General features: G+C 47.4%; 8 protein-coding genes, 1 non-coding gene and 1 pseudogene across 17 annotated transcripts; 6 read left to right on the top strand and 4 right to left on the bottom strand.

Moving 5' to 3' along the window:
* The first annotated feature begins 26,003 nt into the window (after positions 1-26,003).
* Positions 26,004-34,458, top strand: LOC119801153 (annotated as a pseudogene).
* A 3,999-nt stretch (positions 34,459-38,457) lies between these two features.
* Positions 38,458-44,191, bottom strand: S100a16 (S100 calcium binding protein A16). 2 transcript variants are annotated; one of them, XM_038311444.1, is made up of 3 exons: positions 44,038-44,191; positions 39,411-39,579; positions 38,458-39,198 (listed from the first exon to the last, which is right to left on the bottom strand). In XM_038311444.1, exons 2-3 carry the CDS (start codon positions 39,561-39,563, stop codon positions 39,022-39,024), a joined length of 330 nt encoding a protein of 109 aa, XP_038167372.1. In that variant the 5' UTR covers positions 39,564-39,579; positions 44,038-44,191; the 3' UTR covers positions 38,458-39,021. The 2 variants fall into 2 exon arrangements, with proteins under 2 accessions (XP_038167372.1, XP_038167374.1); XM_038311446.1 differs by lacking the exon at positions 44,038-44,191 and adding an exon at positions 40,204-40,352.
* Positions 44,192-49,859: 5,668 nt separating this feature from the next.
* On the bottom strand, positions 49,860-50,895 carry S100a14 (S100 calcium binding protein A14). Of its 2 annotated transcripts, XM_038312120.1 has the most exons (3): positions 50,785-50,895; positions 50,206-50,352; positions 49,860-49,997 (listed from the first exon to the last, which is right to left on the bottom strand). In XM_038312120.1, exons 1-3 carry the CDS (start codon positions 50,812-50,814, stop codon positions 49,860-49,862), a joined length of 315 nt encoding a protein of 104 aa, XP_038168048.1. In that variant the 5' UTR covers positions 50,815-50,895. The 2 variants fall into 2 exon arrangements, with proteins under 2 accessions (XP_038168048.1, XP_038168050.1); XM_038312122.1 differs by lacking the exon at positions 50,206-50,352 and having other exon boundaries at positions 50,785-50,814.
* A 2,689-nt stretch (positions 50,896-53,584) lies between these two features.
* S100a13 (S100 calcium binding protein A13) lies at positions 53,585-61,849 on the bottom strand. Its single transcript, XM_038311405.2, has 3 exons — positions 61,516-61,849; positions 60,511-60,703; positions 53,585-53,841 (listed from the first exon to the last, which is right to left on the bottom strand). The coding sequence occupies exons 2-3, from the start codon at positions 60,661-60,663 to the stop codon at positions 53,698-53,700; spliced, it is 297 nt and encodes a 98-aa protein (XP_038167333.1). The 5' UTR covers positions 60,664-60,703; positions 61,516-61,849; the 3' UTR covers positions 53,585-53,697.
* Positions 61,850-62,181: 332 nt separating this feature from the next.
* Positions 62,182-66,136, top strand: S100a1 (S100 calcium binding protein A1). The gene is made up of 3 exons (XM_038311406.2): positions 62,182-62,331; positions 64,408-64,561; positions 65,811-66,136. The coding sequence occupies exons 2-3, from the start codon at positions 64,421-64,423 to the stop codon at positions 65,952-65,954; spliced, it is 285 nt and encodes a 94-aa protein (XP_038167334.1). The 5' UTR covers positions 62,182-62,331; positions 64,408-64,420; the 3' UTR covers positions 65,955-66,136.
* Positions 66,137-67,735: 1,599 nt separating this feature from the next.
* LOC119800998 (chromatin target of PRMT1) lies at positions 67,736-78,305 on the top strand. Of its 6 annotated transcripts, none has more exons than XM_038311409.1 (6): positions 67,736-68,041; positions 69,581-69,662; positions 70,925-71,078; positions 74,051-74,240; positions 75,074-75,211; positions 77,132-78,305. In XM_038311409.1, exons 2-6 carry the CDS (start codon positions 69,598-69,600, stop codon positions 77,335-77,337), a joined length of 753 nt encoding a protein of 250 aa, XP_038167337.1. In that variant the 5' UTR covers positions 67,736-68,041; positions 69,581-69,597; the 3' UTR covers positions 77,338-78,305. The 6 variants fall into 6 exon arrangements, with proteins under 6 accessions (XP_038167337.1, XP_038167340.1, XP_038167339.1 ...); XM_038311408.1 differs by lacking the exon at positions 67,736-68,041 and adding an exon at positions 68,215-68,417 and having other exon boundaries at positions 74,054-74,240; XM_038311407.1 differs by lacking the exon at positions 67,736-68,041 and adding an exon at positions 68,216-68,417.
* An 8,060-nt stretch (positions 78,306-86,365) lies between these two features.
* On the top strand, positions 86,366-88,876 carry Snapin (SNAP associated protein). The gene is made up of 4 exons (XM_038311621.2): positions 86,366-86,544; positions 86,762-86,808; positions 87,055-87,173; positions 87,918-88,876. The coding sequence occupies exons 1-4, from the start codon at positions 86,402-86,404 to the stop codon at positions 88,017-88,019; spliced, it is 411 nt and encodes a 136-aa protein (XP_038167549.1). The 5' UTR covers positions 86,366-86,401; the 3' UTR covers positions 88,020-88,876.
* Positions 88,877-89,604: 728 nt separating this feature from the next.
* Ilf2 (interleukin enhancer binding factor 2) lies at positions 89,605-100,521 on the bottom strand. The gene is made up of 13 exons (XM_038311620.2): positions 100,414-100,521; positions 99,667-99,726; positions 99,190-99,232; positions 96,682-96,786; positions 96,161-96,238; positions 95,751-95,853; positions 93,549-93,614; positions 92,314-92,430; positions 91,651-91,729; positions 91,147-91,234; positions 90,501-90,562; positions 90,221-90,426; positions 89,605-90,082 (listed from the first exon to the last, which is right to left on the bottom strand). Exons 1-13 carry the CDS (start codon positions 100,416-100,418, stop codon positions 89,922-89,924), a joined length of 1,173 nt encoding a protein of 390 aa, XP_038167548.1. The 5' UTR covers positions 100,419-100,521; the 3' UTR covers positions 89,605-89,921.
* Positions 100,522-100,727: 206 nt separating this feature from the next.
* Trnam-cau lies at positions 100,728-100,799 on the top strand. Its single transcript has one exon. It is a non-coding gene; the product is annotated as a tRNA-Met (tRNA).
* An 8,142-nt stretch (positions 100,800-108,941) lies between these two features.
* Npr1 (natriuretic peptide receptor 1) lies at positions 108,942-124,668 on the top strand. Of its 2 annotated transcripts, none has more exons than XM_038311890.2 (22): positions 108,942-110,027; positions 110,766-110,959; positions 111,534-111,647; positions 112,026-112,161; positions 112,460-112,551; positions 113,973-114,108; positions 114,287-114,371; positions 115,715-115,835; positions 116,512-116,586; positions 116,794-116,871; positions 117,142-117,246; positions 117,500-117,571; positions 117,672-117,828; positions 118,239-118,394; positions 118,593-118,761; positions 119,353-119,499; positions 119,593-119,716; positions 119,842-119,910; positions 120,339-120,513; positions 120,677-120,775; positions 123,935-124,026; positions 124,153-124,668. In XM_038311890.2, exons 1-22 carry the CDS (start codon positions 109,319-109,321, stop codon positions 124,213-124,215), a joined length of 3,168 nt encoding a protein of 1,055 aa, XP_038167818.1. In that variant the 5' UTR covers positions 108,942-109,318; the 3' UTR covers positions 124,216-124,668. The 2 variants fall into 2 exon arrangements, with proteins under 2 accessions (XP_038167818.1, XP_038167817.1); XM_038311889.2 differs by having other exon boundaries at positions 117,497-117,571.
* Positions 124,669-139,345: the final 14,677 nt, after the last annotated feature.

Raw genomic sequence — 139,345 nt, 5'->3', positions numbered from 1 at the left:
CATTCGGGAGGCAGAGGCAGGCGGATCTCTGAGTTCAAGGCCAGCCTGGTCTACAAGAGCTAGTTCCAGGACAGGCTCTAGAAATTACAGGGAAACCCTATCTCGAAAAAAACAAAAAAAAAAAAAGGTTTTTCAGTGCCCCTCCCTAAAGGGGACATTTACATCAAATCACAACCCTTCCCCTCCCTTCACCAAGGCTCTGAGAGCATAAAGGAAGGGGATGTGGGCTGCAAAGGCAGGAAGACAGGCAGAGATCCTGTGCAGTGACGCCATGCAGAGATGCTGTGCAGAGATGCGGTGCAATGATGATGCTGTGCAGAGAGGCTGTGCAGAGAGGCTGTGTAGAGATGCAGTGAGGCTATGCAGTGATGTTGTGCAGAGATGCTGTGCAGTGAGGCTGTGCAGTGAGGCTGTGCAGAGAGGATGTGCAATGAGGCTGTGCAGAGAGGCTGTGCAGAGAGGCTGTGTAGAGATGCAGTGAGGCTATGCAGTGATGTTGTGCAGAGATGCTGTGCAGTGAGGCTGTGCAGTGAGGCTGTGCAGAGAGGATGTGCAATGAGGCTGTGCAGAGAGGCTGTGTAGTGAGGCTGTACAGAGAGGCTGTGCAGAGAGGCTGTGCAGAGATGCTGTATCTTCTGCACATGACAAGTCTCTGCACTCCTGAACTCACGATGGTTGTGATTATCTGCAGGAGATCCAGCTAGTCAGCATTCCACACAGATGCAAGAGGAACTCACGAGGCTTCACCCAGCAGACAATTTTGGGCAATTGATGACGGCTGCAAGAGGGAGAACTTTTTCTCTTCAGGACAGGTAGCTTCTGGTAGACTGCCCATGCTACCATAGAGCACCCACCCCTCACCCATGATGAGCATACAAGCAGCACTCATTGGATTTAGTGGGATTTAGAAGAAAAAGAAGAAGAAGAAGAAGAAGAAGAAGAAGAAGAAGAAGAAGAAGAAGAAGAAGAAGAAGAAGAAGAAGAAGAGGAGGAGGAGGAGGAGGAGGAGGAGGAGGAGGAGGAGGAGGAGGAGGAGGAGGAGGAGGAGGAGGAGGAGGAGGAGGAGGAGGAGGAGGAGGAGGTTGTTGAGAAGGAGGAGGTTGAGAAGGAGGAGGAGAAGGAGGAGGAGAAGGAGGAGGAGGAGGAGGAGGAGGAAGAGGAGGAGGAGATGGGAGGGGAGGGGAAAATATGGGAGGGTCTGAAGGGAATGGTGTTAAGTTGGGAGCGTAGACCCCAGCCCCTCGCATTTATCCCAGCCCCCAGGCCTGAGAGTTGTATTGGTCTGGACTCCAAATCCCAGCATTCCAAGTCCTGACCTCTCCCTGGGGTGGGGGAGGGGGGGACAGGACCGCTCCCACAGGGTATTTAAGTGAACTCCGAAAAGAGGAACACGTGGTCTCTTTTCCTTCCTCCTGGTGGTCATGTTCACAGCCTCCCAGTTCCCCCTCAAAACTACCTGAGAGCACAGGAATCCCATTAAACCTGGATATTTCTTAATTTGGCTTGTTTTGATTTGGCTTGATTGGGATTTTGTGTTAGCAGAAAGATTGCGTTAGGAAAAATTCCTAAAAAATGGGATAGGTGATTTGAGTTGGATATGGTCAAAATATACTATATGAATATATATGATCAAATAAAATGAAGATTTAATAAAATAAATAAAATATTTAAAAATTAAATATTGCTATTTACATTGCTGACTTGCTCTTGAAAATATCAAATATTCAGCCAAGATTGCCTGGGCATAATGGTACATACCATTTATCCCAGCACTTGGAATGCAGAGACAAATGAATCTCTATTAGTTCGAGGCCAGTCTGATCTACAAGTAGTGTGTTCCATGCCAACCAGGAATATACAGTGAGACCCTGTCTCACAAAGAAAAAAATATCAGATAAGATTTAATTCTTTATGTAAGATTAAACAAGCATGTTGCCCTTGGTTACTCCCAAGAGGCAGAAGATAAATCCCTATTGCTGGAGACACCAAACATTTCAGAAACAGGTTCCAGAGACCCCTGAGCTGGAACTGACCTAAATGCCACCTCCAAGAAGACTAACTATGATGGCACAGAAGACACCATACAAGCTTCCAAAGGAAGGAGGCAGCCAGCAGTCCTACCCAGTTATGCCACCTATGATCCACATCAACAACCGGCATGCCATGATAACCCCACGGGCACAGTAGTGGCACACACACCTTCGTGGTAACCAACAGCTCTCTAATTGGACTTAAGACCTGCTCAGAGAGAGGATGACCATGGCTGGTCCTGGAAACCAAGCTAACTACTCATTGATAGTGAAGTCCTGGTTATTGGAAGAGAATTTACTAACCCAGCATCATCTCTAAGAACCATTCATAAGCATCTGTCCAGACAGCCACAGATCACTGTGGTCTTCACCCTTCATCAAGGAAACTTCTCTTTGCAACAGACAGAGACCACTATAGAAAACCACAACCAATCAAAATGAAGAGCTGTGAAATCCAATCCCAATGGATACATCTACAAAACATTTCTACATCTAAAGCTCAGAGAATAATGCAGAAGAGGGGACTGAGAGATTGTAAAAGCCAGAGGATCAGGGACTTTGCTGTGAGATTATGTCTCCTAGTAACATCAGAAGCTATACCTGTAAGTCTCACCAACATGACCGCCCAAACAAGAGCTGAACAAGTCTGACACCAATAGACATGCCAACTGGGTGGGGATAATCCCATGGGGCCTCAACCCTACACAAGAACAAAAGGCAACTGAGTAAATCTGGGAGCAGAGAGGTGGCCTCCCCAGGGAAGAACACACCAGTTGACTCTTCAGGGCCAAACGGTCAACCCTGAAAACATGCACACAAGCAGTATTATATGGCCTCAGCAAGTTATGCTTAGGAATATATGTATATATACAAATACATATGTGTGTGCAATAACAATTAGTAAAAAAAAGGCCAAGAATTTGAAGGAATGGGAGGAGTATAAGAGAGTTTTGAGGGAGAAAGACAAGAAAGAAACACTGCAATTAAATTACAGTGTCATAAATAAACAAAAAGCATACTGAATTAAAAAACTAAAGAAGCACATCCATCTCATTAAGTGGATTTTCTTTCATTTTTAACAAAAAAAGTTAAATTATTTTAAAATAAATATTTTTATTATAATTGAATGCTTACCTTATATACCTTTTATATCTACCTACACAGGGTCTTTCATAAATTTCTCAGGCAATAAGTGGCTGAGAGAGAAAAAAGTTTAAGAAGCCCTGGCCTAATTTACTCTTCTCACCCACTCTTACAGCATGGGCTGTGTCTGTGATGAGCAAATCCAGACACAGAGGCCGGAGGATTGAGAGTAGAGCTGGATTTGAACTCAGGTTGGCCAGACTGCGACGCTCCCCTCCTCAATCACGCTGACTCTGCAGCTTTGCCCAAAGTTCCCTCTTTAGTCACTCGGTGGTTCCTCTTTCTAGCCAAGCTGATAAAGCTAATGTCGGTCCCTCCACGTCTCTATCTTGCTTGCTTCTCGCTGATCTCTTTTTCTCTCCCTCCTTCTCATCTCCCTGAGGGCCAGATTCTCCGCTTCGCCAGTTTCCCACTCCCAGTCCCAGGTTCTCCTGGAGACTCCGCTGCTCCTGTTTCCATACTGCAAACCACAATGTGAGCATCATCTCTGCCTTGTTGTGTGTAACTCTTATCTATGCAAACACCATGACAACCACAATCCTCACTGAGCACTTTCCTTAGAGACTCCACCAGATGACCTCTGTGCCGTGGTGGTTGCCGCACACCAGCCTGTCCTGGGACAGAATATCCTAGCGGCTGGATCTTCTCTGGCATTCCAGTCTCCATTCTACAGCCATTACAGAGTGGTTCATTCTGCCATTCACTTGCTCTGAAGCCTGCTGGGTCTTTGTACCAACCTCTGTGTGATATAAGCCCTGAAATGTGACTCTCAGGGATATAATTCTCACTACAGCCCAGAGTAGTCTTGAACTTCTGGGCCCAATTCATCATCATCTCCCTGAACTTCTGGGCCCAATTCACCATCGTCTCCCAGGTAACTGGGACTATAAGCATGCATCATTATGCCTAGGCCTAATTCACTCTTTAAGTATGCACTCAACACGTGTTTGTAAGTACTGACACTATACATGCCTGTAATTCCTATACTCAAAAGACAAAGGCAGAAAAATGGAGAATTCTGGGCCAGCCTGGGCTACATAAAGTCTTGAGGCCAATCTGGAATACAGATAAGGAGTTATCACAAAGAAAGAATGGAAAGAAGGGAAACAAAGACGGAAGAAAGGGAGGGAGGGAGGGAGGGAGGGAGGGAGGGAGGGAGGGAGGGAGGGAGGGAGAGAGAGGGAAGGAAGAAATTAACAATCTCTAGCTCAGATGGTGGCTCACACCTATGATCCCGGCACTCAGGAGACTGAGGCAGAAGGAGTGATAGTTTCAGGTCAGTCTGGGCTACCCATCTCTCTAGACCCCATCTCAAAACAAACAATATATAATTGCTATTCCTGAGAACCGATCATAAAGGTAATAATCTAAAATAAATATTTCATTCTCCAGAGTTAATGAGTACACCACATTCCAGAAAAAGAAAACAATCCAGATTATTAAGACAAGAAAGAAAGTTAGGGGCTAGAGTGATAACTCCATAGTTAGAGCAGGACTCCTCTTGCAGAACCTGAGTTCAATTCCCAGCACCCACACCAGGCAGATCACAACCACCTGCAATTCCAGTTCCAGGGAGACCCAATGCCCTCTTCTGACCTCCAAGGGCTCCCGCACTCCATGAACATACCAACACACAGTCACACTTTCAAACACATGATAAAAAAAATAGGAAAAATAAAACTTACCCAGAAGGGGAGAAACTGTTATCAGGAAGGTGGCTTTCCTAGGATGAGGTTCATCCCGTGCTGACACCTACAATGTTGTGGAACATTAGTTTAAGATGGGTTACATTTGTGTATGCTGCAGAATGTTTGTTTAATGATGCAAAGATATGTTGTATTCTTTTCTGTTGCATTTGTTTAACTCTGTAAAGCTGTATTACTTTGCCTGTCTAAAACATCTGCTTGATCTAATAAAGAGCTGAACAACCAATAGCTAGGCAGGAAAAAAGGACAGGCGGGGCTGCCAGATAAGGAGAATAAATAGGAGAAGAAGAGGAAGAGGAAGGAAAAGAAGAGCAGAGAGGGAAGAATGAGAAAGGGAGGAGAGGGGGTGCCAGGGACCAGTCACCCAGCTACACAGTAAGAAGAAAAGAAAGAGAGAATAGGGAAAGGTAAAAGCCCAGAGGCAAAAGGTAGATAGGATAATTTAAGAAAAGCTGGCTAGAAATAGGCTAAGGCTGGGCATTCGTACGTAAGAATAGGTCTCTGTGCATTTATTTGGGAGCTAGGTGGTGGGCCCCCAAAGACCAAGGAGTGAAAAAAAACAATTATACTGCAGTTTTCCCAAATGTAGGGGGATTCAACCGTGCAATTGTGTAATGGGGACAACATTCACAACCTCCCCAGAAATAAAAGGGAAAAAATAGATTCCCATTACCGTCTGGCTAAAACATGACAATGATACCTTTTTTACAGTCTGTAGCTAAATTCGGATGAAAGTCAAGGAAATTATCCAATTATAAAGAACAACGTGAGTGTATGAACACTACAGCTGAGCTTGTGGAGGCGTGGTTCTAGCTTTGGGAGACAGAGGGCCTCATTACATCTGCAAGCAGCTGGGAAACAGAAAGCCCCCTGCCTGATACAAGAATCCGGGAAGGACTGTCCCCAGAAATCACCAGTCTGCATTCTAACCGGGAGAAAAACGGCTTTCCTGGGGACAGGTAACCTGGACCCACCTTCCGAGGTAGCTGAGGTTTTGCTTGCATGGCTGGTGTTGTTCAGACAAGCCAAGAAGAACCCAGTGTAGATGGGGCTGGTTATGTGACTCATTAATAGGGTACTTACCTCGCATGCTCTAGGATTAACTGGGAGAGACAGAAAGAGACAGAGAGAGGGATGGAGAGAAATGGAGAAACAGAGACAGACAGAAAGATTATGGGAATTTTGAATTTAGTATAGTTATGTGCACACATAATCCCTGAACCCAGTACTTGGGAGGTGAAGGCAGAAGGAACAAGAGGTCAAATCCAGCCTCAATTACATAGAAAGTTTGAGGCCAGTCCCAGCTGCCTGAGACCCGATCTTAAATATCTTAAATACTAAAGTCAGTTGTGTTGAGAGCTGCCAAACTGGTAGTGCCCTTGGCACTTTAAGCCAGACAAACCAGTTTTTCCCTAAAGCTGAGATTCAGGGCTTTTGTTTTGCTTTTACTTATCTAAAATCAGCATATCTACAGAGAAACACATCTCCCTGGCCAGCAATGAAGACTCACAACCACTAGAGAAATCAACCAGCCACATAAATCTACCCAATGAAGATAAAACGGGGGATGGGGTGGAGAGATTGACCAGTGGCTAAGAGCCCTTGCTGCTCCTGTAGAGAACCCTAGGTTCAGCTCCCAACACCCGTGTGGCAGCTGATGACTGGCTGTCACTCCAGTGCCAGGGGATGGATCTGATGCCCTTTTCCGTCCTCCGGAGGCACCAGACGTGCTCATGGCTCACAGACCTTCCCTCATACACATTAATAAGTAAAAGACAAACACTGAAAGTAACAAGGCATGGCGGCGCAGGGCTGTAATCGGAGCACTTGGGGGTGTCCTGGAGTTATCTATTCAACCTTCATTTCAGAAGCAGCATGGAAGAGGATGCACGCCTCAGAGTCACCCTCCCGCTCTGAAGATTCTCAGGAAGGATGCTTGGCTGCCAGACCAATCCGCTCCTCTGTCCTCAGCCTCTTATCCTGGGAAGACTTGTGTCCGGTCCTGTTTTTCTTATGGAGGTGAAAATATCTTTTAAGTTTTCCCAGTCACTAGAATGTCACCCAGCAAAGTGGCAGCAAACAGGCAGGACACTGGTTCTTGGTGCCTTTGGTCATCCTTATTACCATACGTAGTAGCTGATAATGCCAGGTCTTGACACATATGTTCGCCAGCCAAATAACAGAGCCTGAGATATGCGGTAATGGTACTGAAGTATGTTTAAAGGCTGTTATAATTTATGTGGAACATTATTATAGACACAGATGAACCAAGAAATTTATGCTCTAAAGATAAAGGAGAGATTGGTGACATCATTAAAGAGAGTGAAGTGAGGAGAGGGGACATGCCGCAGGCCTGAGGACCTGAGTTCCGTCCTGGGAAACTGCACACTGTCCTCCGCCCTCCACATGCAGTTGCAGCATGCTCATGTGTGCATGAACACGCATGAACATATGCACACTAGTGTTGTGGGTACTCCCCAGGGAAGACTGCTCGGAGAAAATAAAATAAAATTACAGTTGGCATAGAGAACACAACTGGGGCTAGGCAGTGGTGGTGCACGCCTTTAATCCCAACACTCGGGAGGCAGAGGCAGACGGACATCTGTGAGTTCAAGGTCAGCCTGGTCTACAAAATGTGCTCCAGGATAGCCAGGGGTACCTGGAGAAAGCCTCCCTCGAAAACAAACAAACAAAAAAGAACACAACTGGGAAGAACCTAAGGGGCTATACACAGAGAACACAGAAGGAAATTATAAAAAGGTTGATTATTTCTTTTCAACATGGGATTCTCAGGGTGCTCAGGCTGGCTTTGAACTTTCTGTGCAAAAAATGACTCTGAGCTCCGTTCTTCTGCCTCTGCCTCTCAATTGCTGAGAAGACTGGCATGGGATACGATGCCTGTCCAGACTGAATTCATTTGTCTTGTTTTGTTTTCCAAGACAGGGTTTCTCTGTGTAGCCCTGGCTCTCCTGGAACTTGCTCTGTAGATCTGGCTGGCCTTGAACTCACAGAGATCTACCTGCCTCTTCTCACCCCCGCCCCTGCCAGTGCTGGAATTAAAGGCGTGTGCCACCAACACCCAGTTAGACTCATTATATTCAAACATAAAGTCGATCAAACTCTAAACCAGCAAAGTTCCTACAAAGGAGCCCTGAAGCAGGCTCACTGCGCATCAGCTTGTCTGAGTGAGCTGGAGCACTCAAACACAGGCTACATAAGTATGCACGAGAGAGGACAAGGATGGCAAAGCCTGAGGTTCGTGATAAGCCCAGTCCCCAGCTCCAGAGGCTCTGGGGGACACATGGAAACTGCTGAGTTGAGTAACTCCAGCTGAGAAACCCCAGAAAGTATCCAGCCTTTGTCTTACGCAACACCTTGGCGCTTACAGAGTTTCCCTCTTGTAGGCACTGAGCCACACGGAATTACAAGGCATGTGGAAGCCAAAGTCACACTTCCTGTAACAGGGCTCCTTGCCACTGAAGTCTGGTGGTCCATGCCTATGTGAGAGCAAACAGATTTGGGAGTGTGACCAGAAATGGGGAAACATTACACCCTGAGAGGATCTAAGACAAGACAGACTTGCAAATGCATTTGTCTAATTGAGTTCAAGAGAAGTACATAGAAAATGGGCTCTCATGATTCAATGATATTAACAAAAATAATAGTGCTGCCGGGCAGTGGTAGTGCGTGCCTTTAATCCCAGCACTCAGGAGGCAGAGGCAGGTGGATCTCTATGGGTTCAAGGCCAGCCTGGTCTACAGAGTGAGTTCTAGGATAGGCTCCAAAGCTACAGTGAAACCTTGTCTCGAAAAAGCCAGAAAGATAGAAAGATAGATAGAAAGAAAGAAAGAAAGAAAGAAAGAAAGAAAGAAAGAAAGAAAGATAATAGTTCAAGTATCGACTCTAAAGCCCCCAGTGAGTTTGCTCCTGCCAACCGTTGTTTTCTTGCTTCCCAGGAGCCGTGGGACAGGGTAATCCTATCACACAGGAGTACAATGAGATGGTGTAAAATTTGAGACTGAAAGAACATGTGTTTTGTAGCACTCTCATCCCAGGCTATCCTTGAACTCACTGTGTAGCTAAGGATGGCCTTGAACTTCTGACCCCTGTCTCCACCTCTCAAGTGCTGGAGTTGTCAGCATGCACTACCACACTGGTTTAATGATAGACCATTCGTGGAAAGTACAAAGAAACGCAATGTGAAATAATATGTTGCTTAGGAATACTTTTGTGTGTGATCCAATCATCTTTTTAGACATAAAGCTGCCTTACATGTTCAAGGCCCTGAGTTCTAACCCCTGAATTACAATAATCTTTTTCAATAGTGGAAACAAGCATACATTCTAATTCAGGACAATGGTCACAGATGTGGGGAGCATGACTACAATATGTGGTTATACACACAAAAGCTTTTAGCTATTCAGTTATTTACTTTAAGAGATTTGAAGTAAATACAGAAAAGCATTCAAATTCAACAAAATTTATTTGAATATAATATTTTTTTAACTTTGCGATACAACTAAAATATTCACTCACTAAAATAGTAGAAAAAGGGGGGAGAATTTAAGAGAGAGAGGTTCAGTAGAAAGAAGACAGCTGCTTACAGGAAAGGAAATGGGGTTAGAGTGAGCCTTTCCCAGGAACTGCCCGAGGGCCGCAAACAGTGCAGCAGTGTGTCCCAGGCAGAGAGAAGAATGAGTGAGCAAGAGCTGTATTCCCTGCCAAGCAGCAATGGCCGCAAGCTGAAAGAACTCTGAACTGCATGAGCCAAGAGCCTTTGAAATCCAACCCACCAAATAATGGACCAAATAAAGGGTATGGGAATGAAGAGGCCAAGCTAAGAGGTCTGCTTGTGAACCCCGAATTCAGAGAACTGAGGCTCAGCATGCAAGCACATCACCATGGCAAACAGGATGCGACTGGTGTGTGCACCAGCGTTCTGATGTAAGGAGCACAGTCATCAGGATGTGGAGGAGTGAGAGTAAATTCACTATTTTCCCAGCTTCCTAAATGAGTCCATAGGTATCTGTCGCTGAAGAGTTGTTCTCTCTGCTGGGTTTTTGAGAAACTAATGTTTCTCGATCTCTGAAGTTCAGATATTTGTTCACTTTTCTCTCTGGTAAAGTACAGGTAATATTTAAATGTAACAGTTAATAATGAATAGTGTGTACCACAATCGCATGCTTGTGCCTTCTGTTGTATAGATGCATCTCAGAGCGTATTTAATTGGACTCTTGGCATTCTTTCGGTGCCCTCGGATTCTTAGGACTTGGCAAATACCAAAACCCACAGTCATCCTTTATATAAAATGAGGTAGTGTTTGCCTATATGAGTTCTTTATGTGAAATGAGGTAGTGTTTGCCTATAACCCACATGCATGTTTACATATGCTGTAGGTTAATACTAGAGTCTTTATAATACTTAGTACATATAAATTCTACATGAATAACCATTATACAGTATATTTGGGGAATAATAATAAGGAAAATTTGATATTCAATACAGAAAAATGCTTAACATTTCAACCAACAGTTGGTTGAATCTGACAATATGGAGCTGTCTATTGTGGAGAGCCAACTGTCTACTCAGAGAGAAAACTCAAATGATGTCCATCAAATGATGTTTGTTTCTGGGGGCTGGGACAGTGAGTTGGGTGTCTTAGTCAGTGTTCAATTGCTTTGAAGAGACACCATGACCACAGCAACTCTTATAAAGGAAGGCATTTAGTTGGAGCCAGCTTACAGTTCAGAGGTTTAGTGCATTGTCCTCAAGACAGGAAGCATCAGGTGGATATGGTCAGAGAGACATGGTGCTGGAGAAGGAGCCAAAAGTTCTACATCCTGATCAGCAGGCAGCAGGAAGAAAGAGAGAACCACTGGGCCTGGCCTGGGCTTCTGAATCCTCAAAGCCCACCCCCCAGTAACACCCACCCAATAAGGATCTCTCTCCTAATAGTGCCACTCCCTGGTGACCAAGAATTCCAATCTATGAGCCTATGGGGAATATTCTTATTTGAACCACCACATTCCACTTCCTGGCCCCCATAGGCTTGTAGCCACATCGGAATGCACCAGTGTTGTATGGGGTATGGGTTCACGTGGGCCTGTAGAAAGAAGACACAGAGGGTTTGCAAAAAGGTACTGGACCCAAAAGGCAGCAGACACAAAAGGTAGGTCAAAGCTAGGTGCTAACACTCGGGAATCAAACAAGCTGCAGCTCTGCAGGAGTATCCCTACCAAAAACACATTCACCCCAACTTCAAAGGTCCCCATGGTCTGTAAGTCTCAACACGGTTTCAAAGTCGTAAGTCTCTTCTGAGACGTACGCAATCTCTTAACTGGAACCCCTTGTAAAATCAAAATCAAAAAGCATCACACACTTCCTGTTATGATTTTCATCTCTTTAAGAGACAAGCCACACCCACTCCCTCCCCCATCCGCTGAGGAAGGCTGATCTTCAGCTTCCGGCCTGAGCTCGCTCTCTTTTCCGTCTACCTCTTCCTCTTGGAGAGGCAGCTTCACTTCTGCCTCTCTCCCCACTTCTCCGCTCCCCCCTTCTCTGTCTCTCTCCCCCCTCCGTCCTCTTCTCCTTCTACCCCCTCTAAGTAATAAATATCCAATTCTATTCTGTACGATGTGTCTGTCCACGTGTCTCCCACCCGCTTGCCTGCCAGCTGCTCGCCACCACATGTTGCCAGGACCAACCCGCCCCGCTGCCAGCTGCTTGGGACCCACCGACAACAAAAATCATAAAACTTCCAACATAAAATGGCACAAAATATATAGTACCATTCCAAAGGGGAAGAAAGGGAGCATAATACCGGACCAAAGCCAGACCAAAAACCACGTGGGTAAATGCCACACTCTGTATCTCCATATCTGATGTCAAAACGCTCTTCAGCTCTCCAGCTCCTTCCAGCTTTGGTGACTGCAACACACTTCTCTCTCTTGGACTGGTTGTACTCCCTGTTAGCAGCTTTCCTTGGCAGGTATCCCATGGCTCTGGATCTCCAAAATCTTGGGGTCTCCAAGGCAATCCAGATTTTACCTTCATGCAAAGGACTCTCTGGGCCTCTATTCAGGGACACCCCACCACACACCTGGCCTCAGCAGCTTTCCTTACCCCCACAGAGCGAGATTTCACAACCCCTTTCTTTTTTTTTTTTTTTTTTTGGTTTTTTGAGACAGGGTTTCTCTGTGGCTTTGGAGCCTGTCCTGGAACTAGCTCTTGTAGACCAGGCTGGTCTCAAACTCACAGAGATCCGCCTGCCTCTGCCTCCCGAGTGCTGGGATTAAAGGCGTGCGCCACCGCCGCCCGGCCACAACCCCTTTCTTGTACCCTTGACTCTAGAGCCAGAACGATGTGGCCGAAGTTGTCAAATTTTTCTGTTTGCTAGAGCTAGAACATGGCGCCCTCATTCAATTGTTTTCACCAGCTTTCTGTTTTCAACACTTCCTTCACTGCCTAAGTTTAGGTCTCTTGGAACTCACTCTATAAACCAGGCTGGCCATGAACTCCTGCCTCTGCCTCCCAAGTGTTATTCTTCTGGCCCTTTAAGGGGCAAGCCACGCCCACTACCAGCAACCCCCACCACCCCTGCCCGCCTTCCTGTCCCTTGGCATGTGCACGTGTCTCTCCGTCTCTCCTTTCTCTCTCTCTCTCTCTCTCTCTCTCTCTCTCTCTCTCTCTCTCTCTCTCTCTCTCTCTCTCTCTCTCTCTGTGTGTGTGTGTCTCTCTCTGTGTCTCTCTGTCTCTCTCTCTCTGCCCCCCCTTTTCCCTTTCCCCTCCATAACCCCCTGAATAAACATTCAATATGTCGTGTCTGTCCATGTCTCTGTCTTCCGCCCGCCTGCCCCCGCAGCTGCCACAAGCCTCACCGGAGGACTTGCCAGCATTTCCCGCTGCTAGCTGCTCGGGGACCCACCCGGGGATCTTGGGCGACCTGTTCGGGACCTGCGAGTCTCTGTCTTGGGACTGGCTGCTTCCAGAGTCTGCTGCCTGCCTACACCTGCCACCTGGGACTTTATGGAATTTTTAAAGAACAACACCAAGTACTGGGATTAAAGTTGTGTGCCACCAGAACTCACCCTGGTGGAGAAGACAGGAGAGAGCTGGCCAGCTAACCAGCCTTGCAACTACCCAGGCCCAGAACCAGGATTAAGTTGGCCCACCCCATCAGTGATCTGCTGGAGCATTGTGGGAGGGGAGTCCTGTGGACCCAGGATTACTAGATCTCCATTACCCAAGACAGCAACAGGATGTCCAGGAAGAGTCCCAGTGAGGGCCTAGTGTCAACAGTGCAGCGGAGAACAGGGATTTTGAACCAAACCAATGAATGATTCTTTTCAGTGAACGCCGGCATGTAAAGATGTATGGATAAAGGGATTTACTGTGTGACTCAACTGTGTCACACAGAGCTTCTATGACAAGGTTTTCCCTTCCTTCCTCTTTTTTTTTCCTTAAATATTATTTTGTTTTATATTGGGGGGAGGTTGCAGAAGCAAAGGGTGGATGCAAGGAGACAAGATGGGTAGGATCAGGACATATGATGTGAAATACTTATTAAATTATTATAAATAAAATAAAAATAAATAAAGGTGTGTGCAACCACACATAAGCTTTTGGTTTGGTTTGGTTTGGTTTTGGTTTTGGTTTTGGTTTTTCCATACAAGATTTCTCTGTGTAGCTCTGACTGTCCTGGAACTTGCTCCGTAGACCAGGCTAGCCTCGAACTCAGACATCTGCCTGCCACTGCCTCCTAAGTGCTGAGATTAAAGACGTGCGTCACCACCACCCGGCTCCCTGAGCTTTTCACAGGTTGGAAGTCCTGCTCTGAGCCCCCGGTCCTTTTTCCCTCTAGTGTCGGGCTTTTCTTTAAACGTTTTATCTCTGCGCACTGGACTCGGCTCCATTACACTTCTTGGTGTCTCGTTTCTCCTCTAACTGTATGTTTCCGTAATTTTTTTCTTGCTCCGCTTGCTCCTTTTCATTATAGATCTGCACAAAACTGGCCCCGTGACCCAGTCAATACTAGACTGCTTTGAAATCTCTGCCAGTACCATTAATCCAAAATCCTTCAATTCGGCCTCAGGCAGACTTTTCAGAGTAGGGCAAAAGCAGTCACAGTCTTCATCAAGATAACATGAAAATAATCTCTAGGCCACTTATCAACATTCTCCCCTCTGACCCTCTGGAGCGGGGCCACCGCAACCTACACTGCTCTCAGCACGACTGTCCCCCATGTTTCTACTGGGATGGCGCATTAACCCGACTTAAATTGTTCAGCTGCTTCCCTAATCCGAAGTGCCAATGTTCATATTCCAGCAACAAGAAACATAGCCAGGCCTGTCACAGCTACCAACTTCTGTCTTAGCCTTCTATTGCTGTGCAGAGACACCATGACCGTGGCAACTCTTATAAAGGAAAGCATTTAATTGGAGCTGGCTTATGGTATCTCAGAGATTTAGTCCACTATCCTCAAAGCAAGGAGCAGTGTGGCATAACCCCACCTCCTCCAAACTGACAAGCTTCCTCCAATAAGGCCATGCCTCCTAATAGGGTCCCTCCCAAATAATTCAAATCTATGAGCCTTAGCGTGGAGCATTTTCATTTAAAATTATTTTTGTTTTGTGTTGTTTTGTTTCTTTTGTTTTGTTTTGTTTTTGTTCCTGCCTTTGTTTCTTTTGTTGTTGCTATTACTTAAAGCCGTGGTCATAGTCCTGAGTGTTGCATAAAGGAAGCAGAAAAGGTGGCACATGCCTTTAATCCCAGCATACTAGAAAGGTAAAATCTGGCAGATAACTGTAAATTCAATTATCAGCCTATTCTACATTTGAGTTCCAGGACAGTGAGACCCTTGATTTCTCATCCTCCTGCCTCAGCCTCTCAAGTGCTGAGTTAAAAGCAAGCACCACACATTGAGCCTGTCAGCTACTTCTGCAAGAGTGAAGCAAGGCTGGAGAGATGTTTTGGTGGGTGTGAGCACTTGGCGTTCTTGCAGAGGACCAGGGCTCAGTTTGCAGCACCCACATGGTGGTGCACAACCATCTATGACTCCAGTACCAGAGCATTCGATTCTCTCCTGCTCTCCACAGGCACCAGGCATGCACACAGTGCACAGACATTTGTGCAAGCAAAACACTCGGACACATAAAATAAACCTAAAGAAAAACTTAAGAAATCAAAGTACACAATGTTGGCAGCAGAGGAGCCGTCTCCTGGGACTACGGTGTCCTGGAGATAGTGGTTTAAGATGGAGTTGGGGAGCAGTCGAGATGGGGAAATGCAGACATCTATAGCCCAGGCTAGCAGGCTAGCCTCCACTCACAGCAATCCTCTTGCCCCGCCTCCCAAGTCCTTGAACTGTAAGCACGTGTCACCACACCTGGTGGAGATTTACTTTTTGTTGGGTCCCGGGGATGAGCAAGTAAGGGGGACAGACCACCAAAGTCTATCAACCAGAAGCAAACTTTAGTCCAGACACCACGGGCAAGAAGACTTCCAGCTCGCTGGGTCACAGCACTTCGGGCTTCTGACCCTGTGGCAGTGGGAGGAGGCTTCGAGCTTCTTACAGCGAAAACCAAGCACAAGGGAGTGGGCCAAAAGACAGCTTACAATTGTGAGGTTAGGACTGGGGAAATGAGAGGAACTTTTAATCTTGAGTTTAAGCCTAGAGTCGCATTACATTTTAAGATTTACAGTTTATTATAGGATGTTAGTTCAAGATATTAAAGATATATATAATACATACTAATACTACATATATGCTTTATATATAAAGATATGTTCTTAATATGAAGCATATATAGTATATATCTTTACATATATAGTATATTAGATAGATAGATAGATAGATAGATAGATAGATAGATAGATAGATAGATAGATAGATAGATAGACTGACTCTGTGTCTGTGTGTGTGTATATGACTATCTTGATACAGCTGCATTCCCCTTAGCTGGGAAGAACACAAGGCAGGGAGTCACGCAGAGGCAGCAGCTGAAGGGATGTAAGGCGAGGGTCACTTCGCGGCAGCTGTCAAAGATTACCTTTGTCAGCAGTGACTGTCGGCTATAAGGCAGGGAACAATTGTTAAATGTTACCCTCTGTCCACAGTGGCTGCCAGCTCCAGTTTCCCCAGATTATGAGCATAGGTCTACAATGTTTATATTTCTGGGTTCTTCACTTTTGAGATAAAAGCAGAAGATCTTGTTGATCAGCTGGACATGAGAAGAAAGGGGTAAGGAAGAACCCAGGAAGACTCCTGGGACTTTGTGGGGGCTAGGTTTATGTTAACTTGACACAAACCAGAGTTATGTTGGAAGAGGGACCCCCAACTGAGAAAATATCCCCACAAGACTGGTTTGTGTGCATTTTCTTGATTGATAATTGAAGAGGCAAGGCCCAGCTTATTGTGGGCAGTGCCCCCCCTGGGATGATGGTTCTGGGTTCTATGAGAAAGCCGGCTAAGCAAGCCGTGGAGAGCAAGCAAGTAAACAGCATCCTCCATGGCCTCTGCATCAGCTCCTGCCTCCAGGCTCCTCCAGCAGTGGACTAGGAAGTGGAAGTATTAAAGAGATAAAGTTTTCCTCCCCATGTTGCTCTTGTTTGCGGTGTTTCATCACAGCAATAGAAACCGCGAGACAGGTACGGAAGGGAGCAATGGTTCAAAGTTAGCCCTTGTCCACAGTAAGTCATCCAAGAACATGGAAGACAAAGTATGGATTTGTGGTAAAATTCAGATACTTCCACGTGGGAATCCATTTATCCTCCAAATATTAAGCACTGACTATGCCTGGTACTGGGAACAACACAGTAAACAAGACAGGAGGAAATCTTCCCTGGTGGGAATTGTGCTGTAATACAGAAATCAATAAACAAGCAAAACACATAACGTTTTAGAGATTGATAAATGCCGTGTCAGAAAACAAAGCAGAATGGTTGCAAGCGCTATCCAGGTCCCAGCTATCAAGGAGGCTGAGGCTGGAGCATCACGAGTTCAAGGCCGACCAGGAGAGCCTCAAAAGAGCCTGCCTCAAATAAAACTTAAGATGAAGAGTAAGAATGCATCTCAGTGGGAAGATACCTGCCGAGCATTTGTAAGGCCCTGGGTTCAATAGCCAGGCACAGGGACACGTGCTCCAAGTGAGCAGAGCACGCCTGATAAGACAAGTAGGGGCTTCTCAGGGGTGAGTCACCATTGTGTGCAGGTGGTGTTTATGGGATCTTGGTGGCCCTCGAGTACATCTCTAAAGGTTGCTAAGAAACCACTTCCTTTCTCTCTGACTTTAACTAAGGAGTATAATTTGTATGGAGGTTAAAAGTTAAGAGGCTTCTCAGTAAACAGAGTGGTAAGGTGGACTGAAGGGCAGCAGCACATAGGTCTAAGAGGAAGAAATGCCAGGACAAGAAGGTCATACATCATTTAGTAAGCCTTGCCTAGTTACTGTCATTGCTATCTTTGATGGCGGAATCTTGACGAACACATCATCTGTCCCTATATGGAAGCAACTTATTTATTGCCTTTGAACAGATGTCTTTTGGAAAACACAGATTGTCTGCGGTCGTTAGGTCCTTCAGAGGAGTCTGAAGTCCCTGCCGTTCTCAGCCTTAAAACAGATGGGGAGCCTCCTTCCTCCCCCAGCCTGTTCTCCCATATGTCACCATCAATCCCTGCCTTTCTCTCCTGCCTCAGCTTCTCCCTGGGGAAACTAGGAGCACTAAGGTTTGAGTAGAGGAAGGACATGATCTATACTTGGGTCTGGGTGTGGGAGAGCACACCTGTGATCCCTGTGCTTGGGGTTGCTGCAGATCCAAAGGCCAGGCTGGTGAGACCTGGAAGGCAAAGTGTCTAAAAGTCAGGCTCACTCCTGCTGCTGTGTGGCCATAAAGGGAGTGCATAGCCTCTGGCCTCCCTGAGAAGTGACCGTGATTCTGACAGTGATAATGATAGAGATGGCGGAAATAAGGGGCTGACTCTGCAGCACGTGAAGACTCTCTGGCAAGACCTGAAAACAGACTCCCAGGGACACAAGATAGGAAAAGGAGCCAGAGGTGCTCAAGCAGTGGGGAGAAGGGAGTTGCTGCAGAGGTGGAGTGCCTTCCAGAGCGCAGATTTACACGTTCACTTTGAAATGCCTTTAGACAAGACCCTCTTTGCTGCTTGCTCTGTGTTCTAGTCCCTTGGCAAACCCATCCATGTTCAACACTTAGGTTACCATTTTCTTGATTGTTCCCTTGTTTGGATCTGGAGTCAACTAAGACACACACCTCTGAATGAGACTGAGGGTAATTCCCAGAATGATTGACTGCAAAGGGAAGGTTCTCGGCAGAGCAGGCAGCACCTTCCAGAAGTAACCCAGATAGAAAGAGGGCCAAAGGAGAAGCAGTGCTGCCTTTGCCTTCTGGCCTTTACTCCTTACTGGTGAGTGCATCTACTCTGTAGCTGCTATTGTTACTGCTACCCTTCCCTGACATCAGAGCCCAGCTTCTGGGTCAGGAAAAACAGCTCAGAGGCTAAGAGCATTGACTGCTCTTCCAAAGGACCTAGGTTTGATTGATTTCCAGAACGCACATGGTGGCTCATTACTATCTGTGACTCCACTTCAGAAGTAAGAGGGCTGTGGTGGTTTGAATGTAATTGGCCACAATAAACTCATAGGGAGTGGCTCTATTGGTAGGTGTGGCCTTGTTGAAATAGGCGTGGCCTTGTTGGAGGAAGTGTGTCACTGTGGAGGAAGGCTTTAAGGTCTCTTTTGCTCAAGTTTTGCTCCATGTCACAATCCACTTCCTGTTGCCTTCTGATCAAGATGTAGCCAGCACCGTGTCTGCCTGCATGCAGTCATACTCCCTGCCATGATGATAATGGACTGAACCTTTAAATGTTTTCCTTTATAGGAGTTGCCGTCACCATGGTGTCTCCTCACAGCAATAGAAACCGTAACTAAGACAAGGACTGACAAATGCTCTTCCCTCCCAGGACATCGCACTCGGTCGTGCACAGACACACGTGCAGGCAAAACACTCACACACATAAATGTTTAAAAAGCAAAACGGACTCAGCTTCCAGCTTCTTTGGGGAGAGAGGAGGGTTGACACAGGCCACGTCATAGTCCTGGATGTTCTAGAGCTTGCTATGTAAATGACACTGGCCTTGAACTCACTCTGCCTTACTCTGCCTCCCAAGTGGTAGAATTAAAGACATGGGTCACCATGCCCCACTGTTCCAGCTTATTTAAAAAAAAAAGGTAAGCATATGTATGGTGTCTGCATTTTGGTGGGTGCATGTACATGCCAGTGTCTGAGGAAACTAGATGCACTGAGACCCCTGGAGCTAGAATCACAAGCAACTGTAAGTCATCCAATATGGGTAATTGGGAACTGAAGTCAGGCCCTCTGGAAGAGCAAGCAGTTCCTGCTCTCAGCCACTGAGCCATCTCTCCAGCCTACAGTCCAGCTCCTGCAGGCTTCAGTGTGGACTCCAGCACTCTCCGGCCCTTCTCACCGGAACGGGACTGCAGAGACATCAGCCCTGTGACTGAGCAGCTAGTGGGTTCTAAGACTCTCCAGCACACAGACAACCATCGCCTGACTACCCAGCCCATAGTAGGGAAGACATCTAGTAAGTCCTCTTTGGGACAAATATCCATTCTGTCCCTTCCACTACTCTGCAGACTCTAATACACCATCTAAACATTTCTGACTCCCGAGCTACCAATCCAGCCCATCCCTCTGAACTCCAGGTGTATGAACATCACCATGTGTCCAAACTAGACTTCCAATATTCACATACCCTCCTCTCCACCAAAGGAAAACATCCAGGCCTCTTCCAAGTTGTCTGTCGGCACACAGCACCACCATTCTGGTTCCCAAACGTCTTTCCCTCCCTGTTCCGACAGACCCATCCCATCTTCGAGGCCACTTCAGGTGTGTCACTGGCAAATCTGTCCCTTCTTACATCATCCACCTGCCCCACTTCTGCAAGGACACTCTCCACAGCAAGGCTACTCCAGACTACTTTGTTAGGAACGCCCTCAGGATTTATCTCAGTGTGTAATTCCCTGGCGTGTGCATGATCATGTGTCTCCTTTCTGTCTTCTTCACTGGAGCTGTGAGTCCCATAAAAACAAACAATGCCTCCTTATGTTTTTTTTCTGGGGGACCCTCTGCAAGCCTGGCACAAAATAAGTACCATATTCTTTTTGCTTTTGGCTTGTACACATATGACTTGTATCTATATGTGTATGTACACCCTGATTGTGTGTGTGTGTGCGCGCGCGCGCGTGCACGTGTGCCAGAGATTGGTGCTGGGTGTCATCCACAATCCCACAATCACTCTTTACCTTTTTTTTTTTTTGAGGTCTCTTCTGAACCTGCAGCTCACCACATCAAATCTAGACAGCAAGCACTCGGCACCCCGCTGTCTGCTTCCCCAGCACTGGGATTACATATACACACCACCCTCCCTGTTTGAATTTGTTTGTTCTTACATCCATGGGTATTGGGGATGGAATTTCCATCCTCCTGCTACTGCAGCAGACACTGAGCTGTCTCTTCAGCTCAGGGTCACCCCTTCTCACCAGCCTGCAGAGAACCACCTGTAGAGAACACACTTGGTTCTCTACTGTACTGGCATCAAACCATAGTCAATTGTTCCTGGCCTCTGCTCAACCCACGGAGTTAGTAAAGGAAGGAACCTGAGCGGCAGATCTTTTGGCCATGAGCAGCACATCCTTGGGAAATCACATCGTGTCCTGAGCTCCGTGTCTCCTACTGTGAAATGTGGCACTGATAGCCTCACGGGGCTACCAGAAGGAGCAAACTTTTGATGCTAGGCAACAGGAAGGGTTGTAGTTTTTCAAAGGGGATTTTTCTAGGAATTGAAATACAAACAAAAGCTGATGTAAGAGACTAGGGAGACGGCTTGGCTATTAAGCACACTCACTTGCTGTCTTGCAGAGGATCCAGGTTAGGTTGCCAGCAGCAGGTGCTAGCTCACAGCCATCTGTAACTCTAGTTCCAGGGCATCCGACATCTGGCCTCCACGGCACTGGGCACACATATGGTGCACATACACAGAAGCGGACAAAGCACTTATACACATCCAGGTAAACAAATAAACTTGATTTTTAAGGCTGGCATAAGGTTTTTAGGTATTTTGCCTCATGCCACACAATATTCTAGGTTTTAAAGAATAACAAGTCAAGCCCCTGATGGCTTCAACAGACGTAATTCAGAATTCGCCAACTTCAGTGCTAGCTGTTATGGATGCTGAGGTGGGGGCAGCGTCAAACTCTGGACAGAGGGGCTGGGAAAGCCCGCTCTCCAAGGCTCGCACTGGTCCTCTGGCCTGCTCAGGTTACATTAGCAGCCTTTTCTCACCACACACGTTCCAAGGAGCCCTAAATCCTGCCAAGTGGCCTGACCTTGTCTTAGCTGTATTTGCCCCTCTGGGGCCTCTCTGGTTCAAGCCCTAAGGCAAAACCCAGACAGCCACTGAAGTTTCTGACCTCTACAAAAATTCAGCATCCTCCCGTAACTGTAGATTTGAATTTAGACCCTCTAACTATGGGCTTCGAAAGGCTTGGTAATTGTGAGCACGGTAACCCACACTTACAGCTCCAACCCTCAAGAGTCTGAGGATTTAAGGCCAGCCTGAGCTAGAAAGAGATCCTATGTCACAAAAGACATCAAGACAGGAGCAGAGGAGGGGCTTGATGCCACAAAAATTAAAGGGATTATAGGAGATGTCTTTGAATAATTATATGCCAAAAAAAGTGCTGGAGAAGCCAAAATCACTGAATTATATAGGAATCAGAGAAACTGAGGGAGGAGGAGCCCAGACCTGGGCTGGAGTTTAGGGTAGGCAGCCATGCGTGCCAGGCAGGATGACTGACTGGAGCACCTGGTGGACAGCATCGGCTTTGATATGTTAATAGGCACTTCAGTTAGCCCTTTGTCCCGGGTTTGAGACCTCACATTAAACTACTTAGTAAGTTTGAAGCCAAACTCACTTACGTGAAACTCTAATCAGAGAAAGGGAGGAAGGGAGCGAGGGAAGGAGAGGGGAGAGGAAAGGGGAGGGAAAGAGAGGGGAAGGAAAAAAGAGGAGAAGAGGGGAAGGAAAAAAGAGGGGAGGGGAAGGGAGGGGAGGGGAGGGGAGGAGAGGAGAGGAGAGGAGAGGAGAGGAGAGGAGAGGAGAGGGGGGGAGAGGAGAGGGGAGGGAGCGGAGAGGAGAGGGAGAGGAGAGGAGAAGGAGTGGTAGTACACACCTAGACAGACACCCAGCACTTTGGAGGTAGAGACAAGAAGATCAGGAGTTCAAGCCAGACTTGCAAAGAAAGATCCTACCTCAAGAACAAACAAAGCAACCAATATTTTTCCAAAGCTTTCTAAAAACTGAAGTAAAGGAAACATCTGGGTCATCGTATGAAGCCATCGCCGACTCTGATCCATAACCAGATAAAGACACTGCAAGGAAACAGACTGAAACCCCTAATGGACACTAATGCAAAAACAATCAACAAGCCCTAGCAAATTAAATTCAGCAGTACATCAAGACAGCTATAAACCATAACCAAGTAGATTCATCCCTGGAATGCAAGAATTCAATATATAAAAATTAATAAATGAAGTGGACCATATAGCCGGGCGGTGGTGGCGCACGCCTTTAATCCCAGCACTTGGGAGGCAGAGGCAGGCGGATCTCTGTGAGTTCGAGACCAGCCTGGTCTACAAGAGCTTGCTCCAGGACAGGCTCTAAAGCTGCAGAGAAACCCTGTCTCAGAAAACAAAAAACAAAAAACAAAAAAAAAAAAAAGAAGTGGACCATATAAGCAGATCAAAGGACAGAAACCACCACATATCATAGTTGATACAGAAAAAAAGCATTGATATGAATTCAATACCTTTTCATGATTAAAAAAACATATCACAACGCTCAAAACTAGGGATAGGAGAAAGGAGCTTCCACATAATATAAGCCCATATATGCAAAGCCCGCAGCTGCCATTCTACAGTGAAAGCCCGTACCTTCCTCTCAGACCGGGGACAAGACAGGAAAGCTTTCTCTCGTCATTCCTTTTTGTTGTTGTTGTTGTTTTAGTTTGGTTTTATTTTTAGTTTCCAAGACAGGATTTCCCTGTGTAGCCCTGGCTGTCCTGGAATTCACTGTCAAGTCAAGGCTGGACTTGAACTCACAGAGACCTGCCTACTTCTGCCTCCTGAATGCCAGGATTAAACGCGTGCGCCACCACCCAGCTACTCTTACCATTTCTGTTTAGCATAGTACTGGAATTCTTAGAGAAATGAGACTGGGTTAAAAAAAAATAGAGTACATTCAAACTGAAAAGGAAAAAGTAAAATTAGCAGGCGGTGGGGAGTGACACACTACTGTAATCCCAAGACTTGGGCAGCTGAGGTGAGAGCACCTGGATGTTGATCACGGGCTAGCAGAGTGATACCCTAGCGTCAGTGCCTGGGGAGAGTGAAGTATTCAAACAGACACACTGAATTACAGCTTCTTCTTGTCAATTCAGGAGGACTCTGGCGGCCACCTGGTCCTGGTGATTCAGAAGGGGAGCCCATTAGAGAAAGCCAGGCTCCTAGTTGGAGACAGGGTTCTCAGGATCAACCCATTTATTTAAAAAAAATCTTCTAAGGGTTCATTAATTTCTACTTTATGTGTATATATGAGTATTTTGCCTTCATATATCTAAGTGCACTGTGAACATTCTTGACACCTGTGGGGACCAGAAGAAAACATCAGATTCCCCAGACCTGGAGTTAGAGATGGTTACAAGTCACCATGTGGGTGCTGGGAAAAGAACCCAGGACCTCTGCAAGAGCAGCAAGTGCTCTTAATGGCTAAGCCATCTCGACCCCCAACAAACTGCTTTTTTTTTTCTAATGAGGAAAAGAATCTGAGTAGACATTTCTCTAAAGGGTACAGACAACTGGTCACCAGGCACACGGGAAGACACTCGGCACCATCGTTCATGGGGAAATGGAGTCAGATGTGTAAGGAAAGATGGGACAGGGACAGGCAGAAGATCTGCTTTGTGGCTTCAAAATACACTTAAACAGGAGGAAGTTGTAGTACTCGTATGCACTGCAAAATGTCTTAGGGCTGCGCTCGCTTCAGCAGCAGAATAGCAAAACTGCAATAATGCAGAGAAGGTCAGCGTGGCCCTACACGTGGACCACGTGTGAACTCATGAAATGGTCAATCAATACTTTTTTAATGTCTTACTGTAGCACCAATAATAAAAACCTAGAGACAGATATTGGGGTTCAACCTGAAGATCAGAAGTACCCAGCCACTGGCTCTTACCTCTACCTCAGACCGAAAATAGGCGAGGTCCTATCTCCACGAACCCCAAAGACTCCACATCCTACGCTCACACCCCACACTCACTCCGAGTTCCTGTCTCTTCCCCTTTCTGTTCCTCTTCCCACACAGCCATACCGTCCCTGTCTCCACCTCCCTAGGGCTGGGATTAACGGTGTGTGATACCAAATTCTGGGGTCAAATTGGTGTGAGCTGTTTCTCTTTTAGACAGATTCAATCATGTGTAGCCCCAGGGTGGCCTTGAATTCACAGAGATCCATCTGCCTCTGTCTCGAGTCCTGGGATTAGTGTGTGCCACCACTCCCTGGTCTGTATGGCTGACCAGTGTGGCTACTTTGCCCTCTGATCTTCAGGCAAGCTTTATTTATTAAAATACAAATAATGCACCACTGTATCTTACCATTGCTTTGATTCTGAGACAGTCTTGTATGTAACCTCACCTGACCTGCTCTTGATCTATAGTTCTGGGTGGTCTCTCAGACTCATAGCAGTCCCTCGGCCTCCAATTTTCCTGCCTTGGCCTGAGGAATTCTATGATTATGAATAAGCAATGAGCGTCACCACATGCAGCAGCTGCTGCTGCTTCCTCTTCCTCCTCCTCCTCCCCTTCCTCCTCCTCCTTTTTTTTCTTTATCTTCTTTTCATTTTTTGAAACAGGGTCTCATTATTACTCCAGGCTGACCTCAAACTCATAGTAATCCTCCTGCCTCGATCTCCCAAATGCTGGGATTATACAAGCCATTAAATTTAGCTTGAAAATATGTAGAGGAAAGATTTTTTAAAATATTTTCAACAAAGAAATGATAAAGGAATATTGGGTGTCTTTGAAAACAATGCAGCCTTTATCTGCTTGGAAAACGAGGGCTACCAAAGACACCCCTAACCATTGGGTTCTTCTCTTGCAAATTCACAGACCACAGGAGGTAAACTCTGTGTGTGTGTGTGTGTGTGTGTGTGTGTATAGTAAATCTGATTTATTTCACTTAACACGATGAGTTTCAGTTTCTGCAAATAACACAATGTCATTTTTCTTTTTTTCCTTTGTTTTTTTATTGTTTTTATTGAGCTATACATTTTTCTCCACTCCCTGGAGAGATGGCTCAGCCATGAAAGGCTAGGCTCACAACCAAAAATAAAGCAGAAGGTAAATATTTTTTAGAGAAATATTTACTGGTAGAAGCTCAAGAGGAAGAGAACAAGACAGATAGAGACAGATAGAGACCAATAGAGATGAAGTGCATATAGCAAGAGGGGTCTCAGGAAACAGGACACCATCAAGATGCTAGTCTGGGGCTTTATTTGTTTGTTTACACATATGTTCATATGTTCCAGGACAGGCTCCAAAGCTACAGAGAAACCCTGTCTCAAAAGACACACAAAAAAATGTGATAGGTTAGGTAAACAGAGGAAGGAGCTAAGGGAAGAAAGGGAGCCAGGTAGGTGGGATGTGACGTGGGGAGAGCAGAGAACCTGCCTCATAAGGTTTAAAAAAGACACAAACTGGACACTTGCTTGGCACAGTTGAGACTGTAGGTTCAAACCCCAGTACTACAGAAGGAGGAAGAGGAGGAGAAGTGTTGATAAAGATGCAGAGCTGAAGATGGTAGCGTACTCCTTTAATCCCAGCACTTGGGAGGCAAGAGGCAAGCAGATCTCTGAGTTTGAGACCAGCCTGGTCTACAAGAGCTAGTTCCAGGACAGCCAGGACACAGAGAAACCCTGTCTTAAACCACCGCCCCACTCCAAAAAAATAAAAATAAAACAAGTTGCTGATCAATGGATACAGGCTCACAGCCAGGCAAGATGAAACATTTCTGGAGACCTGTCACACCACAGTGCACATACATACATGGCAAGATGAAACATTTCTGGAGACCTGTCACACCACAGTGCACATACATACATGGCAAGATGGGACACACCTGTAGTCCCAGACACTTAGGACACTGAGGGAGGAGGATCACTTGAAGCCAGGAGTTCAAGACCAGCCTGGACAACAAATTGAGAGTGTTCTCTGTCTACCTACCTATCTCTCTCTCTCTCCTCTCAAGGACCTCTATAGTAACCTTGAGCTTGTGACAATCCTCCCGCATCAACCTTCCTACTACTAAGAGCACTATACTTATAAAACACTATCTCAAATCTTATGTGGGACCAGAAAGGAGGCTCAGTGGTTAAGAGTACTATCTGAGCCGGGCGGTGGTGGAGCACGCCTTTAATCCCAGCACTCGGGAGGCAGAGGCAGGCGGATCTCTGTGAGTTCAAGGCCAGCCTGGTCTACAAGAGCTAGTTCCAGGACAGGCTCTAAAAAAGCTACAGAGAAACCCTGTCTCGAAAAACCAAAAAAAAAAAAGAAAAGAGTACTATCTGCTCTTTATGTTTGTTTGTTTTGTTTCATTTTTGTTTGTTTTTCAAAACAAGATTTCTCTACAGCTTTCTCCCAGAGCCTGTCCTAGAACTAGCTCTATAGACCAGGCTGGCCTAGAACTCACAGAGATCCACCTGCCTCTGCCTCCCAAGTGCTGGGATTAAAAATGTGCACCACCATCATCACCATCGTTGGGCAGGCGCTGGCTGCTCTTGTAAAGGACCCAGTTTACTTCCCAGCACTCACAGCAGCTCAACCATCGTGAGTCCAGTTCCAATGCATCCAATGTCCTCTTCGGCCTCTAAGGGCACCAAGCATGCACATGGTACACAGACACACATGTAGGGAACAGACATATAGACATAAAAAGGGTTTGGCCAGTGAATCCCAATACCTGGGAGGCAGAAGCAAGTGGATCTCTGTGAGTTCAAAGCCAACCTGGTCTACAGAGTGAGTTCCTGGACAACCAGGGCTACACAGAGAAACCCTAGCTTGAAAAATCCAAAAAAAATGTACATAGCATTAATAATAATATATTGTGTCATGTATACTAAAAAGTAGAGGATGTTGATTTTAAAAATGGTAAACACACCTTCAGTACTATCAGTACTTCAGTACTTGAGAAGTAGAGGCAGCTGGATCGTTGTGAGTTCGAACTCAGCGTGGTCTACATAGTGAGTTCTGGACCAGTCAGAAATTCATAGAGAGGCCATATAGCAAAAACAAACAAACAAAACCCTTATGCTGTGTGTTGTCATGGTTGATAGTAGATGGTAGATGGATGGGCTGTGTAAGATTGACACCAAAAAATGTGCGAGCAAGTTCTTTGCCATTCAGTTAGGCAGAGTGTTGCTATCTGGAGGAGGCAAAGGTGCTGCCTCTGCCTTTGGTTTTGACTGGAAAAAGACTACTGTGGCTCTCTGTTCCCCGAACAGACCAGTCCCTCAGGCAACAGAACACCAGCTGCAGCCCCCATCCCCCACGCCCACGCCTCCTGTGGACACCACAAACCATCCCTTCATAATTTGCTCCCCCACTCAGTGCTGCATCCCAGCCTCCAACACTCACAGGCCTTCCCTGTGAACACACCAGCTGAGCAGGCCAGCAACACAGACAAAAGACAGCCACCACACTCTGAAAATCCAGAGAGGGAACAGAACACCCACCCAACAAAGACAAACACAGGAATCAGCACCTACACCTATAGTTATCCAAACCTAGATGCCCAGATGCCAGGGTAAGAACACAATCAATAACAGCCAGGACAGTATGACTCCACCAGAGCCCAGCTAGCCTACCACAGCAGGCCCTGAATATTCCAACGTAGCTGAAGTACAAGAAAAAGACCTCAAAGCCAACCTTATGAAGCGGATAGAAGTCCCTAAGGAGAAAATAATAAATCCCTCAAGGAAATCCGGGAAAACACAAGCACTTGGAAGAAATTAATACATCCCTTAAAGAAAGCCAAGAAAAGGCCAGGTGGAGGTAGCACACGCCTTTAATCCCAGTATTCGGTAGGCAGAGGCAGGTGGATCTCTGTGAGTTCGAGGTCAGCCTGGTCTACAAGAGCTAGTTCCAGGACAGGCTCCAAAGCTATAGAGAAACCCTGTCTCGAAAAAACAAAACAAAAAAAAAAAAATGAGAGAATCTCAGCCATTGAAGATAGGACAGAACAATGGATACATAGGTCAAGGAAAATGTTAAATCTAAAAAAATTCCTGACACAAAAAATCCAGAAAATCTGGGACACTATGAAAAAACCAAACCTAAGAATAATAGGGATAGAAGAAGAAAAAAATCTCAGATAAAAGGCACAGAAAATATTTTTAACAAAATCATAGAAAAAAATTTCCTAACCTAAAGAAGACACCTATTTTTAAAAAAAAAAAAAAAAAAAAAAGTACAAGAAGCATAGAGAACACCAAATAGATTGGACTAGAAAAGAAAGTTCCCCTTGTCACATAACAATCAAAACACTAAACATTCAGAACAAAGAAAAAGTATTAAAAGCTACAGTGGAAAAAGACCAAGTAACAAATAAAATATATAAACCTGTTAGAATTACACCTGACTTCTACACAGAGACTCTAAAAGCTAGAAGGGCCTGGACAGATGTGCTGCAGACTCTAAGAGACCACAGATGCCAGCCCAGACCGCTATACCCAGCAAAACTTTCAATCACCGTAGATGGAGAAAATAAGATATCCCATGATAAAGTCAAATTTAAACAACATCTTTCTACAAATCCAACCCTACAGAATGTGCTAGACGGAAAACTCCAACCAAAGGAGGTTACCCACACCCATGAAAATGCAGAAAATAAATCATCTCACACCAGCAAAACCAAATGAAAGGAAGAACACATACACAGTCATACATACTCACACACACACACCAACAACAGCAACAATAAAACAACAGGAATGAACAACCATTGGTCACTGATACCTCTCAATATCGATGGTCTCAAATCCACAATAAATGGATGTGAAAACAGGACCCATCCTTCTGCTACATACAAGAAATATAACTCAACATCAAAGATAGATATTATCTCAGAATAAAAGGTTATAAAAAGATATTCCAAACAAATGTACCTAAGGAGCAAGCTGGTGTAGCCATTTTAATATCTAACAAAAACAACAGAAAGCTTATAAATTCATGGAAACTGAACAACTCTCTACTGAATGAAAAATGGATCAAGACAAAAATAATTAAAGGCTCCCTAGAATTCAATGAAATTTAACACACAGCACACTCAGATTATGGGACACAATGAAAGCGGTGCTGAGAGGAAAGTTCAAGGCACTGTCCACATCAAAAAACTGGAGCATCTCAAACTAGGCACTTAACAGCACACCTGAAGTTTTTGAACAAAAAGAAGCAAGCACACAGAAGAGGAGTAGATGGCAAGAAATAATCAAACTGTGGGCCGAAATCAATCAATAAAATAGAAACAAAGAGAACAATATCAAAGAATCAATGAAACAGAGAATTGGTTCTTGGAGATAGATAGATAAAACTTTATCCAAACTAACTAAAAGATGGAGAAAGACTATCCAAATTAACAAATCAGAAGTTAAAAGGGCATATAATAACAGACATTGAAGAAATTCAGAGAATTATAAAGTGTCTTAGTTAGGGTTTCTATTGATTTTGCAAAGAGACATCATGACCATGGCAACTCTTATAAAGGAAAACATTTAACTGGGGTTGGCTTACAGTTCAGAGGTTCAATCCATTATCATCATGGTGGGACATGGCAGCGTGCAGGCAGACGTAGTGCTGGAGAGGTAGCTGGGAGTCCTACATCTTGCAGGCAACAGGAAGAGGTTTGAGACTCTGGGTGGTATCTTGAGCACATGTGAGGTCTAAAAGCCACCTCCACAGTGGCACGCGTCCTCCAGGGAGACCACACCTATCCCTACAAGGCCACACCTCCTAACAGTGCCACTCTTTTCCTCCAAACCACCACGTAAGGACATGCTTTAGAAACCTGTACTCCACCAACCTGGGAAATCTAAGAAATGGATAACTTTCTTGATAGGTAGCACTTACCAAAGTATAAATTTAAATAGACCTATAAGCCCTAGTGAAGTAGAAGCAGTTGTTAAAAGTTTCCCAATCCAAAAAAAGAAAAGAAAAAAAAAAACAGGTTTTTAGTGGAGAATTCTCCCACACTTTCAAAGAAGAGTAAAGCCAATACTGCTCAAATTATTCCACAAAATAGGGACAGAAAGAATATTGCCTAGTTCATTTTATGAGACCACAGAAACCCTGGTTTCCAAAACATATAAAGACTCAACAACAAAAATTACAAACCAATTTCCTTTATGAACATATATGTAAAAATGCTCAATTTTTTCTTATTAGTTTTTCAAGACAGGGTTTCTCTGTGTAGCCCCGGCTATCCTGGAACTCACTTTGTAGACCATACTGGCCTAAAACTCATGAAGAAACACTTGCCTCTGCCTCCTGAGAGCTGGGACTAAAGGTGTGAACCACCATAGCCTGACTTAGGCATGAGAAGCCAAACACCCAAACTGAAGCAGGGTGATTATATAGCTTGTATGCAAGGGATGAAGTATGATCAAAAGCTAAATGCTTTAGACAGGGACTTGGGGTGCTGGCAACTTCAGGGGAGGAGCTGCCAGTAGCCACCAAGAATTCAGAACTGGGTTTCTTGGTGCCTTTCCTTTGTTCAGACATTCTCTGAGAGGATGGGGTTTGGAAAGAGAGAAAGTAGGGGGGAGGAGGGTCAGCTTTCCAGATGACACAGGAGTGAGCCTAAGTTTCCAACCCAACAGTGACATACCTAAACATAATAGACAGTTCACAGCCAGCATCAAACTAAATGGAGAGAAACTCGGCCATTCCACTAACATCAAGAACAAGACAAGGCTGTCCTCTCCATGTCTTTTTGATATAGCACTTGAAGTTTTAGCTACAGTTGAAAGACAACTAAAGGAGATCAAGGGGATACAAACTGAATCAGAAGAAATCAAAGTATCATTATTCGCAGATGGTATGATAATATAAATGACCCTAAAAATTCCAAGACAGAACTCCTACAGCTTATAAACTCAGGGAAGTGGCCAGATAAAAGATTAAGTCAAAAAAAAAAAAAAATCAGGGTCGGGCGGTGGTGGCACACGCCTTTAATCCCAGCACTCGGGAGGCAGAGGCAGGCAGATCTCTGAGTTCGAGGCCAGCCTGGTCTACAAGAGCTAGTTCCAGGACAGGCTCTAGAAACTACAGAGAAACCCTGTCTCGAAAAAAAAAAAAAATCAGTAGCCCTCCTATATACAAATGACAAATGGGGTGTGTTCGAATGGGTAGTTTAACCAGAAGTGGGCGGCCTTCTACTCAGAAGATGTAGGACTCCATAGCGGCGGCAAAGCAGACTACAGTCTGTCCACCGACTGCCCGCAGGATAGTGGCAGATGTGCAGAGTGCTCTGGGCTTCCGCATCAAGCGGCAGCTGCAGGTCTGGGAACCATTCAGGACCCCAGGTCCAGAGCCAGAAACCAAGAGGCCCCAACGCCAGTATGCACACCAAGTGCTGAAGACTTCAAGGAGCTGGAGTTTCTGACCCAGGCACTGGAAAAGGCTGTGCGGGTGAGGAAAGGCCCGTCTAAGCCTGGATAAAGAGACAGTACCCCCAGCCTGACTTCTGCATCTAATGCAGTCACTTCTGGTGCCACTGCCCCTACCCATTCTCAGGCCTCCAGCCAGGCTGGCAGCCGTGCATCAGGTGCAAGATCCACCAAGGACGTACAACTGGCCGCACTCCCTGCCAAGGATTGCTCCAAGTGCAGATAGAACCCATATGAAAACAGGAGCCCAGCCAGGTGGTGGTGGCGCACGCCTTTAATCCTAGCACTCGGGAGGCAGAGGCAGGCAGAGGCAGGCAGAGGCAGGCAGATGTCTGTGAGTTCGAGGCCAGCCTGGTCTACAAGTGCTAGTTCCAGGACAGGCTCCAAAGCCACAGAGAAACCCTGTCTCGAAAAACCGAAGGAAGAGAGGGAGGGAGGGAGGGAGAGAGAGAGAGAGAGAGAGAGAGAGAGAGAGAGAGAGAGAGAGAGAGAGAGAGAGAGAGAGAGAGAGAGAGAACAGGAGCCCAAGCTGCCGGATCTGGTCCAGGCCTCAAGGACCAACAAATGGTCCCATCAGCTGTTCCTCATGCCCCAGAAGTCTTCACACTGAAAGAAAAGGGAACCCTCAGGAAGGCAGCTTCCCAGAATTCCCGCCTGTGAGCTCAGCTCAGCACTGTACAAGCCAGTGACTCCACAGATGACACCAGAGATGCCAAAATCAGTTCCTCGACAAACTCCAGATGGCTTCCGGCTGGGTCCAGATGCTGCAGAAGTGGAGGCTCATGCCCAGAGCCTGGAGAAGGCCCGTACACTGCTGAGATCGCGCGTGCTGGAAGGGCTGCAGACCACTGCTGGACAGTGTCTCCACAGGATGCAGGCGCGCCAGCAGCTGTGACAGAACTACCAGGATTACGCCCCCCGGAGAAGCCCACCTAGGCCTCGTCGCTCTTCATGGAGCCCTGGGCTCCTTTTCTGCTGTAGCACCAAGGAGCTGCAGACCTAGGCTACCTTGAGGCTTTGTGTGGCCATGCTAGCCCAGCAGATCCATCTAGAAAAGGTTCTGATGGCTGAACTCCTCCCTCTGATAAACACCCAGGAGCCAGGAGGGCCACCTTGGCTGGAGGTGAGCGCTTCCTCACAGTCCTTGGAGATGACTACCTAGGCTGGGCAGAAGCCTCCTGCCTGGGAGAGTCTCCCTCCTCTCAGCTGGAGTGAGTAGGGATTGAGGGGGATTTTCCTGTTTGGAGGAAGCTAAGAGCACAGAGCCAGCTGTGACTTCCATGAGAAAGCTGGTGGTCAGGAAGTGTGTGTGTTTATATTGTATCAAAGTCAGGCTTGGTAAGGAGCTTTTCATGGTCCTGCTTCTTTCTTGGTGGTTTTAAGGATTTTATTAATTAAGGAGCTTGGGCACACCTATAATCTCACCACTGGGGAAGCTGAGGCAAGGGGATTCTAAGTTTAAGGACAGCCTGAAACCCTGTCTAGAGTAAATAAATAAAGAAAAAATATATCAAGCAAAAACAAAAACAACAACAACAAAAAATGGCAAATGGAGTGGGAAAAAAAATTGGGGAAACAACACCCTTCACGGCAGCTTCAAATAATACAAAATGTCTTGGGGTAACTCTAACCCAGCAAGTGAAAGACAAAAACTTCAAGACTTTGAAAAAAGAAGTTGAGGAAGATATCAGAAGATGGAAAGATCTCCCATGTTCATGGATTGAGCAATCTACAGATTCAATGCAATCCCCATCAAAATTCCAACACAATTCTTTTTTATTATTATTTTATTTTTATTTTTTTATTCATTGGTGTTTTGTCTGCATGTAAGTCTGTGTGAGGTTGTCAGAAACCCTGGAACTGGAGTTAGAAACAGGTGTGAGCTTCCATGTGAGGGCTGGGAATTGAACCCAGATCCTTTGGAAGAGTAGCCAGTACCCTTAACCGCTGGGCTATCTCTCCAACACAATTCTTTATAGACCTGAAAGAACAATTCTCAACTTCAAACGGAAAAACAAAAACCTGGGATAGATAAAACAATCCTGAATAATAAAGGAACTGCTAGAGGTATCACCCTTCCTGATTTCAAGCTGTACCACAGAACTATAGTAATAAAAACTGTGTGGAAATGGCATAAAATCAGACATGTGAATCAATGGAATCAGACTGAAGACCCAGACATAAATCCACACACCTATGGACACCTGATTTTTAATAAAGAAGACAAAAACACACAATAGAAAAGAGACAACATCTTCTGTCAGAAATCACCTTCTTCCAGCCACTTCCTCCCTCCCCAAAAATGCTATCAGGACTGGCTTGATCAGCTAGATCCGCTGTTGTGAGCTTTTCATAAATGCGACTGTATGGTGTACACTGTGTCTTACTTGGCTTCTTTGCCCTAGAAGAGAATACAAGGGCTTTCTGGTGCTGATTACATACGTGTATTCATTTTATGAATATTTACCAAGCTGCATCATCGATCATGCTTTATGACTGTTCTATGTATGTAAATACAACTCAATAAAAATGTTAAAAAAAAAAAGAAAAAAGACAACATCTTCAACAAATGACGCTGGTCAAAATGGCTATCTGCATGTGGAAGAATGCAAATAAATTCATATTTATCACCTTACAGAAACTCAAGTCCGAGTGGATCAAAGACCTCAACATAAAACCAGATCCACTGAACCAGATAGAAGAGAAAGCAGGGATACTTTTGAACTCATTGACACGGGAGAGAACTTCCCAAGCAGAACACCAATAGCACAAGCACTAAGATCAACAACTAATAGATGGGACCTCATGCTGTGGGATGTCCTTCTGTACACTGTGAATATGTGTTGCTCTCACTGGTTGATAATATAAGCTGATTTGGCCTATAGCCAGGCAGACTAAAACTGGGCAGGAAAGCCAAACAGAAATACATGGAGAAGGAAGGGCATAGTCAGAGAGATATGTGAGCCAGTCTCCCAAGAAGCAAGATGCCAGAGGACTGGTAAAGCCACAGCCACATGACAGTACATAGACTAATAGAAATGGGTTAATGTCAATGTAAGAGCTAGTTAGTAATAAACCTGAGTTATCAGACAAACATTCTGTAGTTAAAAGTAAACCTCTGAGTGATTATTTAAAAGCAACTGTGGGTTGGGGTGGGACAGAAAAACCTGTTTACAGCCTCATGAAACTGAACAGTTTCTGTAAGGCAAAGGACACTGTCAATAGGACAAAGCAGTAGCCTACAGAATGGGAAAAGATTATTACCAACTCTACGTCTGTTAGAGGGCTAATGTCCGAATATATAAAGAACTCAATAAACTAGATATTAAATAAACCAAATGATGCAATTTAAAGATGGGGTACAGATCTAAACAGAGAATTCTCAATGGAGGAATTTCAAATGGCCAAGAGATAGTTTTAAAAAAATTTAACATCCTTAGCCATCAGGAAAATGCAAATTACATCAAAACTACTTTGAGAGTCTATTTTACACCTGTTGGAATGGCCAAGATCAGTTACACAAGTGACAGCTCATACTGGCAAGGCTGTGGAGCAAAGGGAACACTCCTCCATTGCTAGTGGAAGTGCAAACTTGTACACTATGGAAATCAATATGGCAGTTCCTTAAAAAAATTGGGAATCAATCTACCTCAAGACCCAGCTATATGGGGGTTGAAGAGATGGCTCAGTGGTTAAGAGCACTGACTGCTCTTTCAGAGGACCCAGGTTCAATTCCCAGCACTCACGTGGCAGCTTGCAACTGTCTGTAACTCCAAGATTCGACACCCTTACACAGACATATATACAGGCAAAACACCAGTGCACATAAAATAAAAATACTTTTTTAAAAAGACCCAGCTATACAACTCTTGGACATATACCCAAAGGACACTCCATCCTACTACAAGGATGCTTGCTCAACTACACTCATTGTGGCTTTATTCATAATAGCCAGAAACTGGAAGCAACCTAGATGCCCCTCAACCAAAGAATGGATAAAGAAAAAGTGGTACACTTACATAATGGAGTATTATCCATCTGTTTTAAAAAAATGACATCATGAAACTTTCAAGCAAATAGATGGAACTAGAAAAAAAAATCATCCTGAATTAGGTAATCCAGACCCAGAAAGACAAATATGTCATGTATTCACTTATAAGTGGATATTAGTCATTGTGGAAATGATAATCAAGCTACAATTCATAGACCTAGGGATGCTAGGTAAAGAGGAGGGATCTGGGGGGCATATGGATCTCTCTGGGAAGGGGAAATAGAATAGAATTTGGAGGTGAACTAGGGTGGGAGGGGATGGGATAGAGAAAGAGTGCAGGGAGAAACAGCTGGAGTTGGGCTGCATTTGCGGGATGGTGTGGAACCTGCATAGTGGAAGCTATGAAGACGGTCCTCAGGAGGACTCCTAGTAATGGGGAATACAGAGTCTGAACTGGCCATCTTCTAGAGCCAAGCAGGGCTCCCAATGGCGGGACTAGGCTGCATTTGGTTGACTTGTTGGTTAAGTCGGCCTGTGGAGATCCCCAAACAACCAAGGCTGATGCTAGGACAGAGTGATGCTAACTACAAACTGGCCGTGGGACCCCATTGCTGAGGACAACAGCCATACAGCTCACTGAATGTGGGGAGGTCAAATGGGTGCCTGCAGAGAGCCTTCATCCCTACGCTCTAGTCTCTTTGGTGTGGAAGATACTCGGCAGGCCCCAGAGTTCCTTCTCACCAAAAGAGAAACCTGGACACCCATCCAACCATGAAACCTTTGGCCTGCATCCTGCCTGCAAGATGTCCTGGAGCAACGGCGCTGCAGAACTTGTGGAAGTGGCCAACCATGTCTGATTTAACAGTGAGAGGGAATCCATGCCAGACATTGGTTGGTTGGCCGGGAACCAGAAACTGGGTAGTTCAGAGACCTAAGGTAGAACTAAACAGGACTGGTCTTTTTTAAAAAAAAAAATCAATTAAATAATTCCTAATGATGTTCTGTTATGCTCATAGATCAATGCCTTTGTCAAGTGGCCTTGTCCAGTGGTCAAAAGAGAGGCTTTCTCTGGCAGGAACAGATGCAGAGGCCCACAGCCAGACAGCATGTGGCAAGAGAGTTTATATTTGAAGTCTCCGTCTGACTCGTCCCATCAGAGCTCAGAGAATCATGAGGAAAGGGGGAAGAAAGATTATAGGACTCAGAGGGGATGGAGGACACCAGAAGAACACGGCCCTCTGAGTCAACTAAGCAGGGCTCACATGGGCTCACAGAGACCAAAGCAGCAAGCTTGGGCCTGCATGGGTCTGCACCAGGTCCTCTGTACACATGTTGTTACTGCTAGCTTGGTGTTTTTGAGGAACTCGTAACTCTGGGATCAGGTATGTCTCTAACTCTTGTCTGGTCTTGGTATTCTTCTCCTATCAGGTTGCCTTGTCCAGCCTCAGTGTAAGGGTTCTTGTCTTGTCTTTTTGTATTTTGTTTTGTTGTGTTTGGTTGTTGTCTCTTGTTGGCTTGCTCTTTTCTTAAGGGAAAGTGAAGCAGAGTGGATCCAGGGGAGAGGAGAGGTAGGGGGAGCTGGGAAGAATGGAGGGAGGAGAAACTGGAGTCAGGATGTATTGATGAGAGAAGTATCTACTTTCAATAAAAGAATAGACAGACAGACAGAGAAGGGAGACCAGCAATGCCTTGAATCAGCTGGTCTGAGGCACACCAGTTTCACAAAGTTGAAAATCCTTACATGGACTCTAATAAAAAGTCTCTGCACCTAGGCTTGGCGGTGGCCCATACCCTTAATCCCAGCAGTTCGGAGGCACAGACACTTGGATCTCTGTGAGTTCAAGGCCAGTCTTGTCTTCATAGTGAGACCCTGTCTAAAAAAAATAAACAAAAGCAATGGGGGGGGGGGGCGGGGGGTGGTGGCGCACGCCTTTAATCCCAGCACTCGGGAGGCAGAGGCAGGCGGATCTCTGAGTTCGAGGCCAACCTGGTCTACAAGAGCTAGTTCCAGGACAGGCTCTAGAAACTACAGGGAAACCCTGTCTCGAAAAACCAAAAAAAAAAAAAAAAAAAAAAAAAAAAAAAAAAAAAAAAAAAAAAAAAAAAAGCAATGGGGGGAAAGCAAAACACTCTCTGCCCCTGTGCTTCTCTGGGGCAATCTTAAACTGTGGGGACAGGCTGGGTTTCCTGCCATGTGCGTATTGAGGGCTCCTCAGTGCAGGAACAGAGGGAGATGGAAAAGCTGGCATTGCTCCCAGCAGCTGAAAACTGTGGTTCCTTTCTGTCTCTGGCTTCCTACACCTTTACACAGTTCCTCACCCCACAATGTCTCTGCACATTAGAATTATCCTCTGAGGAGGATCTCAGCCTTCCATGCAACTTATGGCTCAAGACTGAGGTTCCTAGCCCTCTCATTTAACTGCAGTGGGACTAAGTGACACCTACTATGCACCTAGAAGTTGAAAGTGAGTCTGAGAATAGGTTATGAGGGCCTTTGGGAATTGCAGGCAAACAACACCTGCTGAGCTGCATGTCCCAGACTGTCTTTGAACTCCAGACCCTTGTGTTTCAGCCTGGGTTCTAGGGTTACGTGTATGTGCCATTGAGGCCATTTTAACTTCTGGCTTTCTTTTTTTCCCTTGCTTTGTTTGCATATGAGGTTTGCTTGTGAGAGTCCCTGGAGCCTCAGAGTCCAGGAAAAAGACCACCGACATGGGATAAAAACCGAAGGGGTGTGGAAAAGTTAAAGAACATCACAAAGGAACCAGCCAAGAGTTACAAATTCCAATTCCAGCCTTTATTTCAATGGCAGAGCAGAGAGGAGGCTCAACCCAGGTTAGGTCATTCCTAGACAGAGACAGCTGGACAGGAGCCCCTGGGAATGCCTCTCCACCCAGCTAAGAGGTTGGGAGGAAGAGAAGAAGATAATACTGGTGCTGCCACTTCCACAGCTGCCACAGCCAGGAGCTGGGACACCTCAAGCAGCAAGCTGACCTCCAGAGGTCAGGGCAGACCCAGAATCAGGCAAGGATCAGACAGGAACAGCAGACATTGCAAGAGTGTACAGACTCAACAAATGAGGAAACTCTTGGGGGCCCCCAAATAGCATTGATATTTCACAAAGGGGACTCCCAAGGCCTGCAGACTCCAGGGACTGAATGCTCAGGGAAGCATGACCACACTGAGACACTCACAGTGAGACTTCGATAGCCATCCCCCAACCCCCGTGTGTTGTTCTGTAAGGGTAGGAACAGGTCTGGAGGGAGGAGGGAGAAAAGAGTCAATGAAAAGCATGGGAAGAACGCTGGCAGGACATGAAAAGGGACCCGAGAGGGGCCTCTAGCTGCTGCCCTGCCCCTGCTGCTCCTGCTGGCACTCCTGCTGACGGATGAGGTTGGCCATGGGGCTGGTGATACCACCTATCATGGTCCAGTATTCATCAAAACTGATGCGCCCATCATGGTTGGCATCCAGGTTCTGGATGAGCTTGTCAGCTGCCTTTCGGTTCCCCGTGTCCTGTAGAAGAACTGGAGTCAGTAAAACTTGGGATGACCCAGACAGGACCCTAGGCAGAGTCCCGGAAGCAGCCCTGACAGCTGCTGCCTTGGCCAGGCAGGCAGGGCACAGGGAGGGGTCACCGAGCAGGGCATGGGCGGGGGTGGTGGGGGGGAGTATTGCTGAGAGGCCTGTGAGGAGCAGAGGAGACAGGGAGAGCAGAAGCCAGGTACCGTCAGCATGTGGTTCAGCTCTCTCTGGAGCATCTTGCGGAAGCCACTCTTGCTGATCTTGTTCTTGACCAGGCTGTGCTTGGATACGTATTTATAGAAGTTCTCCACCAGGACGACAACTGCCTTCTCCAGCTCCGTGTAGCACTCAGCCATCTCACTGCCTCAGCTCCTAGGAACCAGATAGAGGGGAGGTGAGGAGAGACATCCCCACACACAGGTCCCAGCACCCCCCAAGACTGCTTGTCTCCTGAGCAGGGAGAGGAGCAGGCATGGAAGAGCAAAGGGAGTGCGGGGGCGGCCCTGGAAGGAGAGCTGAGCACTCCTCTAATCCAGGTGTTCCCCAGCCAGGCTGCCAACTGCCAAAACAGGTTCTCCAGGTCCTTCCCGTGCCCTAGGCAGCCATGCTGCCTGTCAGAGCCCTCTGAGAGTTGGAGGCTCCTGTGGGAAGTGGAGGCAGGTAACTGTTCCCCTATACACACCAGGGTCTCCTGTTCTAGGGAACCACAGCTGGGAAGAGTTGAGAAAGGGAAGGCCAAAGACTTTTATCTTCCATCCCAGGGACTAGCTGAGACCCCAGCCCTAGGCCACAAAGCAGGAATAGAAGCCCTTGGCCCATTCAACCCCTTGCATGGGCTCTAAGACCGTGAGTTCAGGGACTCAGGCCACCACTGTCCCTCTCCATCAGAATAGATTTTGTGTGGCTCCCCTCCTGGCCACACCCTGTCAGCCTCTCCTCCCTCATAACCATTCCTAAGTAGACATCATGACCCAACAACACCCTTCACCCCATTACCTAAGAAGATGCAGGCCCAGTTCTGCCCCAGCTGGAGACAGACTCTGGGCCTGTGGACGCAGCGGCTGCCTGGCAGAGGCCAGATGCATCACCCCCTCACCCCAGAACAAAAGGCACTCTCAGTCCAAGCGGATACAGCCTTACAAATAACAGGATATGAGGGGAGCAGGCGGATCCACTCTGCGAGTCGCCGCCCATGCCCAGAGCCCCTCCAAGTCAGCCTGGCAAATCAGACTCCCCTCCCACCCTCAAGCATAAGAATGAAGTCCTGCCACCCTCCCACAGCTGGCCCCAGGAAGGGAAAGTGAACACAAAAGGACACAGCCACTTGGGCAGGCCTGTGCACCCACAATCAGATACACAAAGATGGTCTCCCTCCCTTCACCAGGCCCCACCAGGCCCTCTGTCCTTACCACCTGCTTTCTATCCTTGACAGCAGCACGGTCCTCTCAGCTGCAGCCCTGACACTCTGGTCCTCCCCAAACTGTACTTGCAGAAAAACTCGCCTTGACCTCTGTTGTTGCTCCACTCTTCCCGGACTCCCACAGCCTTGTCTGCCTTCACCACATCAACACCAGCTGGGGCCATTAGCTAGTTTGGTTAGTCTCCGGCTATTATCTCTCCATCTATGGAGCTGGCATAGTCTTTCTTACATTCAGCTGCTGCTCTCCGATCCAAATAGGAGACTACGTAGATGTGAGGGCAAGGGTTTCTAATCCTGAATACACCACCGCCCTCTTCTTAATCTCTGACACTTGACTGGCCTACAATGCCTGGCCAAGTGTCCTGCTCAGAGGAGATGTTCCAATATTCTACCTCCTTCCAGCCTTAATGCCCAGCATCCAAGGTCCCTCCTACCCTTCTACACTTTTATGCATCTTTTTCTTAAGGAATCATCAGAACAGAAGGAAGGAGGCCAGGATGCAGGAAGGAAGGAGAGTTGAGAGGGTCAGGCTGGGGCATCTCTGATGGGAAATCCTCCCCTCCTGACCACTCTGGTCTGTGGCTGGAAGGATGGCGCACGGTGCCAGACCCACAGGAAACTATATTCTTCCCCATACTCTGTTTGTTAAGGGTGTAACAGTGTGGTTTAATGTTTGAAAGACACTCAAATTCTCTAACATACACAAATAAGGAAGAAAAAAGATTTTCAACCCATGATCTGTCTGCTCTAATGCCCTCGGGTGGGGTGAGGATGGCCTGTGGCCAGCGTTCCTGGAGGTTCTAGAACCTGAGCCGGGATCAGGGAGAGTGGCACTCAGCTTTCCCCCACCCAAGCCTTGAGAGCAAGAGAGGAAATGGGGAACCCCCACACACACCCCACAGGGAAGAGTTCTGTAGGAAACAAAGAAAAGACAGGGAACGAGTAGATAACTGGGTTGCTGTGCCTCTGTCACTGTCTGCAAAGACCAGTCCAGCTCTCCCTCTGTCTGCCTTAAGTCTTGTTCTTCCACCGAGGTAGCTTCCTCCTGCCCCCTTAGCTCTATGCCCAATCCCTACCTGGCCTCTTGCAGCAGTTAGGCAAACAAATAACAGAGGAACACCCAACAGATGATGCAGACACCTGTCCCGGGAGCACGGGGCCAACAGGAGATGCAGCCTTGGTGTGCTGACTCTTTCCCAGGCCGACCTCCCATAGATCTGCCTCCTCCCCAGGTTCTTATAAAATGGACAGCTCTGAGATAACCATCAGGACGAGCAATTTTCTGGAGCTTTGTCTGAAGACAGAGTCTCAGAGTGAGGCAGTCAGGTGTCATTACACCCTCCCCCTCCACCCTCCCCTGGGGGGCAGAAGACAGGCTCAGCGGCCCCACCCATTCACAGCCACCTGCTCCTCAGCCATCCCATCCTTCAGCCAGTCAGGCCTGAGGACCTCCAGGCATGGGGGGTGGTACTCTTCCCTTCCTGATCTATCAGTGGCAGATCTATCCAGGAGGCAATTTTGTCACAAGCAAGTCTTGGAAAGAGAGTTGGGGGTCATATGGGGGTATGCCAGTGTACACTAAAACTTTCCAAAAAAAAAAAAAAAAAAAAAAAAAACAGACATCAGGGAAACACCTGCCCTCCAAAGGGCCCTTCCCTAAAGGGGCCATTCATCTTGGGCCGCACCCTTCCCCCAATGTTCTCTTAGTCTCCTGGACTGATTCATCATTGAGCAACCAGAAGGCTCCCATCCCCCCCTCCCCCCATCCCCGCCCACCTGAACCCAGCTTGCTGACTTTTCCAAAAGCCCAAATTACCCTGACTCCATGCCCCTGGATCTCAGCCACTCTAGCACCACCCTCCCACCCCCAAGTCCTGGGCCCTACCCCTTTGGAAGAGCCTGCTCACCACCATCCCTTAGTCCACCTGGTCTGGACCTCCAGAAGCCTGCCACACCCACCAAGGTTCACCTCACATACACTTAATTCGCAACTTATTTCCAGATGTTGAATATGTCCCTACTCAGGATCCTCACCAAAGCCTACAAGATTTTCACTTTTAGGTCTGACGTGCTCCGTGTCCCTCTCCACTGCCTCGGATTGACCCCCTGCTTCACCATTTGTCTGGGTACTCATTCACCAATGGCCTCATTGGCTCACTTCCATTCATTCGCGTTTACATTCACTCAGGCTCCCATTCATTCAGCCATTCCCTCCCTGCTAAGCTCATTCCTCCCAACTGCTATCAATATGCAGGGATAGTAAAATAACTGGGCTAGGAATCTTTGTTCTCAAGGCTCTATGGTGACTCCCTCCAGCCTCCCAGACCCAGTCTCTGTCCCTCTGTGTTTCTCCAGTGTTGGAGGATAATGGTGCAGAGGTGTTCCTACCTTCACACCCTCACAAGACTCACGACATTACACCCACATATAAACATCCACGAACAGAGCAGAGAACTTTGCCAGTCCTGATCTGCTTGGGGACCCCATTTATCCCCAGCCAACTTCTGCTGAAGCAAGAACTCCTTTGAATTTTTCTACCTCGTGAAGTTGTAAGTGGGGGGTGTGCACGCACACACCTCTACCCCAGGCCTCCCCAACCTTCAGAGGGCTCCTCTCCTGGGCAAAGCTGAGCCCACCTTCCCATTACCCCTACCCTTGCCCCCACCTCAGCTGGGCTGGGCAGGCAAACACTCCTACAGTGCAGGTGGCTCTGCCAGGCAAACCCAGTCAAGCTGGGACCTGCCTAGGACCTAGAATGGAAAAGCTGCCAGTTTGAAACTCCACTCCTTTCTCTTTCCCTCTCCCCATCCAGGGGACTTCCCAGGCTTCCCCAGGCCCCTCCTAAGGAACACTACCCAGCAAATGAGGCCTGCATCCAGACCCTGCCTGTGCCTCAGGTAAAGGAGAAGCCACCTCAGCCCCTGCCTCTCTTTCCTGGCTTCTTAGGAGCTCTGGACCCTCTCTAGTTCCTTCTGGACCCCATTTTCTCTCCTAGGTCACAGTTACCACAGTTCAGTGAGGCCTGCGTCTACAGTCCAACCACCCCCAACACCCACCAAGAAACACTCACTCTGTTCCCGTTCAGAGAGGACACGGACGCAACAGCTGTGGGTAAGGCCTTGGAATGCTCTGCCCAGAGTCCCAGCCCCTGGAGACAAGCCAGGTCAGCTGCTTGGCCAGGGAGAGGGGCTTACTACCCTGCCTAGTCCTCTAAAGCCTTCACAGAGCCACTAGGGTTTCTCTTTCCCTAACTAGCCTTTGGGGAGAGTTCATTACCAAAATCTTCTGCCCTGCGTCTGCCAGGCACCTCTCTCCCCAGCCTTGTTTCCATGACCCTTCTTCTGACCCGCCAAGGCTTCAGGATCCCCCCAGCCACCCCAGACCTCCCCAGCTGGGGCTGGAGTGCTTACCTGCCTCCCCGTTGTCCACCTCCTCCAGCAGGGCTCTGAGGCCTGGGCTCTGGCACTGACAGCCAGGCAGCTCCTGCTCAGCCGAGCCAGGACTCCTCCCCACGGCACTCCAGAATCTGTCCCACTCCCTTCGCCTGGCTGAGCTGGCTGTGGGAAGGTAGTGACTGAACCCTTGACTTGGCCCTGGGGTTGGGCCCTTGTTAAAGGGGTACACACCTTTTTTTTAAACACCCCTCTACCCTCACCCTAGAGGGAGTGGTAGAAGCTGGCACTGCTCCAACCCCACCCTCCTAACCCCACAGGCTCTGAGCAGAGCCCAACAGGATAGAGGAGAGAAAGGGAAGGCTCATCACCTGCCCTTCTCACCTCGGTCACTGAAAGCCAGGTTTCAGGGCAGCCTCACCAAAGACGAGTTCAGTTAGATTCCCAGGCTGCCTACCTGGCCAAAGGACTCCTTTGCTGTTGGGATTTAAAGGATCTGTCACCCGATTTCTGTTGGCTAGAGTAAGAGGGCAGACAGCAGCTCTTCTGGTCTCGCCTCTCCAGCTCAGCCACCCTGAGTTCGAAGTACATTCCTAAGACCCTCCTGCACATCCTAACCCTGTCCACACCTTTCCTGCAGGTACCCAAAGAAACTGTCCAGCTCGACCTCCTTCTAGAGGATGGCAGCTAAAACAGAGGACCCTTTGGCCAACTACCATGATGACTTCTGTCAGGTCCCAAAGAGCATCCCAAAAAAATAAGTAAATAAATAAAAGAGTGACTAACTGAGCTGTCTATGGGCATATCAAAGCGCATGCCGGGTTCTCTCAGCGCGTGTTACAGAGTCCGGCTCCTCTCAGTACCTCTTACCCCACACCCTACCCTAAACCTCTCCAGCTTCCCTTCCCTTCCCTTCCCCAGCTTCTGGTTCCTGTATAACCTAGCCATTTTTGTCACCCGCTGTCTTGGGTCTCTTTGTCCTTTTGGCTTCTCTCTTGGTCCTCCATTCGTGGCTCCTGGTCCCCTCTCTCTTCTTTCCCTCTTGCTATCCCCCTCACCCCCAGCCTCCTCTCAAGTCTTTGTCTTTGTCCTCGTCTGCTCTGCTGCCATGCTCGGCCTGGACTCCTCCAGTTGCTTCTGGCTGTTTTCTCCCTCACATCTACAATAAAACCCTTCTCCTCAGCCATACCTAGGAACAGTCAGTGTCCTCATTTTCATTCACATGGTGCTCGAGACCCAGGAGGGGCACATATGAGCCTCCTTCCGAGGGGCTCAGCCTCTCTCTTAACAGAAGCAACCTGCTGATTTGACTCTACTAAAGTGTGTAAGAATCATTTGTTTCTGCTGGCTTCTGCCACCCACCAAATTTGACTCCCAATTCTACAGTCTGCCTCTCCAGGCGTTTCTTCCCTCCACCCGCTTTAAGCTTTCATCTCTCCTCATCTGCTCACTGACTCCTGGACCTGCTGTGCCCTCCAGGGCATCCCCACATGAGCACCCCTCTCTCCCTCCATTGTAGCTGTTCTCAACCCGTGGGTCACAACTCCTTTGGGGGTCGAACAACCCTTTCATGGGGATCATCTAAGACCATCAGAAAACACAGGCTTTTATATTATGATTCATAACTATAGCAAAATTACAGTTATGAAGTAGCAATGAAAATAATTTTGTGACTGAGGGGTCAGCATCACATGAGGAACTGTTAAAGGGTGGCAGAACTGGCAGGCTGGGAACCACTGCTCTATCGGAACCTTCCCCTCTCCCAGAAGCCTCTCCCAGTCCACCTCGGGCTGTTTTCTCCTCTCCCTGCTCTAACCATGCTCTCTCCTCCTCTACTGAGTAAGCGTCATCATCATTTGTCCGTTATTACTACAAAAGCCACATTGGTGTACCAGAAAACTCCATCATGCTCACGTGGGAAATGTGATTTGAGTCATTGCTCTCTGATAAGACTCTCAGTCCCTTGAAGATGCTCCAGGCTGAAATCCTGGTCACCTTGCATCTGCTCTGCACCTTTTGCTCTCAACTCCTTCCTGGAATTTCCTCACTTCTCCCTAGGAGCTGCCGTCCCAGGGTTTCCTTTCCCTCCTGGGCCTCTAGATATTGGAATCCTTCCTCGGGCAGAGTTCCTGTCTGTGACTCCTGTCCCTTCTGTCTCTCAGCACCCTCCTAGAAGGGCCACTGCTTCCTTAGGCCCTGGGCCTCTGGCTTCCTTACACCCACCTGGGCCTTAGAGGACCCTTTCTCTCTTCTTCCTCAGACTCAGATTTCTGTGTAGCACACTTTTAAGTCCAGCACTGGAGAGGCAGAACCAGGCAGATGGCAGATCTTTGTGAGTTCAAGGGCAGACTCGTCTACAGAGTGAGTTCCAATCAAAGCTACACAGAGAACTCCAGCCTCAAAAAACAAAAACAAACAAGAAATAAACAAAAAAGGATCAAGAAAATAAGAACCCCAGTCCCTCTGTCGATTGTATTTATGGTTTTGTAAAGTCCCCAGTCTCTCTGTGGACTTTATTTATGGTTTAAAGTTTATTTGATGCTAAAGGATCTTAAGCTCCAATTTTGAAGACTCAAACTACTAACTTGTAACCTGTTAGATAGTTAAGACATGTAAGTTAATGGTCAGCCACCTTATAAATGAGCAAATTCTTTTTTCTTTTTTTTTCCTGGTTTTTGGAGACAGGGTTTCTCTACAGCTAGTTCTCTGGAACTAGCTTTGTAGACCAGACTGGCCTCGAACTCACAGAGATCCAACTGCCTCTGCCTCCCGAGTGCTGGGATTAAAGGCATGCACCACCACCGCCTGGCTACAAATTCTTTAATGTGCTCAAAACTATTCTCATAAGCCATGCTAAGTACAAATGTAATTTGTTTACAGGGACAAGCTTTATTTAGCCTCCTGTATGTTTTTCAAGGTTAAGCTCAAAGCAAGTAACTAAAAACAAGTAAAGTTTTCTTAACTCGGGTATACTTAATAGATGACGGTCCTCAAACTCCTCAGGGATCTGCTGAATATGCCATTTAAAATGTTTAATGGAAAAAGCTTCCTGAGATAGAGAGAACCGCTACTCCTAGCTGTGGCCCTAAGGTCGAACTGACCCATGCCTCACCCACCACCTGGGCTCTGCCCAAACTGTGGGCACTGCTGAGTCAGCTGTGACCCCTCGAGGCACACGGTTTCCCGTTTCCACAGAAAAGCCCCTCAGATCTCTGGGCCTGGCAGCTGAAGGCCAATGCTGTTCTGTATGGGAGCTGAAGAGTTTTGGGTTGTTTTTTGAGACAAGGTTTCTCTGTGTGTCTTTGGCTGTCCTGGAACTCACTCTGTAGACCAGGCTAGCCTCAAACTCAAATCCTTCTGCCTCTGCCTCCAGAGTGCTGGGATTAAAGACATGCGCCACCACTGCCCGGCTGGCTGTTTCCTTAGTGTGGACTTAAAAGTGCTTCTCATTGTGCTAAAGACATCTGTCCAGTCTCTATACACCCAAGGAAAGTGTGTTCATGCTTTTAACTCAAAATCATTGTTTTGGGTCCCCAAGCTTTTACTATGGCTCGAAGGCGCGAGTCAACTGCTTTTTCTTCAATGTGGATTTCAGTACAGATTACGAAGAGTGATAATGCTAATATATATAAAACTTTTATCTATTTTTGTAAACTTAAAAAATTCTTGTAAGCTTCAGGATGTCGTGAGACTTGGATCCACTTCTCACAGGTCAAACAGACTTCAGACTTCAGATAAGTAGACCTGTTAATCAACAGCCTAAGTTTCCCCACCTGCCTATTCCTGAGGGTAGGGTTTCTTTCTCTCTCCTGGTCTTGGAACACCCCTCCCCTGCCTCTCCCCCTACTGCCACTGCAGCTACCAGGACCCTTGGCCAGGAAGTTTCAAATATATACCCAAGATAAAGAAAAAAATTCCGCTAAGCTCCTTAACTTTACCTTCGGTCCCTAGTCTACCCTTGCCCCAGCAGATTTCCAATCAGCTGAAGAGTCAGACGGCTCCAAAACGACCTGCAAAGCTCCAGCCCCAGATGTTCCCTCAAACCTGCATCCTAGACTACTCCAAAGCAGCCTGCACATCACCAGCCCAGATGGTCCCTCGGAACCTGGGCATTGAGCAAAACGGATGTCATCCAGCTTATGTCCTTCTCTCTTCCAGCCTTTGACCAACCTTCCAGCCTTCTTGGGTCCCCAGTGAGGTCCCAATTTCAACTAAGAAGCAGTTACAGCAGAGATTACATCACCCATGATCATCAACAAAAAAAGCTGGAATGTCAGATCCCAAAGAAAGCCCAGGCAAATGGCTAACTGTGGTTCCTTTTTAGCCTACCAACGCCAGATTCTCCATTACAAGAACCTGATATAGAGGCCTGGCTCTTCTCAACCCTTCTCACCACCACACCCTACCCCAAACCTCTCCAACCCCTGAGCGTTGTTTCCCTTCACCTAGCTTGATCCCTATATAACCAGCCATTTTTACCACATGATTTTTCTTTGTCCTCTTGGTTCTCGGTGCCTTTCCTAGTCCCATTTCTTGCCTCTCTCTCTTTTCCTCTCTCACTCTCCCTTCCTCTCTCCTCTCATGGCCCGGTCTAGTCTGCTGTTTGTGTTCGGTCTGGACTCTCGCTATTCTCTCCCTCATATCTACGATAAAAACCTTCTCCCCAGCCACACCAATGTCCTCATTTTCATTCAGCTTCCACTTCCTGGACACTCACTGTGTCAGGCTTTCTGGTAGGAACTTCCTGTGAGGGGCCACACCCTCCTCCTATGAGAGGACCATTCACACCCCCATGAGGAAACCCACTGTAGGAGAATGCCCAGAGTTCAAAGCCGTAAGTTGGGATCCAAACCCCAGTCACTCAACCTGTTTCTCAGTGCCTATTTCCCTTGACATTAGTCAGCTGTGCCCCAGGACACGTGGTTCCTCCCTTCCCCCAGGTATGAATACATGCTTTCATCTCCTAGCAGAAGACCAGCCCAAGCAAGGAGGAGCCTGTCTCTGAGACAATACTTCTCTAGTTTTTAGGCCTGGGACCACTCTCAACCCAAGTCCACGGAGAGAAGCGAACCCCTAATCTCTTCCACAGCCAACCACTCCATCCTCACATCTCCTACCCACCAATGACCCTGCCATTTGCCCCAATAACCCCCTTATCCCTGGACCCTGAATACTGGGCAGAGGAGAGGAACAAACAGTCAAGACAACATATTTTATTTTTTCCAATATTTTTATTAATCAAATATTATAAAATAACTGTCATCCATAAATGCCCAAGCACCTAGCTAGTCCTCTCACCCCGAAGTCCTGAAGCCATGCTCTCCTTCGCCCCTTTTGCCGCCGCTCTGCTCCTGTTTGCCCCTTATCCTTCAGGGAGGAGGATAGGGCAGAGCTGGAAGCAGCAAGGACGGCACAAGGCAGACAGCTACAGCTTCACTGGACAACACTGGAAGGGGTCGGCTCTCAGACACCCGCCCCGCCAGCTTCCCCATCCACTCTTCAGATCACTTCCCATCGTCCATTCTGCCCTTTCCCTACTACCAAGGGCTTGGCCCTCCCCCCACCAGGATCCCTGCCCATCTTTCCAGCCCCAGCCCACCCCCTGAGCTCCCCTGGGATGAGGACTTTGGACCCAGGAGCTCCTCAGAGCGCCCTAGAGGAGGGCACAGACCCCATAGGGAAGGTTGTCCTGAGCCTGAACCTCACAGCAATGAGGAGAGGTGCAGGCTGGGGAATGGGGTGGTAGGGGTAGAGAGAAGTTTTATTTCCATGCCCAGGACCTCTAAAATCCCCTGCCTCCAACACCCCCCAAACCCCCAACAAGTTCCAAGCAGAAGCTCTCAGCTCCGAGCAACAGGGCTCTCCATTTTCACACTCTTGGCTGCTTCTCCAATCAGCTCCCAAAAGCTTCCAAACTCCAGTTTCGAGTCATTACAGTTGCCCAGGTTGGCAATTTTCTCTTCTAGCCCACAGTTGCTCTGAGAACAGGAAAGACACCACAACTCAGCAAGACAGCAGCTCTAGATCCTCCTGCCCCACCCTAGCCTAGGGCAAATAGGAGGACTGGAGCCTACCGGGCGTTAGCAAAGGGAAAGTCAAGGGGCTACCAGGGCCAGGTGGGTGGGGTCTTGGAGCACCAGCTTGGGATCAGGGGTTTGGGTGGGGTGGGGTCCACTCCCTCAGTACCGGCATGAGGTGAGGCAGCTGCTGGGTAACCAGGTCTCGGAGTTCAGTAGGGGTCAGTGTCTCCTTTCCACCCTCTACCGAGTACTGATGGAAGTTCTTGATGAGAGTCTCGATGGCCCTCTCTACATCACTGAATTCTTGGGCATCCTGAAGATAGGAGACACAAGCCGTGTCAGGAGGACCCACCCATCCTGCAAAATCCTTCTCAGTAGTCTTGGAAAATCACCAGGATAGAAAGCAGCTAGAAGACGCTCTTGAGTCCAGAATCCTGCCTCCACTCCTTCTTTCCCTAGCCCAGCCTCCAGGCCACAGTGACCTCTGCCCTAAGCCACAGATTAGGTAAGCCTCACCACCCCAAATCCTAGGCAGGGCAGGCCCCAGCATGTGCCTAGACATCCTATTTCCAAAAGAACTCCATTTGCAACACCCTGTAGAACCCTAGGGAGGAGATTTGGGGCTTTCTGTCAGTATCACAGGGCAAGGCCTAGAAAAGAAGCAGAAGTCATGGGGAGCATGAACCCCCATAAGAAGAAGAGAAGAGTGGAGGAACAAAAAGACCGGCCAGATGAACGGGCCCACCTCAGCGTTGGCTGACCGACACTGTCCCATGGTGCCTGGTACACTGGTCCTCCGGTGAGTTGCTTTTGTCGTCTGTCCTATAGCCTGCCCCACAGGAGCTGATGGCTCATGATCTGCCTAGAGCAGGGAGGACTGAAGTGAGGGGAGAGCTCATCATTCTCTTTCTCATGCCCGTTTTCGGCTTCACCCAACATGTACATTCACCTAAGCCGTTGGAGTCTACTCCCCAAGATCCAGTCCCTGTCCAGACTCCAGCAGCTAAGGGCACAGCCCCCAGGCCAACCCACTCAGAGGGAACCCCCTGGGCCTCACCTCAGCCTCATTCTTCCCACCTCCTCCAGTCACCCCTGAGAAACTTGGGCAAGAGAGGCATGGAGTACTCCCTGAGGAGAGACAGCCCATCTAGCTTGAAGGAGCTGGGCTTTCTTACCTGCTGGCAGCGTCAGAGACAGGATGGGGGAGCCAGCTCACCTGAGCTCAGCTCTTATACCTGGGGGAAGGGAGTGGCAGGCAGGGGCAGGGCCGTGGCCTGGGCCTTCTCCCTCAGCCACCCCAACTATTGCAGCCTCCTGGGCTGGGAGCCAGCTTTGTGTGCCCCACCCTCCCTCTAGAGTTCTAGACTCAGTCACCACCCAGACAGTGAGAAGGAAGCCATGGAGGGCTGGGTATGGGATACTCCTGGCACAGGAGAGCCTTACAGAGTCACGGGGAGAGAAGAGAAGGAAGACAGGGGGGCGGGGGTGGCAGAAGGAATCACACCTGGGAGGGAGGGAACCTAGCAGCCAGGAGGCAGCTACACGAAAAGGAGAAGGAAGGGTTGCTCAGGGTGGATTTGCAGGATGAGGAGCCTGAAAGAGATCCCCTGGGGTCTCTGTGCTTTGACTCTTCTCTCCTCTCCCTCCCAACCAGAGCTAATTTGGCTAGGAACCCTGGGGCCTGCTGAAGCCCAGAGCCAAGCCAGTCCTGACAGCATACAGATGAGAGGGCTGGAAGGAAGGCCAGAGCAGTGCACTCTGGGACTGGGAACCAACTGCTCTGAGCCTTCACCTGATGTCCTGCCAGCGCCTTGAAGCAGCCCAGGGTACACATGTGCAAGGCTCAAAGGCGTTCCCTGGCAGGTAACAACCTCTCCAAACTGGTTGGGCTGCTACCTCCTCCCTCCCTCAAAAATCCTACCCCCCTTCCCTGAATAGCATGTCAATACCAGCCCTCCAATCTACTACCCAAGAACCCCTAGGGGAGTCTAAACTGTTCTTCCTGGGACTATGACCAACCCAGCCACCCTCCTCACCTGCCCAGGACCTAGGACCTATAGTCATGGGGAAGGACAGACCACGGTGAAAGGACTGGGGGTCAATAGAAGGACTGCATGGGCCTAGAGTCAAAATTACCTTCTAAGGCTGACATCAGAGCACATATCCAGCCTCTCTTCTGTGTCACCTGCTGGAGGTCCCCTGTATTTCTGGTCTCAATCGGGGACTCTTCCACAGCAGTGGCATTTGGAGAGCTCCTCTGAAGGGCTTCTCTGGAGACGCTACAAGGGTCTCGCCATCAGAGGGCTTCTCAGAGTCCCTCAGCCTGGATTCCCACTGAGGATTCTGGAAACCTCTAAATTCTCTACCAACGTCCCCTCGGAGAGCCCCGGGGATGCCTTCGGAGGTCCCTCTGGGGCCTCTTTCCTGGTACATGATGACTAATTTGTCTCTGCTGATCTTCCTCTGGCTGACTAGCTGCCTCAAGTGGACACCCACAGTTACAGCAGTGGCAACCCACGAGGCATACATTGTTGCCACACCCTACTCTCTCTAGCGGTGAGCTGTACAAACCACTCGCCCCTCAAGTCAGAGAGCAGAGTGGGACAACTCCGTCCCTCAGTGCTCTCTGTCCCCGTCACATTTGAGCAGCATTTCTCCAGGCCAGTTCTAGCTTTGTTACCTTAACCTCCCAAAAAACGTTTCCTCAAAGCCAGGAGAGGTAGCGCACCTGCTATCGACCCCAGCACCTGTGAAGCTGAGGAAGGAAGATTGCTGAAGACAGAGAGACTATCTCAAAACAACGGGGCTGGAGAGGTGGCTCAGCATCAGGAGCACCAACTGCTTGCTCTCCCAGAGCACCCACACGGCAGCTCACACCTGTCTGTGACTCCAAGATCTGACAGCCTCGCACAGACACACATGCGTGCAAATCACCAACGCACAGAAAATTAAAAATAAATAAATTATTAAAACAAAAACAACACAAGAAGAAAGAAAAAAGCTAAAAGAGGGCTGGGGGTATGACTCCTCCCAATTGCCTAACATGTGCAAGATCTTAAGTTAATCCTCAACACTCAAAAATCAATTGAATTAATTAACCTTAACTGTCATGAGAGTTAACTAGGGTAATATGGGTTAAAGGTTTAGCAGGTATTCGTATCCTATTATCAACCAAAGAACAAACTCCAGGAATTATATGGGGAAAACTGGGAGCTGAAGCCATGGAGCTGAACCCCAGGAGCTGCCTGCCTCAAATCTCTGTATTTTTCACCCAACAACTATGTATTTATTGAGCACCTACTTAATACAAGGCCTACACCACATGTGCTCAAGGACCCGAGTTCTGTCCTCAACACCAAAGGGATGAAATCCATCACACGGTCGGCAGGATGCTAGATGCTGTGGGATATGTGAAGATGAGTCACATTCCTTGCCTTCAAAGTGCCTTCGATTTTCATGTTCTCACCTCAGGTAAAGACAGAGCTTTCCCACTTCCTGGTGTCCAGAAAAGGAATCTGGGTAGAGTATAAGAACAAGCCTCTGTGTTTCAAGAAGGAAGCTTTATTAGGGGGAGTGAAGTTCTGCCTGGCCCTGTCCAGCAGGCCCTGCTGGGCCCCCATCCCAACAAGCAGGCTTTACTTCTTCTGACAAGCAGGCTTTATTTCTTCCGGATCTCCAGGGCTTTCTCCTTCCTGATTTCCTTTGCCAGTTCCCCAATCAGTCTCCAGTACTCATTGAACTTCAGCTCCGAGTCCTGGTTCACATCCAAGCTCTTCATCTTCTCATCCAGAGAGCCCACGTCCTAAGATGTAAAAGGGTTAGAAACTAGGTATCTTGAGGCAGGGAGAGAGAAAAGTACCGTCAGGCGATTCCTTCAAACAGCACCAACACACATGGAGGGTGGGGCTACGGACCCAGGACGGCACTGCCGGAGGTCCCTTAGCAAGGGACACAGGCAGAACTGCGGCTGATCATAAACTCCCCTCCTCCTCCACAATACACTCCTGCTCATCTGCATCATCCTAATATCTCCTCAATTTTGTTATCACCTGGTAGGTCAGAGGAATAGCAAAAATGCTGGGTTATCTGGTTTACTAGGGTGCTCTTGACAAAACATCTCACGGCTAAGACCAATGACTTCACGATAGAAGGATTCGCTGCCAGATAAACAATTACAACCATAAATGTCATTGCTGAATAACTCACGGATGTCTAATGGAAAGATGTCTCACATAGAGCTTGATTCTCAAGACTAAGGTTTTGGGGGGTTAGATTCATTCATTTTATTGTGTATGTGTGAGTATTTTGCCAACATGTGGTATGCATGTATACCACATATATGCCTGGTGCCCACAGAGGTCAGAAAAGAATTGTCTTAGTTAGGGTTTTTATTGCTGTGAAGAGACACCATGACCACGGTAACTCTTATAAAGGAAAACATTTAATGGAGGTGGTAGCTTACAGTTCAGAGGTTCAGTCTATTATTATGGCAGGGAGCATGGTGTCATGCAGGCAGACATGGTACTGGCTACATCTTGATCAGAAAGCAACAGGAAGCAGGCAGTCTCACTGGGCATAACTTGAGCATATATGAACCCTCAAAGCCTGCCTCCACAGCGACAAACTTCCTCCAACAAGACCATAGCTACTCCAACAAAGCCACACCTCCAAATAGTGCCACTCTCTTTGGGGACCATTTTCTTTCAAACTACCCAAGGATGCTATCTCAAGAGATGTTACAGATGGAGTTGAGCTACCATTTGGGTGCTGGGAACTGAATCTAGGTCCTTTGCAAGAGCAATGTGCCTAACCACTGAGCCATCTCTCCAGTACCCATGTTCAACATTTGGGTCAACATCTTGACAAAGATCTGCCAAACAAATCTCTATATGACACGTAGCAAATTCATAGAGGCCTTTGATTTTGTTTGGTTTTGAGGAGCGTTTTGATTTGTTTTGTTTTTTAGCAGAGTCGTAAGATCACTCATTCATTGCACAACGCCTCTACTAACAGTGGAATGGAAGGTGGCAGGGCCATCCCTTACGTCCTGGACTCCAAGCATTGTGATATTATACTATCTTTTATCTCCTTTGGTCCTCGTGATCCACTAGAATGACGGCTTCTGTGGCACAAGGACCTTGTCTGCCTTGTTCAACACACTATACCTTTAATGTCAGTACACAGCTGAAGCTTGTTCACCAAGACAGGAAAAGACACAGTAGATCTTCAATAAGTACAGGCTGAAGTACACCACCAATCCAATTCAATCTGCCTCGCAGATAAGAAACCTAAACCCCGCCGGGCAGTGGTGGTGCACGTCTTTAATCCCAGCACTCGGGAGGCAGAGGCAGGCAGATCTCTGTGAGTTCGAGGCCAGTCCAGTCTACAAGAGCTAGTTCCAGGTCAGGCTCCAAAGCTACTGAGAAACCCTGTCTCGAAAAACCAAAAAAATAAGAAAGAAACCTAAACCCCAGAGAGGCCAGGTATTGGCACCAAGCACAGCTCAACAGCTAGAACCTATATTTGAGTCCAGGTTGCTTTTTCTTTTATCTTAAATGTATGTGTGCTTTGTGCCATGTGTATGCCTGGAGCCTGCTGAGGTCAAAAGAGGGTGTGGACCCCCGGAACTGGAGAGTGGGCAGTGATGAGCCACCATGCTAGCAATGGAACAGAAACCGGGTCCTCTGGATGGGAAGTCAGTGCTCTTAACCATTAAGCCAACGATCCAGCGCAAACCCAGATTTTCTAAATCAGGGCTCTATTCTTAGCTACTGCTCTGTTTCTTTCTCCCCTGCCTTCACCTGCCCCCACCACAAAAAATAAGAAAAGAAAAAAGAAATAATTCAGGCTTGTTGCCTGTTGGTGCTAGACAGTAACCACAGCTACCAGGCTGGAGGATCCTGAGTTCAAGGGCTATTTAATGAGCGTGTATTTCCAAAACAAAAGGGGAGGTGGCTAAAGAGACATCTCAGTACCTAACATGCAAGAGGCCCTGGCTTTCAATCTCTAGTGCCATACACACAAAAACTATTACTAATAGGTAAACTTGGCATAGTGGCACATGCTTGTAACTTTAGCATTTGGAAGGTGGAAGAAGGAAGATCAGAAATTCAAGATTGTTCATAGCTACATAGCAAGTTTGAGGCGAGCCTGGGCTACATATTAAACCCATGTTTCAAAAATAATTTTAATAGCTTTTAGTTATAAGAATATTAACCAGAGGGCTGGAGAGATGGTTCAGTGGTTAAGAGCACTGGCTGCTCTTCCTAAGGGTCAGAGTTCAGTACCTAGCACACATATGATGCTAACAACAGTCTGTAACTCTAGTTCCAGGGGATCCGATGCCCTCTTCCAGCCCCCACCAACACTGTACACACGGGGCACAGACATGCATGCTGGCAAAGCACCCACACACATCAAACAAAGGCAGTAAGTGTTAAAAATAAAGAAGCAGAAGCTTTCTGTGCTGATGGCACTCCCAAGAACATCTTGAAGTTTCTGAGACCTGCCTGACTTTCACAAGAAGTATGGCAAGCATGAACCCAGCTGCAGTGGGATATCTTGATCGCCCTCTGACACCCCCCCAGACTGCTTAATAAAGTTATACCTTGAAATAGGGGGTGGAGCCAGTGACTAACAGACCAGAATTGGCCATAGGGAAGCCAGACAGAGAGAGTGCAAGATGGAAGAGAGGTAGTGTCAAAAGGTTCACTAAAATAAATGAGTTAATTTAAGTTATAAGAGCTAGTGGGGGAGCTGGAGAGATGGCTCAGAGGTTAAGAGCACTGAGTGCTTTTCCAGAGGTTCTGAGTTCAATTCCCAGCAACCACATGGTGGCTCATAACCATCTGTAATGAGATCGGGTGCCCTCTTCTGGCCTGTAAGTATACAGACAGACAGAACACCGTATATATAATAAATAAATAAATCTTTTACAAAAAAGAAGAAAAAGAAAGAGTTAGTGGGACTAGCCTAAGCTAATGGCCAAGTTTTTATAATTAATAAGACTCCATGTTATCATTTGGGAGCTGGCTGGCAGGACAGAAAAAGACTCGCTACACCCCACAAAGTGACACAGTACAGAAAAGCAAGGATTCTCCATGTGCCCAGGGAAAGTGGCTCTATGACGGGCTACAGTGGGCAGACTAAGCATACTTTCCTCAAAAATATTAAAACTACCAAGAAGATTTCACTGCCAGTGCTTGGTGTCAAGTCTGTTATGGATCTAAGAGGATGCTGGCTCTTAACATATAAAAGCATTTTGAGTTGGGAGGTAAAAAGAGGAGAAAGGGTCAAGTAATGGAGTTCTTAGCTGGTCCTGTCATGAATTCCAGCACACTGTACTAATACAAATGACCCAGAGGAAGGCAACTGACAGTGCAGGGAAGAAAGGAATCGCTGCAAGAATGAGAAAGCAGGTGAGAGGGGATGGGATCCAGGACACCAGCAGAGAGCTGACCTTACCCGCAAGGACAGCGCATTTGTGAGCACAGCACGGAAGGCACAGTATACGCTGACCCAGTAGAAGATCTGAGGATTGGGGAAGCACATAAAACCTTCTTGGTTGCTTATTTTCAAAACGAGTCGATTTCTTGGTGACAGGGAGAATGTGGAAAGAGGTACTGGAATCTGAGGAAGGAAAAGTTCTGGCCTGACCATTCACAGGGGAATGCAGAATTGCTCATCATGGCCAAGGGCGCTTTGGAGTTTGTAGTTACAACTTCGGTGAAACAAGCCAACCTGGCTGTGTGTGCTCCCCTATGTAGAGTCAGCTCTCCAAGTGCAGACACGGGGGAGGATTTAGGCAGAAATGGAGGCATGTGGGGGTCCTGACTGACAAAATAGAGAGACAGGATCAAGGGGCTCGCAAGCATGACTGTAACGATGTGTCTTAGAACATGAACCAATCGAGAAGAGCCATGAGGAGCTGAGTTGATGGGAGGAAATGAAAGTGGAGCAGTCAAGAGATTGCAGGTCCCGATGAAGCCAAGACACTCACGAATGGATCCTACCCTACACGGCCCAAGCCAAAACAGGAGAGCTTCAAGGACTTCAAGGCCACCTTGAACTACACAATTTTTTTTAACCCTGTCCCAAAAACACAAAAAGGAGAGCTGGAGAGATGGCTCACCAGTTAAGAGCACTTGCTGACCTTGTAAAGAACATGGGTTTTTGTTCCCAGCACCTGCATGACAGTTTACAACCATCTGTAGTTCCAGTTCCAGGGGATCCAAAGCCCTCCTCTGGTCTCCTTGGGCACCAGGCACACACATGTTGCACATACATATGTATAGGTGATCCTATACATTAAAATTAAAAAAATAATAAATCTTTAAAAACACACACACACAAATTAACCAAGAAGAAGAGGAGGAGGAGAAGGAAGAGACTGGGCAGTAGTGCATGACTTTGATCCCAGAACTTGGGAGGCAGAGACAGGCGGATCTCTGTGAGTGTGAGGCCAGCCTGGTCTACAGAGTGAACTCTCGGACAGCCAGGGCTACACAAAGAAACCCTGTCTCAAAAAACCAAAATAAATAAGTAAATAATAAAAAGGAAAAAACCCACAAATAATGTGGCTTCAAATGGTGATATATTCATTTAACCCTAGCATTCACTGTGACCCCAGTCCCCAGGGATCTGTTGCCCTTTTCTGACCCTGCAGGCACCAGGATATGTGCACTGCATGTGCACACAAAATCTGTTTAAAAAATGAACACAAAAATGAAGTGGAATAACAGAGGGTGATCAGACAAACGGAGGCTGGAGGAGGTTTTGGAAGCCTCCAGGAGCTGGAGGCTTGGCGTATTTTCTGGCTAATGAAGCACATACGTTTGAATCGAATACTGAAATGTCTGCTGAAGTATGGACTCTGAGTGGACCACTGAGGTGCAGATCTTTAGAAGAGAGAAATGTAGCGAACTGATTTTGGTTTGCTTTGGTTGCGGCTTCCCCATGTAGCCCTGGCTGTCCTGGAACTTGTGCTATAGGCCAGACTGGACCAGAACACAGAAGTCTGCCTGCTTCTGAGGGCTGGGATTAACAGTGTGTGCCCAGCAGGTCTCTGTTTCAGTTCCCAGCACCCACGTGGCAGTTCACAGCCACCTGTAACTCCAGTTTCAGATGACCTGATGATACCCTCTTCTGGTTTCTATAGGCTTCAAGCACACAAATGTTGCACACTGATATAACTGCAGGCAAAACACCCATACATGTAAAGTAAAAATGTAAAAGATGAGAATCCATATTCACGTTGGGACTGGTGGCACACACCTGTAATCTCAGCACTTGTGAAGTAGAGGCAGGAGAATCAAGGGTTTGAGGCCACCCATAGCTACTACATGAGACCATCTTTAAAAAAGAATTCAAAAGCTCGGCATGGCAATAAAATCACAATCCCAGACCTTGAGAAGCTGAGGCAAGTTAGGCCAGCCCAGACTACGTAGCAAGTTCCAGAGTTCCAGGTCAGCCAATACTACATAGTGAGACCCTGTCTCCAAAAAAAAAAAAAAAAAAAAAAAAAAAAAAAAAAAAACCAACAACAACAACATATTCACATACTCTTTTTTGTTGTTGTAGTCCTGGCTGTCCTGGAACTTGCTCTGTAGATCAGGCTGGCCTCATACTCAGAGATCCACCTGCCTTTATGTGCCTGTGGATTTTCATAAAGGATTAAAATAAACTGTTAACAGACTAGAGTAGCAAACAAACTTAGAGTCGATAAATTAGAAGCCCCAGACACTTCTGTAGAATGAGCAGCCTAACTGAGGAAACCCTTATAGGCAGTTGAAGTAATCAAAATGCTCCTCATAGACCTTGGTACACTGAGAGTATAGCTCCCTATAATGTTATGTCTTGTTTGTTGAGAACGGGTATCCCTAACCTGGTTTCAGACCCTTGAGTGCTGGGATTACAGACACACAGGCACCATGTCTGGGTGCAGTTTGATTTTTTTTTAAGCCTTCTTCTAGTTCTTACTGTCTGTAAGTCTCTGGGAATCCACCTCTGGGTTCAGCAATATGTTGGGAAAATGAGACTTGAGAGACACAGGCAGACTCAAGCACTCAACAGCATTGTTCAACAGGAGGACAGACCCCAACAAGAACACATTCCCATTTGCTCATCACAGCATCTTTGCTCATCGAGTTGACATACGCGCGTGCGCACACATGGACACACACATGCACAGGCACACGCACATTGTGCACACACATGCACACATGCTCACATGTGCACACACACGCACACACGTGCGCGCGCGCGCACACGCACAATGTGCACATGCATGCACACACGGGCACACGGGCACGCGCACACACGCACACATGTGCACACATGCACACACGCGCGCGGCAGGGAAGCACAGAACCACCTGCATACACAGCACTCACAATCTTTTCCGTCACCTTATCTATTCAGTGTCATCACCTGGCATACACAGAAAGTCTCAGTCCCAGAGACCTCTACCAACCTTTAGCAAATGAGGCAACTGCTGGGTGACCAGTTCCTTAAACTCATTGAGGCTCAGGCTGCCTTTCCGTCCTTCCCGCCCTGCAAAGGTGAAGAAAGTGGTGACCACAGTCTCAATGGCTGCCTCCAGTTCACTCAGTGGCTCTGCTGCCATTAGTACTGCAAAGTAGGAGCTGATGTCCTCACAAACCAACCTGATGGGAAGAAAGAGACCGAGAGAGTTAGGGATCCAAGAACGGGTGAGGTGACTGCCTGGACGGGTCAGTGTGGGAAAGATGAAGGGTACAGAACAGGCAGCAGTATTTAGTTTGCATTCACTTCCAGAGGTTATTTCTGACTCTCACGTCTGTGTGTCCTTCTTCAGTGTCTGTCTTAGGGACACCTCTGTAGTGGTCTCTCATCTTTGAGGGTTTTTCTTTGGAGTCTCCTGAGTGTGGTAACACCAGATATGGGGTCTCTGCTCTAATGGCCCTTTCTTGTCATTCCCTGTCTTAGGGTCAGGAAGTTGTTTGTCTCCAGTGCTTATTTTTGTTGAGTCTCCACCCTCCCAGACTAGCTACTGTTCCTAGCAGAGAAGCCCAGGGTTGGCAAAGGCCCAGCTGAGGTCAGGTCTGGTTCAATCGGGCCAGACCCACATACTCTGCTCCATACTCCACCTCGTCTAAGGGTGCTCAGCCCCAGACCCTACGACCTTCCCCACTCCTGCTCATGGTTGACAAGGTCCAGAAAGGGACTCTTCAAACTCCTCAAACCCATAGCCCACAAAGTATTTGGCATGGACACCCAGTGCCCTCGGGGCTCCAGAAAGGGAAGAAATTCGTCTGCTCATGCCCCTCATTTCTGTTCACCCACCCACATACTCCTGCAAGGACCTTTGCCTGCTTTCCCGAAAGTCACTTCCTGAATCTCTGCCCGAATGAATCCACTTGGAAGGAGGAACCTGAGAACTGATAAAGAAAAGAAGGTCTCCTCCAGGCTCTCTGCAGAGTCAGGCAGAGTAACTCACCCAGGGAAGGGAGGTGGGATGCGGCGGCGGCGAGCTGAGCTGGAGCCTCGAGGCTGAAGTTTTTAAGCACCAGTGAAGAAGAGAGCCACTCCCAAGTCCGAAGTGTCAAGTTTCCGCCTCCGCTGATTCGGAAAAGAGGGGACCGCCCCTGCTGTCACTAGCCATCCCAACACTGCGCCACGCGACCAGGACACAGCCTGATCAGGAGGGATCAGAGGGTCCCATTACACCCCATTACGGTGGCTAATCAGGAATCTTGTCAGAAGGGCTGCTACTGTTGTTGTTTAGAATAAATAAAATAAAAACAGTTGGGGAATTCAATACTGGAAAGCCCCGTCTCAGAAACCTTAGACCCTGCAAAAGACCCTACAGTCCAAGGACAGTGGGAAGGCCCCAGGCTGAGGCCCCCATAATGAAATCCCAACTGAAATTCTTCGCTGAGCTCCGAGATAGAAGTCCCTCACGGAGGCGCATAGGCTAAGCAACCCTGGGCAGAACTTTCCCTTCCCTGCTCAGTCCGCACCACAGCACACTTCCCAGGGCTTCTCTTCCACCTCCTTCCTGCTGGGCTCGGGGAGGGGGTGCAACCAAGAAAAACATAGGGCAGCCAGTTGCCGCCCGGGAGACAGAGGGCGCCTCTGTCCACTCCTGGCCCCTGGCCCTTGACGGTGTCGTTTGTGAAGGGGTGGAGCCGGCGGGGAGGAGGGTCGGCAGGGAAAGACAGCAAAAGACAGGTCTCCCCTCATCGCTCCAGGTGCCACATTTGCAGCCTGCCTATCTGTCGAGAACTTGCTGCCACCTCAGGCCCAGTCAACCGTGAGTACCCTACCCTGACTAGGATGTGTCCCTGGCTTAGCCAGTCTGGAGAAAAGGGGGCCTCAGAAAGACCCCCAAGAGTCCTGGAAAAGGATACAGCGGTGCCACGAGGGTCTGGCAAGGGTCTGGGAGAGTCAAGGGAAAGGGCGCTTTGGGATCTAGGAGAGGTGAGGTTTGGAAAGCTGGGAGAGGAGATGAGTGAAGGTCAGAGGGCTAAGAGCTTGGTGAATGAGGACGCCACCCGGCTCCCAGGCCACTAGACCTTCCTATACAGGACCCTGTGCTTCTTGCCAGACACCGCAGTCTCTAGGTGTGGAGAGGGAGGAGAGACAGCCCTGCTCCTTTAGGGTAAGAATAAGAAAAGCTGTTCCTGCCCCCTCGCCGTCCTCAGTCTCTGGCATCCCTGACCAGCCTTGTCAAGAATAGGATCCCAGGGAAGACTAGGAGCAGCAGAGCATAGGCCAAGTGACATCATGAAAAGGGGGTCTGTGGCACTGTGCCCTGTCCCATCTCTGCCTTCAGAAACCTCCTCCTTATCCCTATTTTTTCAGCCTTGAACCCCACTTCTCTCTCCCCAAATTTTTCCTCCTTATTTCCACCCCTAGGTCCTCCCTTCATAAAATTCCAATCTGCTGGAGGGCCCCAGGCAAACCTCCAGATGCCCCCCATAGATGAGGATGGTAACTGAGCCACCCAAATTCCTCCCTTGAGCACCCCCTTATCCCTTTCATCAGCCAGGCTTGGGTTCTATCTCCCCCGTCTCTGTGACAACTGCTTCTTGTGACTGGATTCAGGTGACAGTCACAAGGGCTCCATTGAAGAGCTGGGATGTCATCTAATCAGGACCTATTGTCCAGTCTACACAGTGGTGAGGAAGGATGAGGATACCTGATCTGAGACATCTGAGCTACCCCGAGGCTGTGGGAAGCATGACCCTCCCAGAGCCAAGGGACTGAGGCCCCCTAGCTTAGCAGTCCGTTCTGCTCTCGCCCAGCCCCTTGAGCTCAAATGACCTCCTGTGCTCAGTCCTTTATCTCCACACAAACCAGCCCTATCCTGCTCCCACCATAGCCACAGGAAGAGAGCCAGCCTGAGGCTGGCACAGACAGCACCAGAGACAACGCCTTCAGGTTAGCTCCCTCCTTAGAAGCTGTCTACAAGGAAAATCCTCAGGCATTTCCCTCTCCCTTCCTTCTGCCTACCCGATGGAAAGGGGTGGTTTTGCAGAGGAGATAAGCAGAACAGGAGGTATGGGAAGCATGCCCCAGAGGAGACAAAATGACATACTGAGGAGAGAAGGAAGCCAGGCATGGTAGCTCACACCAGTAATCCCAGCACATGGAGACAGGACTGCCCACAAGTTGAGGGCCACCCTGAGCTAGTTCCAGGATAGCCTAGGCTATAGAATATAACTCTGCTATAAATAAATAAATAAATAAATCCCAAGTACAAAAAGATGGAGACATAGCCAATTGACCTGGGTTTAATCCTCGGTGACTAAAGAGGAAGAGCCACACTGCTGACAGGAAGCTGGTAAACAGTGAAACTCCCCTCTCCCAACAACTCTTGAATCTCCCACCTTGACTGCCACACCCCCACACCCCTGAATCAGCTCACCAAAGATAGCAGACTTCTTCCTGGGGATGGGCAGCAACCTCAGCTCACTTACAATAACAGTAAAGCTTGCCTATGACAGGCCTAGAAGATAAAAATAGAACTAGAAGGCTGCCCGGTCCTGTGTCCACCCATACCTACCCCACCCTGTCTCTGCCCAGGCAGCCAGGAACCAGCTGCTGCAGATGTCTGTTGCATGCTTAAGACCACCAGTTTCTATTGCTGGGTCTCCATGCCCATCCCTGACTCCCTCTGGAGAGACCAGAATGCTAGACTGATTTACGTGTGCTAGGTCTCTCCCACATTGCCAAATCTCAATGAAAAATAAAGTACGGGGTTGGGGGAATCCTGTAGCTATTTGAGCTGTGAAACCAGGGTCAAGCCTGAGGATCCCCCTTACCCAGACCCCAGATATCCCGAACCTGGTTTACAATTCACTTCCGTCATTGTGGGGTTGGGTAGGTGTGCTGCTGAAATGGGCTCTGAGCTGGAGACTGCCATGGAGACCCTCATCAACGTGTTCCATGCCCATTCGGGCAAGGAGGGGGACAAATACAAGCTGAGCAAGAAGGAGTTGAAAGACCTGCTACAAACTGAACTTTCCGGCTTTCTGGATGTGAGCAGAGGGTTGAGGTACAGGGTGGAGGAAGGGATGGGTGCCCCTGCTATATCCCTGCCTCATGCCGAGCTCAGCCCAACCAGCTTCCTCTTCCATTCTTTACTAGGCTTTTCCAGGCTCCCTTCACTCCTCCCTGGTAAAGTCAAAACGTCCTAGTTTACTGACCACCTGTCAATATTAGGCACTGCAGATTTATCCAGAACACTACCCACAGCATAGAATGGAGTCATGGCCAGGCCCTGGTGGCGCACGCCTTTAATCCCAGCACTCAAGAGGCAGAGGCAGGTGGATCTCTGTGAGTCTGAAGCCAGCCTGGTCTACAAAGTTAATTCTAGGACAGCCAAGGCTACACAGAGGAACCCTGTCTCTGGGGGAAAAAAAAAACAGAAAAAGGAAAACCATGAACTGAAAGAAATATGGAACCTTAGAATTATGGAGATTAGTTCTCTGAAGTCACATGGCTTCTCTACTGAGGTGGCACTTGAGACACAAGTTTCCACAGGAAGACTGTAGGTAAATTAAGACTTCGTAGGAGGTGTCCGTGGGAAAAGAAGCATGGGAGGAAGGGTGAGAAGTAGGCTCAGTAGCTTCCTTTGGTTGGAGGATGCAGAGAAGTAGAGACAGACTGCTAGGCTTCATGAAGCTGTGGCCTTGCTATTTTGTTGCTGTATAACTTTTGTTATACAGCCCGACTGTCGATTTGTTTCTTCTCTATAATGGAAGCAGTGGAAATGTCTCCACATTATTTGCATTAGTGTTAAAGCCAGGCTTGGTGGTATATATCTGCAATACTGGCACTAACAAGGCAGACCCAGGAAGACCTCAGGTGCCAGGCCAGCTTGGGTCAAGTGGCAAAAACCAGGGTTTTTGGTTTTGTTTTGTTTTGAGACAGGGACTCACTGTGTAGCCCCAACTGGCCCTGAACTTCAATAGATCACCTGTTTCTTTCCCCACTGAGAGCTGGGATTAAAGTCATCTGCCACCGAGCCCTAAATTATTTTGTGTATCTTTTGTTAAAACAAAGTCTGTAAGGTTCCTAGGGTCGCACTTGTCATATTGTAGATGATTATGAACAGCAACTGGTGTTATATTACCTCTGCTAGGTTCTGCAGGCAACAGGAGCACACCAGTCTGCAGTGCTGCAGAAGTCTCCCATACATAGTAGTCTCACTTGCTCATTTCTGCCTCTCAACCACTGTGCAGGCTCTAACTTAGTGGTATAAATTTCCATCTTCTCCTTCCACAGGTCCAGAAGGATGCAGATGCTGTGGACAAGGTAATGAAGGAACTGGATGAAAACGGAGACGGGGAGGTGGACTTCCAGGAGTATGTTGTGCTGGTAGCTGCTCTCACGGTGGCTTGTAACAACTTCTTCTGGGAGAACAGTTGAGCACGTGGCCCCAGTGGGCAGTGCCCTTCCTCTCCACCTTGTCAGGCTTCCCCCTTTAGCCCATTTCTCCTCACCCCACATGTACCTCCCCATGTCTCTATCCTTACCCAGTCTCTCACCAAGGGCACAAGAGTAGTGGTCCAGGTCTGCCGCTCACTCTAATAAATAGGTTTCCCTCACCAGCTGTCAATGTCTGTCTCCTCTGGTCTGGGTATGTGTGAAATATGAGAGCTCACTCCCAACTCCTTATCTTGGGAGTTTATCTTATTTAAGGAACACTCAAGACCCAAAAATGTAGGGGTCCAAACTTTTAGCTGAAATTGAAATGCCAATGGCTTCTCAAGAAATTATATAAGCAACTGGCAATCCCAGCACTTGAAGGAAGATTCTGAGTTCCAAGCCAGCCCATACTACATAGCCAGAGCCTATCTCAAAAAACAAAAACACACAAGCCATCAAAAAACTGAAGAAAATTCAGGGCAGTGGTGGCACACTTTTAATCCTAGCACTCAGGAGGCAGAGGTAGGCGGATCTCTGTAAATTCTAGGCCAACCTGGTGAATGAGCTTCGGGACAGCCAGGGATACACAGAGAAACCCCGGGGCAGTGGTGGAGGGTAACAAAACAAAACAAATGAAAGAAAGGAAAAAGGAAAATACATCAGCCTTTACAGCCATCTACGGTTCTGAACACAGGGACTGGGTGGGGGGAGGGGAGGATTTAGCTCAATGGGTTCAAACCCAGCACAGTGTGTGGAGGGGGGTGTGGGTGGCTTGAACTAGGGCATGGTGAAGTACACCTTTAGTCCCAGCCCTCTGAGGCAGAGGCAAGAGGATCTCTGAGAGTTCAAGGCCAGCCAGGGCTCCACAGTAAGACACCCTGTATATGGGCTAGTCCTAGTTGTCAACCTGACTACTTCTGGAATCAACTAAAACAGGGCTAGGCACACCTGTGACAGATGATATGCTTGAGTGGATAATTAAAGATGAGAAGACCCACCCAAAAACTAGCCACATCTTCTAATGGCAGCCCATGAGACACAGAAGAGCTGGGTGTGGTAGTCCACGCCAATAATCCCAGCACTAGGAAGGCAGAGGCAGGAGGATCTGTGAGTTCAGTTAGAAGTCAGCCTGATCTACATAGCTAGTTCCAGGAGCGACAAGGCTACACACACTATCTCTAAAAACAAAAGAGCAACAATAACAACAAAACATATTGCCTAGCATGGTGCAACATCCTTTAATCCCAGCACTTGGGAGACCGAGGCAGGCGGATCTTTGTGAGTTCGAAGATAGCATGGTTAACACAGAGAAACCCTGTTTCGAAAAAACAAAACCAAACAAACAAAACCACACACCACAAATAGGGATGAGTAGAGGGCCAGAGCAAGTCATCCAAGCTCTGTTTTTTTTATTATTGTTATTATTTTTATTTTTAATTAATTTTTTTGGCTCTGAGGTTTTAATAAAGACTTTTTAGAGTTATCTTTAGTTTAGGGATTGGGGATAACAATACAAACATTGCTTCCAAACAAACCTAAGCTGCTCTTTGAAATCAGAAACCCCTTCAAAGTAGGGCGTAAACTCGTCCAGAAGGTAATTTGGAAGGCACCCTAGCGATTAAGGCCACCGACCACTGCCCAACGGGCGGAGCACCACACTTAACTGCAGGGACCTTCGCCGAAGTCCCTGGGGATTCGCCAGCGATTCCTGCGCCGGCCAAAGCACCTACCACGCCCCTGCTTGCGCGCGCAATGACGCAAGTGCGTCGACGCCATTTTAGCCAGTCACGCTGCACTAATGCCTGGCAGCCATTTTGTTTTGGGCACCAAGCGGGAGTTGGCGGCGCCGGCCGTGGTGGCACAAACGAAGGGAAGGAAAGGGCAGGCCTGACGAGCGGGAGGACCGGCCGACTAGGTACCCAGCCCGCAAGGAGTGAGCCTCGCGTCATACCGTTTAAGCATCTAACCCAACCGCCCAGCTAGTTGACCCGAGCGGGCCCCATCAGCTCAGGTTCGGCCGGCCCCCGGCCCGCCCGCCGCAGCCGTGGTGGCAGCCCCGGGAGGAGCGCTGGCGTCCGTCTCCTTCGGTGAGTTTCTGCGGGGAAGCCGAGGCAGGGCGGCGCGGGCGGCGGGCCGGGCGGGGCGGCGCGGGCGGCAGGTGTGGACCGAGCCGCGGGGCGCGCAGGCCGGGGAGGGGGCGGAGCCGGGAGGCGGGGGCTGAGCCGGAACCGCGGCGGGCGGGCGGGCCGGCGGCGGCGGTGTCGGCGGTGCTGGCCCCGCTGGACCTGTGTGGTTCCGGTGGTTTGGTTCTGGCTTTCGGTCCCGAGCCTTGCTTATCTAGACGAGCGCCCACGCCGGAGCCCCAGCCCCCCCTAGAGTGGTGGTGGGTGGGGGTAACAACGGAAATAAGCAACTGACCAGTGGCGTCTTGAGAGGCTTTGAGAATGGGATGGAAGGTTCAATGTAAGGACTAGGGGATTTAGTGACCGCTCTAGGTGTTTGGTTTTGCGGCATCGAAATGGGACCCAAAACCCTGCTTTGGCTAGACAAGCGCTCCGAGTTAACGTCCCCAACCTCTTATTTTTATTTATTTTAAAAAACCTTTAGTTTGAGGCAGGACCTCTGAAGTATCCCAGGCTTGCCCGGAGCTTGGCCATCAGGTCTGGCTACGGTAAAATTTTGTGGCGTGCTTTTCAGAGAGCTCTCAGGTTGAATACCCGAAAGTAAACCTTTTCTGACTTTACCCTGCCATATCTTACTAGAACTCCACTTGCATTCGGAGTTGAGAATCGGTTTTGAAATCAGGCATTTGTTCCTTTTGATTTGTCTGTGAGAGTCCGTGCCTCGGTGTCACAGTGTAATCCACAATGACTTCACCCTTCCCCTGTCGCAGATGGGAATTGAATTTAGGGCTTCATTAGTGCTAGACAATCCCTGTACCGCTGAGCTGTGTTAAATTCCCGGCTCCTGCACGTTTCCTGATCCATGTCTTTCCGTTTTCTGTAGACACCTAAGATGCACCTAGGTAGCTCCCCCTCCAATCCCAGTTGCTGTTCCCCAGCCCTCGTGGCCAAATTGTAGTTTAATTGGTCCAAGTCCAGGCATTAAGGTAAATTTCATTTGGTGTGGGGTCTTTTTCTTTAACATTCCTTGGCTAAATCAGTCTAGGATGAAAGGAAGAGTGAAAGCCAAGCTCCTAGGCCTTGGCTACATCTGATTCTGCCATTTTGGAGACTTCGGCAGACATTGTCCATACTGGGGCTTTGACATTTTAATAAATTGACAGAACTATGATATAAACTTAAGTTCTTAAAATGAATTTTAATATGATCTTCAGCAGTTTGTAATATAGGCCAGCCTTTCATTGGCTTATGCCTTGCTCTTCAGCAGACTATAATAAGCTGGGTGGTGGTGGCTCAGGCCTTTTAATCACTTGGGTGCGGAAGTAGGTGGATCTCGTGAGTTCAAGGCCAAGCTGGTCTACTGGTCAAGTTCCAGGACAGCCAAGGCTACACAAAGGAGCCCAGTCTCAAAAAAAAAAAGCCAAAAGAGAAAAAGGAAATAAAGAAAACAAGATCTTGATTATTCTGGTTTAATTTACTCATTATGCATATTGTCCTTTGTAGATTCTCGGGATTTGAAGATGGCTGCTCAGTCGGCGCCGAAAGTTGTGCTAAAAAGCACCACCAAGATGTCTCTAAATGAGCGGTGAGGCAGCCAACAGCAACTTCAGCTCCTTCTAAGAAAGCATTGCTTAAGTTGGCCCTGGGGTCCAATACACAAAAACCAGTTATAAGCTAAATAACAGAAGGCTTCAGACTTCTGTTCTTAATTGCATCTAATGTGGTACACAAAACAAATTGGGCGGTTGTTTCAGAACCCGTTATCAGTAGATGAGCTGTCTGAACTATTTACCTGGTGGGATTTTTTTGAAGCACTCCTCACACTCTTCTGTTTTAACCATTGATACAGGTGGTGCAGCATGATGATACGGTGTATCCTGGCTGCAGTAGGCTTGCTGCCTAGTCCAAGACCAGCAATGTTGTGTCTGGCCTGTAAGAGGCAGGTAGCAAGCCGTAACTATGTCCAAAGGCCCCTGAATGTCATTCTTGGGCCTTGTAAGAGGCACTTGCTTTGCTCCATTTCACTTTCTTTCCATTCTGCTTTTTAGTTTGTTTTGTTTTGAATTCTTTTGACAGCTGTGTGTTTTCTTCCATAAAACTTAACAGAAATGATAGAATGTCCTCATAGGCTCTTAAGTGGTTGCATTAATTTAAATTTCTCAGAAGTACTGAGTTAGAAAAAGTGATTATTTGAAGACTGAGAAAAATTAATTTATTTAAAGGCAGTTTTTGTTTCTGAGAGTTTCATTTATTTGGTGTCGTTCACCATTTTATCATGTTGTTGCTAGAACTCCCAAGGCATTTAATGTCTGTTTTTGCTTCTAAAGCAAATGTACTTCTCTGCTCATATTTTAAGATGTGATACGTTAATTACCTGTTTTCGTGTGTTACTAAGTAACATGTTAGAATGTAATAAACTTACATAATTTGTCTGTACTATTTCAGTGGACTTTAAAGGTGTTCTGGTTTTTCCTCCTGTTTGTCCTTAGAATGAACCCTTCCCTCTCCAAACGTGTAGGCATTTTGTTTGTCTTTGTAACTGCATCTCTGTCTCTTGTCATCATATTTGCTTAATGCGTGTTTTTCATACTTTCCACTTCTCTAAGAGCTGTTATCTGAGCCCTTGTTATCACTTTTAATTGTGCTGCACTTGACTGCATTCTGAATTTCTGGTTCTTGCAAGTTTGTGGAAACAGAGGAGTCTTTAACCCACATCCACCTTGATCCAAATGTGCCACTTTAAAGTTCGTGGGATCTGGAGCTCCTGGTCTAGCAAGCCATGAAAATGCCAATAAGTGTTTTATAATAAAGCTTTTATTTAAACACCCATTTTGTTCGACCTTGAAGCTTTACTAATATGCTGAAGAACAAACAGCCGATGCCAGTGAATATTCGGGCTTCGATGCAGCAGCAGCAGCAGCTAGCCAGTGCCAGAAACAGAAGACTGGCCCAGCAGATGGAGAATAGACCCTCTGTCCAGGCAGCATTAAAACTTAAGCAGGTGAGAGAATGGGTTTTGGCAGTCTGTGTCAGGCAGTCCACCAAGGCTGTCAGGATATAATGGATGATTAGAAGATGGCTCAGGCAAAAGCTGAAACTTCTCTGAACAAATGCTCAAAGAATTCCAGTTTGGGCAAGTACCAATTAAGTAACTTTTTTTGGTTTTGTTGTCTTTTCTTTTCGGGACAAGGTTTCTCTGTACATCCCTGGCTGTCTGGTACTCACTCTGTAGATCAGGCTGGCCTTGAACTCAGAGATGCATCTGCCTCTGCTTCCTAAGTGCTGGGATTAAAGGTCTGTGCCATCACCACCCGGCTTAAGTAACTTCTTAGTACTTTTTTCCCTTCGGGAGTTTGACACCTCTGTAGGTTTATCAGTGAGAATTAATTGATTATTTTCTGATCCTTGCTCTTGAAATAGAATTTTTTTTTAAATCTTTTTCTACAAAGAACTTTTGTTTAGTCTGGGAGTGTTGTTCGTTGGTAGAGCACTTTCCTAGCAAGCACAAGGTCCCCCTGATTCAGTTCTCACCACTTCCCAAAAAACAGGAGAATAACTTTGTTTTATTTGCTTAGCTATATATAAAATGATTTCCAAGCTAGAATAATCTTATTCTTCCTGAATGGCCTGGGTCTAAGGTTTTCAGTGCTAAAAACAGCCCCTAATTTTTACATCACAGTAGAGCAAACATACAGGATAATCAAATGTTAGTTCTCTTTCACATTTCCAGTAAGAGGTAATACTGTTCAGGCCTGAAATAAAACCTGCTCTTTATCGTTCGTAGACTTTATATGCAAGTCCGGAGAGTGGCTGTGGAAGGATATGTCCAAGCTGTGGCTGGGCGTCCAGAGGGCGGTGCCATGCAACTGTAAGGACTTTAACTGGTAGCACTGCATGGCTGTGCATAGAGTCAGCACTTATAACACCCACCCCTCACTCTGAACCTTTGGGCTCACTGACTGAAAATAAGCAAGGCTTTCTGCTTTGTCTACCTTTCAGCCGTGGAGTGGTTAGGTTCATCCGTGGCTCGGGAGAGCAATAAGCCATAGGCCCACCATTTTCCAAGAGTAAATAAAAATTATGACACCTCTGATAAGGCTGTGCCAGGTCCTTTCAACAGGCTAATCTCTAAAGCAGCAGCAAACATCAGCTTCAGCATTGGTGGGACGCTCTGAATCTTCAGTAGCCTATGTCCTGTAAAGAACTTCCAGTGTGGCTCGTGCGATGGAGGGGCTTTTTTTTCTTTTACTTACGTTAAGGCCAGATGAAGGATACACAGTGTTTATCTCAGAATTTAGAGGCATTATGAGTTCAAGGCCAACCCAAATTTTGTTTAGTTTTTGGTTTTTGTTGTTGTTTGGTGTGCTTTTGAGACTAGTGTCTCAATATGTAGCTACTACTAGCCTGAACTCTATATGTAGACCAGGGTGGTCTCAGACTCAGAGAAATGTAACTACTTGTACCTCCAGAATACTGGGATTAAAGGTGTATGCCACCCACCACACCCAGATCAAAAACTAAATTGTTTTTTTTTAATTTATGTGTGTGTGTGTGTGTGTGTGTGTGTGGTTAGTAGCTACTTTATTATGGAGCACAGCTCTGCAGTAAAAACAGAGTAGTACTGTGAGTGTCCAGGATGGGTAGCAACTAAGGATGGAGATGGACTCCACGCTCTACTGTTCAGGAGAACGAGTATACTCAGTAATTGAACATGAGAATGCAGTTGTGACTTCATAGTTGTGTACTAGTGTCTGGAGGTACAGTTCAGTGGTAAAGTATATGAATTTCATGCCCAAGCACCACAAAAAATAATTACTGTGGTAATTGGGGGAGTAACAAGACAGGCCCTTGAGGTCGCTTTCGCCTGCCAATGCTAAGTGCCTAATGATAAGAGCCTTTCTCCTCTAATTGGAAGCATTTTAAGATTTTGTGCCAGAAAGCTAATGTTTCAGCATCTTTTTCAGAGCTCTTGAATTCAGAGAAAGTGTATGTGCACAGGCATTTGTATATGTCTGTGCCATTAGTGGTGACGGAAGTGGGTTGTGTGCAAGAAGACCATTTTTATTAATATTGACTGGCTTTGTGGAAGACCAGAATTGCTAGTCTTGGTTACATTCGAGGCTGTATTGTCTCCTTTTCCTTTGAAGAAATCTATCTGAGATGTGATCTTCAGAGCCTTTGGAGAAACTAATTATTGAAAATTGATATATCTAGTATGTACTTATTCTCTGTGTGGTCATTTGTGGTTAATAGATTACTTGTTTTAATTTTAACATGAATTTAACTGACTCTCTATGAAGATACATTTGGATTGTGTGCTCAAGGCCATTCTTCTGGCTTAAGGAAACTGTTGGCAATGGGAAATGTGGAATTTACAGATTTTTAAGAAATGTAAGGAGAGGATTGTTGATTTTTTTGTTTGTTTGCATCTTAAGGTAAAAAAATAAAATAAAAAGGATCGTCTGGCGATAGATACTCAAAGGAAAACTGGAGCACACTGGCCTCTTTGACTGAGAAGCCAATCTTGTCCTTAAGTCTCAAGAATTCAAGTGACCTTGTAATTTAAGTTTACCAGAATGTGATGCACTTCAGTGGTGTGTGAGTAAGCCTTTCCAAACAGTGTAGTTCTTGGGCAGGTATGGATGAAGACATTATCAACCTGTGGCTAAGAAGCAGCAAGTTTGCAGCTACTGCTGTGTGACTTGAGTGGTCATATTAGTAAGGTTGTCTGCGCTGGCGCCAGTGTTGTACACCATGCTAGAACTTCTTAGAGCTTTTTTTCTGGATCAGAATTCTGCTTTATCCATATTTTGAGGTAAAGTCTTTTTGTTTGGGGTCCTATGTTACCCACAACAGGCTTATACCCTCCACACCAGGTGCCTCACTTGCCTCTTTTGTCCCTATACTTTAAACTGCCTTAATCCCTCTGAATTGCTCTTTTTGATCTCAATCCTCTAACACCTTTTTTTCCAGAAGAGCTTAAAGCAGCGCCTGGGTAAGAGTAACATCCAGGCACGTTTAGGCCGACCCATAGGTGCCCTGGCCAGGGGAGCAATTGGAGGAAGAGGCCTACCCATAATCCAGAGAGGCTTGCCCCGAGGAGGAGGACTACGTGGGGGACGTGCCACCAGAACTCTGCTTAGGGGCGGGATGTCTCTCCGAGGTCAGTGTTTGTGTGTAGCTGATAGTGGTTGGATTCTATCCTCTTCCCCTTTCTCTTGAGCTGCTTATAGTCACATTTGTTTAGCATCTTTAATCCTAAATTTGTATTAATCTAATTAATAACTTTTGAAATCACATTTTTAGTACTGCTGCATGTGTTTTATCGATATCATTCCTTTTCTGATAATGTGCAATGGTGAGAGGCTATGACCTGCATAGCAACAGGTAATTCATGTCATCTCCATTCCATTTGAAAACACCTGCTGCTGCTTGAATCAAAGCACATTCAAGTTCTGGAAATAAGTCTTAAAAAATGTGTGGTTAGCATGTGCGAGGCCCTGGGTTGAATATCCTCAATACCAAGAGAAAAAGTACGGGTCTTTTGACCTGTGTCATGACTAACTGACTACCTTCCTGAAGCGAAAAACTATTAATCTGGAAGAGAGGGGACAGTTTGATCCATAGTGTCTGCCTATCTGTATCATTCTCGTGGGACACCCTGTTCCCTTTGTAAAGTTCTTATCCCCTCAAGAATATATTGAAAACAGGAATTATAACATTTATTTTTAAATCTACCATAATACCAGGCATCTGATTGTTAGCTTCTTAAATTCATGAACTTAAGTCCCAACTTTTTTTTTTTCCAAAGATGGCTATGATCAGAATTACTAAATTGAATAAACTGCTTAATCTGCTCACACACTGCAGTTTGCCCCACCCAGACTAAACATTAACTAATTATTACTATTTAACCCTCACCGCCTTCCTTCGGTTAGAATCTACTTTGTCTCTCTTGGATTTACCTGCATATACATTGTATGCCTCCTCTCCAAGGTCAAAACCTGCTCCGAGGTGGACGAGCCGTAGCTCCCCGAATGGGCTTAAGAAGAGGTGGTGTTCGAGGTCGTGGAGGTCCTGGGAGAGGGGGCCTAGGGCGTGGAGCTATGGGTCGTGGCGGAATCGGTGGTAGAGGTTAGTCAGCTACCAACTTCAGAGAGTAGCTCCCTTATTTTCTTCCCTTCAAAACTCAGAGCCACCTTTCTGCACAGCTTCAAGTCAGGCGGGCTTGTTTGTTTGTCTTGTTTGTTTTTTTGAAACTGGCTTGTTTTCTAATTTAACATGCTGATAATGCAAAGGTCTGTTAGGATTAACAGTCAGGTACATTTTCCAGAGCCACATTTTAGCATTCTCCAGGTTTTTAGAAATTTAAATTGTTTATTAAAATGATGCAGTGACCGGCTTGGAATTTTTCCTTTTTTTGTATTTACCTGCTACTGCCACCACCACCACCATTACACACCCATTCCATAGGCCAAAGCCAGTTTAACGGAGATAGGAGAAGTGGAACTGAGGTGAAGCACAGTGAACACTTAGGTGGCATATGTGAGTTGCTGGGTTCAGTCTTACACCCCTAGACACAAAGAGGGAGATAAAGGTGAAGGATGTGGCTCTGTGCTGTAGCACATGCTTGTCCTGTGTGAGACTCTAGAGCCAATCCAACAGTGCTGTGTGGTAATGGGTTGAGACCTGGCACCTGTTGTTGGCATTGAAACTAAGGAAATTAAATGCAGGATTTATGAAGAACTAAACACAGTTTTCCTGATCGATGCTGAAAGATGTGTTTCTACCAGTTAGCCAGCTGGCTGTTGTTAGTAATCTTACCTTGGTGCCTTGATTCTTGTCTTGTGATCTCATGGACCAAATTAGAAGAGTTTAATGATGGTGGTGTCAGTACCAAATTTCATGGGAGGTTTTCTGGCTTAAGAGCTTAACAAGAAACTCCCAACACCTGTTGATGGGTTGAACAACTTACTCTAGTAAGCTCTATAGATAATTGTTCTTGTTCTTTCTAAAGTGTGGGATAGGTCTTCATAATCCACAACATTGATGGTGCTGAAGAATAACTTAGAACATTTGATAACAAGGGTGTATTTTTTTCCTCTGCCGTCCTATGTCACTTGGCTTATTGAATGAAGTATGAGCTTGTATGGGTTTCAGGATTTCCAGATTTCCAAGACAATTTCCAGATTGTCATGACATGGTTTCTGAGAGAGATTTCAGAGGTTAGGAAAGACTAGTCGATTTTGAGAAAGCTGAATGTTAGGTTACTGAGTTGAAATTATTTCTCAGATAATAGTTGTCCTAAGGTGACCAGTCAGAGAAGTAGCAGCTAAGTTTTTTCTCTAGAGTAACAGATGGGGTAATACAGAAGATTACTGTGAATACTCTGGATCCTCTATGCCCTTTTTACTGCCTCCTAACTAACTAGGATTATATATTTTAATGTGTTTTAATTATGAACTTAGTAAGTTCCAAACTTTTGGTGGTTCCTTTGTCTTAGGAATCTTTGCTAATGTTGTTTATTTTAATATTTTTTCAGCTAATTATACACACCTATAATCCCAGCAACTGGGAGGCTCTTGTTTTTGAGACAGGGTCTCCTGTAGCCCTGACTGGCCTTGAATTTATGATTCTCCTGCTTTTGCCTCCCAGATGCTAGAATTACAGGTGTTCATTATGTGGTGCTGAGGATTGAACCCAGGGCTTCGTCCATACTAGACAAGCACCCTACCGACTGAGCTGCACTCCTGCCCAGGAGTGCAAGTTTAAGGCCAGCTGGTCTGCATGGCAAGACCCTGTCTCAGAGTGGGAGGGGCAGATTTTTTTTTTCTTTTAGTAGCATTTAAAGATGAATACATAAGAGGGACTCATTGTGTGTGCTTTCCATGTATTGCTTTCTACCCAGTGTGTTTCTTGTTTTTCCATACTTCTCTTTACCCTGAGCTTATCTCAGCTAGGCCCCCAAAGTATAATGGGGCACTTTTTCTAGGAACCATCAAACCTATGTGTAACTATCTTCTTTATTTTTTTTTTCTTTTTCAATTTGGCCAGGTCGGGGTATGATAGGTCGGGGAAGAGGGGGCTTTGGAGGCCGAGGCCGTGGCCGTGGCCGAGGGAGAGGTGCCCTCACTCGCCCTGTGTTGACCAAGGAGCAGCTGGACAACCAGTTGGATGCGTACATGTCGAAAACTAAAGGACACCTGGATGCTGAGTTGGATGCCTACATGGCACAGACAGATCCCGAAACCAATGATTGAAGCCTGCCTGCCTGCCCACCTGTTAGACTCTTGTTACAGTCACCACATCTATATAAAAAACAAAAAACAAAAAAAAAAAAACCTTGAGAAAACATGAGAAGAAATCTGATTGATGCTGGAAGGACCTATCACAATAGGTTGTGGACTTGCCTGCTACCAGTTGGGGCATTTAGTCTGTTCCCTCTACTTTTTGATACTATGTTACATGAAACCCTATTTTCCTTTGATTTGGTTGAGTTTGTTTTATTGTTTTTCCAGTCACCCAGACTTCTGTTTCAACAGGAATGCGTTGGCTTTGTGAGTAGGACCTTTATCCAGTCTGCTTCACCTGCCATGTATGCTCTCATTTTAATATTTCTTCTGTTCATCTTTATGATCCCAGAAAAGGTTCCCAGAAGGAGCCAGTGTTCTCACTAATGTGTGGGCTCTGGGATAGAGTTCTACATTTTCCTTAGAAGCTTTCTGGTCATAGCTAACACTTTGTAAAGGTGTGTGTGCTAGGCTGGTGTGCAGGTGGTAGTCTGGAAGTGCCGGTACTGCTGCTGGGCCAGGAAAGGCTTACACAAGGCAGCCACCTGGTTTGGTCACTGACGTTGCATAAGTGGCAGCTGACTTGCTGAGGTGGATATGTACAATTTCCACCCTAAAATAAGATTTTTAAGTTTTTTTGGCTTTGTGTCATGTCCAAGAGGCCTGCACACATTTAGTATAGAAGAAGCCATTTGATACGGCAGAAGATACAAGGGTGGGAAACTGTTTACAAACTAACTGCTGGGAAGGGTCATATGCTACTCAAGCTGAAATGCAGTTACCTGTGCCCAGAACCAGTCTATCTCAGTCTAATCCACATAACTGCCTTTATGTGACCCTCTTGAAGGTTTAATTTCAACTATGCTTTGTCAGCTGTTCAGTTTCAGTGGAATCTTGTATTTCTGGTTCATTATAACAAACTGTTCTCTCAAATTCTACTCAAGCTTTCTGTTTATTTTTTGAGTTCCTTAAAATGGCCATATAACCAATTTCTGTGGTGTATTAATGTCCCTTTTATAGTTGAAAATTCTCATGTTAAAATTCTGGGGGTGGGACCCTCAGTGGTGTTGAATGCTTTTAATCTCAGGAGAGGCAGGCAAGTTTCTGTGAGTTCCAGTACAGCCAGGGCTACACAAAGAAAGCCGGACAGTTGTGGCGCACGCCTTTAATCAATCCCAGCTCTCAGGAGGCAGAGGCAGGCAGATCTCTGTGAGTTCGAGGCCAGTCTGGTCCACAAAATGAGTTCCAGGACAGGCACCAAAGCTACAGAGAAACCCGGTCTTGAAAAATAAAACAAAAAATAATCCAGGGTGAGGGTAGTAAAACCTTTGCTTTCTTTTGATTAAGCCTTTAGGAAGGATAACCCACCTAAAAAGTACTGCTGTATTGGTCCATGGTAGTTTTTTTTTTTTTTTTTTAATTTAACTTTATTTTATGTGCATTGGTGTAAAGGTGTCAGCTTCCAGGGAACTGAAGCTACAGGCAGTTGTGAGCTGCCATGTGGGTGCTGGGAATTGAACCCGGGACCTCTGGAAGAGCAGCCAGGGCTTTTAGACGTTGAGCCATTTCTCCAGCCCCCATGGTACTGTTTCTTTTTTCTGTTTGAGAGAAAAGATGTTTTAAGAGCCAGGAAGGACATATTGAACATACTCCTCTACCTTGAATCCTTACTTGCTTGAGGTCTCTGGAGTCTGAGGGGCCAGGCAAGGACTTTGGTGTGTAGGAGGCTGGTACTTGGGGGTAGATCTCAGCAAAGGAAAATGACTCTAGGCCCCCTTTCTTCTCCTGTCACTCCTACCTCATGAAGAGGTTCAAATTCCCCTACCAGCCGTAGGCCCTTCAGCCCCACCTGCTGCATACAGCTGCGGGGAGGTCTCTAAGGCCTGTTTCCACCTCTGCCAGCCTCATGGTCATGCCCCAGCTGGGCCAAGTGAGCCTGACTCCTGAACCGCCTCAGAAACTTCAGTTGCCATCGACTGAGAACTTGCCTTCCAGAATCAGACAAGGCCTCACTGTGTCACAGAAGTGCACTGCGAGCCTAGACGGAAGATTTGACCAGTGGAGGCTTTACTGAAATTTGAAGCTGAAGAAAGTTTAAAGATAGGTGAGAAGAGCCAAGACAAGGGCAAAAGGCTCCTTTGTAATCCCAGCACTCTGGAGACTGATGCAAGAGGCTTACATCACAAGTTGAGTCAAGTCTGGGCTATGTGTCAAAAATTATAAGACGAGGCAGTAAGCGTGCAGTTAAAACAAATAGGTATCTTGGAGCCATGTGTATGGTGCCTGCTACCGTAAGGTCAGAAGTAAGCCATCAGATCACCCAGAACTAGAGTTACAGATGGTTGTTAGCCACACTTAACTGCTGAAGCACTGACCCCATTCAAATGTCACAGTCCTGGTGGGCAGTGGGGCAACGGACAAAGCCCTAGCTGCCCAGTCACTATGGTAGCCCTGCCCTTGGGCGTCTGGGACTCTTAGCACTAGTGCCTATTTTCTGGCAACCAAGCAGCAGTCGCACTGGCTCTGAGAACAAGAGGCGGGGCTAAGGAGGCAAGGGCCCTAAAATGCCTGGGACCTAGAGAGGGCCACACTTAGCCTCGATCTCCTCTTCCTGCTCAGCTGAATGAAGCCCCAGCTTTCTCACTATCCAAGAGTCAAATTTTTTTTTTCGAGAGGGTTTCTCTATAACAGTCCTGGCTGCCCTGGAACTCTTGTCTAGGCCGGACTGGCCTTGGACTCAGCCTCCCAAGAGCTAAGTGTAGAGGTGTGTGTCACCACTACCCAGCTTGAGCCTCAGTTTCATTGCCTCATCTAAGATTTGCAACCGTCATGAGAACTCGTCCCATACCTAACACTGTTAACTAGGAATCCACATCCAGATGTGTGATGGTCTACCTCCTGTTTTGTATTTTAAGATTTGATTTTTGTTTGTTTTGTTTTTTGACATGGGGCTTCACTGTGTAGCCCTGGCTGTTCTGGAACTCACTCTAGACCAGGCTGGCCTCGAACCCAGAGATCTGCCTGCCTCTGATCCTGGGAATAAAGGACTAGAGGCATGCACCACCGCCGCTGCCTGGTGGTAAAACTAGTTCTTAATAATACAGCGTAAACTGACCTTGAACTCATAATCCTGTCTCACCCTCCTGAATGTTGGGATTACAGGTCTGTGCCACCATGTCTGTCTTGTTTCCGCAATTTTTTCGCTTGATATGCCAATGGTGCATTCTGCTCACTATGGATGGCAGAATGGGTAGGGGTAGGGATGGAAGTTCCCACTCTTTGGGTGGGCTCCAACCTCCACACCTTAGCTAATGATTCAACCAAGCATGCTGGGGATCCAGGCTGACCACGTGGCTCAGGGGCAATGTAAGGATAGAGGGATAATATAAAGTAGGCCAAAATAAAACATAGATGATGTGGGATTCCCCTCTGTATACTATAAATGTTTTATTACCATTGGTTATTAAGCTGTTTTGGCCAATGGCTTAGTAGAGTAAAGCTAGGCAGGAAATCAGAACAGAGATATAAAATAGGCAGGGTCAAAGAGATGCCATATAACTGTCGAAGCAGACTCCAGATCCTTACCAGTAAGCCACAGCCTTGTGCGGATACTCGATTAACGGAAATGGGTTAATTTGAAATGTAAAAGCTAGATAGAAATATGCCTAAGCTATTGGCCAAAACAGCTTTATTAACCAATGAAAACATCACAAATACAGAAGAACATCCCACATCACAGGGAATGGAGGCAGGCCAAGGGCAATTGTGGTCTGTGCTAATGGCAACAAATGCCCAGCAGGTCCAGGCCATAACTGAGGGGTGTTTTTGATGCCTTTTAAGGGACTCACTTCATCTAAGTTTGACTTGTGTTTAGCTTTTTTACCTTATCAGCTCAATATAAACATCCATGGAAAGGGATGCAATGGAAAAGCTTTCTGGAAGTTTGATGGGAAGGGTTCTCCAAAATGCCCTACAATCTTAAATTCACTTGCCTTGCACATTCTTTAAAGGGATGAAAATAAAAAACAGGCTTGAGAATGGATGAGGGAAGGCCAAGACCAGGAACACATCCTCATTTCTCATCCTTTGTGATCAGCAGGAGTCCTTAGCAGCTGAGATTTCACCCAAGCAGATGGCTGCTCTCCAGGAATAGCTATCAGTAAGCAACTAGAACCACAAGCTGCCTGCCTGAGTATGCTTAATCCTTTCCAAAGCTCACCCTTCACTCTTTAAGCCCCTGCACTGAAATCTGGGGTACCTTAAGTTCTGGTCTCCTAGAAGAGCAAGCCCAGAATATCCACATCCGTGTTCTTTGGACTTGTCAAGAGACCTGATGCCGAAGTCCTTGGGTAAAGTTAGACATCATTCTTGTGCACCCTCCCACAAGTGCACATTGTCTCACCCAGGTGCGGTACAGGGTACAGGTAGCCTCTAGGTAGAGGCACTGTTTGCTACCTGAGCCAACACAAATATTCCTGCAAAGCTACCTTATGCACCTACCTAAAGGCAACCAAGACAAGTTAGGCAAGTCAGCCTAACAACTGTTGAAGGAGTGGGTAAGTGAAGTCAGAAGAGGGAGCTTGAAGTGAGGCAGGGCCAGACCCTCCAGGACATACACTAAAGCGTGGAGGCACTGGACTCCATCAGCACCAGCAAGCACAGCTGATGAGAAATATAGGCAGAAGGAAAGGCTGACCGCGAGAGCACAATTAGGTTAGCAGGGTATATTGTGCACAAGTCTGCTTACAGGTTTGTGTGTGTCAACTGACCCACTACTTATACACCGATGGTGGGCAACATCTCCAGGCCTGACTCTGGAGGAATCATCCCTGCCATGATTGGGGAGAGAGGCACTGGATTGAGGTTTTTGGGGAGCAGTGGGGTTACCTAGCAGACCATCGGTGTTGGAAGAAGTACAAAGACACCTGTTCAGGCTGAAGGTGACTTGCTTGGGTAGCTCTGATACAGGGGATTCTTAAGTTTTAAAAGTCAGGAAGAAAATGAAATGTGACGATGAAGAATTGAGGCCCAAGTTGGAGGCTAGGAAGTCAAAGTCACCCAGGATGGAGCCCCTTCACCACTTGGACTTTAAGCAGCCGCTGGCATTGTGATGGACAGTACCTATGAGCCCTCTGCCTAAGTGATGGCAGCAGATCATCACTGACAACCTCAGTGGAGGTCCCACCGAGATCAAGAACTAGGGAATGCTGAGAGGTCGCCTTCGGGAATGGTGAGGGTGGATTAAAGATTGGTATGTGTGTTTTCATCCCCAGAGACGCTCTGAGGGACACCCTCCGAAACAGGAGACAGGAGGGTGAATTGATAGGCCTCAAAAAGGAAGAGTAAAAAGAGTACAAAAAGAATGAAAAAATGACAGAGTATAGCCCCAGAGACGCAGGAAAAGAGTAAGTTTAAAAGACAGATTAAAAGGAGTACCCCCAAGAATGCAGCACTCCCGCTCAGCAGGAAGCAGCCAGACAGATCGACAATGCCCAAATTCCCTAAAAAAAGATTGTCGAAGAAAAAGAAAAAAAGGGGTGAGATGTTGGGAGCTGTGAACCCCCCAAATCCTGAATTTCTGGTAAGCAACTTGTAATGCTTGCAGCTTCTCTGAGCAAGAGACCCTCAGAAGTTCCTGATGGCAGGAGAGTGGTTTCTGGTGGGTTTGGCTGGGGCGCGGCTATCAGTTAAGGATCTCTATTTAAGGGGCTCTAGTACACAGGGGGCATTCCTGTTTCAAGGATGACCTGTGTCTCTGTCTGTGTGTCTTTGTGTGTTTCAATCTCCAGCCCCTTGCCCGGTTCACAAACTGGTAGCACATAGAGCGCAGACGGGAATGGTGCGCTACAACAACCAGCCTGAGCACATGCTGTTGTACCAGGTGCCACTGCTGCTGCACTGGGTGTTGAACACTTTGCTCAAACAAATGAAAGAAAGATACTCTCACAGTGATACATTAACTCTTTCTGTCTACTCAGTAAAAATAGTTCTGGATCTCTTGAATGTTTCCTTTACCATCTGACAGAGCTGGAAAAGCAGGAGGAGATGCTGCTTTCTGGCGCTGGTGGCTTCCCCGACTAAGGTCCTGGGATGCAGAACAGCCAGTAGCACCCAGTGTCCTCAAGCTGTTATCAGTGTGCTAAGAGGGCCATCTCCCATAAACAGCTTTAGCAGCAACTTCAGAACACAGAATCCAGCACAGTCCACCAACATGGCGTTACAGCAATTTCTGTGCCATTCATTAAGTTTGCTATGCCCTTTTCAACAGTATCTGTACCTCAGATCAGGGGTACAGGACTTCAAAACTCTAGTGGCTGCTGCTATTCTGCTTATCTGTTTCCCCTGTATGCTTGATCTCTGTGGGTGCCAGGCCAGCCAAGCTACATAGTGAGACCTGCCTCAGAAACAAAGCCAGAAGTGTGCATAACACAATTCACCTTAAGTATGTTTAAAAATAGAGTTCGGTAGCAGCAAGTGGATACCCGTGTATCTTCCCAAACTGGGACTCTTTGCCCATCAAGCAATCCTACTCTTCACTCCACCCTACCCGACTTCTGTTGTTTTTCGGTGCTGATAACCTAACCCAGAGCCTCAGGTATGCTATACAAGTGCCTTCACACAGAGTTACACCTCAGCCCCACCCTACATTTTTAATTCCATGAATTTGGCCATTCATATATGTGAAACCATACGATATTTGTCCTTTGGAGGCCAGGTTATTTTGTATAACAGAAATGTCCTTAAAGGACATCCATGGCCTAGCCTATATCAGTATTTCTTTCTTTCTTTTTTTTTTTTTTTTTTTTTTTTTTTTGGTTTTTCGAGACAGGGTTTCTCTGCAGCTTTTTTAGAGCCTGTCCTGGAACTAGCTCTTGTAGACCAGGCTGGCCTCGAACTCACAGAGATCCGCCTGCCTCTGCCTCCCGAGTGCTGGGATTAAAGGCGTGCGCCACCACCGCCCGGCCCTATATCAGTATTTCATTCTTAAGTCCATTCCTTTTTAAGGAAGGCATATTCAGTTTTGTGCATATTTGATGCCATTAAAAACATTCTTGGGTGGGGAGATGTAGTAAGGAGGAGCGGGTCACGTCCCACCGCCTGGCTAGCTTAACTCCCAAAATAACCACACAGAAATTGTATTAATTTAAACACTGCCTGGCCCATTATATCTAGCCTCTTCTTGGGTAACTCTTACATCTTGGTTTAACCCATTTCTATTAATCTGTGTGTCACCACGAGGTCATGGTTTACCGGGAAAGATTCAGCATGTCTGACCTGGCATCTCCATGGTGGCTCTCTGTCTGCCCTTCTTCCCAGCATCCAGTTCTGTCTACTCCGCCTACCTAACTGCTGCCCTATCAAAAGGCCAAGGCAGTTTATTTATTCAACCAATGAAAGCAACACAAATACAGAAAAACCTCCTGCACCACGGAGAAGTTGAAGAGATGGCTCAGTGGGTAAGAGTACTTAGTGCACTTGCAGAGATCCCCAGATGGGTTCCCACAGCAGGAAACTCATAAACAACTGTAACTCCAGCTCTAGGGGATCCAACGCCTCTGGCCTCAAAGCTCCAGGGGATTTTATGCCTCACTGAACCCATATCACATAGGTTTTAAGTGATAATTTAAAACCACCTTTTGGGGGCTGGAGAGATGGCTTAGCAGTTAAGAGCACATAATGGTTTTCCAGAGGACTGGAATTTGGCTCCTTGTTACCCATGTCAGGCAGCTTACAACTGCCTGTAACTCCAACACTTCTGATCTCCCTAGGTACCTGCACTCACTGCACTTGTGTACACACACACACACACACACACACACACACACACACACACATACAGAGAGAAAGGGAAGGAGGAGTAACCTCGGGACCAGGGACCCACATGCTGGAAGGAGAGAACTGACCTCCACACATATGCCATGGCAGAGGTAGCTACACACATACACATGAACACATACTACAAAAAACTGAAAAACAAATTGGAAACTTCTTTTGAGCCAGACCTGGTGCAAGCCTGTTCCTGAAACAGGAGGGCGCATATCCAAGGCCTGCATGTAGTGGCTACAAAGCAAATTCAAGTCCACTTCAGCAATTTAGTGAAACTTAACCTCAAAATAAAAAGTGGAGGTGGGAGGTAAGGTTCTGTGTGGATATAATTCAGCAGAGAGCATTTTTCTAGCAATCGCGATGCCCTGCTAGGTTCAAACCCCAGGGATCCTCTCCTGCCCCCCCAAATCAGCATAAAAATCTTTAAAAACCTGTTATGATGGCACAGGCCTATAACTCCAGCACTAGAGAGACTGAGACAAAAAGACTGTGAGCCCGAGGCTAACTTAGGCTACATGGCAAGAATTTGCTTAACAAAAATAAATAATACAATCTTTAGAAATATAAAAATTCACTGGGCAGTGGTGGTATAAGCCTGGGATCACAGAGGCAGGCGGAAATCTGAGTTCAAGGCCAGCTTGGTCTACATCACTAGTGCTAGGACAGCAGGGCTACTGTCCCAAAAACAAAACAACAAAAATAAAAAAGGAGAAATATAAAACTTTAACATGAACATCAACTGGCTTTCTCATCGATTCCCATGGGGAGGCTATGGACAACAGCACTTAGTTTCACTTTTCAAAAAAGAAAAGAAAAAGAACAAAAGCCTTAATCCCAGCACTCGGGAGGCAGAGGGAGGCGAATCTCGGTGAGTTCGAGACCATCCTGGTCTACATAGTACTAAGCCACCCAGGGCTATGTAAAGAGACCCTGCCTTAAAAAAAAAAAAATAAATAAAGTAAAATTTAAAAATAACCAATCCAAAAACATGGTTCTTGAAGTCTGGATCCCGCTCCTTCAGGCCCGCTAAAGAACTGCAATTTCCAGGGGACTAGCACGCTCGCCCGCGGCTCTCTGAGGACTCCATTTCCCAGCTAGCCCATCGCCGGACGGACTGTGCTCCTCAGCGCCCCCTCGCGGCGCAGCGCCGCACGCTGCCTTTCCCGGCGGCCCTCGCGGCAGGCTGCGGGCGTCAGGGCAGTTGGTGATGGCGGCGGCAGGTTCTGCTGCCGTGTCAGGGGCAGGGACCCCGGTGGCGGGGCCCACGGGCCGCGACCTCTTTGCCGAGGGGCTCCTGGAGTTCCTGCGACCCGCTGTGCAGCAACTCGACTCTCACGTGCACGCGGTCAGGTGCTGGACCCGGAGGGCTGGGGGCGGGGCCTGTGGAACTGGCTTTAGGGGCGGGGCCGCGAGAGGTAAAGACCCGGTAAGTTCTTGAGACTCTTCTGGGTCAAAGAGGCGGAGGTGAGGCCTTTGAGACTGGCTCGTCTCAGTACTTGAGGAATAAGTAGAATTAGTTTCCCGCGTCCCATTCACTGACCGTGTAGGCCTTTGTACCTCTTTGCAGAGAAAGCCAGGTAGAGCTCCGGGAACAAATTGACAACCTAGCTACAGGTGAGTGAGCACCGGGATACCTAGAACCCTTGAACTCACTTTTACGAGCTTTGGTTTCCTCAATATCAGAACTACTCACGGACTCTAATTTCTGGGTATATCTTAGGACAGAATGAAAGGGAGTGAAGGGTAGGTATCTGTGGTCACACAAGACTGCAAGAGTGTTTTTCATCTTGTTCCTCTTTTATATTCCCTAAGAACAAAAAATGAGCCCTTAGATGTTGGTTGCCCATTTAATCTTCTCAGAACTATGCCGGATCAGTGAGGATCAGAAGGTGGCCTTGGATCTGGACCCCTATGTTAAGAAGCTGCTTAATGCCAGGCGACGAGTTGTCTTGGTGAACAATATTTTACAGAATGCCCAGGTAATTAAGTTTTCTTAGCAGAGCATGTTGACACATAATGAAATTTCAGAATTTGGTGGGCTAAGGCAAGAAGGATGGTTAGGACTTGGAGCATAGCCTGGACTACACAGGGACTTAGATCAGCCAGGGCTACCTAGCAAGACCCTGGATCAAAAAAGCAAAACAGACCAGGCGGTGGTACGCCTTTAATCCCAGCACTCGGGAGGCAGAGGCCAGCCTGATCTACAAAACTTAGTTGCAGAACAGGCTCTAAAACTACAGAGAAACCTTGTCTCGAAAAAGCAAAACAAAAGTCTTAACAGTTCTTTATCATACTTTATGTCTTCAACACAGTGAAAGCCACCAAACATTTTAAACGCTGGGGAAAGGGCGGTGTTAACCCCTCCCCCATACTAGACCTCAGCCTCAGGTCCTCTAAAATACTAGACAAGTATTCTTAATATCTAGTGGATGTCGTTTACAAGCTTATATATACTTAAAGGATTGCCTGAACCAGCCTTGTGGTGGTGGCACACACCTTTAATCCCAGCACTTTAATCCCAGGGAGGCAGAGGCAGGTGGATCTGAGTTTGAGGCCAACCTGGTCTATAGAGTGAGTTCCAGGACAGCCAGGACTACACAGAGAAACCCTGTCTTGAAAATAAAATAAGATAGAGTCCAAGCCTAAGGTAACGCTCAGTGTCTTCTTAACTCAGGTAAACTTTTTACAGCGGTTATTAGATTCCCTGTCTTCCTGTCTTGTAGGAACGGCTAAGGCGGCTAAATCACAGTGTTGCCAAGGAAACAGCTCGAAGGAGAGCAATGCTGGATTCAGGAGTTTACCCTCCTGGTTCTCCAAGCAAATAAGTTGGGCCTGTGACCTGAGTGTACAAGTACTGTTCCCCAGCTGCTTTTTTTGGTAGCCATGAGAAGATCCCAGAAGTTTCTGTCGATGTTAGGTTTGTTTGAACTGTGTACTCGTTCATGTAGTGGCCTCAAGAAACATGCATACTGCAGACTTTCCTAAAGAGCTTCCGTTACAGCTTGTGCTTCCAAAAATAAGCTTCTGCCTTTGGATTTTGAGACAAGGTCTCACTGTGTAGCCCAGGCTGGCTAAATGCTGAGATTACAGGCATGTACCAGGGTGCCTGGCTCACATCTACACATTTCCCCACAGAGAATGTTAAGGTTAGGCATCATGTGATAGAAAGTTCAAAACACACCAGAGTTAGTGCAGGAATATTTCCACTCCTCCCCCTCTGCTTTACCACAGTTCCTCTCATGGTCATGACTCTTCCAGATTCATCTCTACATATATATCCTATATATTTTTATCTTTGTTTCTTAGCAAGGGTCACAACTATTGCTGCCTGCCCCGGGAGAGCACAACAAATGAAATGAAGATCTGAGGTCAAGGACAGAGTGCCTTGACAGAGCAGAGCCCCTAAGCTTTTAGGGTTTTTTTTTTTTTTTTTTTTTTTTTTTTTTTTTAGCTATGTATTTTAAGTGCTGGAGGGGTGGCTCAGTGATTCAAGAGCACTGACTGTTCTTCCAGATGATGGAGTTCAGTTCCCAGCACCTAAGGGGTGGCTCATAGCAATCTACAGCAGTTCCAGGGGATCCAATGCCCTCTTCGGGCCTTTTGGGGCACAGCACACATACAAGATGCAGACATAGATGCAGGCAAAACATCCATTCACATAAAATAAAAACTTAAAGCTTCATAGTTGGAGTTCCATCCTTTCCAGGCCTAGTTAACCAATGTTAACCATCCTGTCACTTGCTGTCTTAGGATTCCCTCTACGTGTGGTTTCACTTGTTTTGTTTACAACTGAGGACTTAGGCAAAGTCAAGGTAAATAATCTATCCCCCTTGACTACCCTGGCTTGAATGTTGATAGTATTGGTCAACATTATTAAATGCTTCTTATCGGTTATTAACAAAAAAGGATTTATCTTCTTTGTGGTCTCAAAGGGTTCAGGACATGGTCACCGTGACCCATGTTTCTGGGCCTATTGTCAGACATGAGTGTGTGGTAACCAAGCTTCTCCATCTGCTGCTGGCCAAGAGAAGGGAATGCTGGGATTCTGCCTGCTTTTTTATACTTTATTCTGTCCAGGCACCCAGCTCATAAAATGATTTCATCCACATCTAGGGTGATCTTGCTCAGTTAATCCTCCACAGAAAACTAGGCATGTCTCACCAATCTCCTAAGCCACACTGACATGAAAATTAGCCATCACAATGTTGGTGTACAAGAGTTCCACAATAGCCCAGAATGGTAGAGTCCCACATCACAAGACTTCAGTGTATTCCAGTTTAGTCTCAAACATTAATTTATATAGGCTGAAATTGCAATCTCAGTGTTTATAATAAAAGATTCAACTTTAATTCTAAATGAAGTGTATAGAAGGCAAAAATGACTGCTACATATTAAAAAATAAAACCAAAAGCCTGGCTAGGAAGTACTTTACTCATTTTTCGTAGAAAAAAAAATTCCTAGACACTTTACAACATTTCAACAGAATATACCAGTTGGGAGTGGTTAGGTTTAAATATTGGGAATGTGCTTCATTCAGATGGACGGATGGCATATACAGTCACAAATGGGAGACATCTGGCTGCTTAGCCGCTATCGAAACAGTAACTCCTTCTTTCCTTTAGTTTGTTTTCCTTCCATCTCCCTATGCCACAGAAATGCCACCATATAAAGCCCATGGCAGCTGGCTTAGCCCCATCTTCCCTTGGGCAGCAAGGAGTAAGGGGAGTTCACTCCTGAGTCTCCATACTTTCTTCTTCTTCCCCTTGAGGTGGCTCTTCTGTGTTCTCCTCTTCCTCTTCTCCCTCCTTCTTCTCAGGTGGTTTCTCATAAGCCTTTTCTGAAGGTGTCACAATGACTCCATCCCAGGTAGATATTTCAGAAGCAAGATCTAGAAGAGAAGGAAAAAACGTGTTTCATAAATATAGTCAGTAAACAAAATAAGCTATATCCAGAAATATTAGGGCACCTTAAGATACAGTGTCTCTATAGATCAGAACCCCTGGACCACACCACAGGGTGAACTCACAGCTGGCATCCCCCTCCTGGCCAAGGATCTTCCTAAAGCCTCCATGGGAGAGAATTCGAACCAGAGTCTGAGCTGTGTAGCACACCATGTCCTGCTGTTCTAGGGTCATGACTGTGTGTACTCTGAAGTTGCCACTCTCACAGGGGTCAGTGATGCCCACTGACCCTGGCAGGAACAGTCCTGCAGCCAGAATCTGCAAGCAACGCCTAGAACACAAAGACACTTACTTAGAAAGCACACAAAACAGCTTATACCCCAAACCTAAAGAAGCATGCTATACCTGTATGCCACATTTAGGGCCAAAGGCTGTCTGGTAGGGTTATTCATCACCGCGTAGTGCCCCTGGAAGAGAATAAGTCTGCTAGGTGTGCTACCAACCGGCAAATCTAAGTTCAAACAAACTAAAACCTCAAGTAAGGAGGAAACTAGCTGTAATGATGAGCTGACAGAGGAATGGGAGCACAGAGTACTTTCACCGCGCACTAAAACCGTCAGTGAAGCAGTAAACTTCTAGTCTTCCTAGACTAAACTTTGGTGGGTTATTTTTTTTAGGACAGGGTCTCCCTAAGACTATCCTCGAACTCCAAATGCTCCTGTCTCAGTCTGTCGAAGACTGACTACAATTTCTTTTTGGCCTCATTGGATTTCTGATGTTGGTAGGTCTAGGAGTAAATCAAGCTGGGTGTGGCAGCACATCCTTTTAATCCAAGTACTCTAGAGACAGAGCAGTTGGACCTGAGTTCAATGCCAGCCTGGTCTACAGAGTAAGTTTCACCACAACCAGGGCTACAGAGAAACCCTGTCTCAAAATTAACTAACTAAATATAGGGGAAGAGTGACTCCAATTGCACCATGACCTCTCACATACTAAACAAGCACTCTACACAGAGCTACATCCTCAGCCACTCTTTTTTTTTTTAACTTACAAGTAGGTCAAGGATCCAGGGTGTGAGAGGCTCGAAGCCAGGAAAACGAATCCTCAAGTCCTTTAGCAATCTGATGAGAACTTTAACTCTGAATGTAAGAGACCCATAGGTTAGAGGTAATAACATCATACTGGTAGTTCCACACTGAGGAACACTGACTATACTGTTTAGAGAACTACATGTACAGTGGCCACCAGCTGGATCAAGAGAGAAAGGCATTTGTTCCTAAGTCTGAAAAACCTGAAATGAAAGGAGAAAATTCCTTAAAGTTGTCCTGAGACTAGCTACCCAACTGACCTGTGTATGTGCACTCACACACATAATTAAAATATTAACATACCCTCCCCAACCTTGTTTATTTAGGTAAAAATCAAAACCCAGACATCACATCTGAAACAGTTCTGTCAGAGGAGGCGGGGCTATTGTTCATGGTGGCTAGATCACAGGCCAGAACCACTACACTCCAGGAAGCGTTATCTTCTACAAATAACCAGTGAGACTCACGTGGACTGAGAAGCATTTTCTTCAAACCAGCGGGCATGCCGGATGGCTGCTAAGGCGCTCTGCAACACCTTGATGTCCACTGGAGACAAGCATAACAGGCTAAGAAACTTTCCTATTAAATGTGCAATAGAGTCAATCCCAATGCCTGTCCAGGAGTACGGCAAGCCACTTGTCCAAACACTATGGTTGCCCCCCAGCTAAATCTGAAAACAGGCAACATACATATCTCTTCCAATAATCTACTTCCCGTCTAAGTATTTACACACGCTTTTACTTTTTTAAAAATTTTTCTTCAAGTTTTTTTCTTCTATAATCCTTTTTTTTAAAATATTTATTTATTTATTATGTATACAATATTCTGTCTGTGTGTATGTTTGCAGGCCAGAAGAGGGCACCAGACCTCATTACAGATGGTTGTGAGCCACCATGTGGTTGCTGGGAATTGAACGCAGGACCTTTGGAAGAGCAGGCAATGCTCTTAACCACTGAGCCATCTCTCCAGCCCCTATAATCCTTTTTAAGGCTTTGAAAATCTTACTAGGAAGCTGGTAAAGCTGTTTACAAATTATGGTGAAAGTAATCCCTCACAGTTAACGCAATACTAAAACTTCCAGAAAGCGCCAAAGCCTTGGCTCCCGTCACAAATGGGGACAGAAGACTCACAATGGAGTTCTGGGTCCAGTTTCCGGAGATTGGGCGGGACTGTTGTAATGAGAATTTTCACCGTAGCATCAGAAGAGCTGATTTCAAAGCCAGTTTCATTAGTCAGCATGGTCAAAACTAAAAGAACAAAATAATCAAAATATGTAACACATATTTGTTCTGTTTTGCTTTTATTATTAAATTATATTTAGAGCATGTGTGAGTGGGCCAAAGGACAACCTTTTAGGAATAAGTTCTTTCCTTCTACCATGTAGGCCCAGGAAACAAACTCAGGGCATCAGGCTTAGTGGCAAGCACCTTTACCCACTGTACCATCTTGTTAACCCATTTTCCTTTTGAGATAAGATCTCATTTTAGTTCAGGCTGCCTTCTAACTCATTGTGTAGCCAAAGATGACTGCCCTGCTGATCCCCCTTCCTCTGCCTCACTAAGCTAAGCATATGTAAGTGTGCCACCAAATCTGCCGGATATAATGCTGAGTACTGATCTCAGAACTTCACACATGCTAGACATGGACCCTGCCAGCTAGGCTCTATCTTCCCAGCCTTCATTTTGTTTTGGGAACAAGGTCTTACTATGTATATAGCTCAGGCTGGTCTTAAATTATCAAACCTCCTGCCCTAGCTTCTCAAATGTTGGGATTATAGGTATGCCGCCATACCTGGTTAACAGGTGGGTTTTCTGGCAGTGAGCTATTTAATTTTTGAGACAAGATGTATATGTAGCAAAGGCTGGTCTCAAACATCAATAAGAGCTTGGATACCAGTAAGTGGAAGGTGGCAGCAAGATCATCAGGAGTGCTAGACCAATCTGACATGATACCCATCTCAGAAGTAGGCGGGCAGAGGGACAGTGCGCTGAAGAGACGCGGTCTGGAGATGAAGCCCAGTGGCCAATAATCACCATGAATGAGAGGCACTGTGTTCAACCTCAACACCACACATGCAAATTTAAGCTTAGGGTTATTTCTGAATTACAGAGCTTTTAAACACATCACAATTCAGTGGTGCATACCCATCTATGATCCTAGCACCTGGAAGGCTGAGGGAGGAGGAAGGTAATTTAAGGCCAGCCTGAGCTACGGAGTAAATCTCTCTCATAACCCATCCTTCATAATAAAAGAAAATAAACTCTGACTGCCTGAGACTCCTGCTAGATGCTGCCCCACACAGCCCTGACTCTATGTAAGTGCAGCTGCTGCTGCCACTACACAGATATTCAGAGCAGACACAGACCTTCTGAGGGGTCCTGGGCTCTCAGGCTTTCCACAACCTTGTTCCCCAGGGCAGCAACAGCTTCCACTAGATGGGAAAAAAAGGACATAATTAATGTTACAGTACACATTTTATGTAGACTACTTCTATCAGTAAACAATGTGGCATTTCCACATTGTTTCTAGACTGAAGCTTATTCAACTAAATGAACACTCTTGCTAGGGGAATGAAAGTCTGGACACAGAATTTGGAAGTCTCAAGCAACAGGAATCCCCAGGCATACACTTCTTTTTACTTTTTCTTTTCTTTTCTTTCTTTTTTTTTTTTTTGCGGCAGGGTTTTCCTCTGTGGCCTTGGCTGTCCTGGAACTCACTCTGTAGACTCTGCTTCTCAAGTGCTGAGATTAAAGGCTTTCTAATGCCTTCTTTGCACAGCAGTGTTCCCAGGTCACTAGCACTCAGGACATGTGGGCTGGGTTATTCTCTGCAGTGAGGACAGGGTCTGTCTTAGCACTCCTGGCCCCTTTCCCTACTCGTGCCAGTAGCACCTCCTGGTTGAAATACTCAAAGATGTGTCTAGACACAACCCATGTCTCACAGGGAGCAAAACTGATTCCAGTTAATGGATGTGGACTTTAGTACTGGCCATAACTTCTAGACACACACCACAGTTAGTCCCATATCACTCCAATCGCAAAAAAAAAAAAAAACCAAAGAGCCCAGTGTGGTGGTAAACACCTTTAATCCCAGCACTCAGGAGGCAGAGGCAAGCAAACCTGAGTTGGAGGCCAGCCTGCTCTACATAGTGAATTCTAGGATAGCCAGAGCTACAGAGTGAGACCCTGTCTAAAACAAATAATAAAAATAAATAATAAATTTACTATTTCCCTTCCACTCACAAATGGATGGACAGACAGATGGATGGTTTGGACTTTAAATTATTACCAGCCCTACATCTAACCTCAATGTTTACGAAGGTGGGCTGGAGGGCTGGCTCAGGGGTTAAGAGTACTTGTTCCTCTTGCAGAGGACCTGGGTTCAATTTCCAACACCTATTTGGTGGTTCACAACAATCTATAGCTCCAGTTCCAGGGGATCCAAAGCCCTCTTCTGACCTCTGTGAGCACCAGGCATGTACTTGGTATTCATGCATTCATACAAGCATAACACCAATAGAAATAAAATATAAAAATCTTTTTTTTTTTTTTTTTTTTTTTTTTGGTTTTTCGAGACAGGGTTTCCCTGTAGTTTCTAGAGCCTGTTCTGGAACTAGCTCTTGTAGACCAGGCTGGCCTCGAACTCAGAGATCCGCCTGCCTCTGCCTCCCGAGTGCTGGGATTAAAGGCATGCGCTAACACCGCCTGGCTTTGTTTTTGTTTTTCAAGACAGGGTTTCTCTATAGCTTTGGAGCCTGACCTGGAACTAGCTCCTGTAGACCAGGCTGGCTGGCTTCGAACTCACAGAGATCCGCCTGTCTCTGCCTCCCAAGTGCTGGTATTAAAGGCGTGCGCCAACACTGCCTGGCTAAAAATCTTAAAAAAGAGGTTGGGTTCAGACTCCTGCTAGATGCTGCCCCACAAAGCCCTGACTCTTTATGTAAGTGCAGCTGCTGTTGCCACTACATAGATATTCGGAGCAGATGCAAACCTTCTGAGGGGTCCTGGGCTCTCAGACTCGCCATGACAAGCTAACATGCCCAAAGCAGACGCAGACCTTCTGAGGGGTCCTGGGCTCTCAGACATTGTAGAAGGAGCTGTGGGCAGGCCTGCTTTTCATCCCGCCCGGCTCCAGGCCGCCCGGCTAGCTTATGCCTCGAAATAACAACACACAAACTGTATTGATTTAAACACTGCCTGGCCCATTAGTTTCAGCCTCTTATTAGCTAATTCTCACATCTTGCTTTAACCCATTTCTAATAATCTGTGTAGCACCACAAGTGGTGTCTTACTGGGAAAGATTCAGCATGTCTGACCTGGCAGCTGGCTCCATCGCATCTGACCCAGAGAGGAAAGGCATGGCGACTGCCCGAAGCGCCTGCCTCACTCCCAGAGTCCTGTTCTGTCTACTCCACCCACCTAAGGGCTGGCTATCAAATGGGCCAAGGCAGTTTCTTTATTAACCAATGAAATCAACACAAACAGAAGACTCTCCCACATCAAGACATCCCATGACAAGCTAACATGCCCAACACCATGTCCCATTCCCAACAGAGAAAAACACTTACATGTTGGCAGGATCTTTAGTATTACCACCAAGTCAGCCACATTGTGTCCTGTAGTCATTGTCCCCTTTTTATAGGATCCGACCTGTCGGACTTCTTCAATTTGCTGTTGAAAAAGGGATTTCCGGGAAATGGAGAAAAACGATGGTGGTAAGTCCCCACAGGCCTATTTTAGCAGCCTTACTACCAGATCTGGAAGCCCCTGTGACCAAATCACACCCCAGACAGCCACACAGGACTAGACCAGGGACACAATCTTGTCCTTAGATCACAAGTTCCAGAATGCCCCAGTACTTTTCCACTTTGGGCTTTGAACTGGATAGCAGACAACTGGAAGATTAACAGGCAAGGGCCAAGGGAATTTCCATCCCACCAAGGGCGCCCTTTCTCAGGGCTAATGCAGTAAAGCTCACCACTTCAAATGTCCCTGGAGCCACGATCAAGTTGTCAATCACATTGTTTATTTTTGTCACCAAAGAAAGGATAGAAGCCTGAAAATGTCACAAAGCAAAAATACCCTTAGGCCAAAAACTACACAAAATAACATATCTAATCTGTTTGTATCATCACCAAACTCTCCACCTACAGTAAGAAGGGGGATGAATTTGGGCTCTGACAACCCAGACCCTCAAGTGTGCTCGGTAAGTGGTCTACCAGTGGCCTACAATCCTAGGCAAGACAACACTCTTATTAACCAGATGGATTATTAACTCTTCAATTTATTTTTTAACTTTATTTCATAGACACAGTGGTGTTCTGCCTGCATGCATGTCTGTGTGAGGGTGTCAGATCCCCTGGAACTGGAGCTACAGGCAGCTGTGCGCTATCATGTGGGTGCTCTAGAAGAACAGTCAGTGCTCTTAACCTCTGAGTCATCTCTCCAGCCCAACTCTAACTCTTTAGGCCCTTAGCACAGACTCAGGAAAGAACATACCTGCTCCGCAGAATTGGGGGCAAGGTCCTGATTCCTCTTCAGCAAAGCTTCGCTGAAGGATGTTTCATCGGGTGCAGGCTTGACGCGAGGAAAAGCCATTTCACACTAAACCAGAAATTAAACTGTTATTTACCAAAAATAACATACAGAAGAATATACTGTTGAGTAACAGAAATAAAATTGTTATGCACTTGTAATCCCAGTACTTCCAAGATAGAGGCAGGAGAATCAACAGTTCAGCACCAGCCTGGACTACAGTGAAACCCGGTCTCAAAAATATATAAACAGGATCCACGGAAATGGCTTGACAATAAAGGCCCTGAATTATCAACTTCTGGGACCCGCACAATAGAACCAAATCCTGCAAGTCGTCCTCTGATCTTCACACATTTGCTATGGTATATGTATGATAATAAATGTAATAAAAATACCACTATTATTTATTACTTGGTTTTTTAAGATGGGGCTTTCCTATGTAGTCCTTGCTTCCCTAGAACTCTCTGTAGACTAGGCTGGTCTTGAACTCAGAAATCCGACTGCCATCTGCCTCCCAACTGCTGGAATTAAAAGTGTGCATCACCACTCCTTAGTTATAAAAACATTTTTTTTTATTAATTTATTTATTAGTATACAGCGTTCTGTCTGTCTGTATGCTTGCTGGCCAGAAGAGGGCACCAGATCTCATTACAGATGGCTGTGAGCCACCATGTGGTTGCTGGGAATTGAACTCAGGACCTCTGGAAGAGCAGTCAGTGCTCTTAACCTCTGAGCCATCTCTCCAGCCCCCTTATAAAAACATTTTAAAAATTAAAAGTAGGAGGGCTAGAGAGATGATGACTCAGGGGTTAAGAGCACCAGGTCTTCCAGAGATCCCAGGTTCAATCCCCAACAACCACATGGCAGCTAACAACTGTCTATAACTCCAGTTCCAGAGGATCTGACACCCTCATAGACATATGCAGGCAAAACACTAATGCACAAAAAATAAAAAGAAATCATTTTAATAATAATTATAATAGAGGCTAGAAGTCAAGTGTGGTGGTGCATGCCTTTAGTCCCAGCACTAGACAGGCAGATGATCTGAGTTCAACGTCACTCTACAGAGTTCCAGGATGCTACACACACAGAGAAACCCTGTCCCGAAACAAGGAAAGAAAAGGGGGAAAGGGGGCTGGAGAGATGGCTCAGCAATTATTCTTACAGAGGGCCCAGGTTCAATTCACAATACCCACATGGGCTCACAACCACCTGTAACTTCAGTTCCAAGGAATCTCACTCCCTCTTCAGCCTCCACTAGGACCAGTACTAGGCATGTGTATGGTGCACATACATACAGACACTCACATACAAATCTTTATAGTAACCCCACCCCTCACTCCCACACAGGAAAGTCTGTATTTGATCCTGTTTTTCCATCTACTCTGTTATTTCAAAGCCGTTACACCCAACTTGGAACACTTGCTTTTAACTCCTCCAAGTTCAAGTCCAAATATAAATAGGAAGAACCTAATTCAAGTTCTCATTACCTTACTGTTCTGTTAATTCTTTGCGATAGAGAGCCTATTATATCATAGGCTGGCCTGAACTTGCTGGGTAGCTGATGCTGACATATCCTCCTGTGTGCTTGGATTACAGGTGTGCACCACCTACCTGATACATAAAATGCCCTGGGCTCTGTGCATCCTAGCAGAAGGCCCAGGTTGGTTCCTAGCACGCACACGGTAGCTCACAACCCCTGAAAAACCTCTTCTAGCCTCTAAGTGGACCAGGTATGCATGAGGGTAAACATACACATACATGAAATAAATAATTCACTGTGAAGTCAGGGTATGGTGGCAGTGGCACATACCTATAATCCTAACACTGTGTTGGGGGTGAGGGGGGAGAGGCAGGTGGATCTCTGAGTTCCAGGACAGTCAAGGATACACAGATAGACCCAGTGGGGGGGTGGGAGTAGGGGGGGACCCACCACGTGTGGTAGCACACTTTTAGCACTTAGGAGGCAGAGACAGGCAGAGTTTTGTAAATTCTAGGCCAGCCAAATTATATATACAGGTCTTGTCTCAAAATTAAATCCTAAAAATTATTTATTTATATTATAATCAAATAGTAAAGGAATTATCTTCCCTGCTCTGTTTATACTGTTTCCTGTTTTGTTCTTGTTCACTATTAGTAGCCCAGGCTGGCTTTGGGCCTTGAACAGGGTCCTTCTGCCTCAGGCTTCCATTCCTGGGATTACAAAAGGACCACAGTCACTTTAAAGACTGGCTAGCCAGTTGGTTTGTTTTTTGTTTGGTTGTTTTGGGGTTTTTTTGTTTGTTTGTTTGTTTTTTGCTCCAAGCCGGCCAGGCATACAGAGAAAGACCCTCTCTCAAATAAAACACCACATCCATTCATAAATCTACTCCGAACAATATCCAACTTCATTAACAAGGAGATTCAAGGCTCCATTTCTTCATCTGAAAGTGAGCAGTGGCCAGGAAAAGTCCTCGGAAACCAAATACTCACCAAATAGAAATCAAAAGGGATATGGGGCACAAAAGGCCTGAACCTGAAACACAAAAACAATCCAGAATTACTCAAACAGAAAGCAGGTGAGAGGGACAGCTTTGTCTTTTACGGATTCGGGAGTTTCTGAGCTGCATTAAATTCACTTAGCAGGACATCAAGAGAGAAATGCTTCATGGGACCTCCACAAAATCAAGTAGAGCAGGGCGGTGGTGGGCCTGTCTCTAACCCCAGCACTCAGGGAGACAGAGGCAGGCGGCTTTCTGTGAGTTTGAGGCCAGCCTGGTCTACAGAGTGAGTTGCAGACAGCCAGAGTTACACAGAGAAAACCTGTCTCGAAAAAAATCAAAACAAAACAAAAAAAAATAAAAATAAAAACAAAAACAAAAAACCAAAATCAGGTATAACAGCCCACTCCAAACCTCCATCTAAATGACTGGAACAAACCTGGCCAAAGACGCAAAGAGCCACACTTACCCTCCTCCAGGCCCTCCTCTGGAACCAAAGCGCCCTCCACGACCACGTCCTCTGTCGCCCCTAAAAATACATACATTTTCCATGACCTCGCTGGAAACGTCTCCATCATACCAGCCAAGCTGTTTCCATCTAATTTACCTTACCGTTCCCAACTACAGAAGTCACTTTTCCCCCATTACAACGGTGCCCAGCCCCACCCCCGTGACGTCCTAATTCTGAATTTGTTTTTGTTTTTGAGAGGGGTCTCAAGTATTCCTGACTACCCTAGAACTCCGGACCGTGAAGCCTTACGTCCCCAGCGCTGTGACTGCGGCGTGCGACACCACACCCGACTTCTAATTCTGGGTTTTATCAGAGCTCATATCAGGAAAACACAAGGTTCAGACGCTGACACACAAGACCCTACTAAGCAGCCCCGAACGGGAGGCACACCAAGCCTAACAGAGTAAAGTGACTTCTCTTTTATCAGCGCAGCCTAACAGCTGCCAGGCATGTCCTACTGGTCAAACACTAGGCACCAGGAAAACGCGCAGCGCCCCTGCCTTCTCGCTGCAGCCGAGGATGCCCGCTCTGGTCCTCTAGTCCCTCCAGGCCGGCTCCCCGCCTCCACCAGCCTCCTCCAACTCCATTCTCGCCGGCCAGGCTTCCCGTCAGCCGCCCAGTCACAGGCCCTTGGTCCTCCGCATCCGCTGCAGCCCGCCCTGCCGAGGTCTCGGGAGGAACTTTCAAGCACCTCTGTCCGCTTACCTCATGGCCCGCTTAATCCCGAACAATGGAGACCACTCAACAGCCCTTTCCCTTAAAGAATCAGGTCCGCAGAGAAGCGTCGGCCGGTGCGTCCCAACAAACGCAGGCGCGATAGGCTCCCGCCTCGCTCCCTCCCTCGTGATAATTGGTTAATTCAACAACCAATGAAAAATGCCCTATAAGGAGCCAACCAATAAGAAGACAAAACGGGGATTAAATGCGATTTTCCTCACTGACGATAGGGGGCGTGCGGAATTCAGGCTGTGCACTGAGAAACTTCATCTATGGTAATAACGAACAGCTAGGAAGTAGGTAGCAGAGTGGCGCAGCGGAAGCGTGCTGGGCCCATAACCCAGAGGTCGATGGATCGAAACCATCCTCTGCTATCGGAGACTTTGTTTTGTGTCATGGACTCCCGCCTTCGTTTTCGTGATAAACTTGCTTTTCTACAATAGGAAACATAATTGCATTTTCTTCTCCAACTGTTTTTGGTCTTGCTTGGTCACCCCGGCTTACACAGTACTCGTTAATATAACCCAAGCTGTCCGCAATCTTCACGTCTCAGTCTCCCAAGTGCCGGTATTTCGATCGTGTGCCACCTCACCTGAAAATACAACTTTTACCCTATGAAAACACAAGGAAGAACTTATTTTCATTTACCACAATTTCCTTCGATATTATTGTTATATAATTCCTTTTATTGAAATTATTTTCATACATTTTGATCATGTATCTCCCCTCCATCAGTTCCATCCAGATCCTCCCAAGCTTCCCTTTATTATGTGATTTCTGACAGGTGCTCACGTATTGTTTTTTTTTTTTTTTTTTTTTTGGCATGTATTCCTTCCAAGTAGCCTAATCCCACCCTGAATAAAATAAAGAATATTTTATCAGGTCCGCAAAGCGGCTCAGCAGGTAGAACCTGAATTCGACTTCTGAGACCCACATGGTAGGAGAGCGACGACTTCTACATTTTGTCCTCCAACCTCGCTACGTGTGCTGTGGGTGTGATGACACCCATAAAGACAACATAAATACATTTACAGAAAGTTTTTTCAAAAGGATTATTTTGGCCGAGCACGGTGAAACGCCTTTATCTCCGGCGACGGCAGCGGATTAGGCTTGCCTTTAGATTTTTTTTTTTTTTTTTTTTTTAAATTAGGGCTAAAGAGCTGGCTCAGAGATGGCTCAGCAGTTAAAAGCATGCACTGCTCTTACATGTTCTACAGAATGAGTTCCAGAACGGCCAGGGCTACACAGAGAACCCGTGCCTTGAAAATAATAACGATGATGATGATGGTGTTTATTTAGGGGCTAGAGAGATAGCTCAGCAATCAAAAGCACTTATTACTCTTGCAGAGGAGGAAAGGGGGTGTCAAATCCCATCACCCACACAGTGTCTGTACTCTGGCTCCAAAGGTCCAAAGTGGTCTTCTGACCGCCACAGGCATTGGACATGCACGTGGTACACAGACATACATGTAAGAAAACCACTCATATACATAAGTCTAAAAACTATGTTTAAGCTGTTGCAAAAAAAAGTTTATTCATTTGTGTGTGTGCATGATTTGAGGTGGGGGCTGGGGAGAACTGCCACAGCCATGTCCCACTGGGTCTTCTGCTTTTAATTTCCTCCACATCGTCTCTCTACATACACCTGGGCCTGGAACTTGCTGTGTAGACCAAATTAGCCCAATAGTCATAACTCCTCCAGCTGCAGCCCGACAGATGCTGAGGTTACAACCCAGCTTGTGTGATTATACCCAGCTTTTCTATTATTTTTTCATTTTTAAATTATTATATTTATTTTCTATACTTTGTGTGTGTGTGTGTACGCGCGCGCGCGTGCATATGCCATGGCGTGCTAACGGAGCTAGAGGACCACTTGCAGGAGCCGGTTCTCTGCTTCCACCCTATAGGTCCTGGAGACAACTCAAGTCCTCAAACTCTGCAGTTTATGTCTCTAAGACCCAGCTTTTGGGATGGAGGGGCGGGTGGAGGCGGGTTGGGGGCGGGGCTTCTGGCTTCCTTCACTTGTTCTACGGAGATTCTGAGTTTGGCATTTTATTTTGTCTTTGTTTTGTTTTGTTTAATTAATTTATTTTTTAAGTGCATTGGTATTTTGCCTGCCAGTATGAGCCGTCTCTCCTGCTCAGTTTTTTGGAGGGTGTCGTTGTTTGTTTGGGGGGTGATTGTTTTTGTTTTTCAAGATAAGAGTTTTTCTATGTAGCCTTGGTTGTCCTGGAAGTCACTCTGTGGATCAGACTGGCCTTGAACTCACAGAGATCAACCTGCCTCTGCCTCCTAAGTGCTGTGGGATTAAAGGCATTAGCCATACCGCCCCCACCAACCGGCCTTGCTTTTGTTTTCTGACCCAGTGTCTCCTAAGTAGCTCTAGTTGGCCGGGAGCTCAGAGATCCACCTCCTCTGCCTCCTCAGTGCTGGGAGTTAAGCATGTACTACCATTCCTAGCATTCGTTATTCTTCTTGTTTCACCAGACATCTATAAAATAAAACAATAATGCTCAGTGCATTGTTTACCTAATTTTTAGCTTATGTGGGGAAGTGACCAAGACCTGGTGTCTCTTCCTGTTCACTTTGCCTCCTAACCTGTAACACCCAATTTTGTGTTACCCCCTCGGTACAGTTCGCGCGCCACTGTATCGTATGTGAGTCAGGCAAGGGCCTGGAGATTGAAAGAACACACAAGAGACCTGGGTCACTGGAAAGGAGATCAGCCGAATGCCGTTTATATAATCTTGGGGAAATCCTTATATACCTCGCTGCTGCACAAAGATTTCCGCCCAGGCAGGTGGGAAATTACCACACCAAAGATGGAGTCAGCAATGCCCTACATCTAATCACCAGGTAGGGCAGAGGGAGCACCGGAACAAACAGGATGTTTTAGTTAGCTGACCAGAAACTGTCCTCAAGATGAACCCCAAGAACAAGGGTAGACCCAGGCCCTACACTAACCTGGGCACTTTGCAGGAATGCATCTCTGTCCACACTGGCCAGCCTGATGGCCACATGCCAAGTGACAAGACCATGGAGGAAGGAGGTGACTTCAGCATCTCCTTCAGTGAGACAGGTGCTGACAAGCGTGCTAGCAGCAGCCACTGAAGTCTGTAGTGGTGCATCTCCAGCTTTCCCATCTTGAGCAGTTGGTCACAGGCAAGTGAGATGCTGCCAGCAACTATGCCCAGAACAACCCGTGGACCATGGGACTGGTGACCTTGTCTTGGATGGAATTTACAAGCTAGCTAGCAGGTGCCCAAGCCTTATTTTTCCATACCTTTGTAGGAAACTGGCTCTAGGTCTTATTGCTGCTGATGAAGTGTCACCTACCCAGCCAGAGTCCTCACTTAGCCCACCCCGGGTTTCCACAGCCTTCTTTAACCCGACAACTCCACCTTCACTACACTACCCTGGAGAACCCTCAATGTGTCTTCATGATAGACAGTGAGGTCATCTATAACATCTATCATGAAAACCTCAATGTTGCCAGGTGGTGGTGGCACATGCCTTCAATTCCAGAGGAGGCAGAGGCAGGCGGATTTCTGTGAGCTCAAGGCCAGCCTGGTTTATAGAGTGAATTCCAGGCCAGTCAGGACTACACACAAACCATGTCTCAAAAAGAAAGGAAGAGAGAGAGAAAGAGAGAGAGAGAGAGAGAGAGAGAGAGCGCTCTCAGTATTGAGTACTCAACCTACATTAACCTTACAACCTTCTTAACCAGATGGTATCTTCCCTCTGCTTTGAGGGCTTTCCACCCCACTTCTGCAGCTGCACACGCCCCGCCCCCAATCCCCCATTCCTCCCCATCCCAGGTCTTCTCTGCCCTCCCACCTCTGCAGCTGCACACGCCCCGCCCCCAATCCCCCTTTCCTCCCCATCCCAGGTCTTCTCTGCCCTCCCACTTCTGCAGCTGCACACGCCCCGCCCCCAATCCCCCATTCCTCCCCATCCCAGGTCTTCTCTGCCCTCCCACTTCTGCAGCTGCACACGTCCCGCCCCCAATCCCCCTTTCCTCCCCATCCCAGGTCTTCTCTGCCCTCCCACTTCTGCAGCTGCACACGTCCCGCCCCCAATCCCCCTTTCCTCCCCATCCCAGGTCTTCTCTGCCCTCCCACTTCTGCAGCTGCACACGTCCCGCCCCCAATCCCCCATTCCTCCCCATCCCAGGTCTTCTCTGCCCTCCCACTTCTGCAGCTGCACACGTCCCGCCCCCAATCCCCCATTCCTCCCCATCCCAGGTCTTCTCTGCCCTCCCACTTCTGCAGCTGCACACACCCCCATTTTCTCGGCCCCAAAAGCTTATGAGGAGCAGGTTTCTTTAGTCACCAGTGCTTACCCTGAGCTAGCCAACCAGATGGTAGAAAATGTGACCTCACTACCATGGTGATGTGACTCCTAAGGAGGTCAATGCTGCTGATGCCACCATTAAAGCCACAAACAGCGTGGAGTTTGTGTTCCCATACTCTGATGGCCTCAAGGCTGGCATACACCTCTCCCAGTGTTACCTGATCGAGACCTGGAACAGCTACAGGGAGCTGTGTGCATGCTGAGGCCTGGGGTTGCCGAGACTACAGGCTTGACCTGCTATGTGCAAGAGGTACCTTTGCTCACTGGCATGTGGATGAGGGGAGGGAGGAAGGAGGGTCTTTGGAGGAGCGTGAGGACACTGCAGCCCTACAGAAATATTACAGGGAGGTGGGTGTGCTGCTGCTGGGGGGGAAGGGAGGAAGAAGGAAGGGAATACTAATTATCCATTCCTAGCACGGCAGCTGCAGACCTCCTTCCCGGAACTTTACTTCAACCCTAGCTGACAGCTATTAAAAGCTTCCTCATTAGATTATCTTCGCTTATCTTAAAAAAAAAAAATAATTCATCCGCGGGTCTGGAGAGATGGCTCAGTTGGTTAAACACCACTGCTTGATCTTCCAGAGGTCCTGAGTTCTATTCCTAGCAACCACGTGGTGGCTCACAACCATCTGTAGTGGGATCGGATGCCCTCTTCTGGCATAAAGTTGTACGTGCACATAGAGCACTCAAATAATAAATACATTAATTAAAAATTCATCTGGGCTGGAGAGAGGGCTCAGTGGTTAAGAGCACTGCTTGCTCTTCCAAAGGTCCTGAGTTCATTTCCCAGCAACCACATGGTGGCTCACAACCATCTGTAATGAGGTCTGGTGACCTCTTCTGGCCTTCAGGCATACATAGAGACAGAATATTGTACACATAACAAATAAATAAATAAATAATATTAAAAAATTCATCTGCTGGGTGGTGGTGGCGCACGCCTTTAATCCCAGCAATCGGGAGGCAGAGGCAGGTGGGTCTCTGTGAGTTCAAGGCCAGCCTGGTCTACAGAGTGAGTTCCAGAACAGCCAAGGCTATAGGGAATAACCCTGTCTCGAAAAACAACAAAAAATCCATCCAACATTTTGTTTTTGTTTTTGTTTTTCAAGACAGGGTTTCTCTGCAGCTTTAGAGCCTGTCCTGGAACTAGCTCTTGTAGACCAGGCTGGTCTCAAACTCAGAGATCCGCCTGCCTCTGCCTCCCAAGTGCTGGGATCAAAGGCGTGCACCACCACCGCCCGGCTTCATCCAACATTTTTAGTGTTTACAGCTCCAGCTTTAGTTCACCATACTGACAGGACTTCAATAACCTAACACGGTTTCCAGCCCAGCCGTTTCCTCTGCGCTGCAGCTTCACCAGAAACATAAGGGAACTTCTACTTGGGTACCTACAGGCACCTGATTCAACAACCTAGCCACCATCCACCTAAACCCCTAGAGTTAGCTTCTCAACTAAAGAGGTCAACATCCCTTAGATCCCTATCTTCCAGAGTCCAGTTGATCCTACTGATAAGCCAGCTTCCATCTCCTATGCACCCCTACATGTGGGCTCTACTTATCACTGCATAGCAAACACCTTACACCTGTCCCACAAAAGCCTTCCTGATCTCATTTCCTTTGCCCCATTTCCTGCTCAGTCGTTCCCACTTCCCAGATCAGAAGTAGAAAATCAACTGCTATGACAGCAAGGTAACTATTGAGTGAAATAAGGTCAGTAAAAGCTGTGCCCACTGACTGTGCATGAAGGGATGCAGAGCCTATGCTGCTAGCTTTTTCAATATTTCAGGGAAAGCAGGGGGCTAGAGAAATGGCTCCGTGGTTAAGAAAGAATGCTGCTGTTTCAGAGGACCCAGGGCCACGAAACAGCACCTGTGTGGGGAGGTTCACAACTGCTTGTAACTCTAGACTTAAGGCCTCTAAGGGCACCTACACATACACACACACACACACACACACACACACACACGCACGCACACAGGACATACCTCTGGTACTGGCTGGCTGCAATTTGGGTTCCAGGTGCTGCCTGGAACTCCAGCTCCAGGGGATCCCATGACTTCTGGCTCACCGGGGCACCTGAACTTCACCCCCATGGATATACCCACCCAGACTTAAAACTTAAGGAACACTTTGCTGGAGAGATGGCTCAGCGGTAAAGAGCATTGCCTGCTCTTCCAAAGGTCCTGAGTTCAATTCCCGGCAACCACATGATGGCTCGTAACCATCTGTAATGAGGTCTGGTGCCTTCTTCTGGTCTTCAGACAGAATATTGTATACATAAATGTAATAAGTAAATGAGTAAATATTTTTTTTTTTTTGGGTTTTCGAGACAGGGTTTCTCTGTGGCTTTGGAGCCTGTCCTGATACTAGCTCTTGTAGACCAGGCTGGTCTCGAACTCACAGAGATCCGCCTGCCTCTGCCTCCCGAGTGCTGGGATTAAAGGCGTGCGCCACCACCGCCCAGCATGAGTAAATATTTTTAAAAAAACCTAAGAAAATCTATTTTAAAAAAACACAAATAGTCATGAACCATCAACTATTTCGATTTTAGAGACAGGGTTTCTCTCCGTAACTCTGGCTATCCTGGAACTCTGGGTCAGGGTGGCCTTGAACTACGAGATCTGCCTGCCTCTGCCTCCGAAGTTGTGATTAAAGGAATGACACCCCCCACACACATGCACACTGGCCATCTGATGTTTTTTAAGCACAGACAAATAAATAATGGAGATACTGAAAGCTTGCCTCCTTAAAACAAGATTCTCCTGACATTTCCTGTCTGGAAAACAGACTTCAACATTTTGCTCTCTCCACACAAAACCCTTTCTTTCCAGGTCAGAGTTATTGGATCCCCTGGAGCTGAATTACAGTTATTTGTGAGTCACTTACTTTGGTAGCTGGTCCTCGGAAAGGGAAGTACACGGTCTTAACCACTTAGCCATATCTCCAACCCCAAATACCCTTTATCATCCTTTTATCCTTACTGAGTTTTTTCTCTTTGGAGGTTTTCCTGGCTCCAGCCCAGGTAGAATTAATAGCCCTCATCTTGGTCTCTGAGCACATCCCTGTCTTCTTCGCAGTGCTTAAAGTATATTGTATTGTGGTTATTTGTCGTCAGAAGCATATATATACATTTTATCGTCATGCCGTCAGCATTTGACTGGCCCTTGACACAGAGGGTTCTCAGGAAATGCTTGCTGACCTTAGATCCTGCTTAGGCTTGAAGGCTGGCAAAGTTGATGGCACAATACGGTTAATGAATCCGGATGGCCATTAGAGGGCAGACTAATCCCACGGCGCTTCGGCGCAACGGCCCAGCAGTTTAGTGTCCCCAGACTCCTCGCTCCTTCATTTACTCTTCCCATGTTCATTTCCAACTACAACCTCACAGGTCCCATTTTAATAATCTTCCATACAAAACACTCACATGAAGTTACAGCTCTTCTCTAACCACCCATTACCTTCCGCCCCCACTTTCCATCATTACTTGGGAACTAAAGAGTTAACTCCACCCTCCCACCTGGTCATCTTGCTCTGTTAATCTGCTCGATCTGGGAGGCGGCGGAGAAGAAAGGGGAGGTTCTCATTGATGGACTGGGTAACCCGGACTCTGGCTCGCCTCTACTAGATTGTCTTTTCCAGAAACCCTCCCAAACTCCCAAAAGCCACACACACACACACACACACACACACACACACCTTTTCCGGCCAACATTTAAACAAGCCTCTACTTCCCTCTTCCCCAGGAGGAGCCAGGTAGGAGAGGAGACCCCAGGAGGGGCGCCAGGGTCAGGGAACAGCTTCCTTACACCTCCCTCCTTAGCCTTGCTCTCCCCACGGCCTGTGCGCCCCGCCTGCGGAGGGAAACCTAGCACAGAGGCGACACGGCGGGAAGAGGGGTCAGCAATAACCGCGCTGACGCCGGGGGTGGGGGCCAGCCGTAGCCTAGGCTGGGAGGAAGGAGTTAAAGAGCCGGGATTGGCTCCCTGGGCTCTCTTGTCAACGAATCTGTGAGGGGAGGATTCGCCGCCTGGCTTGGGACCTTGTGGTCCCGTGTGTCGTGCCCCCCCTTCCTCTCCTTCTCCCCCCCCCCCCCAACGCCTGCCCGCCTCCGGAACGGCCGGAGACTTGAGCCAGCCGGACGCCCCTTCTGGCACACTCTTGGGGCAAGCGCGAGCGCACACTCCCCTTTCCTCCGCTGGCTCTCCCTCTGGCCCCGCTCTCCCTAGATCACCCGCTTGCTCGCTGCTCGCTCGCTCTCCACCGACTCCCTTCGGGCGCTGCGCTCGCTCCCACCTGCTCCAAGGCGCCCTCCGTTCCCGCTCCCGCTCCCGCTCCCGGACGCGCCCAGTTTAGCGTGTTCACTCGACGGCCGGACCTTCGCAGCCCCGGCAGGCAGCGTGCCCTCGGGACTGTGGCTACGACCCACCCTCGCCCTCGCTCCCGCTCTGGAGCTCTGGATGTCCGCGACTAGTCCCTGAGCCCGAGGACGGCGAGCAAAACATGGTGACAGCGCTGTCCCGTCGCTGCGCTCGCTGAGGCCATGCCCGGCTCCCGACGCGTCCGTCCGCGCCTCCGGGCGCTGCTGCTGCTGCCGCCTCTGCTGCTGCTCCGGGGCGGGCACGCGGGCGACCTGACGGTGGCCGTGGTATTACCGCTGGCCAACACCTCGTACCCGTGGTCGTGGGCGCGCGTGGGGCCGGCCGTGGAACTGGCTCTCGAGAAGGTGAAGGCGCGGCCGGACTTGCTGCCGGGCTGGACGGTCCGCACGGTGCTGGGCAGCAGCGAGAACGCGGCGGGCGTCTGCTCCGACACCGCTGCACCGCTTGCAGCGGTGGACCTAAAGTGGGAGCACAGCCCCGCGATGTTCCTGGGCCCGGGCTGCGTGTACTCGGCTGCCCCAGTGGGGCGCTTTACCGCGCATTGGCGGGTGCCGCTGCTCACCGCGGGCGCCCCGGCTCTGGGCATCGGGATCAAGGACGAGTACGCCCTGACCACGCGCGCGGGGCCCAGCCACGTCAAGCTGGGCGATTTCGTGGCGGCACTGCATCGACGGCTGGGCTGGGAGCACCAGGCGCTGGTGCTCTATGCAGATCGGCTGGGCGGCGACCGGCCTTGCTTTTTCATAGTGGAGGGGCTGTACATGCGGGTACGTGAGCGCCTCAACATCACAGTGCATCACCAGGAGTTCGTCGAGGACGACCCCGACCACTACGCCAAGTTACTGCGGGCCGTACGGAGCAAGGGCAGAGGTGAGGCAGGCACGCCTGGCTCGTGCGGCCTTCTCTCCCGCCTGTCCAAGGCCTGGAACTCCCTCCTCCTCTGGGAGTCAGGCATCCTCCTGGCTGTTTCTCTGAAAGTCTCGCCCTACACGACTTTCCTACCTCGGAGTTTCTAGTTCCCTCTCTTATAACCCTTCGGCTCCGGGTTTGCATTTCTACCCTCTCCCTCTCTCTCCCCCACCTCTTTCCTCCGGTCTCCCTGTGACCTTCCTGCTGGGCGGACTTTTCCTGAGTTAAGCTTTAAGCGCGGAAGGGCCTAGTTCTAGCGCTACCGCATCCTCTGCTTGGTGCCCCGCTCTTCCTCCTGTTTTCGCTCTACCCTACCACGTTCTCTCTCCTGTTTCTTCTATGGCTTCCACGCGAGCTCTCGGGTTCCTTCTCCCGCTGGCCCTTTTCTGATTCCTCCTGCACTCTTGGTCCCCCACCTTCTGTTCCCTCCCTACTCTGCACACCTTCTCCCATCTTTCACGTTCCCTTGCCAAGGCTCTGCCTGATGGAGGAAGGAGCTGGGGCCATTTAAAGACTACAGACTCAGAATTCCCTCCCTTGCAATGCCTTATGTTCATTCGTGTGCTCTCTCTCTCTCTCTCTCTCTCTCTCTCTCTCTCTCTCTCTCTCTCTCTCTCTCTCTCTCTCTCTCTCTCTCCCCTCCTCTCCCCTCCCCCGCTCCATCCCTCTCCTCCTCCCCTTCTCCTCCTTTCTCTCCAGTTATCTATATCTGCAGCTCTCCGGATGCCTTCAGGAGCCTGATGCTTCTGGCCGTAGATGCTGGCCTGACTGGGGAGGACTATGTTTTCTTCCACTTGGATGTGTTTGGGCAAAGCCTTCAGAAAGGCCCTGCTCCCCAAAAGCCCTGGGAAAGAGGAGATGGGCAGGACAACAGTGCCCGCCAAGCGTTTCATGTGAGTGCTGGGGTTTGGTTTGAAGTTCATGTGTAGGGCTCTGAACTGTTGACTCGTCATTTCTGGGCGCTATGTCCCTACATGTCTGAAATGATTCCAGAAAACAGGTTTTTGATAGAGAGTTGTGACTACATGGGATTTGAACTACATGGGATTTGGGGTCTTCAGAGCCAGAAGGCTGAGCAGATGACAGAAGGGGTCTGAAGCAGGAGGATAGTAAAGACCCGTGGACCAGACAGTTCTTGAATCTTTTGCTCAAGCACAGAGGCCACCCCATAAAAGACAGGGTTCAATCTGATCTTTTTGTTGTTTAATATTTATTGTTTATTTTTTGTTTTTGTTTCTCTATGTATTCCTAGTTGTTGTCCTAAAACTCACTACGAAAACCAGGCTGACCTCAAACTCAGAGATTCTCTTGCTTCTGCCTCCTGGGTGCTAGGATTAAAGGCCTGTGTGCCCCCACACCCAGCCATTCAGTTTGATCTTGACCTGAGCAGAGAGGCTGGTCTGGGAGGTGGGACCCCAGGATACAGGGAGAACTGGAACCAATCCCCAGCATTCTCCCTTTCCTCAGGCTGCCAAAATCATTTCTTACAAAGATCCAGATAATCCCGAGTACCTGGAGTTCCTGCAGCAGCTGAAACTCTTGGCTGACAAGCAGTTCAACTTCACCGTAGAAGACGGCCTGGTAGGAGCGGGTCCCGGACCTCCAGTGTGGATCTCCAGACCCTAATCCAAGTCTCTGCCACGTCTGTGTCTCTCGGACATCCTCGTCTTCCATCTCCCCTTCTTCCTAGTATTTCTGTATCTCTCCTGATGATGGAGGGGCACAGTTCAATTCAGCCCTTGAACCTAAAGCCCTCATCAGGGAAACGGGAATGACATACCCTGCCCTGTCTACCTAGCGTGACTCTGAGCAGGGGGCCATGGTCGATGCAAAAGCATCTTTTAGGCAGTCACTTCTCTGTGGAATATGCTTGTTGTCTGTATCCTCTTCTGAACTCCCAGTACCACCCCTCTGTGCCCTGTAACCATCACCCTGTCTGGGCTCTGCTTGCTTCTGCAGGAGAATATCATCCCAGCATCCTTCCATGATGGGCTCCTGCTCTATGTCCAGGCAGTGACAGAGACTTTGGCACAGGGGGGAGCCGTCACTGATGGGGAGGACATCACTCAGCGGATGTGGAACCGGAGCTTCCAAGGTCAGGGCCTAGAATGAGCTGGAATGGACTGCTTTGGGGGTGGGAGTGAGCCCCAGGTGGCCCAGCAGGAGACCACAAAATGCCTGTTACCCAGCCAGATCTCCTAAATTCCATAAAATTTTGTGTGCCAAATCTGCCATTCCCACGGCCATATGGCTGTCCTTTTCCTCATTATGTATATATCAATGTTTGTGTCTACATCTCTGTCTCTGCAGAGAGAGAGAGAGAGAGAGAGAGAGAGAGAGAGAGAGATGTTGGGATGAAGTGAGGCATCTCTGAACCTCCTCTATGTCCCTAGGTGTGACAGGATACCTGAAAATCGATAGCAATGGAGATCGGGAGACCGACTTCTCCCTCTGGGATATGGATCCAGAAACAGGCACCTTCAGGGTAAGTTCATGCATGCACCAAGAAGACAGTGCCAGGCAAGAATGGTGTCTCATCCTCCTACCCCCTGTAAATGGAAGTGGAGTTTTCCTGTCTCACTGCCCAGTCCCAAATAACTGACTCAGAGGCTAGATATGAATTATGAATGTTCAGCCAGTAGCTCAGGCTTATTACTAAGTAGCTCTTACATTTAAATTAACCCATTTCTATTAATCTAATTATTGCCACATAAAAACCTTGTGCCACCACACCTGACTTCTACCTCATTCTTGGTTTGTTTGTTTGTTTTGATAGGGTTTCTCTGTGTAACAGTCCTGGCTGTCCTGGAACTCGCTTTGTAGTCCAGGCTGGCCTTGAACTCAGAGGTCCTCCTGCCTCTGCGATGTATTGCCACCTGTCCTCTACCATCTTGCTTCTTGGGCAGCTTGCTGGTGTCTCTTTCAACTCTGCCCTTCTTCATCCCAGCCCTCGGTTTGATTGTCCTGCCTAACTTTATCCTGCCCTGCTATAGGCCAAACAGCTTTATTATTAACCAGAGAGAGTAACACATATTCACCGAGTACAGAAAGGTGATCCCACAGCACACACGCCCTACCCCTGCCAGGTATCTGCTTGTTCTTTGGACAGCTATTAAAGTACTGGATAAGGCAAGCTCAGCTCCCCAGTTTGGGGAGCAACCCAGATGATCAGGATGCACAGGCTTGCCCGCTCAGGGAACCTCAGGTCTGAGAGGTAACCCAGAGTCCTTCCCTTGAGGAGTTCTTTTTTTGTTTGTTTGTTTTTTGTTTTGTTTTGTTTTTGTTTTTGTTTTTCGAGACAGGGTTTCCCTGTAGTTTCTAGAGCCTGTCCTAGAACTAGCTCTTGTAGACCAGGCTGGCCTCGAACTCAGAGATCCGCCTGCCTCTGCCTCCCGAGTGCTGGGATTAAAGGCGTGCACCACCACCGCCCAGCTCCTTGAGGAGTTCTTAAGACAGCTGGGACCCATCCTAGCAGAGACAGCCACTCAGGGCCAAAAGAATGGGTCGCTGTGTAAATGCAGCAGGCACAGGAAGGGACAGAGGTTCAAAGACACCAAGAGTCAGATCTACCAGGGAAAGACCCCTGGAGGAGACATGCGGGGATGAGGCTGGGAGTAGAAACTGGGGTGCTGCTTCTGTCTTGCAACCAATGCCAGCCCCCTGATTATAGAGCTGGGGTTTCCAGTAGGAATTCCTATGGATACATCTTTGTAAAGCCTTTTACAAAGGATTCAGGATTTTGCCTCTTTTGCCTTGGGCATGGATTTAAAGACTCTCTAGATAGTCAAGCAGGAACCTGGTGAGTAGTTGGTAGCCTAGACACAGGTCCTGGAAGCAGAGATTGGTAAGCAGGAGGCAAGATGGCACAGGAGTCTACAGGCTCTCACCATTCCTGATCTTCCTCAGGTCGTCCTGAACTATAATGGGACTTCCCAGGAGCTGATGGCTGTGTCGGACCGCAAATTATACTGGCCCTTGGGATACCCACCTCCTGACATCCCAAAATGTGGCTTTGACAATGAGGACCCTGCCTGCAACCAAGGTGACTGGCCCATGTTTCCAAAGTCCCGTTGTCGAGCCACTGCCTCCTCCCAGGGAGCTAGAGGCTCCTTCCCACCCGACGTCACCTCCCTTCATCTGTCAACGCAGCTGACTAGTAGACAATCCCCCTCCTGTTGTCTAACACCAGTCTCTCTTCTACAACTCGGACCCTCCCACAGACCACTTTTCTACCCTGGAGGTCCTGGCTCTGGTGGGCAGCCTCTCCCTGGTTAGCTTTCTGATTGTGTCCTTCTTCATATACAGGTAAGTTCTGGGCTAGGGGTGCTAAGTGAGACTGGGGAGACTTGAGAGCACAGAGAAGAGAGCAGGAGAGCAGGTCTGGGAGGGAGCCTCATGTGGGAAGAGAATACTTAAATTTAATTCCCTCCGGGAGGAGGCAGAAGCTCCGGAGTGGAGTCTAGAAAGCATGGACCAGTCAGGTTGGTTCAGGCTGGGCTATAGCTACAAAGCCTTATCAAGGAAACTCAGGGGAACAGAGAAGTTGAGGGTGACATCATAGCAGAGGAAATGTGTGTGTAGAACTAGCATCCCTTGCTGAGGCCAGGTGGAAAGCAGAAGTTCAAAACCTTCAGGTACAGGCCCAAAGTAGTTGGTCCTGCTGGTGAACCCTGCTGTGGGCTAGGTGCTGACCCAGAGTTGGAAAAGCGGGGTGAGGGAGCCCACCCCTGTCCTGCAGTGCGGGTGGAAATGGAAGTCCAGGGCACACTAAGGAGACAGGAAGAGAGGGAGGAGAACAGTGCTCACCGCACGTCCTGTGGGCAAGGCACTTCATCCTTGTGATAATTGAGAATGAAGGAGCCGGGCGGTGGTGGCGCACACTTTAATCCCAGTGCTCGGGAGGCAGAGGCAGGCGGAGCTCTGTGAGTCTGAGGCCAGCCTGGTCTACAGAGGGAGTTCCAGGACAGCCAGGACTACACAGAGAAATCCTGTCTCGAAAAAAACAAACAAACAAAACACAAAGAATGAAGTAGAAGCTGGGTGATGGTGGTACACGCTTTAATCCCAGCACTTAGGAGGCAAAGGCAGGTAGATCTCTGTGAGTTCGAGGCTAGCCTGATCTACAGAGTGAGTTCCAGCCGGGCGGTGGTGGCGCACGCCTTTAATCCCAGCACTCAGGAGGCAGAGGTAGGTGGATCTCTGTGAGTTCGAGACCAGCCTGGTCTACAAGAGCTAGTTCCAGGACAGGCTCCAAAGCCACAGAGAAACCCTGTCTCGAAAAAACAAAAAAAAAACAAACAAAAAAAAAAAACAGAGTGAGTTCCAGGACAGCTAGGGCTACATAGTGAGACCCTGTCTCGAGAGAGAGAGAGAGAGAGAGAGAGAGAGAGAGAGAGAGAGAGAGAGAGAGAGAGAGCGCTAAAAGTCAATGTAGAGGCCTCCAGTTTTCAAAAAAAAAAAAAAAAAAAAAAAAAAGACAAACTAAAGTGCCTGTGAGGTAGATTTCTCTCAGGCCCCAGGCCTCACCACGCTCAGCTCAGAGAACAGAGAACAGGACTCCCTCACTCATCCCTTAGCACACAGAATGTCCCAGGGCTCTGAGGGGCTGCTGAGCAGCCAGGGGCTCAGGTGCAGACTTCATATCTCAGGAAGATGCAGCTGGAGAAGGAGCTGGCCTCAGAGTTGTGGCGGGTGCGCTGGGAGGACCTTCAGCCCAGCAGCCTGGAGAGGCACCTTCGGAGCGCGGGCAGCCGGCTGACTCTGAGCGGGGTGAGGACACCGTTGTCTCTGGAGGGTGGGAAGAGCTGAGTACCAGGGCAATGCCTGAGGAGTAAGTAGAAGGTGGGTCTAAGCTAGATGAGGTGGCTCATGCCTGGACCCAGGACTTGGGAAGTTAAGACAGGAAGATTGCTGCAGGTCTGAGGCTAGCCTGTGCTACAGAATGAGACCCTGTCTTAGAAAACCAAAAAAGAAAAAAAAAAACCTCAAGCTGGGTGGCGGCGGCACATGCTTTTAATTTCCGCACTGGAGAGGCAGAGGAACCCTGTCTCAAAAAAATTAATGAATTAATTAATCAGTTAATAATATTAAAAGCAAAACCACACAAAAGAACAAATCTACTCTAAGCTCTGCCTTCACTTGCTTACTCTGACACTGTCTCCGGTGAGGGCTGCAGCTACAGCCTCCCTGGCAAGGCTACTTCAAAGGTCAAAGCTAAGGGTTCAAGTGAATATACAGCTATGATTCTAATATACTCCTTAAAGGAGATGAAGGCTAGCCTGGGAGGCTGAGGCAGTAGCACTGCTAGGAGTTCCGGGGTAGCCTGGGCTAAAAAGAGTAATACCCCTTCTCAGGAGGGTGACACAGATACGGGCAGTGTGACAGAACTTCCAGGGTGCAGACTGGCCCCTGAGCTGACCACGCACTCTCCTGTTCACTTCCACAGCGAGGCTCCAATTATGGCTCCCTGCTGACCACAGAGGGCCAGTTCCAAGTCTTTGCCAAGACAGCATACTACAAGGTAAGTCTGGGGAAAGACTGCTGATCCTGGGGACCCGGGTGGACTAAGAGATGGTTCTGAGGTGGGGTAGCAGAGGACAAGGGTGGTCCCAGGGGCAGCGGTGGGCTTTCAGAAGGAGTTAGGGACCTGGGGTCATGGATGGGCTTTCAGAAGAGCTGGGCGTTTCAGGGCCATACCCTGCATGACAAGTCTCCATTTCTTGCTCAGGGTAACCTCGTGGCTGTGAAACGTGTCAACCGGAAACGCATTGAGTTAACACGAAAAGTCCTGTTTGAACTTAAGCATGTAATGTAGGGGGTGAGGCCGTGACCTGGGAAGGGACCCCTGGGAACTCCAGGAGAGTTGTCAGCAGAACTGGTTATGGAGGGATCTGTAGACCTGGGATGGGACCTTGAGTCTGCTGGATAGGAAGAGGGGGATTAGTCTTAACCCGAGAGACCACCGGGTCCTTCAGGTGCACAGCCTGGCGGCCAAGAGGTTAGGGAGCAAGCACATGTAAACATGTGACTTGAGGAACAAACAAAACCAGGGCCTTTATGCTGCCCCTACCTGCAGATGCGAGATGTGCAGAATGAACACTTGACCAGGTTTGTGGGTGCCTGTACCGACCCCCCCAACATCTGTATCCTCACAGAGTACTGTCCCCGTGGGAGCCTACAGGTGAGTGGAACGGGGGGGGGGGGGGATAGGGTCGGGCAGTGGCAGAACACTTGGCTCTTACCCCACTGACCATATGGGCCCAGACAAATCTCTTTTTCTGGCTTCTCTTGGCCCTCTCTGTTGGGAGTTGGGGGCAGGCATGGTGATGGCACTAGAGTAAAATCCAAGTGTCCTGGTATAACAGTTTATGCCAGTAGCTCCCTTGTACCCTCCTCCTACACCCAGGGGGTTCTGACTCTTGCCGCCCCAGCAGGACATTCTAGAGAATGAGAGTATAACTCTGGACTGGATGTTTCGGTACTCACTCACCAATGACATTGTCAAGGTGAGTTCAGCAGAGGTCACTGGATACCAGGCAAGGGCTGGGCATGGTTGGAAGCCACACACACTCATGTCCAAGCCCTCTGCCTTCCTAAATTTCCCAGGGGATGCTCTTTCTACACAATGGGGCCATTTGTTCCCATGGGAACCTCAAGTCATCCAACTGCGTGGTAGATGGGCGCTTCGTGTTAAAGATCACCGACTATGGGCTCGAGAGCTTCAGAGACCCGGAGCCAGAGCAAGGACACACCCTCTTTGCCAGTGAGCCTGTCTCCTGACCCTTAGGCTTTTGCTGCTTGCACAGCCCAGAAGCAACTGGGCTTGGGTCCATCTCTTACCTCGAGGCTCAATCTTCATTGGTTAAAGAGGTCAGACTAGGTGGCCTCTGGCTCTCAGTGCTGCGCAGTGTCCACAGGAGCCCTAGCTGCTGCCTCGTTCCCAGCTGACCTTAAACTGTATGACCCCTTCTTTTCTCGGTATTATCATACCATGCTGTCTTACTTTTATTATTGCGTTTATTACCCATGAGATACGATATTCATTTGCTAGTTTTCCTTCTCCTATCAGAATATAAAGTGCCTTATCCCTTAGCTTTGGGGCCCCTCCTTCTATGACTCCTAACTTCTTTTTTTTTTTTTTTTTTTTTTTGACTCCTAACTTCTGATCCACAGAAAAATTGTGGACCGCACCTGAACTCCTGCGGATGGCTTCACCGCCTGCCCGTGGCTCCCAAGCTGGTGATGTGTACAGCTTTGGTATCATCCTTCAGGAGATTGCCCTCAGGAGTGGGGTCTTCCATGTGGAAGGTTTAGACCTCAGCCCGAAAGGTGAGGCTCACGTGGCCTATGCTCCCAGAGAGGGAGGCTCTGCAAACACCCCTACCCTTCCTTCTGGGGTGGGGCACCAACCACCATCCTTCGCTCCGTGGCTGCTGAAACCAGTCTGCTCTGTGCTCTGGTCCGGACTTGTCCCAGCTGCCCCCAGCTGGTAATGCCACTCTTCAGCGCATACCGCTTCCCATACAGAGATCATCGAGCGTGTGACTCGGGGTGAGCAGCCCCCATTCCGACCCTCCATGACTCTGCAAAGTCACCTGGAGGAACTGGGGCAGCTGATGCAGCGGTGCTGGGCAGAGGACCCACAGGAGCGGCCACCCTTCCACCAGATCCGCCTGGCGCTACGCAAATTTAATAAGTTAGTGGTCTCTTCCCACCACACTTACACCTGTCTCTCCAGTGGCAGAGGGAGCCCGCCGCAGCCCGCCACAGCCCCACAGGCATCTGCATGTGTAACATGGCTGACCCCATAGCGCTCTACCTTTCACGGCTCTTTCCTCTGCCAACATTGACGCCCCACACCCTTCCTGCCCGCAGCCCTATACTGACCCCCAGACTTATGATAAATAGGAGTGCATGGACCAGATGCCCCAGCTTCTTTCCACCTCCCCCCTTAGTCTCAATCCTAATCAAAAGCTCCGACCCCAGCCCTTCTGTCTCCCTCTTCCAGTAGGCCAGCTGTGGCCTAGTCCTCCCAGATGTGTCTCTCTGCTGCCTGTGTACCCATCACTGTCCTCGGCTCATCCTGTCTCACCTCCTCTCCACCTCCTTCCAACTCACTTGTGTTCAATAAGAATAAATAAGATATCCAGCTGGGCTCGGGGGCGGGTGGATGTCTGTGAGTTCGAGGCCAGCCTGGCCTACATGGCAAGTTCCAGGACAACTAGGACCCTGACTCAAAGGGTCATCTCATCTCATCTTGTGTCCCCACATGCCCCACGACCCTCAGGGAGAATAGCAGCAACATTCTGGACAACCTGCTGTCACGCATGGAGCAGTACGCCAACAACCTGGAGGAACTGGTAGAGGAGAGAACTCAGGCTTACCTGGAGGAGAAGCGCAAAGCTGAGGCCTTGCTCTACCAGATTCTGCCCCAGTGAGTATTTGGCTGTGGACGTGCATGCACATAGGCACAATCACATAGCCCAGCCCCCCACCTCACCTCTGGTCACCTGCACTTCCCCCTCAGCTCCGTGGCTGAGCAGCTGAAAAGAGGCGAGACCGTCCAGGCTGAGGCCTTTGACAGTGTCACCATCTACTTCAGTGACATCGTGGGCTTTACAGCTCTCTCAGCAGAGAGCACACCCATGCAGGTAAGTGGGGTTCAGCCTCAGGCAATGGGTCAGGTGGCTCAGCTCGGCCTTTGGGTTAGTATTCCGCATTTGTCCTTGGTGGGAGCCCACATTCCCCATTTCTCTCGGCTTCCCTTGCCCTCTAGGTGGTGACCCTGCTCAATGATCTCTACACCTGCTTTGATGCTGTCATTGACAACTTTGATGTGTACAAGGTGAGGTTGTGACTGGGTACAGGAAGGATGTGGACAGAGTCAGAAGAATGTTCAAATAATAATAATAATAATAATAACAATAATAATAATAAAAGGCCAGGCAGTGGTCACGCCTTTAATCCCCACACCCAGAAGCAGAGGCAGGCTGATCTATGTGAGTTCGAGGCCAGCCTGGTCTACAGAGCGAGTTCCAAGGCAGCCAGAGCTACACAGAGAAACCATGTTTTGAAAAACCAAAAGGAAAAAGAAAACAACGACCAAGGACATGGGCGAAGAGACACAGGGGGCCCAGGAACAGACGGAGAAACGGGGGATGGAAGATGGGTACAGCGACGGGCTGATAGGGACAGAATGACGGATGATGCACATGGTTTGGCGGGCTCACAAGCACAGTACCGCGGTCCTTCACGCTCATGCCACCCCCACAGGTGGAGACCATTGGTGATGCTTACATGGTGGTGTCAGGGCTCCCAGTACGGAATGGACAGCTCCACGCCCGAGAGGTGGCCCGAATGGCTCTTGCGCTCCTGGATGCTGTACGTTCCTTCCGCATCCGCCACAGGCCTCAGGAGCAGCTGCGCTTGCGGATTGGCATCCACACAGGTCAGACCCTGGACAGCGTCTAGAGTCAGATCCGGGAGGCTAAACTAGGGAACAAGCAGTTGTCTCTGCGTCTAGTCCCCTTATCCCAACTCCTCCTCTTCTGGAGTGCCCACCTACCTCCTCTAATATCCCTGGGTTCTGTTCGCTTCTTTTCCCTTCCCAGGTCCTGTGTGTGCTGGTGTTGTAGGGCTGAAGATGCCCCGATACTGTCTCTTTGGAGACACAGTCAACACTGCTTCAAGAATGGAGTCCAATGGGGAAGGTAGGAAGCCCCGCCCTCCCGAGGGAATGAGAAGGGCAGCTGGCCAAGGCATCCTGCTACTTATGCCTACATAGTTTCTCAGCTAGCTCCCGGCCTTCTCTCCTCCTACACTGCCTTCTCATAACACACATATCCCCGACATTGTAAATCTAGACTATTGCTGAGTGTGTGTGTGAGTCTGTGTGTGCACATGCGTGTACTTTACCTATGAACATCATAGCTTAGTTAAGGTTCCTGAATTGTTTTCAAGACACTTTCATTAACTGAGCAGCACACTCTAACCCAATCCCTTCCCCCCGGGCGTGCTATTAGAGCTTTAACAAATGCTAACATATCTAACACCGAGGTATGTGATATAAGATATTTATATTCTTTGTTTTAATATAGATCTTATTAAGTTGCTCAGACTAATCTTGAACTTATAATTCTCTTGCTGTAGTCTCCACATAGCTGGGATTACAGGCCTAAGCCACCAGCCTGGAAAACAGAGTTTATTTTATAATAAAATATTGAATGTGCTCATGCACCCACAAAGATAGATAGGTGCTTTGCTCAATGTGTTAAGGTGCTTGCTGGCCAAGCCTGATGACCTGAGGTTGATCCCTGAGACCCACATGGCACCAGGGGAGAATGAATTCCCACAAGTTGTCCTCTGACCTCCATATAAATACCTACACACATATGTACACATATGATAGAAGAATAAGACCAGGCAGCGGTGACACACACCTTTCTAGCACTCAAGAGGCAGAGGCAGGTGGATCTCTGTGAGTTCTACGCCAGCCTGGTCCACAGCGTACATTCCAGGATAGACAAAGTTACACAGAGAAACCATATCTCAAAAAAAAAAAAAAAAAAATGAAAGTAAAAACCACAATGTGCCAGGAGTGTTGGAGCACATCTTTAGTCCCAGTACTCAGGAAGCAGAGGCAGGAAGATCTCTCAATTCCAGGCCAGTCTGAGCTACACAGTGAGTCAGGACAGCCAGAGCTACCTAGTGAAACCCTACTTGAAAACAAAACAAAAAGCAAACACCCACACACATAATGGCCAAATATGTCCTCTCCACCCACAATACATAAATAAATGTAATTTAAAATTTAAAGACTTAGGAGAAAATGCAGTGTAAAATGCCAAGCATGTAACTGTCATTCATCTTTCCTGGGCCTCAGCTGCTTCTCCATATAGTATTCCTGTTTGTGGGCTGTAAAAGACTTAGCACACTCTGGGGAGGTAGTAGGCAGCTAACAAATGCTTGTTTCCACCCCTCCCCTTGCTCTTGCCTCCTGCTTCCTCTATTTCTGTCTGCTAGGTGGTCGTTTGAAATAGTATCTCAAGTTGCCACAGCTGACTTAAACTCCTGATCCATCCATCTGCCAGCCCTTACCTGAGCTCTGAGATCACAGGATTGTGTCCCATCTGTTTGCTTTGTTTTTAATTTGTGTACATTGGTGTTTTTCCTGCATCTGTGTCTGTGTGAGGGTGTCAGATCCCCTGGAACAGGAATTACAGACAGTTGTAAACTGCCATGTGGGTGCTGGGAATTGAACCCAGATCCTCTGAAAGAGCAGCTGTGCCCTTAACTGCTGAGCTGTCTCTCCAGCCCCGGGATCCAGTTTTGAAGCAACTACCAGGCTGTGTGAGCTCAAAAGGCCATGTGACCCTCACCTGAGCCTCGCGGTAGGAAACCTGCCCCCAAAGCCCAGAGAACTGTTCAGCTGATAATGTTTGCACCTATATTTGGGGCTGAGGGAGGGAAGAATTCTCTCTTAGATCATTTTTCACAGAGCTCATTCTCAGAAGTGGGTCAGTGACACAGGATAGCACAGGATAGCACAGACTGGCTTTAGAACGAATGTGGGACAGTGGGTGATCACTGACCTCCCAGACAGCTTGAGCAGACCTCCCGCCATCAAAAGAGAGTATTGACCCCTGCAGGTGGTGCATTCCTATAATCCCAGCAGGAGGAAGGCTGCGGCAGAAGGAGTCCAAGTTTCAGGCTAGCCTTGTCTACAGAGTGAAACTATGCGTCACAAAATGTGTATGAGGGGGTGTAGGGTGTCTAGAGAGACGGCTCACTGGGAGGACTTGAGTTTGATCCCCAGATGGACATTAGAGCATGTAACCCCAGCAGTACCAGGAGAGACAAAAACAGGCAGATTCCTGGAGTTCACTGCCAGCCAAGTCTAGCCCACACAGGGATCGCCACAGTGAGGTTCAGAGTCAGTGAGTCCCTGTGTCAAACATTAAAGTGGGGAGTGGCAGGAAATTCAAAATTCACCTCTGCCTCCAGGTGTGTACACTCACACATGCACACACACATGCACACACACACACACACATGCAGCATTTAGTCAAGTAACCGATCACAACAGCTAAGATAGTGTTTTCTGTGTGCCACACTGTGTCCAGACACTTTGTGAATGTTTTGCTTATTTGCAGTGATGAGTGGGGCTCTCTTCATACAGCAGCCACCCTTTGGAATGAGCACTGTCACTGGTAGCCTTTTACGGACTAGGGAGACAGAACATGTTTATCTCATGCCTGAGGAGTCCAAGCTAAGTTAGAGCAGCATCTGCAGTCTGGGTTCATCCCCAATGCTGTGCGCGCCCTCAGGAGCTGGTTGGGTCTCAAAAGCAGTGCTGAGTGACAGTTTTCCACTGTGCAAAGATGCTCTGTAACCTGTAGGTACAGTGTTGTAGCCTTGCGTCTCGTCTGCCAATCAATGGCGTTCAGAGCTAGCCAGTGAGCTGAGAGTGTAACAGTCCTTAGAGGCTGGCCTAGCAGCAAAAGGCCCTGGGCTCCATCCCTGACGCCACATACACCAGACTTGATGTTTGCCAGTCATTCCAGCTCTTGGAAGGAGGAGGCAGGAAGATCAGGAGGTAAAAGTCAGTTTAAGTAACAAAATCTTATCTCAAAAGAGAGATGGAGAGGGCTTGAGGACTTGGGAGGGCCAGAATTGATGGCTCAGCAGTTGAGAGCACAGACTGCTCTTGCGGAGAACCCAGATTATGTGGGCACACTCTACAGGGACAGTCTAGGGCTTCGTGAACTAAAGGGAGCAACTGCTATTCGGCCCACTGCGCGGTCTTGCCCGCCTGCACCCTCCTGCCCCCACCCCTGGCACTCAACTTCCTCCACCCCTGTCCTCTCCAGCCCTCAAGATCCACTTGTCTTCTGAGACCAAGGCTGTGCTGGAGGAGTTTGATGGCTTCGAGCTGGAGCTTCGAGGGGATGTGGAAATGAAGGTAGAAAAGGAATCACCTTAGATCCCAGAGGGTTCCAAGGCCACTCCCGTACTTAAACTTTTCAAGGAACTAGGGCAAAAGTGGGGGTGCCGTTCCCTACCCAGCCTTCTCTTTTATTTCTTCCAGGGCAAAGGCAAGGTTCGGACCTACTGGCTCCTGGGGGAGCGGGGGTGTAGCACAAGAGGCTGACCTACCTGCCGTCCCTTCCATCACCTCCCTTTCCTGTGCTGGACGTGATGGAGGCACCCAGCTTCCACCCCTCCCACAGCGACCTCTGAGAGGATGGAGATGGCGGGGCCTGGCGGGGCCTGCTGGAGCTGCAGGGCTGACTGAAACATGCGGTCACTCCCAGTGACACATTTGTACCCTGTCACACCCTTACTCACCTGCCTGGGTTGGGAAGGTGATTCCTTCTCTCCCTCAACTTTGCTCCACTGTAGCTTTTAGAGGGAGGGAAATTGCCACATGAGGGGACCAGACAAAGAGGCTCCAGGAGTTTGCAGGAGGTGAGCGGTCGGTCACGCGTCACAGATACTCCCCCTCACTCCCACTCCACCCCACAGACCTTGGACACAGTACATTGAGGAGAAGAATGCCTTGCTTCTCCTATGAGCAAAAAACATTAAAGTCTTTCTTCCTGTATATATGTGGAGGTCAGAGGGCAGCTCAGGATTCATTTTCTGCTTCCACCACCAAGCTCCTTCACTGTTGTGACCTCCTCTTCCCTGCTCTCTATTCCCTGTGTTGGTGCCCCCCCCCCCCCCCCCCCCGCAGCTGTTAGGATGCCTAGTATGCATGAAGCCCAGGTTCCAGCTCTGACACTGAATTCTGAAGCCTGGTGACCCAGGCCTCTAATTCCACCATTCCAGAGGGATGAAGGTCACCCTTGGCGCTCAACTTGGAGGACAGTCTGTCAAAAATAATAAATAATAGGTCAGAGCTAGATCCAGAATCCTCCTTTCCCAGCTCCATCCACCTAGCACCTTTCTAAGCCGGTCAGGCCAGGAATGTGGGGGAGAGGTGTAACTTCACTTCCCCCACAGGGAAGGAAAGTGCCAGACATTTCTTCATTACCATCCATCAAATGCAGACAGGCCTCTGCCCTGACCTCCCCAGGCCTCTTCCTGGAGTCCGTGCCAAGTGGAACCCGGTGGTACGGTGGAACACCAGGGGCTTAAAGGTCTGGCTACCAGACAGTCTGTGTTCTTTTGTACACCAAAGGTGGCTTTGGAGAGCTGATGAGATTTATTGAGAGCGTGTGCTTACACTCACCAGCCATGCTTCCGATGAAAAGCTTAAGGAAGGATGGTTGTCCTGACAACCACAGCACTCTCAACTTTCTGTGGGCCCTGGTCGCCATTTTAACTCCCATGCTCAGTTCCTCCTTCCAGGACCGGTAGACAGTCCCCCAAAGAGAGGCTGGGATGTAACTAGGGGAGCCTATGAGGTGATACACCGGGCCTGGGCCATCCAGAGAGACTGGCGTTGGGGGGACTGAGATGAGGTGGGGGTGGGGAGCTGGATGACTGAGGAGCTCCAGCAAGACAATTCTAGGAAATTGCCGGTCAGATCCTTCCGGGGCAGCCAGGCTCCAGCGGGCACTGGGAAGGAGGGGGCTGGGAGGGGACCCAGAGGAGACGCCAAAGGAGTAGATGATTTCTGCAACCCCAAAACTTTCACTGGAACCGAGGAGATTTCCTTCCGGAGTTAGGCCTCTGAAGCCAGGAAGAACTGGGAAAGCCATTACTGGGAGGAAAGTGGGGGAGCAAGACGGCCCCACCCCCAAGCAGTGGCTCCTGCCCACGTGGGAGGGGCTGTCTAGCCTCGGCGTTTCCTGGGCTGTCCGGCCTAGTGGGCTAGGAGGGGTGGAGGAGGGCAACAGGGTTTCCCTGGAGTAAGATTTGTGTAATAACAACAGCAACAATCGGCATTCAGCTATGCTTTACAGCTGACAAAGGCTTTCACATACATTAGCTCATCAGCCCACGTGACAGCCCGAAAGCGGAGGGCAGACCAAGGAGGCCACCCCACTACGGGTAGGAAGGCCCAGCAGAGGTCCAGCTGTAGACCCGCAGCTCCTCAAGGCCAGGCAGGACCTGGAAAAAACAGAGCTGACATAAGCAGACAAATATCCTCCCCCACCCCCCAGCGTCTGTTTTCTCTACGTCAAAGCGCTCGGGTAATTTATCATTGTGTTACATTTATTTGCTGCAAAATAATTTATACCTTTGAGGACAGATCTATGAAACCTAATTAATGGCAGAGACCAATTTTGCAGCCTTGAAGCCATTTTTAAATTAAGTTGCAGAAACCATAAAAATATATCTTTTTTTAATTAAATATTTTAAAAAATGCCTTTCAAGAAGATTTAATCTCTCTGGGTTGGAACGCAAGGAAGGACTAGGATGCTGACAAGTTCGTGCTGCACAAAACCGATGAGGGGGTTCATGCAGAGGGTGAGGCTTGGTGCTTCTGGGAACTCAGCTCTGCACTGTCACCAACCAGGAGAAGGTTCCTTCCCTGGTAGAGATCTCTACTCAGCTAGTGCTGGATCCTCGACTGCTTGGCTGAAAAGTTCCCAGATAAGCCAAGGGGAAGCAAAGTGAGTTTATTCAAGTTACAGGAAAAGGACCACGTGCAATCCAAAGGCCCCAGCATGGCGTGTGGTTGCCGTTGACTGTCTTTACAATGGCTATGTAGTCAGACAGTGGTGACTCAGGAGGCAGAGGTAGAAGGATCGCTGTGAGTTTGAAGACAGCCTGGTCCACAAAGTGAGTTCTAGGACAGCCAGAGTTAAACAGTGAAACCCTGTCTCAAATACACACACACACACACACACACACACATATACTCATTATATATACATTCACATACATATACACATTGCTCAAAGGATGTATTTACGACACAGGTTAAAGATTAGATAAAGCTTAAAATTTAAATTTAAAAGTTAAAAATATAGAAGCTATTTATTTGCGTTAGAGGCGGTCTCATGTAGCTCTGTGTCAATATGTAATCAGGGTGACCTTTAACTTCTGATTCCCCTGTCTCAATCCCTCTCAAATGTTGGAGTTACAGGTGCACACCAGCTCATCAGTTTACAGCACATGGAAGGTAGAACCCAAGGTTCCATGCATACTCAGTAAGCATTCCACCAAGTGAAGCAGTCTCTGAAAGATTTGGCAGGTACCCATGACCGGTGAGGAACGCAGGCAGGAAACAGAATACGTCATGCAGAGAGAGCCTGCGTATGGAGAGTTTATTTAGTGGGTATTGGAGGGGGGGTATATGAGGGTATGGGGGGAGAGAGAGAAAGGGGGAATGGAGAGGGAAGACGGGGTTAGGACAGGATGGACACAGGACAGAGAAAGCTGCCTCTTCAGAAGAGAGAGAGAGAGAGAGAGAGAGAGAGAGAGAGAGAGAGAGAGAGAGAGAGAAAGGAAAAGGGGCAGAGGCAAGGTAGCTTCAATAGATACACAGAGAGAGAGAGAGAGAGACTGGGAGTGGGTGGAACTTCTCTTAAAGGGACTGGGTACTGCTGCCTGGGTTCATACTGACAGGTGACAGGGAGGGCAGCACAATCATAACAATCTCACCCTACAATTTTTTTCCCCTTAGTTTTTTTGGGCTCTAGAGAGATGACCCAGTGAGTAAAGAGCTTTGCTGAGCAGGCGCTGAGTACCCATGGGAAGCCTGGAGCAGCAGCACTATCTGTAACTGTAGTGCTGGGGTTAGAGGGGAGAGTTAACTGGCCACACAGCCCAGCTCAGTCTGCAAGTTCAGGGTGTAGCGAAGAGACCCCAGACAATGAGGGTGGTAGAGGAGGCCACTGAAGCCAACCTCTGTCCTCCAAAGCATGCCACACTCATGTCTGAGTACTCACACATAGACCACACGCAAAGACCCACAAAAGAATTCCGGGCCTGAGGACATGGCTCTGTGGTAAACTGCATGCTGAGCATATGTGAGAGCCTGGAGTCCGCACAGTACTAGGGGAATCTTTGTTTTATAAAACAGATTGTGTTTGTGATAGGCTCATATGTTTGAATGCTTAGTCATCAGGAAGTGGCAGTACTTGAGAAGGATTAGAGGTGTGGCCTTATTGGAGTAGGTGTGGAGGAAGTGAGTCACTGAGGGGGGGCTTTGAGATTTCTTTCTTTTTTTCTTTTCTTTTTGTTTTGTTTTTATTCGAGACAAGGTTTCTCTGTAGCTTTGGAGCCTGTCTAGGAACTAGCTCTTGTAGACCAGGCTGGCCTCAAACTCACAAAGATCAGCCTGCCTCTGCCTCCTGAGGGCTGGGATTAAAGGCGTGCGCCACCACAGCCCGGCTTGGGCTTTGAGATTTCAAATGCTCCAGCTAACCCCAGTGATTTTCTCTTCCTGCTCGATCCAGATGTAGAACTCTCAGCTACTTCTCCAGCACCATGTCTGCCAGCTTCCTGCCATGTTGATAATGGACTAAACATCTGAAACTATAAGCCAGCCCAATTTTTCCTTTGTAAGAGTTTCTTGGGGGCTGGAGAGTTAGCTCAGTGGTTAAGAACACTGACTGCTCTTCTAGATGATCCAGGTTCAATTCCCAGCACCCATATCACAGTGACTCACAGCCATCTGTAACTCCAGTTCCAAGGGACCCAATACCTTCCCCAGGCATACATGAGGCAAAAACACCAATGCACATTAAAAAAAAAAATTTTAAAAAGTTACCTTGGTCCTGGAGTCTCTTTACAATAACGAACACTAAGACACGGGTTCACAAGATGTGGCTTAGGTTTAGGGTAGAGAGCAATGCTAACACAGCAAAGCTGACCTTGCAAACATTCTGGCCCTGAGGAAGCATAGCGTCTGATTTTGGCATCCTTGTTTGATATTTCTTTAGAAGAAGGCACATTGTCGCTTCAGAAGGTTTGGCTTTCTCAGCTACGGTGCCGTTTTCTGTCAGTAACCACAAAAGGCTATCTAGACTTCACAGTAAGAGGCTTAGTTTCTTCTGCACATCCCTTTCATTTTATCCCGTGCCTGGCTCCACCAGGAAAAGGGGGAAGGGGTGGCAGGAAGGAGCTCCAACCCACTATTAGGAAAACAATCACTACTCACCTACTTTCATCCCACACACACTGGCTCCAGTGAGAAAGACAGACACAGATTGATTGTCCTTTAAGAAACTTTGTAAAGAATCTGTAAGTGTGTAAAGAGAGGCAGAGTTTTTCTTTTGTTTTGACTACCTGAACCCAAATAAAAATTTAAAAATTTCAAATAAAATTTTCAAAATGATCAGCTCAGGCTTATTACTAACTAGCTCTTGGAACTTAAATTAACTCATTTCTATTAATCTATATTTTGCCACATAGCTCGTGGCTATACTTGTTCTCTGGTATGTCTTGTTCCTCTGGCAACTGGTTTGCATCTCCCTCTGAATCTGCCTTCTTCCTCTCTGTATTTTCAGTTTGGCTTTCCTGCCTAGCCTTATTCTGCCTTGCTATAGGCTAAATAAGCTTTTTTGTTTGTTTGTTTATTAACCAATGAGAGTAAAACACATTCACAGGTACAGAGGAATTATTCCACAACATTTTCCCCTTTTTGTCTAATTAACTAATTAAAAAGCAAGGTTTTAACTTTAACAAAGATGATATCCAACAAAACAGTCATCAAGCAAGAATTACAGTTATAATATCTAGTCTTTTTGTATTTGATAAAACCAAGAAAACACTCAATTATCTATTCTATTTTGGTGAATCCAAAGTTTTTGTTTTTATTTATTTATTTGGTATCTGCATGTACACCTTTATCATAAAAGAGGGCATTAGATCCCACTGTAGATGGTTGTGAGCCACCATGTGGTTGCTGGGAATTGAACTCAGGACCTCTAGAAGAGCAGCCAGAGCTCTAGCCATCTCTCCATCCTGAGTCCAAAGTTTTATAACTAATTTACCCTCTATTATAACTAAGAAAAGCTATAATTATTGGTTTTTCAAGACAGAATTTCTCTGTGTAGTCCTTGTTGTCCAAGAACTCACTCTATAGACCAAGATGGCCTCTGCCTCTGCTGAGATTAAAGGTGTGTGTCACCACTGCCTGGCCTAGATTTAGTTTATTTATTTACTTTTGTTTTTGTTTGAGGCAGGGTCACTCTACATAGTCCTGGCTGTACTGGAACTCATCTGTAGACCATGCTGGCCTCAAACTCATACCTGCCTCAGCCTCCAAAGAGCTGGGATTAAATGTGTGTACCACCTTAACATTTATTTTTAATTTATGTGGATATGTGGATATCTGCTCATGAGTTCAAGTGCCAGAAGAGGGAAAATAAAATGTCAGAGCCCCTGGAGTTGGAGTTACAGGTGGTTGTGAACTGCCTATCATGGGTTCTGTGTTCTGGGAATTGAATTCAAGCCCTCTGGAAGAACAGTATTCCCTCTTTACTTTTCTTTTGTTATGTTTGAGACAGGACATGGTCTCTATACAAAGCTCTGGCTAACCAGGAATTCACAATGTAGATGAACCTGGTCTCTAACTCACAGAGGAGGCCTGCCTCTGCCTCCTGAGCGCTTGGACTAGGGGCATGTGCTACCATGCCTGGCCAGTATTCACTCTTAACTCCTGAGCCACCTTTTAGCCCTACGTATATCCCAGTAACCGTAGCAAACGCTGGACTTGATGCTGCCAGCCCAGTGGCACTGCTTTGGCTTCCAGATGTGGGCAGCTGATGGTCTCTGTTGGCTGTGTTAGTCTTGTGATCAGATCAGTTTGTATTGTCTCAGCCCAACAATTCCCAGCAGGCAAAATTAAACCAAAGCACCATTTCAGTGTGGATACATCAATCCTTGTCTTCCAGTGTGCTTCAGAAATTGTCACTTAGAGCACTCTACATACATACGGTGCGGCAGTGTAGTGGTCTGAATAAGAACAGCCCCTATAGGCTCATAGATTTGGCTGCTTAAGCACCAGAGAATGGCACTGTTTGAAAGTAGTCTAAGGACTAGGAGGTGTGGTCTTGTTGGAGGGGAGTGACACTGGGGGGAGGGGGAGGAGCTTTAAGCTTTCAAAAGCCCATACCAGGCTCAGTCTCTGTCTTTCTGCCAATGGCTCAGCTATTGCCCCAGTGTCTGCCCGCCTTCTGCCATTCTTTCTGCCACAACAACAGACTAAACCTCTAAAACTACAAGCAAGCCCCCAGTCAGTGATTTCTTTTATAAAAGTCGCCATGGCCATGTTGCCTCTTCACGGCAGCAGAACAGAGACTAAGACAGGCAGTATGTATTAATTTCCAGTCAATCAGGTCGCGGGCTCAGTGTAACGTGCATATGTTTACTGTTCCAGTGTTCCCAGGGTTCGCTGTTTGCTTGTTTGCCTGTTTGCTTTCTTAGACAAGGTCCCACTGTGCAGCCCTGGCTGTGCTGGAACTCACTATGCAGACCAGGTGGGCCGTGAACTCACAGATCTACGGGCTTCCGCCTCCCGAGTGCTGGAATTGAAGGCGTGCACCACCACAACCGGTTTGTGTTTTTATCTTTTTAAGGACCATTATAGTTTTTGGTATGCATTATAATATCTGATAACATTATACTTGTTGGGGAGGCCCAGAGTTTTGGCCCCAAAATGAAGTCACCTAAGACACCAAGATGAATTACCCACGTGGGACCCAGCCCCTTCCAGGAAGTGGAAACTGAACACAACGCACTTCTCAGCCGCTCAGAACAGCTCGGCCATAACCTCCTGCTATCCTATCAGCCAGAGTTCCCCAGACTCCACCTCGTAAAATCTGGCTTTTGCAGGCCCTTTGGCCTGTGACAGTTCCTTTTCCTGAACCATCCCTCTAGTCTCCCGCTGACTAAAACCACCCTCTAAAACCTAAACTCCCCCCCCCCCTTTTTTTTTTCAGTTTCAATACAGGGTTTCTCTATCTAATCCTGGCTGTCCTGGAACTCACTCTGTAGACCCAGGGCCGGGGTTAGAGTGCACACTACACCTAGTTTGCTCTTCGCGACAAAGACTCAGACCCAAGCTGGTTTGCACCTTTGTTGCTGAGAATGGCCTTGAACTTCTGGTCCTCCCACCTCTACCGTGTGTGTGTGTGTGTGTACCACCATGCCATTATGTTTATTATTTCTGTGTGCTGGGATGGCTCTGTCATGCTGCCAACTGAGCCACATCCCTATCCCAGATCACGCTATTTTTAAACAGCTGTGACTAGAATTGTCTTCCTGAATTAAGGAGATACTGAAGTCCTTTAAAGTTTCGTTGGAAAGAATGTTTCTGTTTACAGAAGAGAAGTCATAAACCTGGTGTGGTTGGTGTCATCTGCCTTTAATACCAGTGGTGTGTGGGGGAGGGCAGGCAATCTATGCATTCTTGGCCAGCCTGGTCTACAGAGCAGAGTTCCAGGACAGTCAGAGAAACCATGTCTTTAAAAACCAAGCCAAAAACAAACAAAAAAGAAAAAGAAAAGAAAAAAAAGAAAATGAGGGGATTTGTTGTTTTTCCGTTTTTCAGTACTGGGTATTGAATTTAGAGCCATCCCAGCCCACAATAGGTTTATAATGTAATTCCAGCTTTGCTAGTTGAATATCCTGACAAGTATTTTGTGATTATCTCATTCTAAGAGGGAAAAGAATTCCTGCAGTATCACAGCAGAGTTAAATGAAATTAACTTGTTTGGAAGGGACTGCCGGGAACTTAACTCAGGCTAGGTAACCACTCTACCGCTCAGCTCTGTGCGTCCTTATTGTACTTTTATATTGAGACAGGACCTCATTAATTTGCCTAGCTTGTCCTTGAACTAACTTAATTAACTCCATAGCCCAGGTAGGTCTACAAACACCAAATCACGGAGCAACAAAATATATGAAAATAAAATTAAAAACTAATAAATGAGATGGAAAATCCCAGGTATGGTGGAATAAGCCTATAATACCCACATTCAGGAGGCTGAGGAAGAGAGATCTTGAAGACCAGCACAGGCTACATAGCAAGACTTATGGATCTAAAAAAAACAAAACTGTGCTCTCTCTCTGTCCCTTTCTTCTGAAGAGTCAGGCTCTGCCTCTCCCCCACTTCTTTCCTCTCATAACCCCCTTACCCTTATATCTTCCCAATACCCATTAAATAAAGTTGATTCCCCCCCAAAAGAAACAAGTGTGTAATGACTCCATACCCCAGCAGCCATCACTGAGGAAGAGCATCTGTATCCCAGCTTCCACCCACACTTCCAGCCTGGTCTCTCCTCTGCTCAACATGCATTCTGCTGAGAGTGACAGCTTTAGGTCGGGAACTACCCTCATGCCTATCTTCTTCCTCAGGAGTAGAATATTCCCAGGAAACTTTTTTTTTTAAGATTTATTTTTATTTTATATGCATTAGTGTTTTTGCCTTCATATATGTCTATGCGAGGGTATCAGGTCCTCTGGAAATGAGTTACAGACAGTTGTGAGCTGCCAAGTGGGAATTGAACCTGGGTCCTCTGGAACACCAGCCACTGCTCTTAACCATTGAGCCATCTCTCCAGGCCATCCTTTAAACTTTCTATGTGAGAGTGGGAACAGTAAATAGAAACATCTCCATACAAGCACTCACACTTGCCCACTAAGTAAATGTGTACCTAACTTGTCTAATTGTCCATTTTTCTTTATATTGAAATGCCTGAGGCTTGGTATAGAGAAAAGGCTTGGGGTGGAGACTCAGTTTAGCTTGTGGTTGGGAGCATTGACTGCTCTCCCAGAGGATCTGGGTTCTACTCCCAGCACCCACATGTAGCTCACAACCATCTGAAAATCCAGTCCCAGAGAACTGAGATCCTCTTCTGTTCTCTGTGGGTAGAGTATGCACAGATGTGGCACACACATACATGTGCACATACATGCAGGCAAAGTCTTCATACGCATAAGGGAAATGCTTATTGTGACTTGAAGACTTAGAATAAGGAATGTTTCAGTCTTGGAGGAAACCATTACACAACACTCTCTCTCTCTCTCTCTCTCTCTCTCTCTCTCTCTCTCTCTCTCTCTCTCTCTCTCTCTCTCTCTCTCTCTCCTCTCTTTAAATTTGGCTTTTTCAAGACAGGGTTTCTCTGTGAAACAATCCTGGCACTCACTCTGTAGATCAGGATGCCCTTGAACTTACAGAGATTCACCTGCTTCTGATTCCCAAGTGCTGGAAATAAAGGCATGTGCCACCACACCCAACTGAAATCCAACCTCAAAAAATAAATCAGTAATTACAATTAAATACACACACACACACACACACACACACACACACACTGAAGGAGAGAGAGGCTTAGTGGGAGAGACCTTGCTTAGTATGCTCTGTTAGGAATATTTCCTAAAGCAGGCTCCCTGCCGACGCAAAATTCCCAATCAAGCCAAATCAAAACCAAATTTAAAAATATCCAGGTTTAATGGGAGTTCTGTGTTCTCAGGTGGCTCCGAGGAAGAACCGGGAAGCCGCGAAACCCAACCACAGGGAGGAAAAAAAGGAACCACGTGTTCTTTTTTTTTTTTTTTTTTTTTTTTTGGAGCTCATTTAAATACCCTGGGGAAAAAAGTGGTCCTGACCCCACCCCCAGGGAGGGGTCAGGACCTGGCCTGCTGGGAATTGGAGTCCAGACCAAGCCTGGGGGCTGGGATAGATGCGAGGGGCTGGGGCCTATGCTTCCAACTTGACATGCTCCAGGCTCCAGGTTTTGAACTCCAGCATTGTAAAGAAATGAAAAGAAGACTTAAAGTTGTTTTTGGTTTTGAGAAAGGGTCTCTTGTATTCCAGGCTGGCTTTGAATTCTCATGTAGCTAAGGATGTTCATGAATTCCTGATCCTGTGAGTCTGCCTCCCAAGTGTGAATAAATAGGTATGCATATTTTGCTGGGTTTTACATCTTATTATTGTTGTCGTGTGTGTGTGTGTGCATGTGTACATGCCATAGTACATGTGTGGATGTGAGAGGTCAACTTTATGGGCTTGGTTCTCTCCTTCCTCCTTTGGATCCAGCTCAGGCCATCAGGTTTGAGAGCCAGCACCTATACCCACCTTCCTATCTCACTGAGCCCACTTCTTTTAAAAGATCTGCCTGCTTCTGCCTCCTGAGTGCTGGGATTAAAGGTGTGAGCCACCACCACCACCACCTAGCTTACCTTTTTATTTCTATTTGACATATAATTATTTCACATATTTATGGGGTATTATTTTTCCTTTCTTTGGAGAGGCACGGCTACTAATGATACACATGCAGATGCTAGCATGACCTCTAGTCTTGAAGCGGTGACTAGGATGCCAGTCAAGTATGGGTTACCCCGCGCTTTGTTTTGGATATAGCATTTCTAAATGATGAACTTATCTATATGAAGAACTGAGTAGTTAAGGCAGCAAAGTGAACAAGCACACTGTGAAAGCCTTAGCAATCCTCCAGTCCCACTGCACAGCTGCAGGCCCCAGTGAACAGCCAGCATTTTCAGCTAAAAAGGCCTTCGAGTTCCTCAAAAAAAATTTTCAAATCAAAGATCAATGTTTATTACAACTTTAACTATAAATAACTAAAATAAAAAAAAAAAAGTCATCTGCTCTGCTTTGACTCAAACTTCTAGGTCCTCTGTTCCTTGCCCTTTGGAGAAAACATTGCGTTGTAAGGCTGCTGTCTTTGGGGACGAGGGCAAAGATCAAGATCTTCCTTGATGTAACCCCTTTCCAGAAATGTCTGAGTAGAAGGAAAACTAACTTCCCAGAAATTCTCTGGTGTGCTGGGTGGAATGTAGCGAAATCCGTGTTGGGAGCAGGAAGCCAACTTCTCTTCTCTTTCTTCTGCTGGCGTATTTGCATAGTAAATTTCACACTCTTTACATGTTTACCCAAGCGATTTCCTTCTCTCTTCTTTTTTCTGAACTACCTCAATATGAGGAAAATTATGTATGCTACTTTTGCTCTCTATCTTTAAAATATGGCTCCACAAATGCTTCCTGCTTGACTCCATCTTGTTTACCAGGTATGTTTGGTTTCTTTGTGGCAGCAGACACTTGTTCCTCAGCTGCTACCTGGGGAAAGTTATCTGCCAAATAGATTTGTATTCTTCATGTGCTGTCTGATCGAACATTTCTTCCACGCTATCATTTTTTTTAACATTGAATATAGTTTAATAATAGGAAAACAGAGAGACTCACACAACTGGAGTTCTGCGAGCATCATGCACTGCCGAACGCCAAGCTAGAGAGAGAGGCCAAGCTGTCATTTTTATGTCTCTTTTTGGACTTCTTTCTTTTTGCTCTTGTTTCATTGGTCAATGAAACAATGCTCTTAAAAATGAAGAAACAAGGGCTGGAGAGATGGCTCAGTGGTTAAGAGCATTGCCTGCTCTTCCAAAGGTCCTGAGTTCAATTCCCAGCAACCACATGGTGGCTCACAACCATCTGTAATGAGGTCTGGTGCCCTCTTCTGGCCTGAAGACATACACACAGACAGAATAGTGTATGAATAATAAATAAGTAAATAAATAAATATTTTTTAAAAAATGAAGAAACAAGACTTCCTTAAAATTAACCTCTTATTGCCAACCCAGATAGGAGGCTGAAGCAGGAGGATCTTAAGTTCAAAGCCAGTCACAACTACATGGCTTGTTGCAGGTCATCCTGAGCTATGAACGTTGTCTTAATGAATGAGTGAATGATTATAAATAAGTACCAGCATGTCTGAGGTGTTAGCTGTAACAAAGCTGATGAGAAACCAATAACGTATTACTGAGATGTCTGACCTCCCAAATTGGTGATCTTTAAATTGTCTAAAGCCAATGGTATTGAAGGGTCCAGCTAGGCTTGTCTTCAGTTAACACCAAGGGACAGAAATTCCATGAAGAAACTATGGCCCTGGCTAGTGAGATGGCTCAGGAATAATGTCGTTTGTTTGCTGCCAAGCCTGAGGACCTTAGTTTGATTATAGGAACCCACAGGGTGAAAAGAGAGAACCAACTCCTGCAAGTTGTCCCCTGACGTCCACAAATATGTACCCCTCCCATCTTTGCACAATAAAAAAATGTAAAAAAAAATAGGGGTGGGGTATGGTGGTGCATGCTTTAATCCCAACACTCAAGATGCAGGGGATCTAAATTCAAGGCTTCTGAGTGAGAAAAAGACAGAAACCCTTTCTCAAAAAGCCAGAGAAAAAGAAAGACAGACAGACAGACATGCACAAAAAGGTAAGGAGAATGGATATGCAGATATCTGTTTATTTCTGTTATGTATAAAAGGAAACACAGCCTGGTAGCACAGGCTGTAATCCCAGCTACTCAGGAAGCTGAGGCCAGAGGATTACAAATTCAAGGCTTGCCTGAGCAATTTTGTGAGACCTTATCTCAAAATAATATACCTTTTTACTAGAAAAAGGCTGGAGTGTATCTTACTGAGTACTTGCCTAGCATGTCTGAGTCCTGGCTCAATATCTGTACTAAAAAGAAACCATAATGTGGGTGGAGAGATGGCACTCGTATGATACATAGATGACATTCATGCAGGCAAAACCCTCACACCTAGAGCTAGGCGGTGGTGGCGCACTCCTTTAATCCCAGCATTCGGGAGGCAGAGACAGACGGATCTCTGTGAGTTCGAAGCCAACCTGGTCTACAGAGCAAGTTCTAGGACAGGCTCCAAAACTACAGAGAAACCCTGTCTTTAAAATCTAAAAACATAAAGTCCAAATGGATCAAAGACCTCAACATAAAGCCAGCCACAATGAACCTTATAGAAGAGAAAGTGGGAAGTAAACTTGAATGCATTGGCACAGGGAACCACTTCCTAAATATAACCCTAGCAGCACAGACACTGAGAGAAACAATAAATTGGACTTCCTGAAACTGAAAAGCTTCTGTAAAGCAAAGGACACGGTCAATAAGACAAAACAACAGCTTACAGAATGGGAAAAGATCTTCACTAACCCTGCATCAGACAGAGTTCTGATCTCCAAACTACACAAAGAACTCAAGAAATTGGACACCAAAAGATCACATAATCCAATAAAAGAATGGAGTTCAGACCTAAACAGAGAACTCTCAACAGAGGAATCTAAAATGGCTGAAAGACACTTAAGGAAATATTCAACATCCTTAGTCATCAGAGAAATGCAAATCAAAACAACTCTGAGATTCCATCTTACATCTGTAAGAATGGCCAAGATAGGGAGGCAGAGGCAGGCGGATCTCTGTGAGTTCGAGGCCAGCTTGGTCTACAAGAGCTAGTTCCAGGACAGGCTCTAAAAAAAAAGCTGCAGAGAAACCCTATCTCGAAAATCCAAAAAAAAAAAAAAAAAAAAAAAAGAATGACCAAGATCAAAAACACTGATGACAACTTATGCTGGAGAGGTTGTGGGGAAAAGGGAACACTTCTGCATTGCTGGTGGGAATGCAAGCTGGTACAACCTCCTTTGGATGTCAGTGTGGTGATTTCTTAGAAAAATAGGAAACAACCTTCCTCAAGACCCAATAATACCACTTTGGGGTATATACCCAAAGGATGCTCAATCGTGCCACAAGGATATGTGCTCAACTATGTTCATAGCAGCTTTGTTTGTCATAGCCAGAACCTGGAAACAACCTAAATGCCCCTCGATCGAAGAATGGATAAAAAAAAAAAAAATGTTGTACATTTATGTTGTGATCTAGCTACCCTCATTCCCCCTGACCGACAGAAGGAACTTCCTTGGGGTCTGTAATTGATATTTGTGTTCTTTCTGGCCGGTGGTTTTCCACAGAAACAGTAGAGGTATAAAAGGTTTTAGCTCAGGGCAAAATAAAGGTTGCTGTTCTTCCACCTGAAAAGAAGTCTCCGTGTCTCAATCCCAGCACCCCCGCCAGTCTCGGCATCCAGGCCCTGCTAGCGCGGCACTAGGGCTTGCTGATTAGGGCAGGGTGACTGATCAGCAGGCCCCAGGGTTTGTCCTCCTCCTCCTCCCTGGCACTGGCCTTCCAAGCTTGTTGCCAGGCCTGGTTTTTAACGTGATGCTAGTGATCAAACTCATTCACGCTCAGCAGTCAGCTGGGCTCTCCCTCCCACCATTCGTTATTTATTGATTGTTTTTAAGACAAGTCTCACTAGTAGCGCTGACTGGCCTTGAACACCTGGCAATCCTCCTGCCTTAGCCTCCTAAGTGCTTGGATTACAACATGAACTACCATGCCCTGCTAGCTCTGGTGCTTTTAATGAAAATAAATGTGTGCCCTCTCCCTGTTAATTTGTTGCTAATTGGCCTCATAGAAAGAAATTACTGAACTGCCAGAGCAAAAAGAGAAAAATTGGACTTCCTTACAAACATAATCACACAACTTTAGGCCTGACATTTCTCCTTTGTT

The sequence above is a fragment of the Arvicola amphibius genome, chromosome 14 (genome assembly GCF_903992535.2).
Source record: "Arvicola amphibius chromosome 14, mArvAmp1.2, whole genome shotgun sequence".
Taxonomy (NCBI): domain Eukaryota; kingdom Metazoa; phylum Chordata; class Mammalia; order Rodentia; family Cricetidae; genus Arvicola; species Arvicola amphibius.
The sequence above is the reverse complement of the archived record's forward strand: the minus strand, read 5'-3'. Positions and strand labels throughout refer to the sequence as shown.

What these genes read in the sequence shown, in the direction of transcription:
- S100a14 (XM_038312120.1), bottom strand. Translation starts at nt 50,814, where the DNA reads ATGGGACAGTGTCGGTCAGCCAACGCTGAG. An exon ending in GTCGGTCAGCCAACGCTGAG is followed by an intron (nt 50,353 to 50,784) that starts GTGGGCCCGTTC and finishes TCCTATCTTCAG; the next exon opens with GATGCCCAAGAATTCAGTGA. An exon ending in AGCTGCCTCACCTCATGCCG is followed by an intron (nt 49,998 to 50,205) that starts GTACTGAGGGAG and finishes TCCTGTTCTCAG; the next exon opens with AGCAACTGTGGGCTAGAAGA.
- S100a1 (XM_038311406.2), top strand. Translation starts at nt 64,421, where the DNA reads ATGGGCTCTGAGCTGGAGACTGCCATGGAGACCCTCATCAACGTGTTC. An exon ending in AACTTTCCGGCTTTCTGGAT is followed by an intron (nt 64,562 to 65,810) that starts GTGAGCAGAGGG and finishes CTCCTTCCACAG; the next exon opens with GTCCAGAAGGATGCAGATGC.
- S100a13 (XM_038311405.2), bottom strand. Translation starts at nt 60,663, where the DNA reads ATGGCAGCAGAGCCACTGAGTGAACTGGAGGCAGCCATTGAGACTGTG. An exon ending in AGTTGCCTCATTTGCTAAAG is followed by an intron (nt 53,842 to 60,510) that starts GTTGGTAGAGGT and finishes TTTACATCTTAG; the next exon opens with GACGTGGGCTCTCTGGATGA.
- LOC119800998 (XM_038311407.1), top strand. An exon ending in GGGCGGGATGTCTCTCCGAG is followed by an intron (nt 74,241 to 75,073) that starts GTCAGTGTTTGT and finishes CTCCTCTCCAAG; the next exon opens with GTCAAAACCTGCTCCGAGGT. An exon ending in TGGCGGAATCGGTGGTAGAG is followed by an intron (nt 75,212 to 77,131) that starts GTTAGTCAGCTA and finishes CAATTTGGCCAG; the next exon opens with GTCGGGGTATGATAGGTCGG.
- Npr1 (XM_038311889.2), top strand. Translation starts at nt 109,319, where the DNA reads ATGCCCGGCTCCCGACGCGTCCGTCCGCGCCTCCGGGCGCTGCTGCTG. An exon ending in CGTACGGAGCAAGGGCAGAG is followed by an intron (nt 110,028 to 110,765) that starts GTGAGGCAGGCA and finishes CTTTCTCTCCAG; the next exon opens with TTATCTATATCTGCAGCTCT. An exon ending in TCCTGTTTGAACTTAAGCAT is followed by an intron (nt 116,872 to 117,141) that starts GTAATGTAGGGG and finishes CCCTACCTGCAG; the next exon opens with ATGCGAGATGTGCAGAATGA.
- S100a16 (XM_038311444.1), bottom strand. Translation starts at nt 39,563, where the DNA reads ATGGCTGAGTGCTACACGGAGCTGGAGAAGGCAGTTGTCGTCCTGGTG. An exon ending in AGCTGAACCACATGCTGACG is followed by an intron (nt 39,199 to 39,410) that starts GTACCTGGCTTC and finishes GTTCTTCTACAG; the next exon opens with GACACGGGGAACCGAAAGGC.
- Ilf2 (XM_038311620.2), bottom strand. An exon ending in AGAGGAGGGCCTGGAGGAGG is followed by an intron (nt 99,233 to 99,666) that starts GTAAGTGTGGCT and finishes TTTGTGTTTCAG; the next exon opens with GTTCAGGCCTTTTGTGCCCC. An exon ending in CCAGGAGGGGGATGCCAGCT is followed by an intron (nt 90,083 to 90,220) that starts GTGAGTTCACCC and finishes CTTCTCTTCTAG; the next exon opens with ATCTTGCTTCTGAAATATCT.
- Snapin (XM_038311621.2), top strand. Translation starts at nt 86,402, where the DNA reads ATGGCGGCGGCAGGTTCTGCTGCCGTGTCAGGGGCAGGGACCCCGGTG. An exon ending in AATTGACAACCTAGCTACAG is followed by an intron (nt 86,809 to 87,054) that starts GTGAGTGAGCAC and finishes TAATCTTCTCAG; the next exon opens with AACTATGCCGGATCAGTGAG. An exon ending in ATATTTTACAGAATGCCCAG is followed by an intron (nt 87,174 to 87,917) that starts GTAATTAAGTTT and finishes CCTGTCTTGTAG; the next exon opens with GAACGGCTAAGGCGGCTAAA.